Source organism: Metopolophium dirhodum, chromosome 2 (assembly GCF_019925205.1).
Source record: "Metopolophium dirhodum isolate CAU chromosome 2, ASM1992520v1, whole genome shotgun sequence".
In the NCBI taxonomy this organism is placed as follows: domain Eukaryota; kingdom Metazoa; phylum Arthropoda; class Insecta; order Hemiptera; family Aphididae; genus Metopolophium; species Metopolophium dirhodum.
Window position 1 is genome coordinate 31306880 of NC_083561.1, and position 144179 is coordinate 31451058.

The 144179-nt window shown below is 28.3% G+C and overlaps 4 protein-coding genes across 11 annotated transcripts; 1 reads left to right on the forward strand and 3 right to left on the reverse strand.

Moving 5' to 3' along the window:
• Nucleotides 1–33035: 33035 nt before the first annotated feature.
• On the reverse strand, nucleotides 33036–67453 carry LOC132938991 (lysophosphatidylcholine acyltransferase). Of its 7 annotated transcripts, none has more exons than XM_061005977.1 (12): nucleotides 67309–67453; nucleotides 59726–59921; nucleotides 47887–48032; nucleotides 44383–44600; nucleotides 38317–38429; nucleotides 37263–37417; nucleotides 37013–37150; nucleotides 36065–36190; nucleotides 35435–35594; nucleotides 34194–34295; nucleotides 33914–34040; nucleotides 33036–33764 (listed from the first exon to the last, which is right to left on the reverse strand). In XM_061005977.1, the coding sequence occupies exons 2-12, from the start codon at nucleotides 59831–59833 to the stop codon at nucleotides 33616–33618; spliced, it is 1542 nt and encodes a 513-aa protein (XP_060861960.1). In that variant the 5' UTR covers nucleotides 59834–59921; nucleotides 67309–67453; the 3' UTR covers nucleotides 33036–33615. The 7 variants fall into 7 exon arrangements, with proteins under 7 accessions (XP_060861960.1, XP_060861962.1, XP_060861959.1 ...); XM_061005979.1 differs by lacking the exon at nucleotides 67309–67453 and adding an exon at nucleotides 67081–67104; XM_061005976.1 differs by lacking the exon at nucleotides 67309–67453 and adding an exon at nucleotides 65104–65243.
• Nucleotides 67454–67553: 100 nt separating this feature from the next.
• LOC132938993 (ras-related protein Rab-23) lies at nucleotides 67554–78300 on the forward strand. Its single transcript, XM_061005982.1, has 7 exons — nucleotides 67554–67916; nucleotides 74607–74672; nucleotides 74771–74892; nucleotides 75796–75958; nucleotides 76830–76909; nucleotides 77416–77594; nucleotides 78109–78300. Exons 2-7 carry the CDS (start codon nucleotides 74640–74642, stop codon nucleotides 78225–78227), a joined length of 696 nt encoding a protein of 231 aa, XP_060861965.1. The 5' UTR covers nucleotides 67554–67916; nucleotides 74607–74639; the 3' UTR covers nucleotides 78228–78300.
• On the reverse strand, nucleotides 77945–79551 carry LOC132938994 (BAG family molecular chaperone regulator 2). 2 transcript variants are annotated; one of them, XM_061005985.1, is made up of 3 exons: nucleotides 79347–79551; nucleotides 78838–79023; nucleotides 77945–78769 (listed from the first exon to the last, which is right to left on the reverse strand). In XM_061005985.1, exons 2-3 carry the CDS (start codon nucleotides 79013–79015, stop codon nucleotides 78432–78434), a joined length of 516 nt encoding a protein of 171 aa, XP_060861968.1. In that variant the 5' UTR covers nucleotides 79016–79023; nucleotides 79347–79551; the 3' UTR covers nucleotides 77945–78431. The 2 variants fall into 2 exon arrangements, with proteins under 2 accessions (XP_060861968.1, XP_060861967.1); XM_061005984.1 differs by having other exon boundaries at nucleotides 79188–79551.
• A 1762-nt stretch (nucleotides 79552–81313) lies between these two features.
• Nucleotides 81314–83167, reverse strand: LOC132938990 (ATP-dependent RNA helicase DDX24). The gene is made up of 2 exons (XM_061005974.1): nucleotides 83034–83167; nucleotides 81314–82966 (listed from the first exon to the last, which is right to left on the reverse strand). Exon 2 carries the CDS (start codon nucleotides 82947–82949, stop codon nucleotides 81330–81332), a length of 1620 nt encoding a protein of 539 aa, XP_060861957.1. The 5' UTR covers nucleotides 82950–82966; nucleotides 83034–83167; the 3' UTR covers nucleotides 81314–81329.
• Nucleotides 83168–144179: the final 61012 nt, after the last annotated feature.

Genomic DNA, 144179 nt, shown 5'->3' on the forward strand with positions numbered 1-144179 from the left:
CTAATAATAATAAATACATGGACTTACGTCTTTTTACCTATTTCATAAAATGTTGCATCATTAGATACTGAAAACAATGATCATTGATCTTTTATAAATATTAGGTATTATACACAATACAGTATTAATCTGATTGAATTTTTATCAATTGAAACTTTAATTGAATAAAAATAAACGTAATTCGTTTTCAATAATGATTTTAACAACAATCGAAAATAGTCAAATTGGAATAGGCGTACAACACATACAACAATATCCGAATATCTGCAGTCCAACACCTTATAGTCTCACATTCAGCCAGTCCATTCTGCAGACACAAAACTAATTTTTGCTCTATCTCCAAACAATGCTTTCAAGTGTCGTCGCCAGTTCTCCTGTATTGACAGCGATGTCGAGACACAATGCGCAACGCCCGAAGGTCGTTTTTTTTCTCTTTAGATATGCGGATCACGTATGACGGTCGTATTATAAAACAGAATGTCTCCCCGCAGCAAGAATGTCAAGCAATACCCACTGTCAGTCTTTCAATTATAAGACCTAAGTTTTCAATTTTTTTTAAAATTTTTTTGAACGCATTTAAACCATACAACAAATCGTGTACCATACTTTTTACCCACTCCCTCTCTCCCCTCTTTACTAAAATAATTCTCTTCCAATCTAGAGTAAGTACATAATTCACGGTGAAACAATAAAATTATTTTGAATAATTATATTATCTTTAACATAACGAGTTTTAGTCGTAAAATGTTATGTGTCCCCATTTATTTATTCACTGTATATATATATATATATATATATATACTTGTCTCCTTCATAAAGGTTATGAAAGAATAGTATCATCAGAGTCGTAAATTTTAACATTTTATTGATTTGGCCATCACAGGGGCGGCGTCGGTGGGTTTTTAATGCTACACAAACAGCGATGGCTACTAGCCAAACAAGTTATATTCTGAGTTATATTATGAACTATTGACAGTGAAAAAAGGATAATGTAACGGCAGCTGAAGTTTTGTACGTTAAAATTAATTTTTTTTTAATTTAATCTACCGAAAACTGCAGTATTAAAATTAGAATCAAAATATTTCTATAAAAATGTTCTCAACTAGTACTTAATATACAATTATTTTTTAAATACACTGTAATAGCTGTTATAATAATATTATAATGTCTTTATAAATAATCAAAATTCCGTTTGAAAATTATTGCCACCAAAAAAAAAAAAAATATTGAAGTACATTGACCTAATATCAAATTAACATATACGAATATTATTTAGGAGCCCACGGAAGTTGTTATTCATATTTTAATTATAAAACAAGTTATGAGCATTTTAAAATTCTAAATTTTTTGTAAACTTTAAAATATATACTCATAACACTTGCTTCGAAATTAAAATATCAACAAAAAACCTACGGGGAGCCATAAATAATATTCTTACCTTTAAATGTAATAATATTCAAAATAACAGAGGAGAATGGAATATTCAGAACGTAGTATTTGCTATGACAGAGACAACGCATGTGGATACGACGTATTCTTAAAGCATACTTTTAAAAATAAATAAATATTGTATAATGATTTAAAATGATATTATGCTAAGACCGAGTTTAAACTTTAAACCATTAGTTTTTGTGCCCTTCCCTAAAAATGAAAATTTTCTAAAAATTCCTAATGATTCCTCTGCTTTGTGAAGTTTAAAACATTTTTACTGCTCAAAAATGTGACAACAGAAATTTTTTTTTAACACATCCATGTAAAATCAATACATTCATCTCTCCGCTCAAAATCTAAATTTAATTGCTAAATCGCTCCTTAACATGATTAGACATGCTAATCATTCACCAACAACCACAAGTATGTGCCAAAAATATGTGACCCAGTGTGCAACAACTGTGAGTTGTAACACCAGATTAAAAATGAAACATATTATTCCACTACACAGTGATCGGAGGTGAAAAAAAGATTCGCCCAATCTCACCTTAACAACATTTTTCGATCATAAGCAGCACAGAAAGAAAAAAATATTAAATTTCTAAAAATTAACAAAATCGATTAAAAAATATAAATATGGCTTAAAAAATAATATATTAAATATAACGATTAAATCTATATACTTCAACAGATAAAAACCTCTACCTGTGCGATGAGAGCTTAAGTTAAAATAAAATAATATATTAATATGTATAATAATAATTAATGTTCTAATATACCTACTATTACAACAATAAACTGAGAATCTGCCTCATGTTAGTGCAATTGATACGAGAAAATTATATCCTATAAGATTCTCAGAATCATAGACTGGTTATTTTTGCAGTTTGCGAGTATATTATTAGGTTGTATAACAGCTATTATAAAAAATACTGCTAAGACTTGATTAGTATTCAGTGAGGAATACTTTACTGTGAGCATTGTCGTTCACTTGTGCTTTTGTTGTGTGGGGTTATTTTTATTCTTGTGATGATAAGATACAAATTGTCATAAATCAAATTTTTAATTTTTTAAAACAATCTTTTACATATTTTAATTGTTTTACATTTTTCATGAATACCAAGTGGTTTTTGAACGGTTAAATTACTATAAATATACAATACCAATTGTAAAAACAACTAATATTTGAATAAAATCTACATTAATTAACGATATTATATTACGAACCTTATTAATATGTACAGTGCGCATGCTAAATCAACATTGTTTAACGGAATGTAATTCAATTATAATTACATATTTCTATGAGATAATACCTACTTACTTACTTCATTGTATTATTTATGTAACAAATTTTAGACAGTTTTTATTACCTACTCCAAATAAAAATCTATTTTAATTTATTGTTTCTCACAAATCAGACAATTTGGTGTTCGGCATTCCTGCGGTGCTATTTCCCGTCTGTTTCCCACACACAAAGATTCAGAGCAACAATAAGACAAGAGCACAATTCTCTTTTCTCTATATACAATTGGATACGCTAGCTAAAAGACACGCGTAATTTCAGGCATTCATAACGATAACATAATATATAGTATATATATATACATAATAATAAGAAACAACAAAAAAGGTAGGTACATCGACAAAATCAAATTTCAGAGTTCTCTTTTAAACGAATTTATAGAGCCGAAAGATTTGGTTTTATATATTTCGATTCACAATAATATTATTGTATCATGATACCTACTTAAATAATATATAAATATAATATTAATCTAATTTGTTTGTTGTAGTCAAACTACTTAAATATTTAATTATATACAATTTATGTATAATGTTATTAGGTACTTACACAATAATGTAATCGTTTTATTGTATTAGTTGTAATATTTACAAACTCATTAATCACTTATCTTTTTTAATATTTTGTTCATAGTATATTGCTGTCTTAAATGTTTTTATACTATTATATTTTTAACACTTATCAGTTATCATAAAATAAATGTCCACAACTTATATTATAACTTTTTTCATCATGTGGGAATCATTATTTTATATATTTTAAATTTCGAAAAATATTTATTTGCTAGTTTAAATTATTTAAAAACTTACTTATTCTCTCATATCTATATTTTATATCTATTCTTTTTATTATTTTGAACAAATTATGAATATTCACAAAAATAAGTTAAAAATTGCATTTACATAAGAAGAATACAAATATTGAAAGATATGTTTATGTCACTAATTAATTTTGTTGTTTTACAATGTTAACATGTTTTCATTTTTTCTGACCACCCGTATAGTTTGAATCGTTCAATAATGATCTTAAGATTTGAGCGCTAGTGAAGAAAAAAACAATGCTCATTGTTTAAATGCTTGACATTTTCGTTATTGCACGTTAGAGAAAACCGTTGATCGATAATTACACAAGTTCATTAGTCCAAGTATCATAATTCCAAGTGAGTTCAACAATTTTAAATCCAATAAAAACAAAGAAAGAGTTGAGAGAATAAGACGTATTGTACAACTGTAATATCTGATTTTTATACATATATATATTATATACAATAATATTATAACTATTAATAAAATAAAACTATTAAAAAATAATATTATAAGCTCGTACAAAAGTAAAGACCATTAAAACAAATTATAAACAAATTAATAGTTTAAATTCGTATAATATGGTTATATTGTTATTTAGTTGAAACTTGTTTTAATTACCTAAACTAACTCTGCGTATGTATGTATAAAGGTAATGGTAGGTAATTATCATAACAAATAGTAGAATACCTCGGTTTATTAAATATTGTCATCTTTAAATTGTATTTTTATAGAAAACTAGAAAAATGTGTAAGACACGATAATTTAGTCGTAAGGGTAGTTTTCTCGCGATTCCTTCTTCTTGCTACCCCAATATTGTAGAGTTGAGGAAATAAAATACCTAGTGTACAACGGTGGTATTTCATTTGTATACTTATATATATTATAATATAATAAAACTGTTCAAAATGATTATAAGCTCGTACAAGTAAAAACCATTAAAATAAATTATAGACGAATTAATAATTTAAATTCGTATACAATATGGTTGTACATATATATATATTTATTGCTATTTAGTTGAAAATTGTTTTAATTACCTGCCTAAACTAACTCTGCGTTTGTTCCTAAGTAGCGGTAAGTAATTATCATGGCGAATATATTATATAGTAAGCATAGAATATTATTCCGCTGTTTATTAAATATTATATTATTATAACTTTGAACATTGTATTTTTACAGAAAACTAGAAAAATGTTTAAAGACGCGAGACGTAATCATTTAGTAACCAACAGGTAGTTCGTTCGCTATTCCTCTTTCTTGCTACCTCCACCCAATACCTACGACGTAATACCTATATAATATCTACACGTGTAGAATATATAGCGTGTTTCATTATAATATACATCAAAGGTTTCCTCGCAGAAGCATTTCTCTACCGTTATCTTGATATCACGCTACTCGCGTATAGGGACTCATTTCGCACTATAAACTATTATTTTTTTCTTTTCCGTCTCTCTGGTTTAGTTCACCTTTTATATAGTTTATTTTCCCATCATCCGTTCCGTGCGTTATCTTCACATATCTTTTCTATACATTAGCAACCGCCCAACATTCCTGCGTACCTACACATGCAATCCAATCGGCCTCCGCCAACTTTCGTTTTGCGTTCACCCCGTGTCCATTATGTAGATAGGCAGGCAGGTAGGCACAACATAATATTATTATCACTTGCGAGTCATTATATTATTATTTTCTTACGTAGAAATCTATTCAATCAAGTATCAGTTTGTTCAGAGATTATGGTATTACCATATTGATACATATAGGTACATATTTTTATATAGATTAGGTCAAGTCAAGACGATAATATTCAAATATTTTATGCACCACACACCGAAAGCACACAATATTGTCAATGCATTTAGTCGTTTTACGACAGTGTTATTTAAGTACCTAAACTTTTATGATACATATTTACTAATTAAAACAAAGCATATTATGTTAAAAGAAAAAACCAATTTTAACCCTAAAATTAAATTTTCAATGGGATTCATACTCGTTTTGATCGCTTTATAAATTCACATAATATTCTGTGATATACCATGAATGGTGTATATAATATCACGAAATATTAATGGTAAGTACTGGGGGAACGGAGCTTATGCCATTGCCTGCCTTATATGAGCTACAAGCACAAATAAGTATAAATAAATAATAGTTTTAAATTTAAACTAAAATATTTTTTATACATTGTGTAGTTTTACATTAAATTGTTAAGTATATGTTTGAGGTCACTCTTCTGACTTTCCTGGTATAAAAAATGATCTTTTACTCCATATTCATAAGGCTTATTATTTACTTTTATCAGTCCTCCATCTCTGAAATAAAACTCTGAAATACTTACGATTTTTACACTGACTAACTAAATCTTATTCTTCATTCCTCTGAGGGCCCGTTTTACAATCATAGCTTAAGCCTCGGTTACGCTTAACCCATTGATTTTACCGACCAAATTCGGTGGTTTAACTTTAGTTTAGCTATTGCAATACGGGTCCTAAGAAGTAGATATGTACTTTTATTCTTTTAATAGGAACCATTTTACTAAACAAACAAAAAATGTAATAATAATAATAATTGTATAAACTGTCATTAATCCATGTTGTGTTCGTCTAAAAAATTAAACTGATCATTAAATATCCCTATATAGTATTGTATTCTTAAGCTTTAATCAACCAAAAATAATTAGTCTTTTTGCTCGTAAATCCTGTGAGTGGACCAATATTTTTTGAAAATGTTATATCTACTTATTACTCTTTTGAAAGGTTGTTTACTTTGATTAAATTCTAATAAACATACTGAATGTTATTTAATTAATTTAAAAATGTAAATTATTATCATTTATCATTATTTATCAATATTTTTTTAATAGAAAAAAGAGCTAACAAAGTATAAAAAACAAATCTAATAAATATTATATCAATTATTCTTGAACTATTAAATACCTAGTCAAATACTGAAAGACTTCATTTCCAATACCATAATTTACCTACCCATATTGTTCAGTAATAAATTATTCAATATTTTTAAATTAACTCGAATATTTAAATTTTATACCATTTAATAATGTGGTTGAATCAGATGTCGTACACTATACACATTTATATATTTATGATAATAAATACCACAATAAATCACTTCAAGTATTTGTATAAACTTTACCAATTCTGAATGTGAGTTTCCTTTAGTATCTCTCCCCTCCCCCCCCCCCCCCAAAAAAAAAAAGAAGAACAACTTGACAAAGACATTTATTTATTTTTTATAAGTTTTGTACAAAACAACCGCTAAAATCCGTGATATTTTTTTATTTATATTTACTTTCACTCTTATCATTTAAATACTTCAAACAATGGGTTTTATTCGTCCCCAGAGTAAAATTAAAGGGTTGTTAATTTAAAACGTATTGCAGAATGTTTTATTTTTTCGCCCCTATATCCTTCTGGTTTCGGAAAATTGTTCCGTTGTGGGATAAATGCAAATTATATCCAAGGCTCCATGTTAACTTTATTTAGATTCGTTAGGGACGTAATGTCACATAGTTTATTGCATATTTTAAACATACGCATTCTCCTAGTTAGGATCCATACCTACATGGGGTACATCTTATGGCAAAAAAAACTAATACCTATTTACCCAACTCGTTCGAATTTTTATTGAGATCAGTATACATATTATATTATATCACGTTTATCTTTATAACAAAGTATTCGAGTTTTGGAAGAACTAAATTAAGGACAATATAGACAATATATTATAATATAAACCGGTATGGCGGTATCTATCTATTAACTAATGATGAATGGACTTTTGTTCTTGATAGTAGACGTGTTTTTAATAGGTCAAAACAATGTAAGTTGAATAATTATTTAACTCTAGTGACTAGGTAGTATTTACTTAGGAAAATCAACAACAGTTAAATCTAATAAGTATAATAAGTTTACTATAAGTTTAGTTTAAGTTTATTCGAAACCACACGTTGTCAAGTAAAAATGCATATTAGCAATCAATTACAATACTTATACTTATAAGTTATGGATACAAATATTCATTTTATTGGTTGTGGGCAGGGGTATCTCGAATCAAGGTACATTGTGAACACTTCTCCGAAACTAAACTAAACTAAGTTAAATACAAACCGCCATATCTTTTATCAAATTATACAACAATTAATTTTTTTGTCATGTTAATAATTAGACTGATTTCATTTATTTTATACATAGTTGGCTACTACCTACGTATGTATGACGATAATAATATTAACTAATATTATTATTATATCATTTTAATTGGTATGCTATAACATTTTTTTTTTGAAATAAAGCTTAATTTAATGTAAAATGTATATATTTAAAAAAAACTCTTTATTTAACCTGTAAACTGGTATGATAAAATCCCCATCGTTTTATAGTAAACAACGAATGGAGTAATGGGTTTTAAAAGCTTCAGCTGATATAGTTAAATTCTCTTAATATTATCGCTACGGTTACGGAACAGAATTCAATCAATTGATGGATTTTAAAGCCATTATACTGCCATATTGGTGGTAAGTATCAGTATAAGATTGTTCAACTACTAAAATGAATTTCAAAAAGATATAAAATGTATTCAAAGTTGATTGAAACGATTACGGAAAAAAATAATTTATGGGAATTAACATATAGTGATTCTTAAACTCACTCAAGCCATGCGATTACTCAAAGTATTTATGATACTAAAAATTATACAACAAATAACATTATTAATACTTAGGTATTAAAACATACATTTTATATGTACTCAATTGAATAAGTAAAAGTGGTTGGTCAGAAATTAAAATTTGCGGGCATAAGTATAGTGGTTTAAAAAAAAACTCTTATAAAACTCATTTGGACTAATGAGTTTTGATATCAAAATGTACGTTGAACTTGACTAATAAATTTCATGACATTTTGATTTAAATCCAATACCAAATACAAATTATTCAAACGCAATAAATTAGTGTTCGTTAATTATAGGTATTCAGCAGGTTCTTGCGTTTGCGAAATCTGGGAAACTAATAAAAATAATCTTAAATGGCACCTATACGTCTAATGAACAAAGTAGGTGTACAAGTACAACAAATTTTAAAACTTACTATGAAACGAAAATGCTTCAATGTAAAAACAATTCATTTCTCGCGCAAAATGTAATAATGCTCAACAAAGTTTTTTTTTTATTAGATAAAAATAGAGTATTTACAATCTGTAATATTTATATACAATACAATAAGTAAATTGTATAGCTAATTTATTTATTTATTTATTTATTTATTTATTTATTTATTTATGAACGGGCTAAGAGCACAATAGTACAACACAATTTGTAGCAATGAAAATGAATATTATAACAATAAATAGGTAAACGCCAAACAATACACGGTGATTATATACAAATAAAAAAAGGTGGATAAGTGGATGTCGCTCTGCTGTACAGTAGGTTATAAGTGGGTCACTGTAATGGATGGTGTTAAATTTGAATTCAATGATATAATATCATTGTATAAGAAAAACGATTCTGAGCGAAAACGGTCAGTCAGCCTATGATTTTACCAAGTATATTTGATGATATTATTGTGAATAAAGTAATTTATATATAACCTATTTACGTGGAGCCTTGTTTTCAATTTTCAATCCTTAGCCATAAAAGTTAAAAATTTATAACCACAAAATAATTAATAAATTATAAATTTGATAAATGTTGTCAAAATTTGAACTTTAAATGCTTATAAAAAAAAATTGTGCCTATGTATTTTTAATATTTTTTAAATGCTATTAGAACAATATATCAGGAGCCTTATATTAAATTTTCACGCTTTTTTACCCAACAAATAAAAATTTATTGATATTTATAGAAAAAAAAACTAAAAAAATTGAAAACTGACAATGTCCGTAAACAGCTCAAAAAGAGTCAAAATATTTTCAACATTTTATGGTGTATAGAAAATGCTAATATAAATATTCAGTGAAATTTTCAAGTATCTACAGTCATTCGTTTTTTAATTACAATAAAATAAGAAAATTGTTACATGAGAAATCGAGTAAATATCAAATGTTGTAAAAATATAAATTTCAGACGCTCATAAAAATTTAATTTAAGTTTCTTCTAGACATTTTTTTTTTTGATAAAGGTAGACAAACTTATGAGTAATCTTATATTACATTTTCAAATCTTAGATTTAAAAAGAAAAATTTTTATGAATTCTCATCAAAATAATTTGCTATTTTTCGTGATTTTTCCGTATTTTGTCAAAATTTGAACTTTAAATGCTTATAATTAAAAACTGTGACTAAGGATTTTTAATTTTTTTCATCTGCCTTTGAAACAATAACCTAGGAGCCTTCTATTAAATTTTCAAGCTTTTTTACTCAACAGATAAAATTTTATTGATATTTATAGAAAAAAAAACTAAAAAAATTGAAAACTGACAATGACCGTAAACAGCTCAAAAAGAGTCAAAATATTTTGTAAATTTTATGGTGTATAGAAAATGCTAATATAAACATTCAGTCAAAATTTCATGTCCCTACGGTCATTTGTTTTAGAGTTACACCAAAAACCAAAATCGATTTTCTCGAAAACAGATTTTGCGTAAAAATTCTCGTTTTTCCTTAATTTTTCTTTTGTTTTTCACGTCGCTTTTGAAAACTATTGGGACATTTTTATTTTTGACCCCCAAAGTACCAACTAGATTCACTTTCCTATCAGAAAAGTTTCTGTTGACGAAAATCCAAGCTGTTACTGTCCTAAAAGGTGATGACAGACACAATAATAAAAAAAAAAATTTAAAAAAATTTAAAAATTTAAAAATAAAATAAAAAAAAACACACATCATTGTAAAATCAATACATTCATCGCTTCGCTCAGAATCTAATAAAACAATAATTAAACAAAGGTAAAAACAGTAATAAGCAATAACAGATTAAGGTACATAACATGAAATGGCGTGAGGATGAGGCACACCAGTAAGGATACCCTCTAACTTGGGAAACAAAGTTTAAAACCAGTTTTTCATCCTACATATTACGTGATGTATTATAATATGTGTTATAAACGAAATAACTAAATTATTTTACACAATTTACAATTACATAAGTATAATATGACGGTGAATGGTAATTAACGTTTAAACCTAATATTTATAATAAGCAATATCATGTTGATCTCGAACTCACTGTATCAAATTGTTTTGTATATTGTATTATTCATAAAAATCAATTTTACTAAATGCAATTCACTCGACTCATCGGCTATCCACACAAATTTATATATTTGATAAATATACCGTGAGTCCAAAACTCCAAAACGTCATATACTATTGCTTCTGTATCATTGGTTTATCAATTGCATAGCAAAACAGAAGTAATTAAGGCATTAATTATTTGATATATTCCTAGAAATAACCACTTCCCACAAACGGGTGTATAATAATATGTCAAAACTACGATAACGACCGATATATTCGATATATTTTTCAATTCAGGCTCACCCGTTTGTACCCGAAATGTAATCAAGTCAGACATTCCAATAGTATTAATGTATTAAACTTTTATCCACCCAACAAATACGTATTTTTCGAAAACAAACGCATTTCAACATGCAATCTCTCGTGTTTGGTCAAAATCTAAAATAACTGTTGTAGATCTGTGCAATTATTATGTTTAATCGTACATTATAATATAATTGTAAATATAATTTATATTATAATATACAAACAATTGATTTTAAGCTATATATTCGATGACGCGACATATTATTTACTTTGGTATCGACTCTTGCACAAATGCGATATATATATATTTATATCAATATTGGCAGTTTTGTAATAACTGTGGGTGACTTTGTGAAAACAATAGTATAAACCTCATTCAACCATCCTTGATTAAAGTTGTCGTTTGTAAAGTTACAATGTTAATTATATGGAATTGCGGCATTAATATAATACTATCACAATATACAGTTTAATATAATATAACAATCAATGAATAGTGAAGTATCACAAATGTTTTTAAATATTTTTTTTATTTTATTATTTCTACCTAGTTTGGTAGTTTGGTTCAATTTTCTACCGAACTATATAGCTACTAGTTTATATCATATTACTTAATACTTGCAAATCGCTTGTGTTCAGAATGTAAAACTTAAATTTTCTGTCAACATTGTTGGCAAGGAATCAATATCATAGGAAGGTAACCTAAACAGAGTAGAGAAGCCAAATTGAAAAAAACTTCGAACCTACTACTATATACCATTATACCAACCAGCAGAATATTACTATATAGTATTATATTTTGCCATCGTTCGTCAACCAACCTTTCACATCGTAATCATATTCCTTTCACTTACCACCTACACTATAGTCATCATTATTATATCACGTTTTTTAAGAAGGCAAACATTTTATAAAATATTTTCTTATGAACATGATTATAGTTTTATTTTTAATGTAATATAATTTATATATATTTAGCATTATTGAATTATGATAAATATTCAATTTTGTACTCAACGGTTTTATATTTTAATACAAAGTTATTGATCGCTGAATTAACAGCAGTAACCTGTTTGTTTTTTATTATTAGTAGACTTTAGAATATTATATGATAAATACTCAATAAGTCATTAAAAAATCCCCATAATTGTAAAAACGATAGTCAAAAATATACAAAATATATAAAACGAATGTTTAGTTATTTGTACGTGTTTTTATATTATAAATCTAAAATATTAGGTAGGTATGTTCTCTATATAGATTAAATTAAAATTGTTCGTATTAGAATAATTATATTTAGTTAAATAAATGTTAAATTCAGCTTCCCATAAAACTTCCTATAAATAGGAACTCTTCATAAGAGACGTTTAAGAAAAAGTGATACAAACAAAATAATGGTACCTATTGGAATGTTATACCTATATTTGATATAGTCATAACCCTATAGAAAATAAAAAAATTAAAATTAAGGATAAAAATTCGGATTTAAATAAGAGGAGGGTATAACGACGGCGGCGGCGGAGAATATCATCGTTGATAGATGAGTGTTTGCAGTGGGAATTATGCGGCAGAATATAATGTATTCTCGTGGCATACGGCTGAGGGCCAAGAGCAACGTCTCCGGGTGCCACGACAAAACATGACTGATTAACATCAACCTCAGAGCGTCGACAGAAACCAACGTTGTTCATATGTATTCGTAGACATGAACATATACGAATTCATTTGTATAGAACAACTACACGTAGTCTTGACAAGTTTCACGAAAATCGATTTTTCTATTCAAACTCTCCGGCGAGTAATTAACCGACGCGTAGAACAATATGTTTATAATATTCAAATATTAAATGCTTAATCATTATATTAATATTATTATTAAGTTGACGTTCCGACAACGATTATAAATTTATATTATGTTATACGCCAACAATGTTATTATGACTGTACCGTGTAGAAACCGTAAAAATATAATACTTACGGTGTTAAATATTATATTATTTTTAATAAAGTAATTAACGACACTGTACCTATAATACTCATTTTTTTTTCTCATTTCAGGTTCAGTGAAGCGAGGCTTGTACATTTTGTGGGTGTTGGACGTATATTTTAGTCATTAGAATAGTTACGGATATTGTATACGGACAAAGTAATATAACAACACGTTTATGTGTATTTTCACACATCGTTCAGCGCTATTCACTAAAAGCATTATAATTATTAATTAGTATACCGTGAACGATTAACAATTAGGTACAACACTCGTTGAATGTAAAACGTATATTACCTAATGAGTTGTGACTAATGATCTTGAATTAGACAACACACATAATATATTTTTCTGTTACCAATAATTACAAAATCACAATTAATATAATATAATTGGACAACGGGTCTTAAGGCTCAAAATGAGGCGTATAATATTTTGTATAGTATCTAATTAAAAACGTTGATTTAAAAACCTAGGTAAATATATATTTTAGTTTATGTAATCTGGATTGTGTTTGAAAATCTACTGCAGAAGTGATGTACTTGAAACTTGTGAGCTTTCAAATTGACTCAAAAATGGTTAATAAAAAAAAAAACCACTCACATCATTGTTGTAAAACTATTGAGCACTCACAATAGAATGTATTATATAATATACATCGCAAACTAGTTTACGCAATGTGGTTTAGTACTATAGTGTTGTATACTAGGTAATAGGTATCTACTTTTTTTCTCAATAAGTAGGTACACCCACAAATTATTATTGTTTTTCTACGCAATCCATCTAGGCACTCAATAATAATGTGTTTGTTCGATCAGTGCATATTTCTTTAATCTAACTAACTCGCTGCTCCTAATAATTGATACATTATTATTTTTAATCGATTTTCATAAACCCGCTTTTTGTTTTAAATCTGTTCAGATAGCTTATATAGGATGATGACTATTTTTAAAATACCAAAGTGAGTCTCTCGATCCGTTTAAAGCTAGAATTAAACGAGTAATACAATATGGTTATTGAGTGATAAATATATTGTATTTTCATGAGTAAGTTTACCACTTGAATAAAAAATGTATAAAATACGAATAGTCCAGGGTCAGGCATAGACTAACCATATTATACAATCATAATTCACAAAATAATAAATAATAATAATTTCTTTGTATTCAAATTTTTTCGTGTCTATACATATATATGTGATTACCATTTTGATTACCTTGTGACCCAATATCGGTACTATTCGGACAGTACAGTTAGTATTTACACGATATAATATGAGTATCTAACATGTTTTTTTTCATGTTCATCTGCATCGATCAAATACACTGCTTTAAATTATCTTATATCCTAATATAAAAAATATCCTTAACAAAACTACGCGTTACATTATGATAAATGTGTATCGAATACCGAGATTGATGGTTCATCATAAAAAAAAAAATATAAGAAAAAAAATAAATTTCAATTTCACGGTTTTCCACATAGTCCATACTAATAGTTATACCTACCTACAGGTCATTGGCAGTTCTCTCAATTATTGGTATTAACTATATTATACTAGCTACAACTGTGATGCATGAGTCTTACCTCCAAAAATGTTGAACGAATTCTGGACAACTGCCACATTTTCTACACTTGGACATTTTGTTTATTTCTGAAAATAAATATTAAATTATTGATTTTTACTAAAAGGTTAAGGTTAATCTGAGTCAAATAAGTAATAACAATATAAATATATAGATAACATAGTCTATTATTTACAATTGTAGATTTGAACATTCAATAAATTAATTAATTGCATAAACATACAATTTTCATATAAATTACAAAACTATAAAATGTTCTCTTCGAAATAACTTAATAAATAAGTACACGCTTAAATTAATATCAGGATTAATGCTAGTATTTTACTTCTTTTGTATTTGTATACTTTTTTATTGTAATTTATAGTTAAACTTAACAGTTTTATGTATATAATATCTGAACTAAAAATACGTGATGCTAATATTTAATTTAACCTTAGAAGTTTTTTTTATCAATTTGTTAGAACATTTAATGTACAAATACTTTTGTTAGATAATTAGAAGCAAGCATTTAAGTATGTATAAATTGTATTTAATTTGCTTTTATTACTAAGGAATACTTTAATTTAAATAATACTTAATCAATCCAAATCAATATTGATATAAAGTTTAAACTTAGAATTGTTGCTAAAATAATTTTCTCAAAAATTAAAAACATTCTTAATATTATCAATATATTGGTAAGGATATTATAAAAAAGATTATTCGTTTAAATATATGTATAATAATATTTTTTCTCAACTATATTGTAAACAATAGTCGTCTTGGAGGGCTAATTACGGATACCACGTCAAAATAATGTTAAATTTCATCGCATTCAAAACCACTAGTAAGTTATTCTATATAATATAAACATGTGGTCAACATGTAAATGTTGTGCATCCATTGTCTCACAAAGATATAAATCTTGCTAACCAGATCGTCTATTGATTTACTTATGGCCTACCTACTTATATACATCCAAAATACAAAAATAAAAATACCTAACCTTCAAACTAAATCTCAAAATTTAAGTTCCGATTTTCCAATATTACATAATATATATGTATTATTTAATATTTAACTGGAAAGATAATTTATTCACATTTATGAAATGTAATCAGGTTAGGTACATTCTATGTTCGAACATCACTCGATGAAGAAATGATAAATGTATCTCAATTAATTATATGTGCAATTATGTATGATATATATTATATAATATGAAATCATCGATTTTTAAATATCAAAAATAATTATTAATCATTTGAGTTTACAAGTAATAACGTATTATTATAAATAATAATATTATTAATATAATTATATTCTACTTTAATTGGTTTAAATACTTTAAGTTAAGTATTAGTTAGAAAGTATTTGTCTTAACCAGGTTTATGTAGGTATACTATATATAACGCAGTATACCACTACCGTATTGGTTTTTGGAATTCTAATAGAATTATAATTCGAGTGAATTATAATGTAATTTTTTTATTATATAACCTTAAAATAAAACTTCATAAGTTATGGGCGTAAGTAGTCGTATGTAGTCGTATGTAAATAAATAATATCTTACTAACCAAAACTGAATGTATATTCCAAAAAAATGTTGTTATTTAAATAATATGAATTGTATAATATTATTATTTAACCGTATTAACCTTAAATGTATAAATATTTATTAAACATAATAGTTTAACCACAAAATCAAATGTCAGTTATAAATGTTTAATTCTAATAACTAATAAGTATAAATAATCAATCAGTAAAAAAAAGCAAACACTAGACATATTATTTAACATTTCTCTTCGCCTAATGATGAATATATTTTATTATTTAAATAAGGAGGGGGATGATCGTCTCCCCCATCGTCTATTACGATGAGAATAGTTGCAGGGTGCATACCAGGAAATATATAATGTCTATATATAGCCTGCGGGTAAAATTAAGCTGTGTGAACACATTATTTTTTTGTGCTCCTTCGACATCGCGTAGGAGAGGTAAACGTGTTACTATAGATATTAACGAACTGGAAAACGGAAACACGCGATGTTATCTTCGATTTGATTATTTATCGGTATAACAGAGCCCGTAAAATTCAAATATTTAAGTAGGTATTACTTAAAACATTATTCACTGTATATTCACGTAATCATGTGTAATATATTTTACAAATACAATTTCAAATAAATATATTTATTGTGGCGTAAATTCTAAACTTTAGAAGTTCAATCAAAATAAAAAAATTAATTATCAGTACATTGATAAAATATTTGTTCAACAATTTAATTTGTACAAATAAATATGAATATTTAGTATATATTTGATATTTTGATTTAAATGTACTTACCAATATTGTATTTTATTAGAAAAAATCAAAAACCACATAATATTATGTAATATGTTTAATATTTGAAAAATATACCATAAAAACTATTATAATCTATATCGGTATTTAATCAAAATGTTTTTCATAATATTATGTTCGGTATGAAGAACATTTTAAAATACACGCACCGCTACACTCAGAATCTAAAACAGTTAATTAGATATTTCGATATTATGGTTATTGATTGCGTTTTATTTGTTATGCTTATTATACAATTTTAATTACTGTTAGTATCAAGGTAATTTATCGAGTATCATGATTAAAAAATATAGAAAATATTGTTTGTAGAAAATAAATTTGTTCGGCACTGTAAAGCCAGTGATTTAGTGAATACATTATACGATATACACAGCTGGTAATGTTACCCAAGTCCTAAGTATAAAGTACAGCGACACGGTAGCTATAAACGTTGAGACAGTAAAAGAAACAATAAAAGAACGAGTGGACGTATAGAAAAACAAAAAGAAGTTTAAGAGGACTTGGACTGGGATATAATCATCATTAATTAAACGGATGTTGATCTTATCCCGGTCAACAGTTGAATCGTATTCAGAACCAGTCCGAACCGAGTGTGTGTGTTTGTGCAGTAGTAGAATGCGACAAGTTACTGCCTTCCGATTGGATCGGTATAAATTATACAATTGCATGCCTAGTGCCTACCTTTATAATATGTATTACTATACGTTTGATATCTATAACGGGATGGACCACTCGACTCCCGGGAAATAAAAAAATATATAAAATAACCGTCGACGAGTCCCCAACTTCGTGAAATAAAAAATATAAATGTTATGAAAACCGTCTAATCGATGATTGTAGATAGGTACATATTATATTACATATTATAAAATCGACTAAACGTAAAATAATAATAATATGTAATAATTATTAACAAAAGACGTTTCAAATGATGAAACATTTAAAAACTATTATACATATTATTTTCTTTTTCTAAGCCTATTGATTTTAGAAATTCAAATATTACACATAATTCTAACAATAATATATTAATGATAACTTATTACAACGCTTATACTATTATTAAATTTAATGTAATCTTTAAAATTCACACCATAACTGTAATTTATTTAGTATGTATCTATCAGAGTACTGCACCAATGTTTTAGAGGTATTCTTTATTTATTATATAAACCGATATACTTATTTTAATTTATTAATAATCTCCGAACGATATCACACACAGACATTTAACTATTTAAGTATGTTGTCCAGTATCGTATTAGGTATATATGTATATTTTATACCATAGGAAAATATACATACAACTAACAAGTCCTGATATAAAAAAAATCATTATTTGAACATAACGTATTATTAAATATACACGTAAGCGAAATTATATACTTGTTACTAAGAGTAATTCATTTCTTTTTCTAATGTTAGGGTATATTGAGGGTATTATTATAGGGCGGTCTAAGAGTCATAAAACAGATGGATTTATAAAAGATAATTAAATACTTTATCTTTTTTTTAACAGTTGAATAATACAACGTAAATGGTTTTCACGATAACTGTTATTTATTTGTATTTTTTTAACTTTGTTAATATAATTAGTTACATATTATTATTATAGTATTACACTATACATGGTTGAATGGTTAGGTACATACTTAAATATGTATATCAAACCGTGAATATTATTGTTATTTATTAATCAAAACATATGTGTTATTTTAATATACTAAAAACTTTTCACATTAAACATTGTGAAATACATCACCAAACTGAATTAGTGTTGGTATAATGATTAATATTCTATTTAACATTTCAAAATTAAATATTACCTATGAAAAAAAGTTAAACAAATTTACTTTTTAAACATCATTACTGCAAATACAATAATATAATTTCAAATTTCTAGTGCCTAAAAAAATATGTTGGTAGGTAGGTAGGTACTATGGACTGTATTATAGTACTAAGTACGATGTAAGAATTCAGTAAACATAATAAAATATATTGGTTAAACATAACATTTATAAAAATCAAATATAGGTCCATAAAATAAACCAAGAGAGGCGAGAGCACATTCGAAATGTCGAAGAATCTTTATTAGGTACAAAATAATATCAAATATGTTACGTTCTAAATAATGTTATAAATATCCACAGGCAACAGGTGTTATAAAATAGGTATGTCAAGAAATAATGAATACATAAATAATATAAAATATAATGTATAATATTAACAACAATTTATAATGTCACATAATATTTTATATTATTTGTTGTGTACATTTTTAGAATGTAGATTTAACAAGATTTCTAAAAAAACATTTAGAAATAGAAAGCCGAGTCAACAATTTTCAATAATTGATAGTAGCAAAAATATAGCAATAGTTTATATTGGTACCTCCAATTGTGAGACTGATTATTAGTATGATTATTGATTAGTGATGTGTTTAAAAGTGACTAAAGGAAATCAAAGAATTAGTTATAAGAAATGTATAAAACCTAATTCGACAAACCAAAAATGAATCTGAAAATTTAATAACTTGGTTAAAATATATAATCATTACCAAAGTGATTTTGGTAATTTAACAATAACTAGAAAATAGGATAATTTTTAAAATTAGATGAGCTGGAAAATATAAAAAAAAAGTTTTTCAATACGAATATTTAGGTAATTTTTGAAATCACGTTTATTTTTGAAAAAAGTGGAAAATTAATTAGAAAATTAATCCCACATTTAACTGAGCGATACCAATCCTATTTTGAGTGCTTATAAAATCTTCATACAATTAATATAAATTAACTAGTTATGAATTATAAATGTATAAATATATTTTTAAACTAAATAAAAATTATATCTATATACTAATGACCTCAGCTGTCGATATTTTTAATAAATAAAAAAAATAGTAATTGCATAATATTTATATGTTAACTGATGTCAATAACGAACAGTAATTTATAGACAATAAAATTAAAATGACATAACAAATTGTATAAAAGTATCTACTAAATTACCTATTTCATCAAAAATAAGAATTTGTATTAATTTAATATTTTTAAAATGCAACATTTAGTGTAATTAAATTCTGAGCGAAGTTATCATTTTTAATCGTACACTAAAAAAAGAACTAAGATAAATTTGGCACATTTACCGGTCTCTGTATGAACTACGGAGATAATAATATTGTCATGGTTTGACTTTAATCTACCATTTTTAATTTTATAAAAATATGTATTTTATTAGGTATAACAAATCATTTGTGAAAACGAAGTAAAATGCTGTTCCCTTAAATTTCGCTAAAAGCGGTCTTTTACTGCATTTTAATTCGATGAAATACTAAACAATATGTAAAATATAAAATATTAAGTTATAAACTATCTTGATGACGTTGCAAGTGTTTTACTTCTAGAAGGTTGCGGCTACTTATCAAGACAATGACAATTTTAAAATGATTTTCTTTTATTACGAAATGTACCGACTTATATAAGTTTTAATTTTTTAAAACGCATTCCGCTGAATAAATACCAAAAACAGTGTTCTAAACTGGTTTAATAGTCAATAAATAAACGCGGTATGTCGTCTGTTAAATTACTTTTTCGCGTAATTTGTAAGTGCATTTTGTCAAAATACCCAATTAAAATTTGTATATTCAAACCGGTAATGTTCTGAAAACATATTAATTGAGGACTTAATCGCTGTAATTTTGTCCATCGTGCACCAAACCTGTGCAGCTGCAGGCCAATCCAGTCGCCATAGACACGAGAAACGCCTGCATTTTTCTCAAGTCCGTCCGTGACTCACTACGCCCATAACATTAACTCCAACGGGGAAACAATCCGACTTGAACATACGTGATTAGATATTATTATTATTATTTTCCCCACGCGAACAATATTCTTTTGTACCTACAACTACAGTCGAGAGTGTAACACACATGGGTAAACAAATTTATAAGAATTAATATATGGTAAAGAGCCCCGAAAACCGTGTGGGCAATGAATTCCGTTTAATTGTTGTAATGTATAATATTAGCTATTATTATGTAAATGCGGTAGTCCGTTTAAATATGTAACGATTTTGACACTATTGTGTACCTCGACGTTCAAACGGAAAAAGTCACCTAGTCACTGGCAACATACCTAGGATGTGCTTACGAGAATTTAGATCTGACAGAACTGAGACAGGCCCTGATACACTACAGTAAACATGAGTGGAACCAACAATTCAATGCCAGGTGATTTTGTTGAGATTTAAAGCATGCCGTACAGTAAAAAAACACTTTGTACGGTTACAGAGCATTGAAGTCGCAAACCAACAAAAGGTGTTTACTGTTATTATAATTGCAACGAGAGAACTTACGACATTTATCCCTACAATATATTTTCTTTTGTATTAAAATGTATTTTTTTAAAAATAAAATGCATAATGCAGTATAAAAAAATGTATAATCATTTTTGTATTCATAAACAAAAATTAAATCTGTATCAAAATATATGTCTTAGAATTTCTGTTTAATACTTATTATTATTTATATAAACTATACCCCCCAAAAAAAGAAAATGAAGAAATGTAAATATTTTTACATCTTCCAATTTTATTATGTATTTATTTATATTATACAATATAAATCAATACAAATTTAAGTATGATTTAAGAGTTGCAACTCAACTTAAAACTTAAATCTGTGTTGCCTAGTCAAATATACATATTATACATACCTCTTAATGTATACAAATTTAGAATTTATCTTAAAATTGTCATCATTACACGTAGGTAGTTTAAAAAATATATAGGTACTTTAATTTAAATGAACTTAAAAGAAATATCAACATGTGATACATTTTCTATGAAATTTTGCTTGTACCTGATCATTATCTTTATGCGATATTTCAAGTAGGTATCTATTAAAATGGTTCATTGAGTATAAAACTATGGAATAATATGTTAATGTTTACCCAGATTCAGTTGGCTGTATAATATAAGTTATTGTAAATTATTATTACCTTTTTTGTAACGAAAAAAAAATGTGTTTTATTTTAAAATCCAGTGGCACTTCAAAGCAAGATCAAACATTTTTTTAAACACTGGCGAACAAACAACAAATAATTGAAATTGAAATTTCATCGGAATTACCTCACGCACAAATAAAACAACAGCAAGTAAACGATAATATAATAAATTACACTAATTACAAAAATAATTAAATTACCAAATAAACCCCTAAATTGGCAGCATGTAAACCATAAAAATACAACAAAAACACCTAACACGGAACAACCGATGCGCACGATCACTTCGCGAACGATCGCTTCGTCGTCACAACACAGACTGACCATTCGCCAGACGCGTTTTCCCGGCGAGTTACCGGTTCAAATTTCTTAGTGGCGGCGCGGCGGTACGTTAGGCGACGTTCACAGACAGACATTCTTAATCCTCTACGCAGACATTTATTAACATATATTTATCAAAATTAATATTTGTATAAGAATATTTTGATATCGTTTGCTTTATTTCGTTTCTTCAAACCTTTGTAACCAAACGTTTAAATTACTATTAAGATATTAAAATTAATGAAAATAGTCTCGGCGAAGGTATAAAATAGTTTTCAAGAGTGTTCAAATATTTTTATTATAATCATTTTTAGGCATTTCGCGTGTCTTGAATTGGTTTATCGAAACATAAAAAGTTGAAATAATTAATTGTACGACTGGCGTAATATAATAAACTAAAGTCTTAAAATAAACTCGTTAAAAAATAATCTTTCAAAAATTCGTAAATTTATAAAATATTCATACATTTAATACTTTCGTTGCTCATATATTTACAGTTTAGCTAGTGACGTATAGGGCACACAGAAATAAGCCGCGCGGCGTAGATAAACACGTAGGTATGATATACGATAATAAGCCGACCTAAACAAGTTAATTCAGCAAGTCTCTGTTCGACAAAACGCGTCTTTTGGAACGTGGTGACATTAAAAACGATATCGTTATTAATGGAAAAAAAAATGTTGTTTTGTTAGTTTTCTTGTATCAAAAAAGAAAAGTGATGCCATAGAAAATTATAAAATTATTTCATATTTGTCATTATAACTATATTTTTTTCAATTAATTGAATTATAACCATGTATGGAATATATATATTACTATATATTATTATACAATATTGTTCCCAGTTGTCTATGTAATAAATAAATAATAATAAGTCGAACTACCTATTTTGTATCCATAAATAAGATGTTTAAAAATTATTAAAATTAGTCTTTATATAGATATGTATATGATAATATTTACATTATACAAGTATATTTTCTAACTTTCTATATCTAAATTAATATTTAACTAACTATTTAATTTAATTATTCGATTTTATAATTTTAATTTTGTATTTTTGTAATTATAACTTACTATACTATTTGAAAAACTATAACTGTACTTAATAGAAATTATAAATTACTATTTCTTAATCATAAAATAAATCTAGCCACTTTGTATTGATAAAAATTTCTAGTATTATTCATTTTTACTTATTTTATATAGTTAGGTACTTATTATATAATTTTATAAAATTATTTGTTTTTTAAATCTATTCGAATTTCGTCATTATTAGGGCTCAGAAGTTGACGAACCAAAATTAATTTTCATTTTCTTTTTTTAGAATGTCATAGAATCTATAAAAACTTCCATGGCCCTAATTTGGGTCACGGTATGAGGTTATCTTAGACGAAGCTTTCCTAGCTGAAAATGTGTTTCAATAAAACACGAATATAAATAACTAATTTAATTTAAAACTTACCTAAACTTATTTTACATTTTACGACATTTTGTGTAATTCCAGGTCAATTTTAACCAATTTCCACTACCTCCTGATCAAAATAAAAATGTCTAATAAACTTTTTTACCAAAATAGAAGTACTTATACTATTAATTTTGAAGTCCAAGAAGTTAGCCGCCCAAAATCAAAATGTTCAATTCAAATTTTTTCAAGAATTTATATGCATTTAACTAGTAGGGGAAGAACTGTACTATTAACTTCTGTCTACTAACTAATACTAACTTCAAAGATTGTAGAACTTAGAACACTATTAAAAATTGAAATTGGATTACGTAATTATATTATAAATACTGTTAGCTTAAATAATAATTATGCACTTAAATCTTAACAAAAAATTCAATTTTTGAAAGTATTTATATTTTCACTAATTAATAACAACATAAATAGTGGATTATGATATAAGAATCAGTAATTGTAGGTATACACACATTTTTTTTTTATTTTTTGTTCAAAAATGTTTAACAATTTACGATGTTTAAATTTTTCCGGGCCATGGAGCAGTTATTATTATTTATAATATTTATCTAAAATATTACAATTGGTATATTAAATACAATTATCATTGATTAAGCGTAGTTATATAGATTTATAGATTTATAGTCTATATTATAAAGAGCAAAAAAAAAATTAATCTATTGGTGTATAATGATAATTTTCTTACTTCAATATGAATATAATCATTGTCATGAGTTATATTCACCGATGTACTATCTTGCAGGAACTTAAACGGAATAGAATATAAGGTTTAAATCATAGTTAAATGGTTTAAACAGGTTTGTACAAATTATATTATTTAAACTGAATATTTTTAAATATTCTTAATACAATATGTGCCAATAATCAATCAATGAATAACGATTTTTTTAAATATTTACTTTTTACAATAATATTATTTAGGTAAGTCAGAAAATATGAAAACGAAAAAGACATTTTGTAAAAATAATCTAATATATTATACACGATAACATTTTCTACCATAACATAAAATAAAATCGATAAAAAATTGTTTGTACCTTCTGTAGTACTAATGCATATTAGTAAAATAAATTACTTTAATGACAATTATATCATAAAATATTCTAATAGTAATATTATATTGACTGATAGACCGTTTTCGCTCAAAATCGTTTTTCGTATACCTACATTGATTTTATAACATGAAAATTTAACACATCTATTACAGTGACTAGGTACTCTAGACACCTGTCACCTACTATACCTACAGCAGAGCCTTACCCACTTGCCCACTTGGCAGATTTCTCCTTCGAGGGTGTTGCACCATTCTGAGTTGAAATTTATACGAATTTACCACTGCAGTGCAACAGCTCAACCGATGGTAATGTAGAATAACAGGTATTTAGGGTTATAATATAAACTGAAAACTTCGATTAGCTATAAATTCAAAATTAAGTTTTTGAGCCATATTCTGATTCCACCAACATATTTTTCACCTTAAAAAATGTCCATAAACACCCCTTGTCCGGTTAAGTAGAAAAGATATTATTTTCAATTGTGGAGGAAAATCTAAACCGTGGACGAATGTCATTTATTTTTATTTTTATTGTATTACCTAAGTAGGTAAATTCTACTAGCACAACAAGTGACAATATTGGTGTAACTAAAGCTAACCTGAATAAATAAATAAATAAATAAATAAATATTGTGAGGAATTAAAAGTCAGTCATCCATCTTCAATCTTTCCTTTATCTATGCCGGCCGCCAATGTGGCTTTGCGTTGAACATATTTTTACACATGACAAAATAGATAAGTATACGTCAGCAACTTTTTTTATAAGCATCGTGTTCTCCAACCACTCCACACCCCGTCTATTAGCTGGTTCGCCTATGTATATTGGCTGGGTAATTTAACGGCCGATGAAATGAGGTGAACTACGACTATGGCTGGGTTATAATATAGTTCAATGGTGATCACGTCACGTTAACTATCAAACTGCGGTTATACAGTATGACCATTATGTTTATTATAAAAAACAAAGTTATTTATTGAATTATAGTTAGATACCTTTTTTCCCGTATGTCGCACTGTCAGTACAAGAGGGCCGTATATCGAAATTTTTAAATTTTAAGGTTTTGGTATCTCTGAATTCGTATTTTTTTTCTCTATTTTTATAGAGTGGCGTGATCTATGCTACTATATTATTAAATTTACTATTAATGAAATAAACTTATTGCACTGAACCAGTTTTATAGGTAGTTGATAATAATAAAGCCGTAAAACGAAATGTGGCCTCCTAAATATAACTATTTAGAACAATACCGCCGTATAATGAAATACGGCCTTTTGAATAAAATTTGTTATACTTATATCTGGCTGAAGATAACTCACTAATTTGTATAAGCTATTGAATCTTAAAAACGCTCTCCTGAACAATTTACCTTTTTAGATATACGGCCCTCTTGTACTGACAGTACGATGTCATCACTACATGGGAACCGAACTGTTTCCACATGGCTTAACCCCGTGTAACATTGTTTATTAAGTCCATAATTTTCAAACATTTTTGATTGTTCTCGTGTGCCGAAGCTTACTTTCCTCAGCGACGCTTGTATATATTATATATATGTAAGCTACGAACATCATAAAAGCTATCCTATTTATAGTAGGCGAAGCCACATGAGGATAGACGGGACATGCCCCGCCTTATCCCCACACATAAATGTTTAATATGTACAGCAATATTCATGACTAAATAAACAGACATGATCACCAAAATGGCAATTGTTCATATCACTGCGTATTTCCCCCGGACTTGGCATAAACGGTCAAATTCTTATATTATAATTATAGTGGGAATAACATTTTTTTCCATGAAATTGATTTTTCTTCTAGGTCTGGGGAAGTATAAAATATGCGTGCAGTAATCTATAGCGAGCATGACGTCCCGTACTGTATGCCCTTTTATCAAGCCAGCTAAGCCCGTGCTTACCTTAGTCTCCAACTGCCTCAGCCACTTGGCGCGCTCTCCTTGAGAGTCAAGGTCTCCTCGGCCATTTTATAGATGGTCCTGAGCGTCTCTTCTGCCTCCTGAAGGACAAGTCCTCTCTCCCGATGGCAAACCGAAAGGTCTTCAAAGTTAGGGCCACACAGAATGTCCAGCATATCATCGACCACAGGAGGACGACCCAGGCGTTTGCTGAACTCAGCCCGGAGGCCGTCTCAGTTCTGCGGCATCGGAAGAGAATGTGCTCGTGTATTGCAGAAAAAAAATTAACGATGTCGTCTCTGACGGCGGGCACAAGTAATAATTGTTCATTGAACTTAATAAATCCTGCAGCAATTATTAATTTTTCATTATTCAACATAATATTTATAATTTATTTATTTACTGCACATAAGCTACCATAATATATTTTTTTCAAAACAGGTAAATTCATGTTCACGGGAATCATTAGTTTTCTTTTACAATTTTCTTTTAAATTATTTTTAATCTTTTACAAAATGTTTACATATTATTAATTAGTACCTAATAACAATAAATATGTTCAGTGGCTTATTTGGAGAGATGGATCCTTCTCTCTTGACCTTTTATTTTTTTTTTTTTTTAAATATTTCGCATCTGAAGGAAATGTATTTTCAGATGAGTATATCTAAAATATAATACTTGGCGTTCCTACAACTGTTTAACAGGACACTACATACTTATTGTATATGTTATAAAACACGTTGAGCTCTTTGCGTATACAGATTCCTTTGTATTAATATTTAATCATGGAAACAAAATTGTAATGACGAGTAGCTAATGTAAATAATTGCTATGATAATAAATTCTGATTCTGAGAAAATAAACATGGGATATTTGCTAGATATTAAATATTTAATACTATTCAGTATTCATTAAATGCGCCCGGCGCTAATGTAATTTTGTACACAAAAATATGCTCTACGGCAGCGGTTCTCAAACTGTGCTCCGCGGAGCCCTAGGGCTCCGCGAGATTAGTCTAGGGGCTCCGTGGCTCCCTGAGAATATCTGTATTAATTAAATTTAAATTATTAAATTATTATTATATTTAAATCATTTACAATTGGCATCATTTTTTTTATGAATTTTAGTTGTCTCATATAGACATTTCTGATTTTTGGGGCTCCGTAATTTTTTTTAGGAATATAAGGGCTCCGCGAACAAAAAAGTTTGAGAACCGCTGCTCTACGGGAATAATGATCCTGTTCTGTAGAATCAACCAAATTTGATAATATTTTTTTAACTTATATTGCTGGTAATATTCTATAGTCCACACTGAACTCTGTTTTACAATATTTTACTCACAAACTTTATAATAACTATGTCTTCAAAAATAATACAATTGCAAGCGTTTTTTTTTACAAATTATATTATACCATTATTTGAAATAAAATAAAAAATTGGAGTTTGATGCAGAATACCTTCTTCTTTCGGTTAAAAATATTAGTTATCAAAATCTGACAATTTTACAAGGCCTGGGAATTATTCCCATGAAGTCATTTTTTCAATATAATACACGCTATCAACCCCCCCCCCCCCCCCCCCCTAAATAGAAGTAGTTTCGTGGAAAAGTATTATAATTAAGGTGGCAACTAAAGTATAATAATTTAGTTTTCAAATTTCATAGAATTTCGGAAAATTTGAAAACTGGCACCGGGGTCCAAGCTTAAGTACAATTATTAATATGTACGCAAAATGCGTATTTTTACACAAAATTGGTTTTTGAAAATATCAATTTTAGTTTTTGGTGTAACTCTAAGAAAAATGACCCTAGATACATGAAATTTTTACTGAATCTTTATATTAGCATTTTCTATACATGATAAAAATATTTTGACTTGTTTTGAGCTGTTTGCGGACATATTAAGTTTCTAATTTTAGATTCTGAGCGAAGTTATAAATGTATTGATTTTACAATGATGTGTATTTTTTTTTAAATTTTTTTTTTTATGTCTGTCATCACTTTTTAGGACAGTAAAAGTGCTTGGATTTTCTTCAACAGTAACTTTACTGATAGGAAAGTGAATCTAGTTAGTACTTTGGGGGCTCAAAAGTAAAAATTAAGGAAAAATGGGAATTTTTACGCAAAATCTGTTTTTGAGAAAATCGATTTTGGTTTTTGGTGCAACTCTAAAACAAATGACCGTCGGTACATGAAATTAAGACTGAATATTTATATTAGCATTTTCTATACACCATAACATTTTGACTTATTTTGAGCTGTTTACGGAATTTTCAGTTTTTTTTTCTATAAATATCAATAAAATTTTAACTGTTGGGTAAAAGAGCTTGAAAATTAAATAGAAGGCTCCTAGGTTATTGTTTCAAAGGCAGATGAAAAAAATTAAAAATCCTTACTCACAGTTTTTATTTATAAGCATTTAAAGTTCAAATCTTGACAAAATACGGAAAAATCACGAAAGTTAAGAAATTATTTTGAATTGAGAATTCATAAAAATTGTTCTTTATTAATCTAAGATTTGAAAATGTAATACAAGATTATCCATAAGTTTTTCTACCTTTATCAAAAAAAAAAAAAATGTCAACAAGAAAGTCAAATTAAATTTTTCTGAATGTTTGAAATTCATATTTTTACAACATTTGATATTCACTTGATTTCTCTTGTAACGATTTTTTTATTTTGTTGTAATTAAAAAACGAATGAATGTAGATACTTGAAAATTTCACTGAATGTTTATATTAGCATTTTTATACTTAGTCAGTTTTCAATTGTTTTAGTTTTGTTTTTTTTTCTATAAATAACAATAAAATTTTATTTGTTGGGTAAAAAGCGTGAAAATTTAATGCAAAGCTCCTGATATATTGCTACAATAGCAGTTGAAAAATATTAAAAATACATGGGCACAGTTTTTTTTTAAAAGCAAAAAATTAAAGTTCAAATTCAGCAAATGTATAGTTTAATTTTGTAGTTAAAAATGTATAAAATGTTCAACTTTTATAGCTAAGGATTGAAAATTGAAAACAAGGCTCCACGTAAATAGGTTATTTATAAATTACTTCACAATAATATCATCAAATATACTTGGTAATATCATAGGCTGACTGACCGTTTTCGTTCAGAATCGTTTTCCTTATACAATGATATTATATCATTGAATTAAAATTTAATACCATCCATTACAGTGACCCACTTGTAACCTACTGTACAGCCAGCAGAGCGACATCCAATTTTTTAGTTTTTTTTTTCTATAAATGTCAATAAAATTGTATTCGTCCTCGTTATAAATGTAATGACAGATTCGGAGGTGAAAGTATTTATAATAATATATCTAATTATGCTGATATTATGCAAAATCATGGCCGACTGATAGTGAATTATAAAAAACTTGACTACACATCTCCACTCTCCAGGTTAGGTACGTGTGAAAATTTTGATAATTACCCAGACTTAACAACTCAGAAAAAAGGCGAATTAATACAATTGTTAAATACATATAAAAATATTTTTTCATAATCTATGTGGGCTCTAGGAAAAGTAGACATGGAGCCTATTGAAATAAAGTTATCGGACGAAATTCCAAATTGAGTCTTTCTGAATTAGAATTTATAGATGGGGGAATAATTGAACATTCATTAAGTCCCTTTTCTTCACTAATTTTCTTAGTACCAAAAGGTCAATCGACAAATAAAAAATTAAAACAGCCTCAGAGTATAATAGAATGGTCTTAGTAAAGTAAATTAAAAACTCTCAAAGAAGCATTTTCTTTACCAATTATACACAATGTTACACTTGCAGGAAATAAATATTTTTCTTCCTTGGACGCATTGTCAGGTTTCCATCCATTAAAATTAAATGAAAATTCTAAAGAAATTACCAGTTTTTCTACATCAACAGGTTATTTACCTTTTGGTTTAACAAATGCACCTCAAAAATGTTAAAAGGTTATGAATAAAATAATGGCAGAATTAAGCTATTGAATTAAAAGTTGCTATTTAGATTGTGTGTTTTGGTAAAATTTTCGAAGAACACCTCAATGCACTTGAAATAAAATTTGAACGACTGTTAAATAATAACATTTCGAAATGTAAATTTTGCTATATGTACTAAAATTATTAGGTAATATTATTAACGGGCAAGGTATAAAGCCGATGAAATAAGAACGTTTAGCCATTAGAAACTTTCCCTCCCTTACCACAATATAAAACAACTACACACCTCGTGGCTAGAAAAGACCCTCCCATATGCGAATCATGTGGTGGGGAGTTCACTGTCAAACACATAAATATTGACTGTTTCAAGTACTCAGACTCAAGATCCAAACACCACATACCACAACAATTAAGTGAAGCCCTTCAGCCTGATCTCCAATCAAACATCAACTTCCTAAAAGAAATCAAATTATATAACCTAATTTAATCCGTAACGACCGTAACCAAAATGTAAATCATTAAAAAAAAAAAATGTAATTCAATAAATAATAGCCTAATAGCCGATGTTTTTATGTTCAATAAAAAAAAAAACAACTACAAATTTTTTTAGGTTTAACAAATTATTTTCGTAGAGTTATCCCAAAGTTTAGTAAATTGGCACATCCACTAACAGAATAAACTAAATGAAAATTTAAATAAAAAAAAAATCAATAATCCCATGGTTGAAAACACAAGAAATCGCGTTTAAAAATCTTAAATTAAAACCTACAAATAAATCAGCTTTATCTAATTTTAATGACAACGTGGAAATAATATTAGTAACAAACGGTTCAAAAAAAATTTTTGGGCGTAATTTTACAACAAATAAATGAAAATCATAAAAAACACCCAGCAGGTTCATATAACTATGGCTCAAAAAAATTAAATATTGCACAAAACAATTATTCGGCATTAGAATTATAAATGGCAGCCTTATACATTTCGGTTGCATCCATTTTAGGAAATATCTTCATGATAGAACCTTTACAGTCTGGAACTCTGGACTGATAATAAAAATCGAATACAATTACAAACAATTAATCAGAATCTACAATTCTGAACATATTAAGAACTAAATTAATCGGTTACGGTTTTGAAATAATTTATAAAAAGGGCACCAAGCTGCAGTTTTTTGTTTGGATATCCGATTGAAAATAATGGTACCACTTGAACCGATTTAAATGAACGTCAAATAAATTTTGTGGAACCAGTAAATTTAAAAATACTTCAAGCTAGAGACAGCTACTTCAAAAATACAATTAATTTTTTAGAAAATTCAGAAATAATTAAATGGCAAAACAAAGCAAAATCATATATGTATTTGTATATAAATGTTGAGTCTTAAGCTTAACTATCACTACAGCAGTACAACTACAGCCTGATAGGTTCTATCCCGTGCAATATAGTTTATGCAATGTTGTACGTTTCTAAGAAAGAAACAACACACGCCAGTGTAGCGTTCATTTAAAGATTTTAATTAAAATTTTAAGCATGTTTAATAATATTTAACTACACAAGGAATGCGAAAAAACCTAAAAAAAAGTTATAATTAATACTCTATGATATAAATGTTTTATGTTTGGAATGTTAATTGAATACTTGATTTCTTTTCACGAATATTTTCTTTTACCCTATAATTTATAAAATCACAGTTTTTTTTTTATAGATATTTTAATTTCAAATCTGGACGAAATATAACGATGTTAGTTATTATTTATTTCCTTGTAATGTAAAAATACTTTTTGTACTTATTACTATTTGTCTAATTTTAAAGTATATTTAGCACTTGAATTGGAGAAAAACGTTGGGGGAATGGAGTGTCCCTTATTCCCTTCAAATTACATCTTAAACAAAAGAAATTTAAATGTTCGGGTGAACAAATTTGTTTATAGTTTTGCATCCCCTTAAATTTTTTTTCCAATACAAGCACTGAGTAGGTACCTATATTTCATTATACAATTTTTCAAACTCGGAAGAACCCAGAGCGACACCCACTTGCCTACCTTTTTATCTTATTGTATATAAACTAGTATAAATATCAAGACCTCTTTAATAATACACAGGCCAGATACTATAATAACATTTTTCATAAAAGTTAAACACATCATTTTTGATAATATAATATTATATTTGTAGTTTATACATTATCAAAGGTGGTAAATTGAAATAATCAAAATTTCGTTTTGAATTAACATATTATTATGTTATTTAAAATAGACACATTTTGACACATTTTGACAAATATTTGGAAGTTAGGTACCTATTAATGTAAACTGTATAAACAATAACAAAATTATTATTTTTTGTCATAAAGGTAAAAATAGATATTAAATCCCGAGCAGTATTCTGGATAGTATAATAAATAATAATAAAATAATACAATATAATGCGTTATATCTGTCGGTGCTAACTTGGCGGTATAATATCTTAGTAAGGTTTTAAAAAAAATAACTGGTAAAAGCACCGTAGGTAGTATAATAGGTAGTAGGTAATATATTATATTATATATAGGTACACAAAATATTTTGTATTATAGGTAACAGCACTAAACACTGCATATAAGATATGCATATAGGTACTACATAAGATAATAATATTATAATATAGGTACTGAAATTATAGACTATTATATTTTAAACACATTGATAATATTTATATTTTTTACAATTAAAACGACCGTATATATAGGTTTGATATGAGAACTATGGCCTATATCATATAATTACACATATAGTCGTGCATCGAGGGTTCTTAAATCTAAATATTCCTTAAATACACAATAAGTAACAAAATATTATATATTATATATATAAGTATGTATAACGAATAGTATAATATTATAAAACCTTAAAAATACATTTTTAATATCAGTCTGCAACAGGTACGATCGTACTTGTAGGATGTTCCGTATGTCATTGATACTTCTTGTTGTCGTCCGGGACGTGGAACGATTGACCGCAACTGGAAAAGTCTGTTACGGTTCTGGGTGCCGAATTCTTACTGTGGTTTTGCAAGAACTCCATTTTTTCAGGATACTTTTTCCCGTATTGTAGATAGTCCGCTGTAACGCATAAACGACGCGATTATATTATGATTTTGTGTTTTAAATTTGACAAAGGATATCATGTCATAATCACGATGACACGTATATGAAATATTAAAATTAAAAAAAATAATAAAATCTCGATTAACTACTCATATAATAATTACCCAATCTTATTTCATTTGGTTTGTCGGTCATTTCGTTGTAAATGACGGAAGCTTCGGATTTCGGAAGATTGTAGACGAGGTTCATTACGTACTCGAACATTTCTTTATCAAAATATTCACCGTACAACTGAAACAAATCATAAACAGACGTGTACAATATATTTTACGTTTCTAATATCGCGTCACAATTTCATTTAAGCGCGAATGTCGCTCTCCTGTGTTACAGTTTTTTCGTCGTATGAATAATATTTTCGTTATATTAACATAAAATGGTGTATACCTTAAAAGCCAACACGATCAGATCGTCTTTGGAGGTGGCTTTCTGCAAAATGTATTCAGCCAACAAGTACTTTTTAAAATCTATGGTCGACAAGTCTTCATTCTATATAAAAAAAAAAATAACCTTGTTTTTTGTATGTGAAATATTGACACAGGGAAAATACGGCCAAAAATAAGTTACTCAACATTTTCACCTGATTCTGCCTTCGCACCAAAAGTGACAAAGTTTTGAAAAATAACAAGTGGAAGAACGTGATTACCTACTTACCTACCTATATAAATGAATTACTTAGTGTCCTTATATATTTAATTAATACAACCAATGGTTTAGTCTGCAATTGGCGAAAATCCATTAAAATTTCAAAGGGGGGGGGGGTAATATTTTTAACATCAATGTGAGCCTTGGAGGTATCCAAGTCCGGATTAAAATAATAATAATAATATATATCCATTATCCATATTATACTATAGGAAACGTAGCTAGATACTACCCGCAACTATTGATCGATATCCGTTGTGGGCCCGGGTCCATGCTCCTTATCTTAATTCAGACTTGACGGCATCAATCCCATACAACTAAAAGCTGTCCGTTTTTTTGGGAGGCTCATAGAATATTTAGAGGTTTTAGCCCCTCCACCGCAATCACTTCCCTCACATTTTCGCTTAATGTTTAGTCGATTAGAAACATCTAATACCTACTTGTTTTTTGACTAACTTCATCAGGTTTCGAAATAATTGGCAATGATCCAGTTAATTTTATTTTTGAGAACATAATCATATTTATTGAAACCATAACAATATCAGTAATAGATAGGTAATAACAATTATATTTTAAAATCAAAATCAGTATATTTGTACGACTTCAAAGATATACTCGTAAAATTCGTACATATTATATTGATGATATTTTCGATTTTAAAATAAATGTTTGTTTTTGAATTTGAAACTATTCGTTGTCAAACTGTAAAAAACATTTGATAACTTTTGGCACGAGGACGATGAAATATATATTTATTATGTATAATATGTTTATAAATCTAAGTATATTATAGAGTTATCATTATAGGTTGTCAACCTTTTTTGGTTTGTGTTAATACAAATCCCCACACACTATAATGTGTGTAGATATTTTATATTTTCAATAATTTAGCGGCACATCTAAGGCCAGTTCACAACCACCTATTGAGAACCACTGTTATATTAAGTCTATTATAGACCAGCGTCCAGCACTGCAGATATTACCTCTAGATGCATTTTGAAGAGGCTGACCAGTGAACCGTCCTCGGCGGTGACGTTCAAACTGTTTGCTAATTCTGCCAGATCTACCGGTTGAGACTCTCGATTCTGAAACGACAGCATGTTCTTGACCAGAGCCGAGTCCTCGATCTTAATTCGCGTCAATCTATAAACGGTAGAAATACAACGGATAAGACAAATATGTACCTATGAGTAGTATTGTGCAAACAGACCCTCTTCTGCTGTCGGTTTAAAACGGAAAAAAAAAGACAAATATGTGACGTTGTAAGAAATATTGCAAGACCGTGACGACCGCGACGTGAAGAGATTTTTTATTATTAGCGCGATGACAGCAGCCATCGCTGCAGTGCAGTGTGCCAGATCACGTTAATACGTTATATTATTATTTATTATTATTACTACGAAAACTAAAACGAAACTTTTCGATATGACTGATAATATATAGTTTCACGCCACGGCGAAGATTTATCACCGAGTGATGATGATTCACGTGTCATCACGGGGACACGTGACAACGTATTAAAATTAAAATAATATATTACTATATAATATTATTTGTAATATGTAATTATGTTATGACGACCGTCTATCTGCACTAATATAATATACTCTCACCCTAGACGACTTCTAAGTCTTTCGACGGTGATCAGATTCGAGGTCATCGGCAGACCCAGTTGACTAGCTTTCACGGCCACTCTACAGTCGTCGTACGTGTAGTCTGCCGTTGGAACAGCTAATGCTCTGAAACAATACGAACAAAACGGTGGAGATGACTCTAGAAAGATTTCGCATAGAAATACTTAAACGACATAACATCATAATATAATATATTGGTCGATAGTTTAACACAGTCATCGCGTGTAACGACTAGTAAAATAATAGCCGCAGTCACAGATGGCGTTTCATCTTTTGAGAGCGAAGCCTTAGTTTAGTCCTATATAATATTATCCTAAAGAAGTGACGAGGACTTATGAAAAAAATTCTCTTCGCCCCACTCGGATTAGGCTCACTACATTTTATTAGTACAAGTTTTTTCACCAAAATTAAATGACATAGTTTAGCCGTTTAGATACATCGTTTTATACAACTGTATAGATTAAGTACGCGTATATTTATAACAAAATAAAATAGCCAACGGGCGTTATCAGTTGTAATACATAAATATTAAATGCTATCCAATGCTATTACGTATAACTTGAACAAGAAATGTATTATTGGGTTCATATTTTTTCCTGGTATATTAGTAACTTCTCGCACCGGGTATAAAATTCTGAAAGGTATAGATATCCGAGATATATGTTATACAAACTGCGGTTAAATAAATGTCCTAGATTATTTGTACCCCCGTGGAAGAATTATTCTGCTAGAATATTTTTACCCCTGGTACTTATATAATTTGACAGGGGGGATAGATAATAATCTGTGAAATTTTTATCGGAGGTACTATGTTAACCTAAAAAAATCGTACTCCCATGGGGCATGAATATCCGGTGTAACATTTTATGATAATATTATATAGTTTAATATTAATACGTATAATAATATTGTATGGGACATGCGTACTTGGCCATCACGTTTCGAACGCCTTCGGCGAAAGCTTTTGGGTTCTGTTTTTCGTATTCGCTGGGCACGTACACCGGCAGGAATTCCACTTCCACCGTCGTAGTCGGCTGCGTCATAGTCAACCACAAGAGTTTCAATCTAAACACGATACCGTGGTTATATTATACAAATATTATATTATACGCATGTCAAGAACACGGTAATTCTATATAGTCTCATAATATTTATATATATGTTGAGTCTCCCTTACGCTCCAGGACCGTCCCACGTCCAGGTGACGGTGTCCAGTTTGTTCGGGTACCGCAACAGTACCGGTTGAACGGGCACTGCTGGATAGAAGGCGCCCGGCTTGAACGTTATCAAACACGATCGGTTCGTACATGTGCCTTCCGGGAATATAAGGATCTAGAAAAGGATTAGACGAGTTCTTATTGGGTTGAAGTCACTTACAATATATTATGCATATTATGTATTTACAGTAAAACCTGCTTATAACGGACACCCTATAGGATGGAAAACTATTTATAGGGGAAAATTGCAACGGTCCCCTGTATTACTTATATCCCTATATTTTAGTCTCCCTAAAACGGAAACTCCTTTATAACGGAAAAATCAGTTGGTACTGAGTGATTCCGTTATAACTTATAAGGAGGATTTACTATATACTGCAGTATACACTATACAGACACACAATTTTCATCGAATAGTATCAACTTAAAAACCGAACGTATTGAGCACTGCAGTTTACTATAGAAAAAATAAGTACGTTCATTCGAAATTTTTCAAAATCATAATATTATGATCGAATCAACGCTCCAAATTTAACGATGAAACTTTTTTGTAAACAAAAACCATCTGGTATCGAATTTTGTCCCTAGTCCCTGTATATTATACAATTAATGGTAAAGTAATATATAATAGACGCCGAAATTACTCATATTATAAGTATGATAGTATAATACATTGTTATAAATTATATTCAAAGATACTTTTTACATTGATTCGTAAAAATTGTTTTTAATACCTACTATGGTTCTATACAGTATAGAAAAATCTCATTTAATACCTACTATGACTTTTTTTATGCGCACATTTCAATAGACTTATTTAAAGAACTATATTTCAAACGTCTGCTAATCTATTCGCGACGGTCGATCATTATTAATTCATCGAGGAATGAGAATACATGCAATGTATACGTCACATAATATAATATTTATATTATATACACATCGTCAAAATTAATTGCACATTTTTATACATGTAGGTAGATGTCGTATTATTTCGTCGGAAATGTATTTTACCTGAGGCCAGTCTTGGTCGGATTTTACACGGCGAATTATCTCCTGTATTGTGTTGTGTCTCGATTCTGGGTCGTCTCTCCGTACGTACACGGGCTGCGTGAAGTTTATTACTCCTGTAGGACCGTAAAAAAAAACATGAGCAAAACTTCACTACATAATATTATATTGCCGGTATACGTGGATTTATTTCCACCCGACTTTTTAATAAATAGATATCTTATTACGTTTGTGAGAATAGTACATATATATACACGCGTATATCAGAGCGTTTAAAAAAGTATATATACTACGCTATAGCTGGTGTACTATAATTATAGGTATTATATTATTATATAGAAGTTAAATTATCTAAAAAAAATACAAACCAAAAGTTAAAAACACTCACACACGCAAATATTAATAATCTATTACGGATGACTAATTTGTATCTACAGCAATAAAATATAAATGCGCATGCATTGTCGTCGTATTTGTCAGAAAATACTTTGCAACGTATAAAATGTAAATAATATAGCTCACGAATTAAAATCACTTTTAACTTTGTCGCTTTATCACAAGAGCACAATTATTCTAAATATATATCTCTCTCTCTCTAATTTATTTTCACGATTATAATATCTTGTTTTTAATGAATAATTTTCGATTAATTGTTTGTGTTATAAATTGTATTGCATTGACACGTACTTCCGACCCAAGGGCTAAGTCCATCCTCGATCCTCGCAATGATAGAAGGGAAACCAGTCACGTAACTTATACAAGAGTCAAGGAACGTGGAATGAGGAGCGATGACCAATAAGGGGGCCTCCCGACGGGAAGCTTTCACCCCCTTAATAACCATGTTCATGCCACCTGCTAAGTAAGCGGAACGGCCCACAAAACAAATCCAACGACGGATATAACTATAAAACAAAAGTAAAAAATGTTAAAATTATAATAAGCAAACAAAAATCACATTCACACTAAATTATAATATTATTAACATCACATATAACACTACCTAACTCTATATCTACTGCAGTCTACATAAACTATATTATAGTTTAATCTAATCGTTTCAACAATTATTATTTTGCACATAGAAAATATATTATTAATTCATACAATTAGCATTTAATTAATTTTGCTTAGGTAAAAAAAAAACGTAGGTACCACATCTTTTAAATGAAAACGATAATAGGCTAAACACTTAGATAGACACCGATATAGACACGGTATAGAATACGAGTATTTTAAACATTTAGCCAATTAGGTACTTAAATAATGGGTAAGAAATAACGATAAAATAAATTATATAGGTAACCATAAAGGTACTTTTACTTTTTGATCTGTCTAATTCATGCGAAAATTAAATAATTAGTTCCACTAAATTATTAAAATACTATAATATTGAATACGAATGAAAACTTCGTGCAAACTTAATTTAATAACTTATTCACTAAAAATTTGATATGCGTAAATAAAAACTTTTGCTAGCATTTATTATTCAAAGAAACTTAACTATAAATAATAAATATTGTAATCTTAAGGTCCCGCCTAAAGATTAAACTATAATTTATAGTGGATTCACGTTTATATTGACCCGTCGATGTGTAAATTATACCCCGATTCCCGACGCAATGACAATCAAATATAAAACTATATATTATACAGATGACACGATGAGCGTTTTTATAAATAAAATAAAGTTATTACAAATACAACTTTTTCTATATAAACGTGTACTTACATGATTATTATGCAAGTTTTCAGACACCAAAAAAAAAAAAAAAAATAAGACGAAATAAAAAAACTATAAAACTATAAAATAGTCGTCTTTGAAAGGTTACCGTAATTTTACCAACAACAAGTTAAAATGAGTAATAGAATCAACATATTAGGCATGCACCCGAAAAAAAACATTACTATGTGACGTAAAACCTCAGACAGTAATATATTTAAGGGAGGGGGACCAAAGTTATATTATATCGACCACTGGAACTTTTTTTCTAGTTGTCATGCTTTAATAATTTAAAGTTTAATATATCTAGTGTAATATTATCTGGTCCACGATTATTGATGGTTATAAATTTAAAAATAAAATCAGGGTAGTCTCTCAGTTGTATAGTAGAAATATTTAATAAATCACTGTAATAATGGATGTGTTAAATTTAAATTCAACGATAAATCATTGCATACGTATAATGATTCCTAGTAAAGACAGTCGTCAGCCTATTCTTCTAAGGATAATAATAATATGAATGATGCATTATTTATATTGCTATTAGTACTTAATTTTTCTAACAATTAATAGTTAATACCGACGAACGGCGTGAATAGGTCCAGGGTATACTTAGCTTAAAATCAATTTAAATATTTCGAAAATTGCATTGCGTAAAGTAAATAATAATATGTTATACGCAGTGGTGAAAAAATCGTTAAATTTTGTTTAAATATCCAATGTCATCAAAATTTGGAATTCAACCACTCGTAAAAAAATGTTTGTACTGCTTTACTTTGATAATTTTTAGTACTCCTTCCAAGTGTTGACAAAAACAAAAATATAATAACAACAAAATAAAAATAAAACACATAATACCATTCATCGCTTCGCTCGGAATCTAAAATACAAATACATTTGTAATTATTTTTTAAAACATTTTTAGAACCAAAGTAACAAGTCTTATATAAAAATAATTTACTCTCAAGGATTTACTGTTTTGTTTGAAGGATAAATGAAAGTTCTAGAGAAGGCAAAGGGGGATTTTTTTGTTTTGCCCCCCTCCTTTCCAAAATAAATACGCCACTGGTATAAGAAAAGGTCCGTTATTATTATACAATGTCGTCTGTGCATGTGCACTATTATTACTGTATGACGTTAGTGGCCAGATTTTCGATTCGTTGTCGATGACCGGTATAAAATATTAATTGATGTCACGCTGTGTCAAATCTTAAATCCAAATCGTTAACAGGTTTCTATCACTTTATTAATATTATATTATTATGCTGTGTGTGTTAACGACGCTTTGCTCGATATTTCGTACGGGAAAAAACACGACCGTAATGACGTCGTAATTGAACCTTATTATTATATTGCATCGTCGTGGACATGGTTTTTGTGAGAATTATTAGTGTGAAAATGTTTCTCGTCAATTCTAACGATAAGTGCCGCGTGTTCACGTTAAACTCTCACGCTCGAGAGTCGAGTTATTCGAGCTGTTGACCGTAATTTAAACGCGGTTTGGGCGTTGCAAAGCACCAGAGTAAAATATATTTACCGATATTATATAGTTGCAGCGCGCCTCAAAAAACGGATAACACGCGATTCACTGCGGCGGCGGCGGCCTTCTCGACATTAAACAATCGCACGCAATAGGTGTAATATTTATATTATTCAATCGGACGGACATGACACCAGTCGCAATGGTAGTGTGGGAACTTTTAATATAATATATATATAATATAGGTAACGACTTCGCGTTTGTTCCTGTCTCGACGTATCGTATTGCGATCGAATCACGCGAGTCGCCCACGTCACACATAAACATAACACTACCTATATATAATAATATGTAATATTTTACATATTATTGTACAGTGAGAGCCGCGTAGGACGACGAAAAGATTAAAGATTCATATATTTTGTGTTATCAAATATCAATGGAAAGCTGTAATATTCTATGTAAAAATCTTCCACACGGGATACAACAACTTACTGTTGTCATACATTCCTACCATACCTACCTATATGAGAGTTCGAAATTCAAATCATTAGTAGTTTATATATTGTGAGTAAAGGTGGACCAAATAATACAAATATTTCCTGAATAGATCATAAAACAAAAATTGAATGTTTATATTTTTACAATGTTTTTAACGATGCTGAATTTTATTTCGAGTACAACATTCGTTTAAAATATGATGTTTTTTAATTCGTATAGGTTTGATACATATTTATCTTAAGTTAAGAATATAATTGATTTAAGATTTGTGTACATATATGTATATATCAAAAAAATGTTAAAATTAAAATTATTGATTACCTAGTTATTTTATTACCTACCTACTATAAGGTATAAGAAAGTTAATACAAAATTTCAAAAAAACATTAATACTTCATATTTTATAGTTTACTTCATACGCTTCCTACATCACTAGCTTATAGTTTCTATTATTTTATAGGGTTATCTATTTTCGGATGTTTTTTTTTTATATTTTAAGTTGTATGAAAATGATGTGCTAGGTAGGTACCTACTTTCAACGTTTTTAAAAATATTTGATAACAATATACATTTCTTTGGTCTACACCTAACTTTATATTTCAGACCTCTGTGCGATACTGCAATTACATCGGTGGCATTTCGTGTGCACCGAGGTGACCACTTTACATTTATTATTATTACACATATTTTACTTGTTCAATATTATACTAGTGTATTCGTCAGATTTCTAAATTCAGCGGAACATTGTACAACAACGGTCTCAAGACGTTGATACTTTGCCCGTCCTATAGTTGGCAAGGCTTGACGCATAATACTATATTATAATATAATCGCACGTGAATATATTCTAACCGAATTCGTACTATAGGTTCATTGTGTTCACTAATTAGTAATTAATAGTTATACAATAGTACCTATCACCAATGTTCCCAAATTCCAGCCTCGGAATGAGAAGCAAACGGTCGCAACACGTGTCGTGCAGCGCGCAAATTTGAATTCTGTAACTACTTTAGCACTATAACTACACTACATCTAAATACACACTAAATATTAATATACATATTTTAATAGTACAGCATCAATGCATGTGTTACAAAATCAACATACACACACACATACATATTAATATAACTTACATTTAGTTCTGTGACTCGGGTCTAAAAGGACCAATCCCGGAGTATAGGAACTCGCGCGGAAAAGCCTCTATAATAAATATATTAAATTATACGGTAGATACGATTTTTCCCGAGCTTGTTTATTATTTAACAGCAGCAATGATCTCCAAGGGCCGATTTACATATCATAGAGCGTAACATACTGACGGGCATAATATTAAATATTCATGATAGAAATGGAATAATTGCGGTATTGTTTAAAATGTTTGAACTTCATCCGCCGTACCATGACTGTCGAAAATCGTGGTGAAAAGTTTATTAGTTCGGGGCCTTTTATTAGACCCGAGACACGGACTGTGGTTGGTGGTTATAGGTAAATAATATATATTTTACGCATACATAGTCACGTGGCCGCAGGAGTGCATGCGCAACGGGCAAAGTATAACGACGTGTTATATTGTTATAATTGGGGATGGGCCCGAACTCACCTCGTTAGGAAACCGTAAAAACAGATATAGGTAGCTATATCGATGTGCATGCTATAAATGTCAATCATCATGGGTTAGATAATAATATTATAAAGTATAAACTATATAGGCATACCTACTATATTTTAAATAACTTATTATAATTTTATTTATTATATGTTCTTAAAATCAAAAAGAAATTTAAAATTAAAAAATTTTGTAATACCTGTATCTAATAATTTTTTTTAAAAACAAAAAGAATAAAATAATTATTTTTTACAGATTTTCTTAAATTGTAATAGTTTACTTATTTCTCAACCAACTATATACCTGTGACAAGAATTTTTTTTAAACATATATTCTAAACTATCAGATAAGACTAACCTGTTGTAAAATTACCAAATTTAATTAATTTAAAATTAATTATTTTTGAAATATAATTTTACGATTTTATCATAATATTATTGAAGTATAATTTCTCATTCCTGCACTTTTGCTGACTTAAGACTGGCAGTAGCAATAATAACTCAAATTATTTTAATTTGATTAAATGTATAATGTTTAGAATTACACAAAATAATTAAAATTACAATATTATATTATAGCCTATGGCGATCATAGCATGCAATTCGGATGCACCAAATTTTTCAAAGTTTTTTTTTTCAAATCTTGAAAACGAATCGGTGTGCCTGCACCCAGCCCCAATCATACAATCGTCTATACAACAACAAAGTCACACGGTGCAGAAGATAATAATATATAAAGAGGATGTGGATCGTCGCGTACTTCCTACGATCGGTATGAACGAGTTCTCTTCCTTAGCTACGATGGTTGGACCGCCCGTGACGACGGCCGCCAGCCCGTCGTAAAAGGACGAGTGCGGCGCGACGGCCAGCACGGGCGCCTGTTGCCGCGTGGCCTGTTCGCCGACAGTCCTGACCCGATGGAAGCCAGCCGCCCCGAACATAAGCCGGACGACCACGTACACCGCACGCCTGACGCAGCTAAAAACGCAATCAAAAGCCCAACGCCAGTACACCACGTACACGTGAAGCGTGCATAATAATATACAACATGTATGATATTTAAGTATAAGTATAATATACTATGCCTATAATAATAATATTATTGTATAGTTCACTATTTATTTTACTATATATTAGCCATTATAAGACACTTATATCATGTACCATTTATATAATTGTTGACCCCATCTCACTATCTAACTTAACGTTAGGGTTGCCATACGTCGTTCCAGCTGTTTTTAATATATATAATATAGCGTCCCGTTGTCCGGATAAAGTATTTTGGGACGGCCAATTGTCCCGGAATCAAACTTCAATACAATTTATGTTAACGCGTTGACTTTTACTAAACATTTTCAGTAGAAAAACAATATTGTTGTATTCAAGTTGCTTATTATTTGACTGACTCACGAAATCTATTTTAAAATAGTTTTCCCGCCGTAATGACGACAGTTACTTTCCTGTACCCCCCCCCCCCCACCCCCGGAAATTATTGCCGTCGCAAATCGATAATTATTGATAATTTGGACAGTAACTAATTCTGATTTGTAACATTGAGCTATAGTTTTTACCTTACAAACGTATGTCATAATAGACTATTATACATAACTGACCATTGAGTGTGGTATTCTAGCTACAAAAAACAGTGTGTTAAAATTGGTGGTTGGCCATGAAGGAGTGGTGTGATTTTTCACGTGAAAATTACACCAACAATTTTTTTTCTGGTTTAAGTAAAGATAAATATGGCAACCCTAAGTTAACTTCGTTAGGTTCGAAAGAACACCGGCCTTTGAGAGGAGGGGCGTTAATAACGTCACTCCTGTTCAACAACAATGCAATTAAAGTTAATATATATATTATATATACGTCGCAGTATAAAGGATGATCATTATTATTATACTACCTACATATGCCTATATATTTTATTTTTGTAAATGTTTAAAAATGATATGTATTTTAATATATTTATTTTTATTCGTAAACAATTTTGCTTACATTTGACTGTTTTGGATAAAGTATTCAACCATGCTGAATATATTTTTTTTTTGTACTTTTAGTTTCTATGAAAAATACTCAACACAAATAATAATTATTATTTTAATGTGATAAAAAAAAAGTTGTAAATAAATTATTATAGGTAGGTATACTTTATTATTTTATTCCCAACTCCAAAACACCTCAGCATTTAATAAGCCATTTTTCAGAAAAAATTATTTGTAAACATGTAGTATGTTATATAATATGACTGAATAATGTTCTTTTAGAGCATACATTATACACTCATAATACATATAACATAAAACTCAAACTATATTTAAATTTCGTACACAAAAGTTGACCAATCACAACAATATTATTTAAATCCAAACTAGGTCTATGTTCCTATATAAAATAGATTGAATGTTATATTGGCACAGTTATTAAATAAAATTAAACCGTGGACTTTTACGAATATTTTAAAGACTTAATAATAATAATAATAATATATATATTTAGCAAACAAAACGAATAAAAAAAAAGTTTTAATTAAATAAATATATTATTAATACTGTTGTTTAGTACCTTTTTCAAACGTCAGTCTTGGACTGAACCCAATATAAATATATTTAAGTTAAAGAACGCAATAATTTTTAAATATTAAGCATAATATTAGATATAATTTTAATTTATAAGGTTTTTTTATAGTCAACAAGAATTAGTGTAAGAAATTTTTGATGGGATTTAATAGGTTAATTCATTTTTTTTAACTCTCAACACTTTCATACTATCAAAGATGTAATAGAAATACCAACATTTTTTAAACATTATATTATGTTATGAAATTATAAGTGAAAAATACAAATCATAAAGTAACATTATTTTATGTATATAATATGTAGTACATAATCGTACATGTTTAAACGAATGTATGACACAAATTGAGACAAAAATAGTGTATTGCAGAAAGCTTTTAAGCATGGACAACCGACAATCGACATTAATAATAAAATATATGTAAAGTGTATACTTATAACATGCAATTCTTAAATATCCGCCTTTCTATTATTGTATTAGGTATAACGATTTAAATGCTGCGATCCTTTCACAGAAACAAAAACTGAAGTGCCTATATTATATAATATCTAATCAATAATAAACACCATAATTTATTTCGATTAAACAAATTGATTGATTATTGTTACCGCTTTTATATTTATAAAATATTGTGTTTCTATAGCTCCTCGTATAATACCAATCGACGTTTCGGTGAAAACACTGTATTTAAATTTTAAAATATACTTAATATTAAAATAATATAATATCGGTCTATTATGCGTGAATAATTAATAGTTAACCGGAATATATGCAGTTCATATAATAAATTACAGTGCAACAATAGAAATTATATAATCCAGTATGGCAGTACTGATAGTCTGATGACTGTATTAATAATTATTATCTACAATTATATATAATTCGATTTGTCACATTATATTATTATAAAATAAAACGTTTATTTAAAACCATTTTTAACATATTATTATAATATTATATTCATATTAAATTCAAAATGGATTGCTTTTTGATTTGTCTATAATACCTACTGTAATCTGCAGGTTTTTGGGACAGAATAAAATAAATAATAAAATTAAGAATTATGATCTAGTTATTATTTTAAATGATTTTGACAAAACGTTATTAATTTATAACTTTTAATTATGTAAGACTTTGGTTATTACGATATACTTTTAGGTACATAGTATAATTAGTATTAACCTTGTTCAATTTAGATAAGAACGAATATTATTACTTATTAGTTTTTATAGCCCAACGTGTCAAATTTAAAACAGCTAAAGGTAACAATAATGAATTATATTGACGAGTCACTGCATACATATGTGAACATATATAATAAACGTTCTAAATCGTAAACTCAATATAACGCCATAAGATTAGGAGTGAATTGGTATTATTGGCTGTACTGTTATATAGTAGGATAGTAGATGGTAGAAATATATGCCAATAAAAATATTATACTAAAAAAAAGGAGACGAAGGTCTTGATTCAAATTAAAAATCGCTGTTCAGCTTGGTTCACAATTTATACCCCTGTGAGCTGTGATCTATATACTTCTATAAAAATATAGGTACTTATATGAATAAAATTATTTTAATAACTGAAAAATATAGGCATATTATATACACATTATTACGTGTATAAATAGTATATAGTATAGGTGGCAATGTGAAAAGTCTTAGGTTTGGTTGGTTTTCGTGAAACTTACCGTCTCCATCCGACAAGTGGTCTCTCTGATAATTCGGTTTGATTAACACCGGTCAAACCAATGGTCGCCAACAGCCAAGCTATAAACAGCAAAACCAAAATGGCAACTATCCGAACGGGTAGAACGACTATAGTGAAAAATGCAGTCTGAAATAAAACAAAAGGTTCCGTTATTAAACAATAATGATGATAGATGTGTACGGCCTATTTAAATGTAAATTACTTATACGAAAAGTAGGTACCTATACTCGAGACACGATATAATATTATTAATTTGAATTGTATATTATCAACTATACTATCCCGACTAAACACGTGTGCAGTTGTTTTTTTTTTTTGTTACAAATCCCATATAGTATATACGTTATATAGATGTACCTTGGTGTGAGTGTATCTCAGTGTTACTGACAAATCGGCGTCAGTGTACCTAGATTTATGAAAAAATTCGACCTAGATGGGCAACCGCAATTCGCGGATTATATTTAGCACTGCCTGGGTATATTTTTTAACGTGGTTTAAACTACTTACTCTCTAAACTTTTCTGATATTTCTAAAGACATTCTCTGAGATTTTCGATCAATTCAATAGAGTGTTTTCTGAGTATATATAATCTACACACATACATTTGGTTTTAAGACATAGTTTTTTTAATCGATACCGTATACCTAAACGCGACGATTTGATGCATATTTGTACCTAATCAGCCCGAGTAACCAAAGGCATCCATTTATAAACAAAAAAAAGTTTCAATTTCCACCGTGAATCTCAAAATCCCTGTTTCAACCCCTATTTAAAATGCGAATATTGGAAAATCCTTTTTTCTTGCACATATAGATCATTAAAGGAACCACTATTCCAAATTTCAAGTTAGGTAGTACGTTTTTAGTTTTTGGGATGTAGCGATCAGTGATATATTATCATTATAGTTTTATATGTACTCATATAATAATTATGAATTAAGTAAGCTATATCATATAGATACTATACACAAATAATAACAATACTATTATAATTTATAATACTGCAAATAATACAATATATGTAGGTATAGCAGATAATAGACATTTTTAAACCAGATTATGGTGAACAAATAGTAAGAATTATACTTAAATGTTTTGCATACTATATACATCAGCAATGGACGATAGTTAGTCTTATTTTCGTCTAGGTTTATGTCAACTCATATGTTCTAAGGCTTCAAACGCACTAAATTATATTATAATCCTGTATAATATAATATGTTCAAGGTCCTACATCGGAAGTACTTACATGACACGTCATTAAGGAACATTTGTGTATTATATTGCTGATATCCTTGGTAAAGTTTGAAAAATATAGAATTCACATTACAAAAAGGTAAAAGAATATAGACAAGTAATTATCTTAATATAATAATAGCTAAAATTAGTATATAACTGTGTCTGGGTGTGGGCACTATTCTAAGTTCTAACTACGATAACTAAGTGTCATACTGTTGTCGAATAAATTATTATGTATGTAAACTAAATAGGTACATAATATTTTGTTTTAAGCAATGTGTGGTATACACTTATACAATATATATATATATATATAGTCAAATGTGGTTATATCGTGGAAAATATTTTTAATATGAAAACACCCCGGAAAACATTGAACAGCAAAATTGTAATTGGTTTTACCTTATCGGAATTATAACATATAGGTGTTATTATTCTAAATCCTCTAAATAATATAAACGACAACATTGTTATCGTAAATGATTAGAGAAAAACCTTCTAATGTAATTAATATATACAGTCGAATCACAATAACTCAAAAAACTTGACAACTAGATTTTTTTTATCCTCCTTGAGGGTTAAGTTAGGTTGAATTCGAGTTGGGTATCTCGATTACTATACTTATCATCTCGAATCTATTTTTTTTATTTCACTTCAACTTTTCGAGTTTTCACGACTATAATTCATAGAGATATCTTTCAATATGGCCATTACATATAATATTAATAAATATATATTATGAGTTATGATCTAGCATAATGTAATATGCAAAATGTAACAAACTATATTAAAAAAAAAAAATCACGAAATAAATAATAATATAATATATATTCTGGGAAAGATATATTTGTCACGTCCATTCATCAATATATGAGTGCATTATTACATTACATAAATTATTATATTTTTATCATATTTCTTAATTAACTACCTACTTAAATTATATTATGATAATGAATTAATATAGTGATTTAAGTTGAACAAATTTTCCATATATCATATAATAAATTATATGATATACAGTAAAACCTCCTTATATCGGGTATAAGACGTAAATTTCCTTACAACAGAAAATAACAACAGTCCCGTACAACATACATCCCGTATATTTTAGTATCCCTATAACGGAAAAATCAGTTGGTAGTTGGTACCTACCGATTCTGTTATAAGGAGGTTTTACTAAATATGTCTAGGTATAATATTATAAAGTTTCAATAAATTTAATAATACCATGCACATTTCAGATGATATCGATTTAACGCACTCGGTATTAATAATAGCATACAATATACATTAATTAGTGTTTATACCAATATTGAAATCGCGAACGCGATAATTATTATACAAGACAAGAACGCGGTGCAACGACGTCCGGTATAAGTGAATTGTGAGTAGGTACATTGTATTTTACATAAACCTGCTATAATATACTTATAATGATTACATAATATATCCATATTTAATATAATATACATAAACTATACACAATATGCGCATATGCAACCACAATAACAATGCACTGTTATTGTTTTATTACTATTATTATCGTACATACACCTGTGTAAGATAATACACTACTTCAATCGATTGTCTAAAGTTTAACACGACAATGTATGTAATTTCTGTATACATATATATAAGCCACTGAGTACCTACACAAAATGTGTTTGTCAGGCTATCAGCATAAATTTCCATCACGTTTAAGGACAGACCAGTGGCGTAACTATATGACTATTTTGCGAGGGTGATATTTATGACGTATATTTAATATTTGTAAAAAACAAACATTTTAACTTCATAAAATTTATGAAAATTCATACATACCTATATAGTATTTTAGATTCTGAGTGAAACGATGAATGTATTGATTTTACAATGATGTGTGTTTTTTTTTTTATTTTTTTTTTTATTTTTTTTTTTATTTTTTTTTTATTTTATTTTTGTGTCTGTGTACACGATAAGTAGTCGAAATAATGCTTCGATTTTCGACTTCAGTATCTTGTTCGATGGGAAAGTGAATATCGTTGGTGCATTGGGGAGGTCAAAATTTTAATTTCCCAGTAGTTTTCAAAAGCGATGTGAAAAACAAAAGAAAAATTAAGGAAAAAACGGGAATTTTTACGCAAAATCGATTTTTAACAAAATCGATTTTGGTTATTGGTGTAACTCTAAAACAAATGACCGTAGATGCATGAAATTTTCACTGGTTGTTTATATTTGCATTTTCTATACACAATACAATTTTGAAAATAATTTGACTTTTTTTGAACTGTTTACGGACATTGTCAGTTTTCAGTTTTTTTAAATTTTTTTTCTATAAATATCAATAAAATTTTATTTGTTGGGTAAAAAAGCTTGAAAATTTAATAGAAGGCTCCTAGGTTATTGTTTCAAAGGCAGATGAAAAAAATTTAAAATCCTTAGTCACAGTTTTTTTTTATACACGTTTAAAGTTCAAATCTTGAAAAAATACGGAAAAATCACGAAAATTTGCAAATTATTTTGAGTTAGAAATTCATAAAAAATTTTCTTTTTAAATCTAAGATTTTAAAATCTAATACAAGATTCCTCATAAGTTTGTCTAACTTTATCAAAAAAAAAATTTCTACAAGAAAGTCAAATTAAATTTTTATGAGCGTTTTAAATTCATATTTTTACAACATTAGATATTCACTCGATTTCTCATGTACCGATTTCCTTATTTTCTTGTAATTCAAAAACGAATAACTGTAGATACTTGAAAATTTCACTGAATTTTTATATTAGCATTTCCTATACACCATACAATTTTGAAAATATTTTGACACTTTTTGAGCTGTTTACGGGCATTTTCAGTTTTCAATTTTTTTAGTTTTTTTTTCTATAAATATCAATAAAGTTTTATCTGTTGGGCCAAAAAGTGTAAAAATTTAATACAAGACTCCTGATATATTTTTACAATAGCAGTTGAAAAATATTGAAAATACATAGGCACAGTTTTTTTTTATAAGCATTTAAAGATCAAATTTGGACAGAATTTTTCAAAATCTCGAAAATTATCAACCATTGTAATTAATAAATTATAAAATGCTCAGTTTTTATAGCTAAGGATTGAAAATTTAAAACAAGATTCCATGTAAATAGATAATTCGGTTACCAAAAAATCTAAAAAATACACAAGCACAGTTTATTTGTATAGTCATTTTAAGTTCAAATTTGGACGAAATTACATAAAAACCTAGAATAACTATTTTAGTTATTTTGTTGTGATTGTATAATATTATTCGTGGGCACTTGAAACTTCTAATTTGTAATATTTTCATCGATATATTATGATGATAGTATCACGGTTTGTTGTTGATGTATAACGCGTTATATGTACCTAATGGATATTGTGATATGATTAATTTGGAATTTATTATAGGTCAATTTTTTTTTTAATACCATAGATAAGTGTATAATATGTCTTATACCTAGACTGACATATCGTCTCCACTCAGAATCGTTTTTCTTATACAATGATATATCATTGAATTCAAATTTAATACCATCCATTATACAGTGACCCACTTGTAACCTACAGTACAGCAGAGCGACATCCACTTGCCCACCTTTTTTAATAATATGTATCAATGTATCATGCTTATCATATACTATATAATTAGGTATACTATATTATACTAATATACTGGATACAATCTCAAACAGAAGAATCGAGGTAGGTAGGTACTAAAGTCTTTATTACAAAAATCAATAACATTTTTTAGATTCTGAGCGAAGCGATGAATGTATTGATTCTACAATGTGTGTTTTTTTTTTTTACTTTTTATTTTTTTTTTTATTTTAGATTCTGAGCGAAGCGATGAATGTATTGATTCTACAATGATGTGTGTTTTTTTTTTTATTTTTTTTTATTTTTTTATTTTTTTTTATTTTTTTTTTTATTTTTGTGTCTGTCATCACCTTTTAGGACAGTAAAAGTGCTTGGATTTTCTTCAATAGTAACTTTTCTGATAGGAAAGTGAATCTAGTTGGTACTTTGGGGGGTCAAAAGTAAAAATTAAGGAAAAATGGGAATTTTTACGCAAAATCTGTTTTCAAGAAAATCGATTTTGGTTTTTGGTGTAACTCTAAAACAAATGACCGTAGGGACATGAAATTTTGACTGAATGTTTATATTAGCATTTTCTATGCACCATAAAATTTACAAAATATTTTGACTCTTTTTGAGCTGTTTACGGCCATTGTCAGTTTTCAATTTTTTAAGTTTTTTTTTCTATAAATATCAATAAAATTTTATCTGTTGAGTAAAAAAGCTTGAAAATTTAATAGAAGGCTCCCAGGTTATTGTTTCAAAGGCAGATGAAAAAAATTAAAAATCCTTAGTCACAGTTTTTAATTATAAGCATTTAAAGTTCGAATTGTATCAAAATATATCAAATTTAAAATTTAATAATTATTTTGTAGTAAGGATTGAAAATTTAAAACAAGGCTCCACGTAAATAGGTTATATATAAATTACTTTATTCACAATAATATCATCAAATATACTTGGTAAAATCATAGGCTGACTGACCGTTTTCGCTCAGAATCGTTTTTCTTATACAATGATATTATATCATTGAATTCAAATTTAACACCATCCATTACAGTGACCCACTTGTAACCTACTGTACAGCAGAGCGACATCCACTTATCCACCTTTTTGATATTTCGATGTAAAATTTCGATAATATTTAAACTGTTTTAAATTTAAATTATTGCGTTTTTATTCTATGATAATTCTCAAATTTTATCTTCCATGAGATAATTTCCAAACGCAAAGAAAACAATAACAATGCAATTCTCAAAACTACAACATAAATCACAAATCATAATCACAATGTTGATGTGCAGCTGATGGCACGGCCACGGAGGATAATAATTATTATTTAGTATTTACATTTATATAGATAAAGAAATTATTTTCCTGTTTAACTTCTATAGTTCTTAGTTCTATTTGTTATAATTATATGTGTACAAAGTGTGTTCGAAGGAAGGAAAGAACGAACGATAAAATAATAACAAACCACTCAGTGACCGCGGGGACTGACACGTCTTGGGAGACGCGATCTGCGACAGTCATCGGTCAGTACTCAGTAGCAGAGTTGACGCGCGTTTATTAGGTATTTCGACAGTTTCGTCCGTTTGCGTTACCAACTCGTGACGGAAAATAGTAATAATAATATCGATTTCCACAACGTCAAAAAAAAAAAAAAAACGAATTAAAAATAATACAATTCAAATTTAACACCATCCATTACAGTGACCCACTTGTAACCTACTGTACAGCAGAGCGACATCCACTTATCCACCTTTTTTAATATTTATTTTATTTAAATATACATACAGTTTACATCATAAAGATAAAGAAATATATCTACTCCTTTAAGTCTTTGCTTGTGACTTACTTACTATGTGTACTTACTTATAATAGAAAATGCGTTCAAAACTAAATTTTACACGACATGTCCCAATTTATTTTTTATTCCAAAACGATGAATATTCGGCAGACTTAAAATTTATAACAACTGCATGTCGATATTAGCACACGACCCGCGTCTGCGGTGTGTGTAATGTTTATTGTGTATGTAATATGTATATCATCAAACGATGTATAGACTAAGGTTCGTTTGAATGAAGTCGAAAGGTCTTATTGCCGGGAAGTTCGAAACAGTTACCACAATAATAATATACGCATGTTATATTATATACTTATGTCATGTATAGTTATATATTATATACACCAGTGTTTGAGATCGATATAGACTTTAGAGTTGAGAATAATAATACATGCCGCGCGATTGTAGTGAATATATTATACTATACATAGTATTTAATATGTATATACGTATATATTTAGAGCGTAGCTGGTAGGCGAGAAAACGTTTCTAGGCATGATATATATAAATATATTATATTATTATGGTATTTATAAAAATATTATAAGACATATATATATATGTTTTATAATATGTACATATTATATGTATATATCATTTATATATATTATATAATATATAAACAAAATTATGTGTGTAAAAACGTAAACGAAATGTAAATACCTACGTATTTAATCATTTTAGTCTTAAGATATTTTACTACTATACTAAAACACTGTAAACATTTTCAGAGAAAACGTTTCCACATGGTATATATATATATATATGTTTTATAATATTTTTCATAAATTTTCAGTAATGTTGTACTGTACACAGAATAATATGTCAGTATATATTATAGTTATTGATTGTACATATTATATGTATATATCATATATATATATATAATATATAAACAAAATAATATGTGGGGGACGAGGTGGCCGAGCGGTCTAACGCGTCGACTGCGGCGCTGGCAGTCGCGGGTTCGACTCCCGGCCACTGGGCGGCATTTTTCTTCGGGCAAGTCACGGTGTCCGGAGAACAAGTGCCGCCATCCCCCCACCCCGGGGCACGGCAGAAACCTACGGGTGCCCCATTAGAAATTCTGCCAAACACAACACACACGTGTACCAACCTACCCAATATAAAACCTACCAAACCTACCCAATATAAAACCTACAGTACCCTCCCCACACCCAATGGCCTATGTTGCCGCGGGTTACTCAATAAAAAAAAAAAAAAAAAAAAAAAAAATAATATGTGTAAAAACGTAAGCGAAATGTATAAATACCTACGTATTTAATCATTTTAGTCTTTATATATTTTACTACTAAACTGAAACGCTGTAAACAATTTTATGTAACACATTATTATATTATACAAAAAAAATCACCTTAATTCCCTATAGTAGGTATATAATATAATAATATATCATACACGATTCGGAATCTCCAAATTGACGTAACACAAACTGAAACTATAAGCCAACGAATGTTTGAATTTCAAAATGTCTTATATATAATATTATAAAGAATATTGAATAAGTACAGATACGTATCAAAATATTTAATCGATTAGACGTCAATAAAGCATTTTATTTAAGACAATGATACACCTATCCAACTGCTATCATATATATTAACGGGAGTATAGGCCAAAGCCCAAAATATACTAGTTTCACAAAATCAATAATGGTATTGATAACCATGACAACTAAAGTCGCGACGGACACAAAAATATCAGGTATACCTTGTACATAAAGTATATTAGAAACCTAAAATGTTGAATACTTGAATAGGTAAAAGTCCAAAGCCCTATAGATTTGAGTTTAAACGCACTTCAAACGCATCAATATACATTTTTACAAGATACTTAGAGCGTTATATTTGTGTTTATGTACTTGAAAAATGGTACGAATAAAAACATAAAAATTAGCAACCATATACATATTAGGTATACAGTTCCTAATAAATATTACGACAAACTAATTAAAGTAGCATATGTTTTTAAACACGAATTAGGGTACAATGAGTGTCAGCCTGCATTTGAGTTAGATAATTCTACTCTAATATTTAATTTAAAATTGTTTTTTCGATATATTTTAATTATATTGATAAAAATTATGAGTCATAATTAATGACTATTCAGTACTAGTATACAAGCAAAAAACAAATAGTACCTAATTATATGATTTATTAATACAATTTTTTAAATACTCGTAATTATATCAAATTTAAAGTTTATAGTTTTGTTTTGATTATTATTTTTAATATTTTACATTATATATACACAATATATATCTTAGTATTTCAATGCGTTTATTTCTGAAAAACTGAGTTAAATTATGTTTTTACCTTTTTATTTATACGAACACTGTATTCTACAGTTGTTTTTTTTTATTATTATTTCTAAATGTATATTTTTTTATTTTATTTTTTCGTTCCGTTTAATAACAAAAATACTACTATAATGTAGAAAGAATATTTTGTAGAAATATGTGATTATTTTTTTAAACAGTAGATATAGGTATAATTTATATGACTTAATGTATAATACTATAGTCCGAGTCTGTACAAAAATTAAAAATTCATATAGTATATTTAAACATGATTTTTCGAGTATTGTTATCTCATCAGGGTAAACCACACTCTACACAATAAAATTTACATGATAGATTTCTTCAAAATAAAACCTTAAATGCATAATATTAGTATTTATTACTGCCTATTCCCTATTAATATCCATTGTTTTTTTTCAATAATAATCAACATATCTAGTAAATAAAGAGTTCTGTTTGAATCTGATTACATAATTATTATTACAATGATTTGTAAACGATTCCGCTTGATTTTTTTTTAATCCAGATCTCCGCCCTCCATCAGCTAAACGTCTTTAATTATACATGTAGCGTCAAAACTTCATCAGAATTTATAACCACCAAGGCAAACTTGTATAATCAAATAATAGAAAACAACGTCACAACATATTTCGACTTCATCGTCAAAATCTTAATATCTACGCACTCATATATTTATGATACGAAATTGCACGCACACTGCGCTCGGAATAAATAATAACTAGTTGAGAAAATCGCTCTTCGCGTTTAAATATATTATACACTTATGTACATTACAACATGATGTATTTGATAATATATAATATACACTTCCGTAGAAATCAGAGTTACGTCACGGAATGATAACCACAAACAAAAAATACCAGGTTGCTAAACTGCAGTGCGTACCTATATGGCACCTATGGCACCTCTGTATAAAAATCCATCCTGGCGGTCGTCCAGTAAAACTCTCATGACGTCTGTACGCCTATTTTGATATTGCACACTGCTGCAGAACTACGCTGAAATGTGCATATTGTATAGTATACCTATCTTTGACGTCGAACATAATGAACAAAACGAACACTTTTTGTTTTAATTCCTGTAACGTAATAATAGTAAACGTATACTATCACCCGACAACCATATTATTATAGATGCCTACTTAAGTAAGTGTAGTATATAATGAAAATCATGTGTGTCTTTAAAGAAAGTTTTTAACCGAATCCTTATGTACGCGTAATGACTGTATAATAACGGATGTTTACTTCCGTGGAACAAATAGATAGTGAATATTTCACTAGTGTTTTCGATACTCGATGATTAGGAAATGTACCTCAAATAATTGCGTTGAAGTAGTATAAAAAAAAAAAATATGAATATGTATTTACTTATAATGTGAACAATGAACGCTCGATAAAAAGTTAAGTTTTCCACGGCAAAAAAACTATAATAATCACATTCAATTTCGTAGAATTCAAAACAGTAAATATTATGCTATCGAAATTCGAAATGGATGAATCGTTACTACTACTATACTACTACCTAGCTATTGTGTAGATGACGATGATGATTTGGTGCGTTTAAATTTCGGTAGCAATTATAGTATTATTAGCATATATATATGGTACCTATAGTGATTAGTGATCACTGCTGCATAAGTTGTAAAATGTATAGGTAGGTATAATTAAAGTGAATGCAATGTTCTCATCGGTTGCTGAACCCGATCGTTGTCGTCGGGCTGTATTTACTATTTTCTAATAGGTATCACGTCCAACCGCAGCGCCAAGTTTGACTCAATCGAAAAAGTTATGTTTCGTTGTTTTAGTAACAATAGGTATGTAGGGTAATTATTTATGGCAATCAGAATATTTTTGAAAATTTAAATGTGTAAAATATACCTAAGGTTGGACAAAAAATCCAAGTATCTAAACTGATAAACTGATAAGTGATAGTTTGAAAGAAATCGTTCTTATCGAATACGGAATAACATTTTATTTTACGAATTTAGCTCACTCGCGTTGTAATCGATTAGAACGTCGTAAGCCCTACAAAACAGCTGGTTTAGGTAATTTATGTATATGTTTATGAATTTTTGTAATATATTATACATTTAACGATCAGCAAAGAGAAATATATACGAGTACAACTACGAGGAAAACAGTAATATACTAGGACACTAGGACAATATTATACTACCTACAGTCTACACATAATGTTTTATGCCAGTTAATAACCGTGTGTACGGACAATATTAACACGCGATACACCATACAATTGAATAATTATTCGTGGACGATATAATAATAAATAAAATATAATATGTTTTATGCGGATTATAATAAAATACATAATATTATTGTTTATTTAATAAATACAAACAGGCGTAAGTTACAAAAGTGGTGCCTATATACGATAAAAAATTATTTCACTACAGTGAATGATAAAAAAATCATAGTCGATACTATGACCATAATTTAGTATAGTAACCCAAGTGTCCACATTTAGTAAACAATAAATGTAGACTTAGTTATTAATTATAGTTAAATTAATTATGTAAATATTATAAATATGTTCAATTAATATATTATATCCAATTGTTGGATAAACAGTTAGGTACCTATACTTGTTTGATTACATTTGAGACAACTATACAGTCTACAAATTACAATGCACAATTATTATAATTTATAACTAACATTACACATTAACTGATTAAATATAAGGTATGTTTACACAACTGTACCTATGATGTGTGGCTATCGCCCATCACTACATTCAAGCTAACATTTTGGTAAAGTATAAATAAATTAAAAACATTTTTAAATATCTAAACAGATTTACCTTAAACTTGTCGTAGGTGGAAGTCAGCTCCAGATGGTGTACGAACGGGTTGAGCATGTCTTTGGACGCGATCATATCGCTGCCAATCAACAGTTTGGTCTCGCTCATCTCTGCACCAGCAGTGGCAGCGAAGTCAGCCGTCACGTCTCGATCTTCTTCTCTGCGATCCGGCGGCACTATAATAGTTCACCGCTGGCTAATAACAACAATATAGACACGGAATGAAGACGAATAAGTAACAGTAAATAGTGTACTATTATACGATATTGTATAATTATATTGATCACGTAATCCTAACAATTTGAAGTGTGTTTTTTTCTAAAATCATTAAAAGTTTGTGCTAGGCATGAGTTTTTGTCGCGGGGGTGTGTGGGCGGAATAATTTATAAAAACACAAGAAAAAGGGTTTTCATGAATAAATAATAATAATCTACCTACGTTATATTATTATGAAATTACGCGGCCCAATGTGAACGCGGAAAAACAGCGACGGAGGACAAGAATAGTGCGGCTCGTTGACTATGATGTACCGTACACCAACGCGCGATTATCGACAATGTGCGGCGGACTGAGTGTCGGGACATGTGCAACAGCGCGCGCTCACAGCAACCATGCGTGAGCGACGATCGCAAAACGCGCGCGCGCGCGCTCGCTAGTTCTCTCCCCTCCGCAACCCCAGCGTAAAAACTTTTGGTCGAAACGATAACGGTCAGCGGCGGCGAGTGTACCGCGAGCCTTAGCCCTGCCCCTCCCCCCAAAAATCCGCGTCACCATCCCCAAACACATCATAGAGTACTTACTTGTATATGTAGGTATATAGGTATAAGTATAGTAGGTACCATGTATCAAGTATAACTGGTACTATAACAATCGTTATAAGATTTTTTTTTATTTCAACGTGAAATCAATGTTACAGTAATATAGGTACCTATATAAATATATATAGTTATTTTTTTTTGTTTGTAGGGGGGAGGAATGGTTGGAACACATTTGTATGTGTGGAAAGGATTTGTAGCTAAAAATCCCGGATGGTCACCCATCCAGGAGCTAGCAACACCGGCCGATATGTAGTCGTACACTTGCAGAGCATTTCTGCAGTTGAGTGTACGGACTACGGACCGCGCCACACATAAATATATTATATTGTTGAATATCGCATAAATGTATCCTATTTCATCATATTTTATAATGGACAACGGATAAGCAAAACGCCAACCCATAAACGTAAATAATAAATATGTAAACATATACAATATTTATCTAACCAGTTATTGAATTTATATTGAAATATTAAAAATAATTATTATTGATATTGAATATTGATATAAACTTATAAATTATTTTAAAATTGAGCCGCACGTGGGTTAGGCAATACTATAATACGTTCAAGTTACTTTAAGATCTCAAGATAAAACTATATTTAAGAACTACCGTGATGTATGTGTTCAAAGTATAATTTGTATAGCTGTATCTATAACTAGTGCACTATTTTCGGAGTAGACCGTTTTTAAACTTCAGAAAAAAAAATTAATTAATGTTCCTTATGGTCAGTTGAAATTCTAAAACCAAAAACTGAGAGTGACTGTTAAATAACGTTTAATAAGGTTCATCGATAAATTGTTATCTATTTTATAATAATTAAATATATATATACATAATATTTATACACCATATTATATCCGTAAGAAATCGTCAACAAAATCCATTAGCGATACAATCAAACTACACATGGGGGACGGGGTGGCCGAGCGGACTAAGACGTTGGTTGCGACACGCACCGACGCCGGCATTTTTCTTAGGGCAATCACGGTGTCCGGAGAGAAAGGATCAATAATAAAAAAAAAACTACAGATATCCAGATTCCAGGGAACCCTTCTTTAAAATTACCATTTGATTGTTTTTTTTTTTCAATAAACAAACTGATTCATCTGAATGTCCGACGCATAGGTGTACTGATTAATAATGACTAGATGATAATATTATACAAGTCATAATAATAAATAAACCGTAATTATAATTTATAACGCAGAGGCCAGAGAGTGAAAAAAGCTTTCCCTTTCTGCAAATTCAATATATAATAGGCAAGGCGGGATTACCTCAAGGTGTCCTCTATTCTTAACGCTTTAATATCTACGCTATATAACTACTTAGAATAACACTCTCCTGAGTACTTTTTCTGACAACACAGCATTACTTGAAATTATTTCTAATTAAAAATGTTATTTGAATAAAATTAATTCTTGAGAAAAACTGGAAAATCAAAATCCACGAAGATAAATTCACTGTGATGAACGTTACCCTAAACCGAAACTAATGTCATCCACTTAAACTAAACAACAACATAATTACGCTAGAACTATCGTCAAAATACCAAGGTATTGTACTAGACCAAAGATTATACCTGGTCAAACCAAACCAAACAAAAATGTAAGCAACTATATATAATCCCATCTCCATTAACTTCGCCTTAAACACAAGTCTCAAAAATAAAACGCTTATTAACAAATCAATCATCAAACTATAGTATGATCATTGATCATATTATGACTCATAACAGTTGCCCCATAAGGCATGGAAAATGATAAATGACAAACACTGTCCTCCACAGTTCACAGAGATCTAAGATTATAAACAGTAAATACCCTATGAATTCGCAAAAAATTAATATGGAAAAATTCCACTCAAAGTTATCAAACTTATACAATAATAATATTTTTAGAATAGGTACATTTCGGAAGGGGCTTGAACGTGCCTGATATACAAATATTACCTACCTATTTTATATTATAGTATATATAGCAGGAGTCACCAACTGGCGGACCGCGGTCCGGATACGGACAGCGAGAACTTTTTTTACGGACCCTTATCCACGGAATAGTTTTTAAATTCGTAAATTATAAAAACTATAAATGTGTCATATAAAATGTATATCACATAATAAAAAAATTTTTCCAAAATTGAGAGTTTATATTTATCTTATTCAACATCAACTCAAATTATTAACAAGGCAATGAGTGAACAAGAAAAATGTACAGAGGCTTCTATGCGTATTTCCTGGATTCTTGCTAAACACATGAAACCGTTCACCGATGCTGATATAATCAAAGATTATGTATGGTTGAAGCTGGAAATGCTTAATTTGATAATAAAAATGATATTATGGAGACTATTAATACCTATTTATTAACGTGTGTAAAAGTCATTGAAACTGTTTGGACCGCGCAAAGTTTGGTAAGTTTCAAAACGAACCTCCATAGAAATAAGTAAGTGACCCCTGATATATAGTATATCTAAATATTTTATTTATACATGCGGTCTTATTCAAGTTTCAATCATTTCTTTTTATTGAAAATATAACAAATTATATAAGTACAGAGATTTGATTGGACATATTGTTACTAAAATTAATAAAAATTCTTAAAACCAAAACCATTACGATACTACATGCATATAAGTATACAACAACCCCGGAGTAGGTAAATACAAAACCTGCGAGGTTCTTACATTTATTTATTGCATATTATATGAAAATATATATATAATATCTTATATGTATGTATTAAAAGAAGAACGTGTAACACAAAATATATAGCATTTATTTTATCCAACTGCCGTAGTATTGTCCGCGGCGAGGCTGTGATTGTGTGATCAATCGATCGACGGCTACATAATATATTATGTGGGTCACGTAATTGTATATTATAAAGCCGATAACTGTACATCCCATTGCACCTAAACACATTATAAATATAATGCCACTATCATTTCGGGACTGCGTACTACTTTGACAAACTATGCCTAAATGGATAAATATCCGTGAGATAATATATTATACCTACATGCAATGACTAATTATTATACCAGATTATATAATTTAAGAATGATTTGTAACAAAATATAAAATACTAAAATGTAATCATAAAGGTCCAATAGATTAGGACAATAGCAATAATTCAAGTTATGTGTGAATGTGACATGTGCACTAGGTATGTAAATATTATGCACAGAATTCATTCTGTAGTCTGTACCAATATAGAAATCTATGGTGTCTTTTGAATTATTAATGTGGATAAATGCTAAATAAAATAGATTTAAAAAACAATAAAAGTATATAGGTAAGTATACAATCAAACAATTTGAACTCTAGGAGTAATTTTCAATAAACGATTGTGAGGAGCAGCACTACACCTTAGAATCAAATTAATTGATACTATCAATTAAGAACAATGTTAAATGATCAATTATGGCATAAGCACAATTTAAAAATTTAAATTTAAAATAGAAAATAAAATAATCACAACCAATTTCATTTATCCCTCTTATATAATTGAAAAAAATAATGAAATTTTAGATTTGACATATGTGTACAATAGAGACTATAAATTATAAAAGCAAAGTGATAATACGAATTCGTATAGATTTCTTAGATCAATAAATATAATATTATACCTAAAACTGTATAGGTATCAATAAAAAACACAATATTCAAATGACTAATGGGTAAAGCGCGAACATTGTACTAAAGAAAGATATTTACATAATATACCTATAGATTATGATAGATAATATACTCTTATTAATAGATACTTAAATAATGTTCTTATACTAGAGTTCCTATACCTACTATACGTTTATATTTTATACTTATAGCATGTATGTAATGGGGTAGAGTTCGTATAATGATCTAAGGACTAAGACCTAAGCCACGGTTAGTTATTGAAATACGTGCGTCTATTTATGTAGTGACGAAATCCAAAGCAAATATTGTACATAAAAGAATTATTCCAAGTTTTGAAAATATAATTTTATTTTTCTTTAAAATTTAGTTTGCGCTAAACATAAATACATTTTGTTTTAAGTAGCCAGAAAGTAATTTCTGGCCAAGGACTGGTCGCACTGAATACTTTCGACTGATGCGATGTTGAAATTATAAATATTTTACCTGGCTTAAAGTTGGTATCCAATAACCATATAAGAAACGTATTTCTTAATAACGAAACTATATATATATATTTATAGTTTATAGGTATAGTTATAGGTACATATTATACTATATAAATATATGAAACAAAATTTGTCTAACTGTACTTATTTTTTTCGGATTATTTGCAACTTTCTCATCAAACACAACCTCAAGTGAAAGTAAAGATACTTATTACCTATTTGTATATATTATTTACGGTATACACCATAAAACTATACATATTTATTATAAGAATACGTGCAAAAACTGTATTATCGATGTATTTCGCAATAATTATTTGTGATACACGTACAATTGTTCTGTCGTAAAGAATAATGACGATTCAAGTGCTAAATATATAATAAAGTGACAAGCCAAAAGACAAGCGTTAAGTAATAAATTGAAAATTACTTACATAAACATAATATAACTAAAAACAAACTAAATATTAAATAAGTTAAAAAACAAAAACAATCAACATCGCACTATTTCGATAACTAATCACTAATCAACATTTTAAAGATCCAAGTTTTGATAAAAATTATTGATAATAACTTGTGCTATGGGAGGTTGTACAGTGTGTTATATAATCTCCCAGACATCGTAGAAAAAGCCACAGGTAGTAAGCAATAAGACGTGGCATAATACATAATATTATTATTAACAAAATATTGAACTCAATAATACATTCACCATTTCGTGATTACTTTAACTTAGTAACTAAGTCTTAGTTAGTCATGCGCCATTGCTCGACTATAAAAAATGTAAAATAATGTATAATATCCTTATAACTAATAATTATTATGAAATTTCGCAGGATGTTTCTAAAATATTATTAAATATTAGATAGGTACTAATTATTATAGTAATTTTAGTAAGGATATTTTAATATTTTAACATAAATAACATAAACAATATCTACCTACCTTGGAGCTTACTTTAATTTTTAATTTTAATATAACATTTAATGCAATAATATGTACCTACCTACTTGTTCAAAATTATTTCGGTTTCTACAGCCATACCAATACATTTAGGAAGAATATACGCGAACGTCCAGATCAATGTAATGCAACAATATATGAGACGATGATGATTATCATTTATCATATTATAGTTCATATTTATACCTGTAATGTAACTTACTTACATTTTCAAAAATAAAATCCCATTCAGTAATTAGCAAAATAAAAAAAATGAAAGTCCGTGTTTGCAAAGTCACTGTTTAGACCGTTTACTATAATAACCACGTTGATAGTTTGGCACATGGATATCATTATATATCATACAAACAAACAAATATAGGTACTAGTAAAAAATAATTAATGGTTTGGAAGGTATGTCAAACTTAATGACTTAACTCTTTGTTTACTTGACACATTTAGTAAAAATGTATACCTTATATAGTTATATATCTATATACACAGGAGATAGTACATACAGTAAATTTACATTCTCGATACCTATATGTATTTGTACTATACATTTATATTTTATAAGTGTTATACTGTTATAACACATAATTGATAATTTATTCTAAAGCAGTTATCATAAACATATTTATAAAAAAATAATATACCAATAGTACTTAGTACCTATAGAAGTATAAAAATTAATAAAAATGTAACGTGACTTCAATAAACAGTGTGGAATATATTATGAAGGTATTAAAAAATGTAAAAGTTAAAGAATGTAACATTTTACTTAGGTATGTAAATTTTGTATGTACCTATTGCGTAATGTTAGATTATTTTATTCACTAGTAACTTTTCTTGTGATGTGCGAAATTTGAAAAGGCCTATCATTCATAGAAACTAGTTCAAAATGAATCCAAACTCTAAACCTTAACCTCCCTCCCTTAAATACTGAATTCCTATCAAAATACCAAAATTTTATTTTAAATTTACAAATTCTTAATCAAAATAATGATAATAATACAACATCATATTAATTATAAGCTTTAGTTTATAGATTTGATACATGAAAATTACGTCTCAGAAAAATCACAGTGGCTGGTGGGCCCAAAGGCAAAAACAAATTGTAATATTATAATATAATAGACTCAGTGGCGCCAAGATATCTAAAAGTTGTGGTTTACTCAATCATCAAAAGAATTTTGATTATTATATAATTATTTTAATTTAAAATGTATAATTACTCTATAATGTAGCAGACACTAGCAGTTTATTCTATACACATTATATATATTTTAAGTTTGTTTGATTTTATAATAATAATATACAAATCTACATATTTTATGATGACTATTGACAACTTCCGTAAAAAAAATATAGATGCGCCGTTGTTGTCACAGAGGCGTACCTAAGCCCCCCCCCCCCCCATTGATTAATAGAATTAAAAATCCTTATGGTGCAAATCACCTATTACATACTTTTTACATGTCAAAAAACTTGGACCGGGCCCTTTAAAAATCCCTGGGTACGCCACTGGTTCAGGCGCATACAAATATACAATAACACACAAGATACAACTATAAAAAAGAGTCAACATTCAGAACACAATATAATAACAACGGCACTTCTCGAATAATAAAGATTCTTTACCAGTTTACCATCGATGGTCAATGGATAAAAATGTATATTAATTATTAACCAGCTACCTTCGGTACGTCGTATTTCGAACGATTCGGCGGCGTCCGTTAGTTCTTCCATGAGATTGTAGTCCGGTGCTCGTTGTCAGCAGCTGATTTGCATTTCAATAATAATAATATATTATTCAGCTGTGGCCGCCGCGGTCCTCGCAGTCCAGCTGCAGTGTTCACATTCCTCCGGAGCCGCAACCGGATCGCCGTCAGCGGCAACCTGCTATCAAGCTTGCACGCTCGACCCGACTCACGGACGGATACGCACTTGTTGTTCAAGTTGTTGTTGTCGTACCGTTAACGGCGTTAACGACTCGTCCGCGGTCCACACGCAAAACCCGTGTGAAAGGGAGGTGGCAACGTTATAATTTTTTTATTATTATTCTTACTGTCAATCGTCGAAAACACGGTATAATCGTACGTCGTGTCTAGTGCTCCGTTCCGATCGTCGTCGCTGTCGAAACGGACAGTGAATAAACAAACTAATCCCAGTCGTCGGATAATTTGTAATAAAGAGGTACGTCTCGTATAGCAGCAGTCGAACGCACGCGAAAGATTTGCAAATTTTCACCGGATTGTAACGATAATATTATGTCGGATTTCGTCCCGTACGAGAGGCGCAACAGGTGAGAATAACGTTATTGACGTTATTATAATATTATAGTGGCGAGCCTCCGTAAGTGTGCGTACTTGCCAGAGTCGTAGGTGCAAAAACTACCCCGAATCTCTAATAACGAACGCCGTTTGTTATAAGTTATAACTAAGGATAATATGCGTCGTATAGCCTGGACGTAGGTAGGTAATCATTCGTAATCGACGAAATAGGATCTTAGAACGGTGAGCGACTGCGCGAATTCATCGCATTGAATTCACGCCCACCCGCTTGTCGAATACAATAATATAACATTCATGTGTATTTGTAAAATAAATGAATATAGCAATGGTGTACGCGCAGACTTCTAAAGTTCTATAATATATTATAATTATACTATAGATATAAATATAAATATTTAATATTACAATTCTTATTACAAATGTACAATGGAATTCTTCGCCCGTATTGTCGTGTGTAGGTATACAAACGATATACATATACTAAAATAAGTAGTTATCGCGAGTTACCTTCGCCATCAACTTTCCAAGTGCCAACAAAAATTTCTTTACTCAACGGACGCATAGGCTGTTTTCAAACGAGTTCCTAGACACGGCCTTAACGTATAATAAAAATCTCTTTGAACTGTTGTGCAACAAGTCAATATGGGTAATATCCGTTTATCGTTGTACCTTCCTACGTAGGTAAACAAATATAACAATATGAATGAAAATCGTATATAAATAATAAGGGAATAAGATCATTTATGTATAGGTAATTCCTACATTGGATGCATCTCTTCTATAGAATTTTACATAATATGTGACATTCACCGACAACACTCGGAAATATAAATTACTAAAATTATTTCTTTACATTATATTTTGTATAATGTATATTATACGGTACAAACGACCAAACGTGCACCAAATTTAGTATAAGGAAATCAAGAAGCGTTTAAAAATCTTCGGATACCCGTGCGTGGTAAGAAATCCAAAATATACAAATAGGTATATTAATAAATTACCGTATACAACAAAAACCTACCATATCTTATTTACGTTTCATTTACGTTTTATTGTGTATACTGATGATAATATTCAATTGGTAACTTGTAAACAATACGTTTCAAGCTTAAATGCACAATAATTTAATACATTATGAATTACAATATGCTGTTACAAATACGTATTATTACTGAAATGACAGGTATTGTTTTCGTCGACACATTCATAATCCTTTATAATCTTGTACAACTGTATGACCGACCTTTAAGCATGTAGACGAAGATATATTTTTGATAGCCCTGTTGTAGGTATTTAATATTTACTATACTCGATATAGTTAATTTATTATTATGCATAAATAAGAAATTTTAGTGAGTGTCTAATTCACACATTTTAAAGCAGATAAACGTGTTTTTGTCCGCTTGAAAGTAGGTGAAGAGGTTTTTGCTCGTATTAGAAATAAATTTGATTTTTAATAACTCGTATAATTTAATGTTTAATATTTTTATACGTGTCATAAATTCTTGATTTTAGTTCAATATAAAATCTGTACCAATTTTTTTACATATACGCTGGCGCTTCTGGAAAGGGGAGCTTTGGGTCATTAACACTATGTCACCATTATAATACTTATATTATTTATGTTGTCTAAATTGGTACCCTTTGAGGCCTCGGAAATTAGTGGCAATTAGATATGTAGGTACATTTATTGTTTTAACTAAATAAAATTTGTTTTAACCTGTTATTCACTCAGAAATTGAGGTACGCGCCTGCCTGATTTTATTTTTATTTCATATCATAATTATAAAATTAAAATCGATGAAGTTATTTAAAAATGTATTTTAATTAGGCGAAATATAGGTCCATTTGTAACATAATAAAATTATTACTCATTATAGACCCTATGGCAAGTTTACAAAAGGTAGATTACAGGGAAATATAAAATCGAGTATAAAATGTATTTATTTCGGTATTTATATAGACATAAAATATAATATATGTAAGTAATATGAATTCGTAGTAATAATCATAAAAAATCCAAATTTTAAGTGATGCTTAAAAAAACTTAAAAAACTTTTTGTTACATCTCTATTTCCGTGCAAAAATTCGAAATACGTCATTTAACGTAAATACTAAATATATAGATGCTCTTACATATTTTCGCCGCAGGTTTTATAGCAGTTGCCTGCAATAGTCTTCCGAGCAAGAACGCTTAACCTATTATTATTTATTTTCATTATCGTATGTTGAATAACGTCTAAATAATAATGTGCACGTATTATAATTCGCATTCGTAATAATATTAGGCGTGTTAACTGACGTATAACCGCATGCGGGGATACTGAGTGTATTCATATTATATATATACCTATATATATTAGTGTATACACGGAACTGGGATTCAAACCGAAACAATAAGCCGAACAACGCGTGTATTTCACGAATAAAACGAGCAAAATAATAATATATACAGCAATGATTTTTTCATAAATCGTCGTTTCCCTCATCGTATATACCTATATACATACAAACACACGCTTAGGTATATCATAATATTATTACACTTGTGTACGCATAATACATGAGGCATGAGAAAATCGGGGGTCAACGACTTGTGGAATAGCGTCGATGATGAAGAAGAGCGTTGTTGGAATGGGGCTTTTCATCATTATCATCATCAACGCCGTCTTTATAATATTATTCACAACGGTGGATTTTAAGTATTTCCTACCATTATAATTCATAGCCTTATTGTCTTATTAGTTAGTATAATGGTCGATGGACGGTGGTACTGGTACAATACTACAGTAAATGCGTAAAAATTACCGCCGATTTTGTATTTTCGTCGATTTTTATTCCAAATTTGAGAATTCTAATAGAAATACTATTGTAGTGCACCTCTATATTTATGCAAAATAATGAAATCTGTATACAATTACAATAATAATATAAATTATAATTCGGCTGTACATGGTTACACGTAAGTACTCGTAATTAGTCTGTATGATATAGTGGTATAGTACCTACAATAGGTATTATACATTTGAATGGCGGACATTTCCCCCCCCCCCCCCGGCTGTTTTTGGCGTAGTAGGACATTTCCCCCCCAATATATTTTTGATGTAGACATTCCCCCCCCCCCCCCGTTTTTTTTGTTTTTTTATTTATTTTATTTATTTTTAAATATAAAATTAATATTTTTTAACTTTTGTTCGTATTTATATTTTTTTATTTTTGTAAAAACTGTATGTTTACTAAAAAATCTTTAATCTTAATTTCAATAAAAAAATAATTAATAATATTTAAAACAAGTTAAGTAAAAATATAATTTTGAATAAAAGTAAAATAGTATTATACTAATATTGAATTAGATGGGTAACATTGAAATCTAAAATTGTGTCCAAAACCCTGTCAATTACTAAGACTATTAAGATAACATTCTTATACAATCTTACATCGTCATGAGCATTGAGTCAATATTTTATATCAAAACGGTTCAAAACAGTTTAGTAGTGGTTTAGTGGTTATATACGTTTTAAAATAAAAATTCTGGTTATAATTTTTTTTTTTTTGTGGTCATGGATAAAATACAAATTCTTAAAACAGACGGAGGAGGTTTAAAGATTGTTTTTAAAGACTATATGTATACAAAATTATTAAATATTCAAACGGGTACAGTTTTTACAAGAAAAAAAAATATGTGTTTAGGAATAACAAATGAATCAGAAATAAAGAATGTTTTACAAACTGTATCATTTTTATGTCTGCATTTTTAGCTAATTGTACCTATTAATTATATTTTATTTATACAATCTTTTAGATTCTGAGCGAAGCGATGAATGTATTGATTTTACAATGATGTGTGTTTTTTTTTTTTTTTTTAGTTTTGTTTTTATTTTTGTGTCTGTCATCACCTTTTAGGACAGTAAAAGTGCTTGGATTTTCTTCAACAGTAACTTTTCTGATAGGAAAGTGAATCTAGTTGGTACTTTGGGGGGTCAAATGTAAAAATTTCCCAGTAGTTTTCAAATTTGACGTGCAAAACAAAAGAAAAATTAAGGAAAAACGGGAATTTTTACGCAAAATCTGTTTTCGAGAAAATCGATTTTGGTTTTTGGTGCAACTCTAAAACAAATGACCGTAGGTACATGAAATTTAGACTGAATATTTATATTAGCATTTTCTATACACCATAACATTTTGACTTATTTTGAGCTGTTTACGGAATTTTCAGTTTTTTTTTTCTATAAATATCAATAAAATTTTATCTGTTGGGTAAAAAGCATGAAAATTGAATGCAAAAAAAATTTAATTACATAGGCACAATTTTTTTTTTTAATTATTTAAGGTCAAGATTTGACAAAATTTATCAAATTTATAATTTAATAATTATTTTTTAGTTAAAAATGTATAAAATGTTCAACTTTTATAGCTAAGGATTGAAAATTAAAAACAAGGTTCCACGTAAATAGGTTATATACAGGGATGGGCAAGATACTCAAAAATCAGTATCGAGATAGTAGATACTAGATACATACCTGGATTTGGAGTATCGAGATACTAGATACTCGATACTTGGCTCTAGAGTATCGCGATACAAGATACTCGATACTCGATACTCGATACTCAATACATTTTAATAAAATTAGTCGCTGGATTTTTAAAAATTATCTTTATTATTGTGGGTATGGCCACTTCATTATGTAATTAGAATGAAAAATAAAATAAAAAACATTGACACTTTCAATAGTATACATTAAAAAAATTTCAATAGTAATAGTAACATAACATCATTCATTTATATAGTTAATTTATCTTTGTTTCCTTTTAAAAATACAAGTTTTTCAAAGGTTATATCGGATAATTTATTTCTGGTAGGATTATTAATAAATCCTGCCATGGAAAACATTCGTTCTACGGGTGCTGAGGAGCATAAGCTGGTATTAAATCTAATAAAAAGTTTTTTATAATTGGATAATTGTTTAGAATATTTAACGATTTAGCCTTATCATTAAAAAAAGCAGAACACCAGGTGTGTAGCCGGCAGTGTTTGTGTAAAAATCTAATCTACTAACTTTATCGTGTTCATTACCTACTTTATCGCGAAAGGTGTAGGTACTATTACATGGTAGAAAAATAAGGTACAGTCTTACAGACGTTAAGTCCAATTCAAAGTACGTGTGTAACATAATATTATATTTAATATACAACCATTACACCACTAACTTTTCAAAAGTGGTTTCTGATGAGTAAAAATAATCGTAAACAATTAAATTTTCAAAGTATCGCATTAATGTATCGCGATACAAGATACTCGATACTTCACATAATTGTATCGAGATACAAGATACAAGATACAAATGTATCTAAGATACGTATCTTAGATACTTGTATCGACGATACTGCCCAACCCTGGTTATATATAAACTACTTTACTCACAAACATATCATCAAATATACTTGGTAATATCATAAGCTGACTGAATTCAAATTTAACACCATCCATTACAGCGACCCACTTGTAACCTACTGTACAACAGAGCGACATCCACTTATCCACCTTTTTTTAATTTTTATGTCAGATTTTTTGGCCAGCTGTATTGTACTATATTATATTATTTAGACAATCTTTTATTCAAAATTATATTTTTACTTAACTTGTTTTAAATATTATTTATTATTTTTTTATTGAAATTAATATTAAAGATTTTTTAGTTACGTATAGTTTTTACAAAAAAAAAAAAATATGTGTTAAAAATAATATTTTTATATTCGAAGGTAAATAATTAAAAATAAAAACCAAAAAAAACGAGGCGAAAATGTCCGCATAAAAAACGTATGGGGGGGGGGGAATGTCCTATCACGCCGCTAACAGCCGGGGAGGAAATGTCCGGATACATTTATTATCAAATACTATGCTATATATTTATTGTATTCGAAATTAAAATACATTATCGTGATTATTTGAACTTTGACTGTTCGAAATAGGACCTACTGTTAATAAGAGTGTTGGGTAGTGTACGTATTTAATCAATGGAATAAGACGTCCATATAAAAAATTGAAATAGTTATTACTTAATATAATAATATGTACACTCCGCAAGTATGTAAATACACCTGGGACTTGGGTACTCGTTATTTTATTCGATGCAACGTTGTTCTAGCGTAATAAGTAATTACAGTAATTTATTGAATAACTTAAATTGTAGACGTCGTTGTGCCTGAATTTGCGTGTTCAGCTTACATTCTCAAATAAACAGTTTTGAAGAAAAAAACATGGTCAGAATCGAGTTACCAATAAAGTTTGCATATTTACCGACATTTATGAAATCTTTTACAATATTGTTACTTAAACATTACTTTCATTTACGCCATCAATTATATGGGTAATATCTTCAGTTTGAACAATAATACAATTTTAAAAAATAAGTTACAGATTAAATAGACCTCCCAGGTAATAATTCATTTTATATTTCTAAAATAACAAATTTTCTAAGTACCTAATATTTATCAATTATCCATGCATGAATACTGACTACAAAATGCATAATACAGTAATACGTATAATATTTTTAAATTAAATAATTCATAGGTTCCCAGAGAAAAGGCAATTGTAAAGAAAATGTGTTATTCTATCATATTTATATCATTACTATTTTTAAATGTTTGTAGCTAAGACATTGGTATCTAACTATTTTAATTGGTTTTGTTTTCAGAAATTAATCAGTGGACGAACACAACTATGAGTGATGAGGGAAGAAGATTTAGAAATAGCGTTAAAGGTAGGTATTTGGTATTAGGTATAAAATTTTATACCTTACAAGTTACAATTTATAACTGTTAATATCTGAGATAACTAAAATTATGTTTTATCTTTAAGGTGGTGATCGTGGGAAATGGCGCAGTCGGAAAATCGAGTATGATTCAGCGTTACTGCAGAGGGACATTTACCCGGGATTATAAAAAAACAATTGGAGTAGACTTTTTGGAAAGACAAATAGAGTATGCTGCTTAAATAAATACTTCATTATGCTACAGAACTTGCTACTAGATTACACAAAAACATGATACATTTGATGCACCTATCACAAGCTCATACTATTAGATATTGTAATGTTGAAGAATAAAGATAAATAATTACTTTGCTAATATGGTAGTGTCTGGAATTTGACAGACAAACATTTATAAATACCAAATGCATTATATTATCTATATATCTAACTCCTATTAAATGAGTTAATACGTAATATTTTTAATTTGTCTATAGTGTATAATTTTTTAATAATTATTATATTTTATACAAGTTATATAAGTTGTAAGTCTATCAGATTCTAGTAAACTAGTAAATATTATATCAATTTTAATTAGAACTTTTTTCCAACTTCATCTGTCAGCAGTGAGGGTTCTGTATGAACAAACATAATACCAACCTAACCTAAATTTTGTTATATCACATTTCTTAAATGTCCGTTGCTTATAAATTATAACCAAATTATATGCCCATACCACAAAAGTAAAAAAAAAAAATAATAAAATATTTCTATAATTATGTGAGCTTTTCTGACTTATTAATTTTTCGACCAACCCTTAGTCTGCCACTCTAGTAATCGGTCTTTCCAATGCATTTTGGACAAAACCGCTTTCCTATTTCAACATTAATGCATATAACTGTTGTAATTGAGAATTGTATTGGTAATTATGTGCATGATGTATTTGTAGTAATTATAGTATATACTAATTAATAAGTAATTTTGTGCTAAATGTGTTGATATTTCTTTGAATTTGTATTGAATGGATCGTAGAACATATACCTATTCTTCAATAGGAATCATTTTTTAACAAGGTCTTATTTCATAAATAAAAATTATAATTTTCTAAAATATGACTATGAATATTTTATTTTAGATGCAACGGGGAAGATGTGAGGTTAATGTTATGGGACACGGCAGGCCAAGAAGAATTTGATGCCATTACCAAAGCATATTATAGAGGAGCTCAAGCTTGCGTGTTAGCATTTTCCACAACAGATAGAGATTCTTTTGAAGCAATACATTCGTGGAAAATTAAGGTTTCATTACAATTAAATAATATTTTATCGGTGGTTAGATAAGTTTTTTTTATAGCTATTAAATATTGACCATAAACGCAAATGGGATACCTAAGGCTAGCTGCCCCCATAGACTCATCTTAGTTCATCAGCTTTCAATTCATAATCAATCTCCCTAAAAGTCTGTATACTATTTTATTAATTTCCAATCTCTGTTTTGTTATAAAAACAACCTTGCTACTTAGTTACTTCAGTTATGCTTATGAATTATGGAATAATTTTGGTCTATGATATTATTTTTCTTAGGACAATATTGTTAAGTATTTTATTAGAAATATTCAGTAAAATATTATTATTGTTTAGTTCAAATTTCTTTATTTTCATACATATTTTTACTATCATAAGATTAACCTACCTATGTTATTATGCTACTTTAGTTATGACTTATAAAATAAATAAAATATTTCAATCATATTAATTCATTAAATATTCAAATGTCTTTAATGTTAGTTAATTACCATGGTAATTTGACTATGTATTGTATAATATAATACAAATGAAAATGTTATTAATTATGATTAATAATTATAAAATAAAAAGTTATAACTGATGTAAATATAATACAAGGTAGTGTACAATATGCATGTTTGTAATTCATAATTTACTAATTTTTATAATTTTTAAAGGGTGTTGGTCTTGGTAGTAATTATTTATCTTGATTCTTCTCTTCGATAAACTCAATTAAGAGTACTTCAACAATTACGTAAGTTATATAGCTTAAAATTATTGCAAAATATATTACTATTAATTAATTTAAGGTCAAAACTTAAAGTCTATGAAAAATAATTCACTAGATCTTGTAAATAAAATTTGTTAATTAAATTTACTACAGGTGGAAGATGAATGTGGAAAAATACCAACAGTGATTGTCCAAAATAAGGTTGATCTAATTGAACGCAGCCAAGTTGATCCGTAAATATTACTATTTATTTAGATTTTACTTACTAGTAAAATTTTAATAGCTTATCGGTAATCGATAAAGCGTAGTTTACACGATGCTAGTTTACTAGCGACTAGTAAGCTAGTTCACTATCTAATAGTAAAAAAGCATTGTCTAGTTGAGTGTGCTAGTAAACTAGCAAACTATTTTGATACTAAACTAGTTTGCGAGTTAAGAATGCACAATGCTTTACCGTGTAAAATGGTTTTTAGTGTTTAAATCTTGTACAATATTTAATTGATTCTATCAGTATTATTATTGACAGTAATCCTAGTTAGTGAATATTATACTTGTAACATATATTAATTTAATTAACCAAATAGGATGTAAATCAAGACATATGTACGCTGTAATTATAATTTATACAAGTGTATCAAATTCTTAGTCGTTTATTGTGTTTAATCAAAACTAATACAATGTAGACTGAATCATGTTGCTTGTAAAAATAAATTAAAATCACAATTTAAATATTTTATAGACAAGAAGTTGACATTCTCGCCCGGTCGTTAGGCTGCAAGCTAATATGCACATCCGTAAAAGACGATGTCAATGTCAACAATGTATTTAGGTATTTGGCCACCCGGTGTTTGATGGAAATACAGAAAGAAGAACAGGAATATATGTCCGGGAATGGAATACATCAAACATATACAATAGGTAGATTATTTGTATTCACCTTTTCAAACAGCAATTAACTTAAAATAGTACTGTTACTGAAATAAATAAACTATCTCCTGTGGCTTTGTGTGGCACGGTCCGTACACATACAAACGTGTTTCAACCAATTGTTCCTCCCCCCCTACAAAAAAAAAAAAACGCTATCTCTTGCCCCTCAAGTTTTGTTAATACATTTTTATAAAAAAAAACATCGATAAATCTCACTAATTTTATAACTATCAATAAATAACAATATTCATTTAGATTACTTAAGTAATTAGTACATATTTATAAACATTTTAATTTTTACTAGGTTGATACTTGGACGTATGTAATAACTTATAACTATAAAGACAAAATATGTCACTTTATATTATAGTAATTATTAGTAATAATGTATCTAAAATAGTAAAATATTATCTGAAAGATTTAAGTGACTTAAATCTAGTTTTAATTATTAAACATGAAAACTATTCCCTAATATTGCAATTTTTTTTTTTATATATATTTCAAGGTTCATTTGGTGCAGTTCCATACCACAACAGAAGTTCTTCAACTACAATAAAATTGAGATCTGGAAAAATAAGACAAAAGAAAAAAAATATCTTTAAGAACTCTTGTGTCATACCGTAATAGTTTAAACAATAACTTTTCCAATACAAAAATGTTTGATGTGTAATTAATAAAATATGAAACAAAATAACAATATTGAAAAACAATTGATATCACTATGTTTGTCAGGAAAATCAGTAGTTAAATTTAAGATTATGTTAGTGACGAAAGTTAATAATAGTTAAACAAATGGAAATGTTGTAAATTACTGACAAGCTTGTCAAGCTACTTGTCTTTAGATCCCATAATGTAATCCAACAGTCCTTGTAGTCGTTTAATAATACGTTTCTGATCGTCGAGGGTACACCCCAAGACGGCTGTCTCAAACACTTTACAGCCAAGCTCATTTTCCAATGGACTACATGAAGCTATGTATGACTGACACATAGCCTTGGCATTATCGGGATCCTCCCTCAATGTATTCACTATTCTGTCAATCATTGTGTTGATTTCTTCCAAACAATTTTGCTGACTTTCACTCCTGGTGGTGAGCACATTGATGTTAACAGTTTCACATCTATCTATGATACGATTGGCAAACTGATTAATGTCTTCTTTGTCAACTGAAATCATACGTTAAATGTAATGCTAAAATGTATTGTACAATGTACATGGAAAATCAAACGCTCACCGTCGCTCAGATGGTCCAGCAGTTCGGAATTTCTCACGTCTTCCACGCTGCTGTAGACATTTTCAAGATCCTCGGCCATTTTCAAAGCCTCTTTTCGTATGTTTTCAATGAGCATTTCGGCGTGGTCCAAAATTGTGGTCAGGTACTGTTTGGATCTTTGTGGTCCATCGTCGTCCATTGCTAGTTCTAGAAACAATAAGGACGTGTCTTAATCTTTGAAAATCAGAAACGTTTTAGAATTTTTTTCCTGAACTCTTATCCTTGGTCACAACATTACGAGCCACGTTGACAGGCTTATAACTCGGCAAAGACGAGACGATATGGAGAGTACTGTCTACGTAACTACTTACATCACGTTTTGTTCTTCTTCAGTGTAATGGTGATAAAAAAAAAAAAAATAACAATTGCGACTTGCGAACGATCATTGACAGATTAACAGTGTATGAATTGTTATTATAGTGATGACATTAATTTTAATATAATAGAAAGAAACGTGTAAATAGGTATACCTTCCGGCTTCCTACAAACTACGTGAAACGTTTAACTTAACACTTCTAGTGTTGTTTTATCCATGCTTAGCACTTCAAACCGAAGTGCCACTTCAGCAGTCGCGAAGGTCGTCTACCAGTAGTAACACAGAATAGATGAAATTATCATATATTCTGTGGTAGTAAGTTGTTTTGGTTTCCCCTTGCCCAGGCACAAGACCACGATTAAAGATAGTACTATCTGCAACCGCGCACAAGACTGAAGACTGTATGTTGCCAGCTTTTATCTTTTATCAATGCTGTTGCCTTAATTATTATCAGTTATAGACACGATTTAAGATAAGGTATATCTTAAATCGTGGTTATAGATAACTAATTGAATATTTTTCACAGATATACAATGATAATATTATATTATACCACCATAGAACAATATACTAAAATTGTTTAAGCCCTAAGGAAGTACCATGGATTACTTTCATAGTTTCATTGGGAACCGAACTGTCTAAAAAGTATTCATAAAATTGAATAATAAAATGTTGCAATAAAATGTTTTTTTATGATAAATAACAATTTTTGTATAATTTTCTTGTTTAAAAATTTAAAAAAAATGCTTATCATAACTAGGTGTTGAATTACTAACTAGTAATGTAACTAAAATTACTAGGTACTAAAAAAAATAGAACTAGTAATTGAACCAAGTATTCAATTATTGGTATTGAATATTGATTAAACATAATTTAATCCAGCTGTAATTGAACAGGTAAATTGTATCGTGTAAGTTACGAAAAAAAATATTATAAAACAATTAAATATAGTTAAATAAAATATTGTCAAATATATATTTATGGTTTATCTTTCAAAATTACCAACAATGTAACTTCCAAATCATTGTCAATAAATAAAGCTTCTATAGATTTGGTTATCTTATATTTAATAATAGGATAACCAAATCTACAATATTTATGAAAATATCAGGAAAAATTCTTGTAATTAGGAAACGGGCCCTTGTTCATATTTAAGTGATGAAGAAGAAAATCCAAAACCTCTTGAATTTATATCATATGTAACACTTGGCTTTCCTTAGATTTCTGATTTAAGAATTTTATCTGATAAAACAGCAAATCTAGTTGGTACATTCAAGAGGTAAAAATTAAAAAATAGTTTTGGAAAATGTCGGGCAAAACCAAAATTAAATTCAGATAAATGGGGAGAACAGATAATTAGGCAAAACAAATTTTTAACAAAATCTATTTTATTTTACTGTAACTCTAAAACTAATGACCGTAGATATTTCAAAATTTCACCAGATGTTAATATGATAATTTTCCACCGGTACATGTTAAATACAATTTTTGAAATATTTTAATTATTGTCAATTAACTAGTACATATGTATATATTTAAGATTTGAGTTTTTTTTTAAATAAAGGTACTAGTAACTAGTTACTTATTATATTAAAGACGAATTGTCTAAACAAATATTTTTAGGTGTTCAAGTACTTGCATGCTTTGTTCAATCACTAGAATTTCACTTTTTTTTTTTAATTCACTAATATGGTTAATAGTAATTTGGTAAATTTATATAGTTTTCTTATAATTATTAGTTTAAAAATAAATAGTTGTACCAATCTTCAAATCTAAACTGTGTAAATATTATGAATTCATATTGATAACTACTAGGTATTTTATTTAGATTGAATCTTAATTTTTTTTTTATTTTCAGGACAATTTTAGAAGAAAATAAATTATTTGATGGTTTAATTAATGTATTAAAATATTTGAAAATTGAAATCGCCACAGTCGGACTAGCCCCGCTTTTATGGATACAATAAAACAAGTCAAGTTGATGAGCAAAAAAAATGTATCATTTATATCTTATAATTTATTCATTCAATTTATTGTTTTAATTTGTATTACCTACCTACCTATATTAATTGACGTCAAATGAATGTGTCAAATTTTAAACAAGTCAATAACAAGTTAAAGTTCTGGAAACCAAAAATCATTTTATTGTAGATAAAAACAAATCTAATTGTTTACGTTTAGAGTTGACAAGTTTTTTATGTTTTTTTAAATCACTAGAACCCATTCCTCTTGGTAATTCATCTTCATCCAAGAGTATTTCCATCTCTTCAGCAGCTTTATTGAACCAATTTGTGGATGCTGTTTCTTTCTTTGCCTTTTCTTCCAACGTAGTTACCTCCTGAGCCAGTTTTACACATACAAGGTACGTTTGCAACATCCGCAGTTGTACCTCTAACCTTGGCAATTCTTTTTCTCTTTTCATGGTCCTCAAAACGTTCAGGTATACATTCTTCTTATCCGGAGTGCAAATTAAAAGTGACAACCCAATATTTGACGCTCTTGCCGTACGGCCACTACGATGTATATAGATTTCAGCTGTTCTTGGGACGTCATAATGTATGACATGATTTACACCAACTATGTCGAGACCTCTTGAAGCTACATCAGTGGCAAGCAATAATCCATGGTCGTTGGCTCGGAATTTGTCTAAATTTCTAAGCCTTTGTTTCTGAATCATATTTGAATGTATAGGTAATGGATTTAATTTTAGAATACTTAAGACACTAGCAAGTCTTTTCACACAACTTATACTATTGCAAAATACTAAACTTCTACCAGGATTTCGTTTCAAAAAGTAATACAAATATCCGTCTTTTTCCTTAACTGAGCAAAATATTTGCATTTCTTTCACTGTACTAGTAACACAATTTACAGTCGTCAAGTTTACAACATGTGGATTTTTCATACCTATTAACTGAATTAAACTTTTCAATTTATCATCAGGTGTTAGATTTTTTTTAACTTTTTTTTTATTCTTAATGTTCATTCTGTATGGAGCTTTATGCACCATAGTAAGCGTTGCGGAGAACACAAAATTTTGTCGTTTATTATTTTTTTTTAAATTGATTTTCTCAAGCATAAGATGTAATTCAGGAAAATGTGCAGTCTCTACCATACGATCTGCTTCATCAATTACAAAGTACTTGACTTTATTTAACTGCATTAAATGCGGCTCATTTCTCTGAACCATTTCCCAGAGACGCCCCGGAGTAGCTACAACAATTTCTGGACCCTTTTTTAAAATTCTTTCTTGTTTTTCACTTGACAATCCACCAACAATAGCAGCGATACTAATGTCTGTGAATTTGGCCACATCTTCAATGTGGTTTTTAACTTGCATGGCGAGCTCGCGGGTAGGTACTAGTATTACTGCCCATAATTTTTTATTTGTTTTTGTATAATTATCCGGGGGCAATTTGACGACAGCCACACAACCTAGTTCGTTTTCATCGAGTTCTTCTAAGACTTCTGGTTCACTGTCATCTTCCGAGTCAGATTCAGAGTCTGACTCTGGAGCAGAATCAGAGTCATCTGATACCGAACCCGTAGATCTCCCATTAAGTATGCCGTTTAAAATGGGTATTGCAAAAGCAAGTGTCTTACCACTTCCAGTTTCGGCAGCACCAAGTATGTCTCTTTGATCACTGATTGCCGGGGGAATCGATTCTGATTGAATCCTCGTAGGTTTCGTAAAGTTTTTCAATTTGAGAGCGTTTAATATTTCTGTCCGGATGTTCAGCGGCTCCCAATTGTCCATGACTGTTGGACGAAAACCTAATATAACAATTAATCGGAAGTGATAATACGTACTTACGAATAACAATATTAAGAATTTACTTACCAGTTAGCAGTTACCCCAATACGTCGTGATTAAATAGAAATTTGGGAAATTTAATAATATTTGAAATTATAATTATTAAACATTTTGTATTATGCATTTGATTACTTGACTAAATTGATAAATGATAGTAGTTATCTATATTGTATACACGTGCGGACGTGAATTTTATTTGTGGTTATGTGGTATTTGCGCCAATTTATATCAATTCAAAATCGTAGGTATCACTAGAAATCGCCAAAAATTTCCAGACGTCTCACCGGCTGCCCTAATAAGTTATTAGTTAATAACCAGGGCTGTGAATTGAATGCACTAAAAAACCTTAAAAATGCAATAAAATCTGAACTTAAAATGCAAAAAATGCAATATAAAATGCCAAAAGTTATAGAATAAAATTCATTTAAAATGTTTTTTAATTTATTCATATATACTAGCTGATCCCGTGCACTTCGTTGCCCGTTAAATATACCACTTCTATATGAATCAAACTTTGTTTAATTCGTTATTTAATATTCGGTGTATGGTGTTCAAAATTTATCTTAACTTTTCTGTTGCACTGAATAAAAATTCTGATTCGCAGCAGTATATAATCAGGTAGGCAATCTACCTGCGGTAGATCGCGGACCCCGTGCTGTTTAAACGTAAGTGTATGATTTAACTCTAAAGTATTTGATTATATAATCAATTATTTATTTAATACAAAATCCTAACCTAACCGTACTAAAATCCGATGAATAAAAAAAACCAAATTCACCCTTTTTAAATTAGCCTATCTTCTTCCCAGAGGTCTAATGTACACACAAACATTCATTTTGTATACTCTTTCGTTCAAAAAAAAATCAAGAAGATATAATAAGTAGTTCCAGAGTTAACCCTGTACAAAGATCTTCATTTCATATTTATACAGTTAGATTGATATTATAGGATTATACATTAACATAAACATGTGTTTATTTAATAAAAAAAAAATAATTAAACTAATATTGATTGAATTTGAATTTTGTTAAAATAATAAAACAAACTTAAATAATAAATTTATTGGCGGGTACCTTATTCACTTTTAATCTTTATTATTGCATTGGGAAAAAAAAGGTGGGCAAGTGGGTGTCGCTCGGCTGTACAATAGGTTACAAGTCACTATAATGGATGGTGTTAAATTTGAATTCAATGATAAAATATCATTGTATAAGAAAAACGATTCTGAGCGAAAACGGTCAGTCAGCTTATGATAATGCAGTTAATAGATTTTCAAAAATAAAAATAAGAAGATACCTATCTTAATAAACTACTAATATTTTTGCGGTTTATTTTTAACCCATTCGGGCCGGTCTAAACCTTTGCCCCCATCTATTGAAAACTGAAATGACGCCACTGATTTATTACTACCCATCTACAAAGTCAACACTGTATTAATAAAAGTATTTATTGTTAAAATAAAATTGAGTTCTATATTATTTGTAGGTACTTAAAAATTATTTGGGTATAAAGGAAACATATTTTAATCATACAAAATTAGATAAACTAAAAGACAAAGATAATAAGTAAATACGTCGTGTTAAAAATAATTTTTAATTAATATAGGTAGGACAGGTACCTATTATGTAGGTAGGTACTTATCCAAAACTCGTTTATCAGGAATTAAATAAAAAGGGAGGTCAATTAAAAAAAGGTGGGTAAGTGGATGTCGCTCTGCTGTACAGTAGGTTACAAGTGGGTCACTGTAATGGATGGTGTTAAATTTGAATTCAATGATATAATATCATTATATAAGAAAAACGATTCTGAGCGAAAACGGTCCGTCAGCCTATGATACTACCAAGTATATTTGATGATATTATAGTGAATAAAGTAATTTATATAATATAACCTATTTACGTGGAACCTTGTTTTAAAATTTCAATACTTAGCTATAAAATTTGAACATTTTATACATTTTTAACTACAAAATAATTATTAAATTTTAAATTTAATAAATGTTGTCAAAAATCGAACTTTAAATGCTCATAAAAAAATTTGTGCCTATGTATTTTTAATATTTTTCAACTGCTATTGTAGCAATATATCAGTTACACAACACTTAAATAAAAATGACGTGTTATCTTCATATTACATTTAGAATCAAAAGAGCATCACAACGAGGTTAAAAAATAAAATAGTTGGTCAAAGGTTGCAAAGGTTACTTTAAATGATTTTGACACACACTACGAAAGGTGGAAGAGAGAAAAAAGTAAGTACACTCGTTCTAAAAACGTTTAACTTAGTTCCAAAATTATATTAAAACTTACAAGAGAAATTTATTGAAATAATATAACTAATATGTTTTATAACGCCACGGAGTTTTGACATTTACCAACAAATTTGCTATTGGCTGTTCTTATACTGGAAGGGCTTTTGAAAAAAGATACAGCAAAATTCAATATTAAAGATTTATGATTATTAATTAATTAATGAAGGGTATATGCATAGGCGATAGGCATAAGAAGGCTATAGAAATTGAAGGAGGGGCTAAGCACCCCCAGCCACCCCCCCCTCCCCCACCCATTTGCGCCTATATATATAATAATTCATTTTATGTCTTATGAGTTATGACAGAGGTTCCCAAACTTTTTACTGTACGACCCATTTTGAGAATTTTTTTAAATTTGGTGACCCACAATACAATGAATGACCTTTATTTTTTTTAGTGAATCAGTTGCATACAACAAAAAGTTAAAAAATAGATTTCATCAATATATTTTTAGAATTATTTATTTAGTTACTAAAAAAGAGTATACTATATTATTAGGTAATTTAATTAGTATATTATAATTTTAATGTGAAGGATGTAATTATTGTTTCTTATTGAGAAAAAGTAGTATTAAATATTATATAACTGCGTACATGTACAAATAATTATTAAATTATAAATTTGATAAATGTTGTCAAAATTTGAACTTTAAATGCTTATAAATAAAAATTGAGCCTATGTATTTTTAATATTTTTTAACTGCTACTAGAAAGATATATCAGCAGCCTTATATTAAATTTTCACGCTTTTTTACCCAACAAATAAAATTTTATTGATATTTATAGAAAAAAAAACTAAAATAATTGAAAACTGACTATGTCCGTAAACAGCTCAAAAAGAATCAAATTATTTTCAAAATTTTATCGTGTATAGAAAATGCTAATATAATCATTCAGTGAAATTTTCAAGTATCTACAGTCATACCTTTTTTAATTACAACAAAATAAGAAAATCCTTACATGAGAAATCGAGTGAATATCAAATGTTGTAAAAATATGAATTTCAAACGTTCATAAAAATTTAATTTTTTTTGATATAGGTAGGTAAACTTAAAGATAATCTTGTATTACATTTTCGAATCTTAGATTGAAAAAGAAAATTTTTTATGAATTCTCAACCCAAAATTATTTTAAGATTTTCGTGATTTTTCCGTATTTTATCAATATTTGAACTTTAAAATGCTTATAAACAAAAACCGTGACTAAGGATTTTTAATTTTTTTCGTCTGGCTTTGAAACAATAACCTAGGAACCTTCTATTAAATTTTCAAGCTTTTTTAACCAATAAATAACATTTTATTGATATTTATAGAAAAAAAAACTAAAATAAAATGGAAACTGAAAATGTCCGTAAACAGCTCAAAATAAGTCAAAATATTTGGAAAATGTTATGGTGTATAGAAAATGCTAATATAAGCATTCAGTCAAAATTTAATGTACCTACGGTCATATGTTTTAGAGTTGCACCAAAAACCAAAATCGATTTTCTCGAAAACGGACTTTGCGTAAAAAATTTCCGTTTTTCCTTTGTTTTTCATGTCGCTTTTGAAAACTTCTGTGAAAATTTTACTTTTGACCCCCCATAGTACCAACTAGATTCACTTTCCTATCAGAAAAGTTACTGTTAAAGAAAATTCAAGCACTTTTACTGTCCTAAAAGATGATGACAGACACAAAAAAAAATTTAAAAAAAACACACATCATTGTAAAATCAATACATTCATCGCTTCCCTCAGAATCTAAAAAAAAAAATTGGAAGTGACTCTGCTGAACAGTAGGTTACAAGTGGTTGACTGTTATGGATAGTGTTAAATTTGAATTCAATGATATAATATCATAGTATACGAAAAACGATTTTAATAAGTGGAGACGATTTGTCAGCCTAGGATATTGTATACTATATTTATATTGATATTATTAAATATTATTAATACCGTAGCCGATTAAGTTGAATTATTATTATTTGTTTATTATCGTATTTGTATATGATAATATATTTTAGACGTTTCAATTACCCACCAATAATATTTTTAAAATAGGCATATGTATATATTACAAGTAACAACGAATTAAGAACGATATTGCAAAAAATAATTGCCGGAAATCATTAGTTTTTAACTGAAAATGACAGGGAAGTCTGAACATGGTGGTCAGTCTTATTTTTAAGTTATATGTATTATAACTAATTGAAATTTTTGGTATTTTCATATGTACCTGGTGTACCACACTGCGCTTGCTCGAACAATTAAAATCAAAAACATCCCTCGACTTGTTATGTAAAACCACCATGGGTAGTTGTCAGAATTATTTTTGCATCATCAATTTTAAAACGTTGATTTACCTAGATTAAAAAAAAAATTAATTTGTAATACTTAAGCTCGGTAAACTTTAAGCGTTGTACAGGTGCGTAAAACACCGAAAATCGTGAACTTCCATAAAAACCAATGATTTGCAGGTAGTCGAGTTTTGGACAAGTACCTACATAGGTAACTTATAATAATTCATATTGTAAATTAATTAGGTACCAAAAAAATATAACTTCTCAAACACTTTGTCTATTGGCACTGGCGGCAGAATGTATTTAATGTCTATAAACTTGCGGACCAGTTTGTATAGTTAAATTTGGCATGCGAACTATAATTGAAAATTGAAATAGAAAACCAGAATAGGTGCATTGCAGATCACAAAGATTTCTGTAAATACGATTTATAAATATACCGTATAGGTATACTGAGTACTTATATAATAATATATAAGTTCTTTGGATTTATCATAGTAAATAATATATTTTATGATATCTATGGCAATCGTCAATTGTCGAAATTCGTCGGCGACGGTTAACAATTCTAATAATTTCAGCAATACTATTGTATTATAAATATAATATATTGTATATTTTGATTTCAGTGAACAAAAAAATAATATGCCACAAATGTAAACGGACAGTTCGTTAAACCGGATAAGTTGTAACACAAACTCGCAAATTTCGTTTGATCAGGTTATTTTCATATAAAATATTTCGATACTTTCAAGTTTTAGCTCATCGGAGTGAGATGATTAGATAATGATGGATGAAGATAGCTGTTTCTTCGGCGATGGCGGCACTCTAGCTACGTTTCACCGGAAGAGTAGATGTTTACGAGTAGGTAAGTTTGTTTTCATATTATTACCTACTATGTTACATTTACTTTTTAGACTTAAATTAAATATTTATTGCCACGGACAATCTGTTAACTACGTGACGGAGAAGCATTTATAAGTTTAATCCCAATAGCGCAATGTATAAAGTACGCGAGACCGTCTTCGTTTCACCACGCCAAGTTTAATACGCACCTTTTTGCATGTTATACTATACGCCGGGTATCACCTTAGGTTTGCGCGAAGTATTTAAAACAATATAATGTTATTAATCTTTATATTTTATATTTTTATATACATAAATACATTATAGACCTCATATATTTTTTTAGCATACTTACACCTTTTTTAGTGTAGTTTATACCCTATAGATGGCTATAGATATATGTATTAAATGTCTTGCAATTATATATTTTACTATAATTATTAATTTCTTTATAATATAATATAACAATACACTCTAAATTAAATTAGTTGTTATCAAGACAGACAGTCTTAAAACAAACTCTTTTCTGGACGTTTTCAAAACGTATTATGCTTAAAAAAAATTGCACAGTTGTCGTAGCAGTCAGTTGCTAGATCAACCCGTATGACATAAAATAGGAATTATTCTTGTTTTTTTAAATAGTTTTTTCAAAAAATATATGTAACATGTATAGCTCATATAATTATGAATTTATAGTTAATGGAAATGCGGATATTTATACTTCATAGATATTTTTTTAGTTAATAATCGTGTAAATAATTTGATTAAACAATAAGGTACTCACCTACTCATCACTAGTATCAATTTTATTATATTACGTGTAAAATCACCAACACAAGGTGCAGACTGCGTTTAAAAAATTAAAAACATAAAATAAAATATAAAATAATGTTGTAGTAGAAACTGAAAACTGTAGTTTATTTTAATTTATAATCCAATTAATGTAACCGAGAATGTAACTATTAAATTCATCATTGAATGATTATTCAGAGATCACTTTGGGATAAATGTAAATTAAATTAAAAATAATTAAAAACATTTTGTGAAAGGAACAAGATTACTGCTAATATTTAAGTCTTAATTATTATATTAACAAATAAATACAAATAATAGATATTTTAATAGCTTTTTACTATTAACATTCAGTGTAAATATAGTTTCTGATCGACTTACCAATATGTAATAAACCTATATGTAATAAAATAATTATTCATATCAAATAATCCTAACAATTTAATGCAAGGATTCTCATAAATTGATCTTACAGCAGCCTTAAAACATCAAAAATACATTTGTACATCATTTACAAAATTTTAGTTCCCTATTATGGTGTAGGTATTAATACAAACAATAAATTGCTATTCGAAAACACAATTTCGTATACCTATTATTATTTACTAAATACCTACAATTAAATTAAACTAAAAATAAACATATGATTACATACTGAGTGCCTATAATATAATATTATATATGAAAATTGAATCTTTATTACGAATACTTATCGTTTACACAGACCACAAGAAAAAATAATTAAAAATATTTAAAAAAAAGGTGGATAAGTGGATGTCGCTCTGCTGTACAGTAGGTTACAAGTGGGTCACTGTAATGGATGGTGTTAAATTTGAATTCAATGATATAATATCATTGTATAAGAAAAACGATTCTGAGCGAAAACGGTCAGTCAGCCTATGATATTACCAAGTATATTTGATGATATTATTGTGAATAAAGTAATTTATAAATAACCTATTTACGTGGAGCCTTGTTTTCAATTTTCAATCCTTAGCTATAAAAGTTGAAAATTTTATAAATTTTTAACTACAAAATAATTATTAAATTATAAATTTGATAAATTCTGTCCAAATTTGATCTTTAAATGCTTATAAAAAAAAACTGTGCCTATGTATTTTCAATATTTTTCAACTGCTATTGTAAAAATATATCAGGAGTCTTGTATTAAATTTTTACACTTTTTGGCCCAACAGATAAAACTTTATTGATATTTATAGAAAAAAAAAACTAAAAAAATTGAAAACTGAAAATGCCCGTAAACAGCTCAAAAAGTGTCAAAATATTTTCAAAATTGTATGGTGTATAGGAAATGCTAATATAAACATTCAGTGAAATTTTCATGTATCTACAGTTATTCGTTTTTGAATTACAAGAAAATAAGGAAATCGGTACATGAGAAATCGAGTGAATATCTAATGTTGTAAAAATATGAATTTAAAACGCTCATAAAAATTTAATTTGACTTTCTTGTAGAAATTTTTTTTTTGATAAAGTTAGACAAACTTATGAGGAATCTTGTATTAGATTTTAAAATCTTAGATTTAAAAAGAAAATTTTTTATGAATTTCTAACTCAAAATAATTTGCAAATTTTCGTGATTTTTCCGTATTTTTTCAAGATTTGAACTTTAAACGTGTATAAAAAAAAACTGTGACTAAGGATTTTTAATTTTTTTCATCTGCCTTTGAAACAATAACCTAGGAGCCTTCTATTAAATTTTCAAGCTTTTTTACCCAACAAATAAAATTTTATTGATATTTATAGAAAAAAAATTTAAAAAAACTGAAAACTGACAATGTCCGTAAACAGTTCAAAAAAAGTCAAATTATTTTCAAAATTGTATTGTGTATAGAAAATGCAAATATAAACAACCAGTGAAAATTTCATGCATCTACGGTCATTTGTTTTAGAGTTACACCAATAACCAAAATCGATTTTGTTAAAAATCGATTTTGCGTAAAAATTCCCGTTTTTCCTTAATTTTTCTTTTGTTTTTCACATCGCTTTTGAAAACTACTGGGAAATTAAAATTTTGACCTCCCCAATGCACCAACGATATTCACTTTCCCATCGAACAAGATACTGAAGTCGAAAATCGAAGCATTATTTCGACTACTTATCGTGTACACAGACACAAAAATAAAAAAATAAAAAAAAAAAATAAAAAAAAAAATAAAAAAAAAAAAAAATAAAAAAAAAAAACACACATCATTGTAAAATCAATACATTCATCGTTTCACTCAGAATCTAAAAACACACATCATTGTAAAAATATAGTTGGTATTATAGTATTAATTGATGAATTTACTGTATACGTTTATGGCTTTATTTTAACTCTAAAATCCAGTAATCACATTGTTATTTAATAATTCATAAAATACAATATGCTCTTATAAAAATATTCTTGTGCTTCTGATATCTATCACCGCCTTAATCAATAATTAAATTGATAAAAGAAAATAATAATTTAAATAATACCTATATCATATTATTGTAATTCAAATTCAAAATTATAAACTATTTTGGTTTATTGTCATATCAAATTTCAATGAACAAATTGGTCCTTAACACAGAACTCTTTGATATAAAAAGTTGCATTATATTATATCCGTGGATTCATCATATTGACGTACCTATAGTATAATATCTATCATTTATTTATTTAATCTATGGCAAATCTCAAAGTCGTTGCAGAAGACACAGTCAATTAAAAATTCTAAAATTTCAATAAGCAAAGAAGATATGAGCAAAAAACTTACTGCGTTTCGTATAATTTTATTTTTCATAAATCACAATATTTTAAGTTCTGGCTGTATTCTGGAGCGTTTCCTCATGGGCGTCGCAGTTCACACACGTCACGGATTCCGCCGAAAGAGTCGATAATTAAAGTAAGTTTGTTTTTATATTCTTTTGGGGCTTAAATTTACTTTTAAGACTTAAAACAAATATTTAATGTCACGAAAAATCTGCTATCCAAGTGTTGTAGGTGCATATTTTAGTTCCAGACTAGAAATGTATAAAATACGCGAGATATAAACGCCGTCGTCGTTTTTCCAGTCCCTGTTTGTAGAATAATTATAATTAATAGGTGCATACCTATACAGGGTACTTAATATAAATATATAAATATTTTGGTTTAATTTATAGAAATATATGTTATGACTTATAACTGATAATAGTCATAAGATACAATTTTAATTAATAACTGGTAATTTTTTTTCTAAATACAACGTTATAAGTTATAGGTAACTATTAATTTAGTGTCACATGCTTAACTTCTATTGTTCACCTAATATCTATATTCTATATCATAGGGATTAGGGATGTATAACCATGTACACATAAAAGTATATTCACGGAATGGTCAACTGCCTATCCTGACGTGTGCGCACTTATGAATAATATACCTACTCATATACTCGTATAGGTATATAAATATACCTATATAAATAGTGTAATACTACATACACGAATGTGTTACTTATTATGTCCCTAAAAGTTCAACAGTTATTATTATATTTATTTATTTTTTAAATATAGGTAGGTACATTACAAGACTCTAATTAAAATCACATTTTTTTATATTTTTTTGAACACAATGTTTTAAAAACTATTAATTAATATTTATTTTATTGGTATAGTACTAAATGAATTAATGAAATAAAACAAACACAACTACTATAATTATTAGTAATAATAATATATCCACGTATAAATTATTAAAATACAAAACGAACAAACGAAAACGATTCTGAGCTAAGATATCGTTAACTAATAAATAATATTGAGATTAAAGTAATTTATTTTTTCGGTAGAAAATCGGTATAAATATGAATTATAAATATTTTTTTATTTTCATACCATGACGTGTGTGTGAAAAATTGTTTATATTAAGTGTTTAAGATGTTAGATTTCGGTTCGGCTGATTGTCCACCCCCTCACTCTTACGCATCAATGCATCAGAAATTATTATTTATAATATTTAAATATAAATTGCATTTTCTGAATTTTCTAAAACATTGCCGTTCAAATTCGTTTCATATATTATCAACGAATTGAAAAATGAAATTAGAACAATTATATGGGATAAAGTCAATTTTATAAAAACTTATTAGAAAAAAATTAAATACAATTAAATAAAGGTAATTTTTTTCTTATATTTCTATTTTTTACGTAGGTACCCATTATGTTCGATACTATAACTTCAGTCTTCAGTTATAGAAAACAACACTTGCCAATATGGAATTACTGTCGAATTTTTTATTTTAAAATATTAAATAGCATCTGATCGACTGATGTGCTATAGCCTATAATGAAACTCAAAATTTAACGAATACACTACCTATACACTTATCTAAATTCTATTTTATATTCATTTAAATTGGACTTTTAATTTTTCTGGCCATTTTATTAAGCTTTGTAATATAAGTGCATTAAATCGTATTTTTAAGGCATTTTTCTTATTTTTAATGCATTTAAATCCACGTCCTATTTATAACTTAACGTTATTTTGTATATACCAATCGATTAGTGTACACAATAAAAAATATAATATTATTGATGAGTTAATAGGTTGATAACTATTATGTAGGTAGGTACAGTTTTGTACGTTCAATGTATCGATCTTAATTCATAAAGTAGCTAAATGAGTCAAATAATTTTGTCAAGTGGTGGGGTGGGGGAAGGATATGGCTGATTTTTTAACATGTACTATTTCAAGGGCTCTTAACCTAAGGGGCGCACCACTCTAAGGAGGAGTGACACAATTTCGTAAGGGGGGGGGGGGGACGTGAAAATGTTTAAAAAAAAACACGAATTTATTTAGTTATTTTGTTATTTAGGTAATACATATTAATTAATAGGTATTTCTTAAATTTGTTTTATTATTTTATTTGAAACATTATTTTTAAATATTAGGATCAATAAAACTATTTTTATATAATTACTATTTTGTATCAATTAGAATTTGTTTATAAACCAAGTAATAAATAAATGGTTACCAAGTAAAAAAACCGTTATCTATATTATAAATTTGAATTCAATTTACCGCATTTGCGTCTAGTAGAAACAAATAAATGTTTTTTTGAAGATAATGTAAAAATATCCATCATCCATCGGTTAGGGCCATATTTATATTTTCTATGATTGGGATGGTTAGGTTATAATTATAAATAATCTATGGCAAATGACAATCGTTTGAGACGAACAGCGATTCCAATACGTACTCACATATTTCGTTCCATTCTGGTTATTAAGCTAGGTGCCTATTTTTATAAATGTCATTAATCTCAATACTTCCAGACTGAACTTTGGGATCGGAGATATGAAGACGTGCGCTGCATTTTGCTTGGCGGAGACGCACAGCTCTGACACTAGACAATATTATACACTCAAAGGGACCGCGTTTCGCCGGAAGAATAAATAATTACGTAAGTTTTGTCCTACTACTCTGTTGACGCGGTAGACCTAATGTAAATATTTATTGTCAGACAAACTTATATACCCGCTAGACGTAGAGTAGTTTTTAAAATCCAGTTGTTATAGGTGTACAAAAATTAGGATATTATGAAAAATACCTTAAATTATAATACTTCGCCTACAACTGTTAATTTATTGTTATAGTAGAATAATTTTTAAAACTTTAAATCAATGATTAGGTAATGCTTTTATAAGTAGGAAGGTAGGTTTTTATACCGACCTAACAAAATAAGAAAATACATAATGATTAATGTTATTTAATATGATTTGTAAGTACATAGCAGATTATACCTATCACTTGGTGACGATTATTTTTGTTTTATACGTTCTTCGTAATTCAGTACCGTCACGATAGTTTTAGTTTTCGTTAAATGTGAAACATACATTTTCTATGCATACGGGATACGGGCATTAAATATTTGGGTTTTAAGAGAACACCTCAAACGTACGTTTTATTTTGGCGGTTTTACGGGATATACCTATAGGCTATAGGAAATTTTCTTAAAATTTTCACATTTCACTATTTGATATTGTGATATTATTTGTACCTAGGTTAAGTTTCTGTTTTAGAATCGATCGATATGTTACCTAGGTATATCACATTCTTAAATTTAAATTCTGGTAGTCGAGTATTGGACAAGTACCTACGTAACTTATAATTTGTATCGTAATTTAATTACTAAAGAAATATAATTTCCCCAACAGTGTCTAGGGCCACCGGCAGCAGAATGCATTATATATAGAATGTCTATAAACTTGTGGTCTAGTATATGGTTAAAATTGGCATGCGACCAACAACTGGGGGCTTGTTCTGGAAAATTTAAATGATCTAATAAGGTTCATCTCATTATTTGAATTAAATTAGTTTTTAAGCGATTGTTGTGTTAATCAATTTTTTAATTTATTTCATTCAGCACACTCGTCTCAGTTTTCTAGTACCTCTAGATTTCTCACAAAATTCATATCAATCATCTCACAGCTTTCATATTCAAAACCAAAAAAATATGTATTTTTATCTTATTTCAATCTTTTTCATCGAACACCAGATTATATTACAGATCATAAAGATACTAGTATTGTATACTAGATAAGTTTCAATTAGCGAGATGTAGACGGATGAAGATAGCTGTTTCTTCGACGACAGCGTGTGTTGCAGTACAGCTAGGTTTCACTGGAAGAGTCGATGTTTATGCGTAAGTTTGTTTTTATATTATTTTGATCTTACATTTACTTTTTAGACTTGAATTAAATATTTATTGTCGCGGAAAATCTTTTAACTAAGTAACTTAGAAGCATATACGTTTACTACTGCCTACCAAAGGCGCAATGTATAATAATAATAAATTATACGCCAGTCCGAACAATCCAAACGCTGTCTTACTCGTAGTCGAGTTCTAGTTGATAACTGACTTGTGAATAAATGTAATTTTTGTTAGGTATAAAAATAAAACTAATGAATCCTTGAATACAACATTTAAAAATACAAACTCTGTGTAATAAAAATTAATATTAGGTATTTATTGGTAGGTTTATATAATATCTGTAGACTGTAACGCATATGTCATTAGAATATTGTAGAACATTTTACTGCATAAGATGCGTGTTATTTCAGAAATGGTATTCGTCAGTGAACAATTTCAAACTGGGAATAATATATCATAAGCAGATTAAAATGTGTGAACGTTTCAGTGTTTCGAAGACTAAGTTTCGTAGCAGATTTTGATTCCGTCACGGGGTATGTATTTTCTTATTTCTCAGTAGGTTTTTTTTTATTATAGTTAATTGATCAGGGGATGTATTGCCCGAAAATGTTCAATATTTGTATTGTAACTATACTGGTATAACACTATTCGGGCTATCAATAAAGTCGTGTTCAAAATTAGAAAATTGGTGAGGTATGATATTTTTTTAAGTAATTCTTTCGAGTAGGGATATTTGAGTATGATATTTAAATATTTTCACCGATAATCAAATACGATGACTTGTAGGTAACTAGAGACTGAGTGAATAGGAATTAGGAAGTGTGTGATATGGTGAAGATAAGGAAATGGGTCAATCGGATTTCAGAATGTTTGGTGTATGAAAGGGAAAGATGAAAAAGAAATGTAAGGTTAGGGTAGGTAAGTGGAGTGAGAGTAACAGATATGAGAATAATAAGTAAGGTGTTGAGGTACAAAAGAGGATAGAATAAGAAATTCATTAATTAAGGGTAGTGTAGGGTAGTGTACATATTGTAGTGAAAACAAGAGAGAATAGGTTTAGGTGGTTCGGTCACTGTATGATAAGAGATAGTGAGAGTGGCTATAGAAGTTGAAGACTGAAGACTGAAGAAGAGATGGATAGACAGAATACAGATTATATGGAGGTGTGGAATGAGAGTGGCTGAACCTGTATATAGCTGTGTGAGACGGGGGAAGAAAAAGTGTAAAGGTAGAATAGTTATGTTAACAATGCAGACTACGTAGGAAAAAATCTTGAATTGCAAAGGCCCTATTGACTCTTTGGCTTCAACTAACCATAGGTTTACCTAACTAACCTTCTTATGACTCATTAGGACACTTTGAATAAAAAGATCCTGAGTTGCAGGTTGCCGAACTTAAGTGTTTGATTATCAAGTTGATCCTTTGATTGTTGACACCTTAATCCCGGAGGTGAAGGCAATTGAGGCTACTTTATATTGATAGTTGATAGTCGATACTCGATAAAAGTATACTTTATTTGGCCTCAATTTATTGTTCCCCTCGAAGACCGCTGATAAGACCATTATATCCTATCCATATCTTTATTATCTATGATGGAGCCATACCCAGCTCACTCGTGTAAACTTGTTGCCGGTTGGGGTGTCAGCTCACTATTTGTTTTCCATCTTTGACCCACGCGTAGCATACCAAATGTACGATTAAGAAAACACTAAAATGATTGGGTCAGAGAGAGAAATAAATGGTGCGCTAAAAATCTGAAATCCTCTTAGTGTTATCAAGTTGAAGAAGCAGTTGATTGTTGACAATTTGACATTTAACATTAACTGTGGTAGGTATTATGATTGGAAGTAAAAGTAATTAGCAGGGCTGTGAATTTAATGCAATGAAAAGTGTTAAATATTTGCCTGCATGTATGCACTAAAAACAGGCAAATATATGCACTGAAATATTCAAAAATAAGCACTTAAAATTCAAAAAAATACTGAATGAAAACGTTTTTATTAAAAAATTTTTAAATTAATAAATTATAATTCAAATTGGTTTACAAAAAAAATTCTTTATTTACACACTTGGTAGGTAGGTATGTAGGTAGGTAACGGATGAACCGAAAATATAAAAACATTTTAAGAAAATAAGCATAAATACGAAGAAATCATGAAAACATGCAATTATATTAACTAACCAAAAAAAAAAACGCAAATTGGTAATGGTGTTGTAATAATAGTGATCTCCCAAAAAAAATACGTACTGATAGTTCAAACAAATCATAAAAGCCAACTGTAATAAATATTAATTTTGAAAAAGTATATTAAAAAGCATTATTATTATAAATGAAACAAAACTATGAACTATGGATCGTGACATAATATAGGTATTTCTATATTTTTAGCTCCATAATTTCTGTTAAAATATTAGGAAAATGTATTAAGTACCGTAAAAGTGCTAAATTTGAGCTATAACTTAAAATATTATATTCATAACAAATTATCATAAAAGGTTAGGTACTGTTATTCCACATACTTATTATAGTTTAATTTAACTACTACATTCTAGTAGAGTCTGATAAAATTTGGTTCCACGACTTTGATCATACAAACTTTAAATACTAAACTATGGGTCTGAAATTTAGTTTATATAGATGTAAATAATCCAAAACATATATTGCTTCAAAATATAAAAATAAAGTGTCTTGTATTGTAGTAGGTGGGTAACTTTCAAAAAAAAAAAAACTAAAAAAAATCATACTTGAAATCTATGTATAATATACGTATATTGTAATAAATGTTCAAATGTTTACTATAGTACATTATAAAAAATTAACTTAAGTTCAATATAATACATTATAACAGGTGTTCAAATAAACATTTCATACCAAAAATTTTGTTAATTCACACAGTCTCTCTTCAAATTATCTACAAAATATAAATGTTTAGTAAATTGGAAGACTTGATTAAGTATTTAATCATTTATCTAAAAGAGATGTGCCGGGTCGCCACATTACTATATCGAGGGGCCATGGTGCAAGTGTCGTCCATAAATATCATAACATATATTATATTAGAAATACAAACTTAATATTTCACTAACAGTAAATATTATAAAAAAATATTACGAAATGTACTATACTCATATTATATTATGATTGTATTAGTTACAAACTCTTGAATTAAGAGTTATGTTTGAGGATTTAATTAATTTCCTAAAAGGAAATGCCTCAAGGTTGCCTCAGTAAGTTTAGCGTAATTATAAATGTTTTATGGGAGGGGATATGAATATTTTGTAACAATAAAACAACACACCCTTTCGATCTTACCACTAATTTACTTTTCAACATGATGCATTTTAAAATTAAATAATATTAAACAAATCATTTTTTTTTATACATTTATTACATTATATTATTAACAAATTAAAATTATATCATTATAACAAAATTTCAAATTTTCTTGGTTTTCGCGCTAATATATCAAGTATTTCATCATGGTCCACTTCAATATCATTATGAATGGCCAACAATGATAGACCATTTAGACGATCCTATAAATAAATTAATAAATAACATAATAATATTATAGTAAATATTGAATTTTAGTTTAAAATAATTTATCACCTCTGTCATACTATTTCTAAGGTATGTTTTAATTCTCTTTAAGCTTGAGAATGTTCTTTCAGGTGTTGAAGTAGAAACAGGGAGTGTGGATAAAATTTTTAATAAAAAATGTATATTGGGGTAGATATCCATGTTACACAGTTTAAAAGCTTCAATTCCGGTTGTAGGATTGATATCTGATTGTTTTAATTGTCTTAGTTTTCTACTCCACAATTTAAGTTCAGCTAATGAATTAACTACATCCAGTTTTGTAGAATAGAAATTGATTAATTTCTTGAATGATATTTCATCAGTAGATGAAATTTCAACAGAAAACAGACATTTAAATCCTAAAAAAAGTATTTTAATACCCAGTAATTTACCTTAAATTTGAAATACTAACCTTCAAAAATTTCTGAATGGGACAGAAAACGTTCCTGTAATTGGTTAATAAAATAATCAAAGTATGGTATGAACACTGTAACTTTGTAAAAATCTTCTATATTTAAGTGTGTATTTGGATTTGGTCGATGCTTTTGTCTATTTGTTATTCGTTTCACACATATTTCAATTTCAACAACTTCTGACATTTCCTATTAAATTATAATAAATAAATAAATAATGTATTTATTAATGTTATAAATATTACATTACAATTTTTAGAAAATGATATTTTACAATACATAATATAAACAAATTATAAACCAATAGGCTTACTTTTGCTTCCAAAAATAATTTATTAAATTCACTATCACAATTCTGTCGAATTTTTTCCAGACTACCAATAATATCTTTTGCAAGAGACACTGCTAATTTCAAGTCCATTCGTTCTTTTTGAAGTAATTTGCATAATGGCAAACCAAATGAAAAAACCATCTAAAAATAATTTAACAAATTATATTTAATAAAAAGGTTAGTTAATGGTGGTATTAATTGTTTTATATTACTTTTACAACTTGTAGAGATATAAGAAACTCAGTATCAATGGATTTTAATAACAATTTAAAAAACATTTAAGATTATAAAATGTAACAGTATAAAAGCAGCATTGCCATTGAGTAAAAATTATGATAAAGCATTAAAATATTAAAAGAAATACAATATAATATATGCATCATTGGGCATTTATACTTATTCTAACCTTATTTGTTTTGAGAGTAGTTTGATTCAAATTTTCATCTTCAACATGAGGTGAACTATGACTTGTTTCATCAATGACCATATTATCATTTTTTACTATACCCTTGAATAATAAAGAAGACATTTAATGCTATAATAAAATTAAATAAACTAACAAATCATTTTTAACTAACTGTTTGATTTTTTTGGTGAGTGAATTAAGTGACGGTAATTGGTAGGTACGATAATCAATTTTTTAATGCATGCTGTCAAGTATTTAATCAATTTTAAATTGTTAAAAATTGGTGCACAAATGGTAAATGCAAGCATATTTTATACGTTTCTACAATATTTAATATTGGGCCCTAATAATAACATTTAGAATTTTTATTAATTATACATAGTAATACTTACTTCAGGCCCAGGCTTCTTTTTGAAAAAATTTAATATTGTATTCGAAGGTTTTCTTTTATTATTTTCCATTTTTCATATATAAATGTATAAATATTTAAAAAGCAGTTAAAGAGTATACTTAGAGTGATATAAAAACTTTACAAATGTCTTGAACAAACGTTAGAAACACAAGTGAAAAGACTAGTGCGCGGTGCGGTTACGTGATTTATATTGCTTAATTGCTTAATATAATAATACAATGGTCGTAGATTTCAGATTTGTAGATAAAAGATCGGTCAACTTGTAAACTGCGCTGCATACGTTGTATATATCGTCTGTGTAGATTGTAGATAGTGAATAGGCACTGTAATAACTAAAAATAGCTCGGTGCGTGACAAACGACGAACGCTCTTATGTTTATAAAATTATAAATAAATAAATATTAGAGATAACGACAAAACTATAAAAGTGAAATCCACTGTTTAACATTTATTTTGGTAATACAGTAATATAACTTTTTTTTAGTAATTTGTGTTTTGTAAAACAACAGTATATAAATACAGCACATGGGGGGGATCTATCCCCCCCATATCCCCCCCCCCCCCCCCTCCCCGTAATTACACCCCTTCTAGGAACGTAGTTAAAGTGCCGTCCACCAATAAAGTAGATAGAGACTCGTTGATCGCTTTTATGTGCTTCAAATTGTTTACACGAGTGAGCTGGGTATGGCTCCATCATAGATAATAAAGATATAACATAATGGTCTTATCAGCGGTCTTCGAGGGGAACAATTGAGGCCAAATAAATTATACCTATATCGAGTATCGACTATCAATATAAAGGAGCCTCAATTGCCTTCCGCGGGAACGCGGCCTCAAATGTATACATAGGCGTGGACTATCCATATCTTTATTATCTATGTGCTTCATCCATAGCACGGATTAAGGTATCAACAATCTAAGGATCAACTTGATAATTAAACACTTAAGTTCAGCAACCTGCAAATTAGGATATTTTTATTCAAAGTGTCCTAATAAATCATAAGAAGGTTAGTTAGGTAAACCTATGGTTAGTTGAAGCTATGGTAATGATAGACGACTACCATCACCGGTCGTGAGCTTTGCGATGATCTTTTCCTACTAACTATCAAGGTATTCGATATTGTAAACATAACAATGAAAGAAAATATTTAAATATTATTAATTTGGTTAGGTTAGGTTAGGTTAGGATAGGGCAGGAACTTAGATGTTAACTAATTATCATAGTTTTTAACACGGTCTTAAAGACTGTCAGCAAGAGTTGTACCAGTATAGTTATTAAAAACTTAATACAGCCAACATTAAATAATGATTTTTTTACCGCAACAAATTATAAAATGTATTTTAAAATATAACAAAATATTATTTTATGAGGGTTTTACAAGGTTTTCAATACTTATGAGTTTTTGTAAATAGAAAATGTATAAAATCAATAGTTTTAATTTAATACATGGTTGTGTTTTAATATCCTATTGTCAAAGAATTCTCAGGGTTTCCTTTCCACATTTTTTTACATTGTACTAAATCTAATTTTTTTCCGCACATATTTACAAAGACTAAAACAGATATCTGAGTATGTTTTTATTTACATTTAGACTTTATAGTTTGTAAATTAATATTGACTGTAGACCCACCAAACACAATATTATTTTAAATTAAACATTTTATGTCCTTTATAAATTACAATCACATAGTAGAGTCCGTGCAGGACCTTTTATCATTTTATTTCTTTGCATCCTTTATAATTTACATTCATTTTTATACATTTTCTAATACATATATTACCGTGATACACCTCTGATCATAATAACTGTTCGCATAATTATAATGTAAACAACACCTAGTTTTTGGATTGTAGTTCATATGTATTGCAGTATTTAGCTTCCAACGTATTCTTTTGTTTAGTGTTATTTCACCCAGATTTCTCAAACAATTTTTTTTTCACTTCATTGAACTCTAGTAGATTTTTTTGTATAAAAAATTTTCAAGATTAACCGGCTATACCTGGGAGTACGCTGAGTACCTGTGTACTTAATATATAATTTGAAAAGAGACTGGCTAGGTTCTCTCACGTTCTTCATTCAATTTATTTTTTTATATATATAACTTTTTTTGATTCTTTTATATATATCTTTTTTTAAGACATTAACAACTTGGTGCCAAATGATTTTTTTTAAATTTCTTATCTGCTTCTTAAAATGCGTTTGTATGCGGTAGCCCACGTTCCCCTTTCAATTTTTTTTCATAAATTTAATTCAATTAATTTTTAATATGAATATTTTCAAAATTATGAGTCTTCAGAGAATTTTTTTCTGTTATTTAATTTCTATCTAGATCATTCTATATAGACTTTTTAAACACTGACAAGCCGGCGCCAACACCCTCCTTCATATTTTTTTTTTTGTAATATAACTTAACTTAAATATTTAGTATTGACGTGAAAATTGATAACTTGGTGCCTGTAAATAATCATTCTCTAATGAACTAAATATTTTGAATAGTTTTTTCTGTTTAAGATTCTGGGCATATTCGTTTGAAATTTGTAATGTGTATTCCTACACTAAAATTTTTTCAAAATTTTTTTTTGGTTTCCTAAAATGCATTTGCCTGCAGGCGCCAACACCCTCCTCCAATTTTTTTTTTAGTAATGTAACTCTAGTTGAATATTTTGTATTGACTTGAAAATTGATAACTTGGTGCCCTATGAAAAATCATTCTTGAATGAACTAAATATTTTGAATAGTTTTATCTGTTTAAGATTCTGGACATTTTAGTTCGAACTTTGAAATGTATTTTTCTTCTGTAAAATTTTTTCCAAATTTTTTTTTTTGTTTTCTAAAATGCATTTGCCTGCAGGCGCCACCACCCTCCTTCAATTTTTTTTTAGGATTTAACCTTTAGCCCAACTTCTTAAATATTGACTAACGGATACCCTTAAATAATCCTTATCTTTAATGAACTAAATAGTTTAAATAGTTTTTTCTGTTTAAGATTATGGGTGTTTTAGTTTGTACTTTGTTATGTGCATTCCTACAGTTAAATTTATTCAAAACTTTTTTTTGGTTTTCTAAAATGCATATGCCTCCGGGTGCCAACACCCTCTTTCAATTTTTTTTTTAGGATTTAACCTCTAGCCAAAGTTCTTAAACATTGACTATCGGGTATCCTTGAATAATCCTTATCATTAATGAACTAAATGTTTTAAATAGTTTTTTTTGTTTAAGAATCTGGGCATTTTAGTTTGTACTTTGTAATGTGTAATCATACAGTTAAATTTATTCAAAATTTTTTTTTGGTTTTCTAAAATGCATTTGCCTGCGGGCGCCAACACCCTCTTTCAAATTTTTTTTTTAAATTTAACCTCTAGCCAAATTTCTTAAACATTGACTATCGGGTATCCTTGAATAATCCTTATCTTTAATGAACTAAATGTTTTAAAAAGTTTTTTTTGTTTAAGAATATGGGCATTTTAGTTCGAATTTTAAAATGTATTTTTCTTCTGTAAAATTATTTCAAAATTGTTTTTTGGTATCCAAAAATGCATTTGCCTATAGGTGCCAACACCCTCTTTCAATTTTTTTTTATGATTCAACCTTTAGCCCAACTTTTTAAATATTGACTATCAGGTACCCTTGAATAATCCTTATCTTTAATGAACTAAATGTTTTAAATAGTTTTTTTTGTTTAAGAATCTGGGCATTTTAGTTTGTACTTTGTAAAGTGTAATCATACAGTTAAATATTTTGAAATTTTTTTTTTGGTATCCAAAAATGCATTTGCCTATAGGTGCCAACACCCTCTTTCAATTTTTTTTTAGGATTTAACCTCTAGCCAAATTGTTTAAACATTGACTATCGGGTATCCTTGAATAATCCTTATCATTAATGAACTAAATGTTTTAAATAGTTTTTTTTGGTTAAGAATCTGGGCATTTTAGTTTGTACTTTGTAATGTGTAATCATACAGTTAAATATTTTCAAAATTTTTTTTTGGTTTCCTTAAATGCATTTGCCTTGCGGGCGCCAACACCCTCCTTCAATTTTTTTTTATGATTTAACCTCTAGCCCAACTTTTTAAATATTGACTACCGGGTACCCTTAAATAATCCTTATCTCTAATGAACTAAATAGTTTAAATAGTTTTTTCTGTTTAAGATTATGGGTGTTTTAGTTTGTACTTTGTTATGTGCATTCCTACAATTAAATTTATTCAAAATTTTTTTTTGGTTTTCTAAAATTCATATGCCTCCGGGCGCCAACACCCTCTTTCAATTTTTTTTTTTAGGATTTAACCTCTAGCCAAATTTTTAAACATTGACTATCGGGTACCCTTTAATAATCCTTATCTTTAATGAACTAAATGTTTTAAAAATTTTTTTTGTTTAAGAATATGGGCATTTAAGTTCGAATTTTGAAATGTATTTTTCTTCTTTAAAATTATTTCAAAATTGTTTTTTGGTTTCCTAAAATGCATATGCCTGCGGGTGCCAACTACCTCCTTCAATTTATATTTTATGTTTTAACCTCTAGCCAAATTGTTTAAACATTGACTATCGGGTACCCCTGAATAATCCTTATCTTTAATGAACTAAATATTTTGAATAGTTTTATCTGTTTAAGATTATGGGCATTTTATTTTGTACTTTGTAATGTGTATTCCTACAGTTAAATTTATTCAAAATTTTTTTTTGGTTTTCTAAAATGCATATGCCTGCGGGCGCCAACTACCTCCTTCAATTAAAATTTTCAAAATTTTTTTTTGGTTTCCTAAAATTCATTTGCCTGCGGGCGCCAACACCCTTCTTCAATTTTTTTTTTAGGATTTAACCTCTAGCCAAATTTCTTAAACATTGACTATCGGGTATCCTTGAATAATCCTTATCTTTAAAGAACTAAATGTTTTAAAAAGTTTTTTTTGTTTAAGAATATGGTTATTTTAGTTCGAATTTTAAAATGTATTTTTCTTCTGTAAAATTATTTCAAAATTGTTTTTTGGTATCCAAAAATGCATTTGCCTATAGGTGCCAACACCCTCTTTCAATTTTTTTTTATGATTCAACCTTTAGCCCAACTTTTTAAATATTGACTATCAGGTACCCTTGAATAATCCTTATCTTTAATGAACTAAATGTTTTAAATAGTTTATTTTGTTTAAGAATCTGAGCATTTTAGTTCGAACTTTGTAAAGTGTAATCATACAGTTAAATATTTTGAAATTTTTTTTTGGTTTTCTAAAATGCATATGCCTCCGGGCGCCAACACCCTCATTCAATTTTTTTTTTAGGATTTAACCTCTAGCCAAAGTTCTTAAACATTGACTATCGGGTACCCCTGAATAATCCTTATCTTTAATGAACTAAATGTTTTAAAAATTTTTTTTGTTTAAGAATATGGGCATTTTAGTTCGAATTTTGAAATGTATTTTTCTTCTTTAAAATTATTTCAAAATTGTTTTTTGGTTTCCTAAAATGCATATGCCTGCGGGTGCCAACTACCTCCTTCAATTTATATTTTATGTTTTAACCTCTAGCCAAATTTTTTAAACATTGACTATCGGGTACCCCTGAATAATCCTTATCTTTAATGAACTAAATATTTTGAATAGTTTTATCTGTTTAAGATTATGGGCATTTTATTTTGTACTTTGTAATGTGTATTCCTACAGTTAAATTTATTCAAAATTTTTTTTTGGTTTTCTAAAATGCATTTGCCTCCGGGCGCCAACACCTTCTTTCAATTTTTTTTTTAGGATTTAACCTCTAGCCAAATTTCTTAAACATTGACTATCGGGTACCCTTAAATAATCCTTATCTTTAATGAACTAAATAGTTTAAATAGTTTTTTCTGTTTAAGATTATGGGCGTTTTAGTGTGTACTTTGTTATGTGCATTCCTACAGTTAAATTTATTCAAAATTTTTTTTTTGGTTTTCTAAAATGCATTTGCCTGCGGGCGCCAATACCCTCTTTCAATTTTTTTTTATGATTTAACCTCTAGCCAAATTTTTAAACATTGACTATCGGGTACCCTTGAATAATCCTTATCTTTAATGAACTAAATAGTTTAAATAGTTTTTTCTGTTTAAGATTATGGGCGTTTTAGTTTGTACTTTGTTTTGTGCATTCCTACAGTTAAATTTATTCAAATTTTTTTTTTGGTTTTCTAAAATGCATTTGCCTGCGGGCGCCAACACCCTCTTTCAAATTTTTTTTTTAAATTTAACCTCTAGCCAAATTTCTTAAACATTGACTATCGGGCATCCTTGAATAATCCTTATCTTTAATGGACTAAATGTTTAAAAAAGTTTTTTTTTGTTTAAGAATATGGGCATTTTAGTTCGAATTTTGAAATGTATTTTTCTTCAGTAAAATTTTTTCAAAATTGTTTTTTGGTTTCCAAAAATGCATATGCCTGCGGGCGCCAACTACCTCCTTCAATTAAAATTTTCAAAATTTTTTTTTGGTTTCCTAAAATTCATTTGCCTGCGGGCCTCAACACCCTTCTTCAATTTTTTTTTTAGGATTTAACCTCTAGCCAAATTTCTTAAACATTGACTATCGGGTATCCTTGAATAATCCTTATCTTTAATGAACTAAATGTTTTAAAAAGTTTTTTTTGTTTAAGAATATGGTTATTTTAGTTCGAATTTTAAAATGTATTTTTCTTCTGTAAAATTATTTCAAAATTGTTTTTTGGTATCCAAAAATGCATTTGCCTATAGGTGCCAACACCCTCTTTCAATTTTTTTTTATGATTCAACCTTTAGCCCAACTTTTTAAATATTGACTATCAGGTACCCTTGAATAATCCTTATCATTAATGAACTAAATGTTTTAAATAGTTTTTTTTGTTTAAGAATCTGGGCATTTTAGTTTGTACTTTGTAATGTGTAATCATACAGTTAAATATTTTGAAATTTTTTTTTTGGTATCCAAAAATGCATTTGCCTATAGGTGCCAACACCCTCTTTCAATTTTTTTTTAGGATTTAACCTCTAGCCAAATTTTTTAAACATTGACTATCGGGTACCCTTGAATAATTCTTATCTTTAATGAACTAAATAGTTTAAATAGTTTTTTCTGTTTAAGATTATGGGCGTTTTAGTTTGTACTTTGTTATGTGCATTCCTACAGTTAAATTTATTCAAAATTTTTTTTTGGTTTTCTAAAATGCATATGCCTCCGGGCGCCAACACCCTCTTTCAATTAAAATTTTCAAAATTTTTTTTTGGTTTCCTAAAATTCATTTGCCTCCGGGCGCCAACACCCTCTTTCAATTTTTTTTTTAGGATTTAACCTCTAGCCAAATTTCTTAAACATTGACTATCGGGTACCCTTAAATAATCCTTATCTTTAATGAACTAAATAGTTTAAATAGTTTTTTCTGTTTAAGATTATCGGCGTTTTAGTGTGTACTTTGTTATGTGCATTCCTACAGTTAAATTTATTCAAAATTTTTTTTTGTTTTTCTAAAATGCATTTGCCTGCGGGCGCCAATACCCTCTTTCAATTTTTTTTTATGATTTAACCTCTAGCCAAATTTTTAAACATTGACTATCGGGTACCCTTAAATAATCCTTATCTTTAATGAACTAAATAGTTTAAATAGTTTTTTCTGTTTAAGATTATGGGCGTTTTAGTTTGTACTTTGTTTTGTGCATTCCTACAGTTAAATTTATTCAAATTTTTTTTTTGGTTTTCTAAAATGCATTTGCCTGCGGGCGCCAACACCCTCTTTCAAATTTTTTTTTTAAATTTAACCTCTAGCCCAACTTTTTTAATATTGACTATCAGGTACCCTTGAATAATCCTTATCTTTATTGAACTAAATGTTTTAAATAGTTTTTTTTGTTTAAGAATCTGAGCATTTTAGTTCGAACTTTGAAATGTTTATTCCTATAGTTAAATATTTTCAAATTTTTTTTTTTGTTTCCTGAAATGCATTTGCCTATAGGCACCAACACCCTCCTTCAATTTTTTTTTTAGTAATGTAACTCTAGTTGAATATTTTGTATTGACTTGAAAATTGATAACTTGGTGCCCTATGAATAATCATTTTTTAATGAACTAAATATTTTGTATAGTTTTTTCTGTTTAAGATTCTGGGCATTTTAGTTTGTACTTAGTAATGTGTATTTCTACTGTAAATTTTTTCAAAATTGTTTTTTGGTTTCCTAAAATTCATTTGCCTGCGGGCGCCAACACCCTTCTTCAATTTTTTTTTTAGGATTTAACCTCTAGGCAAATTTCTTAAACATTGACTATCGGGTATCCTTGAATAATCCTTATCTTTAATGAACTAAATGTTTTAAAAAGTTTTTTTTGTTTAAGAATATGGGCATTTTAGTTCGAATTTTAAAATGTATTTTTCTTCTGTAAAATTATTTCAAAATTGTTTTTTGGTATCCAAAAATGCATTTGCCTATAGGTGCCAACACCCTCTTTCAATTTTTTTTTATGATTCAACCTTTAGCCCAACTTTTTAAATATTGACTATCAGGTACCCTTGAATAATCCTTATCTTTAATGAACTAAATGTTTTAAATAGTTTTTTTTGTTTAAGAATCTGGGCATTTTAGTTTGTACTTTGTAAAGTGTAATCATACAGTTAAATATTTTGAAATTTTTTTTTTGGTATCCAAAAATGCATTTGCCTATAGGTGCCAACACCCTCTTTCAATTTTTTTTTAGGATTTAACCTCTAGCCAAATTGTTTAAACATTGACTATCGGGTATCCTTGAATAATCCTTATCATTAATGAACTAAATGTTTTAAATAGTTTTTTTTGGTTAAGAATCTGGGCATTTTAGTTTGTACTTTGTAATGTGTAATCATACAGTTAAATATTTTCAAAATTTTTTTTTGGTTTCCTTAAATGCATTTGCCTTGCGGGCGCCAACACCCTCCTTCAATTTTTTTTTATGATTTAACCTCTAGCCCAACTTTTTAAATATTGACTACCGGGTACCCTTAAATAATCCTTATCTCTAATGAACTAAATAGTTTAAATAGTTTTTTCTGTTTATGATTATGGGTGTTTTAGTTTGTACTTTGTTATGTGCATTCCTACAGTTAAATTTATTCAAAATTTTTTTTTGGTTTTCTAAAATGCATATGCCTCCGGGCGCCAACACCCTCTTTCAATTTTTTTTTTAGGATTTAACCTCTAGCCAAAGTTCTTAAACATTGACTATCGGGTATCCTTTAATAATCCTTATCTTTAATGAACTAAATGTTTTAAAAATTTTTTTTGTTTAAGAATATGGGCATTTAAGTTCGAATTTTGAAATGTATTTTTCTTCTTTAAAATTATTTCAAAATTGTTTTTTGGTTTCCTAAAATGCATATGCCTGCGGGTGCCAACTACCTCCTTCAATTTATATTTTATGTTTTAACCTCTAGCCAAATTTTTTAAACATTGACTATCGGGTACCCCTGAATAATCCTTATCTTTAATGAACTAAATATTTTGAATAGTTTTATCTGTTTAAGATTATGGGCATTTTATTTTGTACTTTGTAATGTGTATTCCTACAGTTAAATTTATTCAAAATTTTTTTTTGGTTTTCTAAAATGCATATGCCTGCGGGCGCCAACTACCTCCTTCAATTAAAATTTTCAAAATTTTTTTTTGGTTTCCTAAAATTCATTTGCCTGCGGGCGCCAACACCCTCCTTCAATTTTTTTTTATGATTTAACCTCTAGCCCAACTTTTTTAATATTGACTATCAGGTACCCTTGAATAATCCTTATGTTTAATGAACTAAATGTTTTAAATAGTTTTTTTTGTTTAAGAATCTGAGCATTTTAGTTCGAACTTTGAAATGTTTATTCCTATAGTTAAATATTTTCAAATTTTTTTTTTTGTTTCCTTAAATGCATTTGCCTATAATCACCAACACCCTCCTTCAATTTTTTTTTTAGTAATGTAACTCTAGTTGAATATTTTGTATTGACTTGAAAATTGATAACTTGGTGCCCTATGAATAATCATTTTTTAATGAACTAAATATTTTGTATAGTTTTTTCTGTTTAAGATTCTGGGCATTTTAGTTTGTACTTTGTAATGTGTATTTCTACTGTAAATTTTTTCAAAATTGTTTTTTGGTTTCCTAAAATTCATTTGCCTGCGGGCGCCAACACCCTTCTTCAATTTTTTTTTTTAGGATTTAACCTCTAGCCAAATTTCTTAAACATTGACTATCGGGTATCCTTGAATAATCCTTATCTTTAATGAACTAAATGTTTTAAAAAGTTTTTTTTGTTTAAGAATATGGGCATTTTAGTTCGAATTTTAAAATGTATTTTTCTTCTGTAAAATTATTTCAAAATTGTTTTTTGGTATCCAAAAATGCATTTGCCTATAGGTGCCAACACCCTCTTTCAATTTTTTTTTATGATTCAACCTTTAGCCCAACTTTTTAAATATTGACTATCAGGTACCCTTGAATAATCCTTATCTTTAATGAACTAAATGTTTTAAATAGTTTTTTTTGTTTAAGAATCTGGGCATTTTAGTTTGTACTTTGTAAAGTGTAATCATACAGTTAAATATTTTGAAATTTTTTTTTTGGTATCCAAAAATGCATTTGCCTATAGGTGCCAACACCCTCTTTCAATTTTTTTTTAGGATTTAACCTCTAGCCAAATTGTTTAAACATTGACTATCGGGTATCCTTGAATAATCCTTATCATTAATGAACTAAATGTTTTAAATAGTTTTTTTTGGTTAAGAATCTGGGCATTTTAGTTTGTACTTTGTAATGTGTAATCATACAGTTAAATATTTTCAAAATTTTTTTTTGGTTTCCTTAAATGCATTTGCCTTGCGGGCGCCAACACCCTCCTTCAATTTTTTTTTATGATTTAACCTCTAGCCCAACTTTTTAAATATTGACTACCGGGTACCCTTAAATAATCCTTATCTCTAATGAACTAAATAGTTTAAATAGTTTTTTCTGTTTAAGATTATGGGTGTTTTAGTTTGTACTTTGTTATGTGCATTCCTACAGTTAAATTTATTCAAAATTTTTTTTTGGTTTTCTAAAATGCATATGCCTCCGGGCGCCAACACCCTCTTTCAATTTTTTTTTTTAGGATTTAACCTCTAGCCAAATTTCTTAAACATTGACTATCGGGTACCCTTAAATAATCCTTATCTTTAATGAACTAAATAGTTTAAATAGTTTTTTCTGTTTAAGATTATGGGCGTTTTAGTGTGTACTTTGTTATGTGCATTCCTACAGTTAAATTTATTCAAAATTTTATTTTGGTTTTCTAAAATGCATTTGCCTGCGGGCGCCAATACCCTCTTTCAATTTTTTGTTATGATTTAACCTCTAGCCAAATTTTTAAACATTGACTATCGGGTACCCTTGAATAATCCTTATCTTTAATGAACTAAATAGTTTAAATAGTTTTTTCTGTTTAAGATTATGGGCGTTTTAGTTTGTACTTTGTTATGTGCATTCCTACAGTTAAATTTATTCAAAATTTTTTTTTGGTTTTCTAAAATGCATATGCCTCCGGGCGCCAACACCCTCTTTCAATTTTTTTTTTAGGATTTAACCTCTAGCCAAAGTTCTTAAACATTGACTATCGGGTATCCTTTAATAATCCTTATCTTTAATGAACTAAATGTTTTAAAAATTTTTTTTGTTTAAGAATATGGGCATTTAAGTTCGAATTTTGAAATGTATTTTTCTTCTTTAAAATTATTTCAAAATTTTTTTTTGGTTTTCTAAAATGCATATGCCTCCGGGCGCCAACACCCTCTTTCAATTAAAATTTTCAAAATTTTTTTTTGGTTTCCTAAAATTCATTTGCCTCCGGGCGCCAACACCCTCTTTCAATTTTTTTTTTAGGATTTAACCTCTAGCCAAATTTCTTAAACATTGACTATCGGGTACCCTTAAATAATCCTTATCTTTAATGAACTAAATAGTTTAAATAGTTTTTTCTGTTTAAGATTATCGGCGTTTTAGTGTGTACTTTGTTATGTGCATTCCTACAGTTAAATTTATTCAAAATTTTTTTTTGTTTTTCTAAAATGCATTTGCCTGCGGGCGCCAATACCCTCTTTCAATTTTTTTTTATGATTTAACCTCTAGCCAAATTTTTAAACATTGACTATCGGGTACCCTTAAATAATCCTTATCTTTAATGAACTAAATAGTTTAAATAGTTTTTTCTGTTTAAGATTATGGGCGTTTTAGTTTGTACTTTGTTTTGTGCATTCCTACAGTTAAATTTATTCAAATTTTTTTTTTGGTTTTCTAAAATGCATTTGCCTGCGGGCGCCAACACCCTCTTTCAAATTTTTTTTTTAAATTTAACCTCTAGCCCAACTTTTTTAATATTGACTATCAGGTACCCTTGAATAATCCTTATCTTTATTGAACTAAATGTTTTAAATAGTTTTTTTTGTTTAAGAATCTGAGCATTTTAGTTCGAACTTTGAAATGTTTATTCCTATAGTTAAATATTTTCAAATTTTTTTTTTTGTTTCCTGAAATGCATTTGCCTATAGGCACCAACACCCTCCTTCAATTTTTTTTTTAGTAATGTAACTCTAGTTGAATATTTTGTATTGACTTGAAAATTGATAACTTGGTGCCCTATGAATAATCATTTTTTAATGAACTAAATATTTTGTATAGTTTTTTTCTGTTTAAGATTCTGGGCATTTTAGTTTGTACTTAGTAATGTGTATTTCTACTGTAAATTTTTTCAAAATTGTTTTTTGGTTTCCTAAAATTCATTTGCCTGCGGGCGCCAACACCCTTCTTCAATTTTTTTTTTAGGATTTAACCTCTAGGCAAATTTCTTAAACATTGACTATCGGGTATCCTTGAATAATCCTTATCTTTAATGAACTAAATGTTTTAAAAAGTTTTTTTTGTTTAAGAATATGGGCATTTTAGTTCGAATTTTAAAATGTATTTTTCTTCTGTAAAATTATTTCAAAATTGTTTTTTGGTATCCAAAAATGCATTTGCCTATAGGTGCCAACACCCTCTTTCAATTTTTTTTTATGATTCAACCTTTAGCCCAACTTTTTAAATATTGACTATCAGGTACCCTTGAATAATCCTTATCTTTAATGAACTAAATGTTTTAAATAGTTTTTTTTGTTTAAGAATCTGGGCATTTTAGTTTGTACTTTGTAAAGTGTAATCATACAGTTAAATATTTTGAAATTTTTTTTTTGGTATCCAAAAATGCATTTGCCTATAGGTGCAAACACCCTCTTTCAATTTTTTTTTAGGATTTAACCTCTAGCCAAATTGTTTAAACATTGACTATCGGGTATCCTTGAATAATCCTTATCATTAATGAACTAAATGTTTTAAATAGTTTTTTTTGGTTAAGAATCTGGGCATTTTAGTTTGTACTTTGTAATGTGTAATCATACAGTTAAATATTTTCAAAATTTTTTTTTGGTTTCCTTAAATGCATTTGCCTTGCGGGCGCCAACACCCTCCTTCAATTTTTTTTTATGATTTAACCTCTAGCCCAACTTTTTAAATATTGACTACCGGGTACCCTTAAATAATCCTTATCTCTAATGAACTAAATAGTTTAAATAGTTTTTTCTGTTTAAGATTATGGGTGTTTTAGTTTGTACTTTGTTATGTGCATTCCTACAGTTAAATTTATTCAAAATTTTTTTTTGGTTTTCTAAAATGCATATGCCTCCGGGCGCCAACACCCTCTTTCAATTTTTTTTTTAGGATTTAACCTCTAGCCAAAGTTCTTAAACATTGACTATCGGGTATCCTTTAATAATCCTTATCTTTAATGAACTAAATGTTTTAAAAATTTTTTTTGTTTAAGAATATGGGCATTTAAGTTCGAATTTTGAAATGTATTTTTCTTCTTTAAAATTATTTCAAAATTGTTTTTTGGTTTCCTAAAATGCATATGCCTGCGGGTGCCAACTACCTCCTTCAATTTATATTTTATGTTTTAACCTCTAGCCAAATTTTTTAAACATTGACTATCGGGTACCCCTGAATAATCCTTATCTTTAATGAACTAAATATTTTGAATAGTTTTATCTGTTTAAGATTATGGGCATTTTATTTTGTACTTTGTAATGTGTATTCCTACAGTTAAATTTATTCAAAATTTTTTTTTGGTTTTCTAAAATGCATATGCCTGCGGGCGCCAACTACCTCCTTCAATTAAAATTTTCAAAATTTTTTTTTGGTTTCCTAAAATTCATTTGCCTGCGGGCGCCAACACCCTCCTTCAATTTTTTTTTATGATTTAACCTCTAGCCCAACTTTTTTAATATTGACTATCAGGTACCCTTGAATAATCCTTATGTTTAATGAACTAAATGTTTTAAATAGTTTTTTTTGTTTAAGAATCTGAGCATTTTAGTTCGAACTTTGAAATGTTTATTCCTATAGTTAAATATTTTCAAATTTTTTTTTTTGTTTCCTTAAATGCATTTGCCTATAATCACCAACACCCTCCTTCAATTTTTTTTTTAGTAATGTAACTCTAGTTGAATATTTTGTATTGACTTGAAAATTGATAACTTGGTGCCCTATGAATAATCATTTTTTAATGAACTAAATATTTTGTATAGTTTTTTCTGTTTAAGATTCTGGGCATTTTAGTTTGTACTTTGTAATGTGTATTTCTACTGTAAATTTTTTCAAAATTGTTTTTTGGTTTCCTAAAATTCATTTGCCTGCGGGCGCCAACACCCTTCTTCAATTTTTTTTTTTAGGATTTAACCTCTAGCCAAATTTCTTAAACATTGACTATCGGGTATCCTTGAATAATCCTTATCTTTAATGAACTAAATGTTTTAAAAAGTTTTTTTTGTTTAAGAATATGGGCATTTTAGTTCGAATTTTAAAATGTATTTTTCTTCTGTAAAATTATTTCAAAATTGTTTTTTGGTATCCAAAAATGCATTTGCCTATAGGTGCCAACACCCTCTTTCAATTTTTTTTTATGATTCAACCTTTAGCCCAACTTTTTAAATATTGACTATCAGGTACCCTTGAATAATCCTTATCTTTAATGAACTAAATGTTTTAAATAGTTTTTTTTTGTTTAAGAATCTGGGCATTTTAGTTTGTACTTTGTAAAGTGTAATCATACAGTTAAATATTTTGAAATTTTTTTTTTGGTATCCAAAAATGCATTTGCCTATAGGTGCCAACACCCTCTTTCAATTTTTTTTTAGGATTTAACCTCTAGCCAAATTGTTTAAACATTGACTATCGGGTATCCTTGAATAATCCTTATCATTAATGAACTAAATGTTTTAAATAGTTTTTTTTGGTTAAGAATCTGGGCATTTTAGTTTGTACTTTGTAATGTGTAATCATACAGTTAAATATTTTCAAAATTTTTTTTTGGTTTCCTTAAATGCATTTGCCTTGCGGGCGCCAACACCCTCCTTCAATTTTTTTTTATGATTTAACCTCTAGCCCAACTTTTTAAATATTGACTACCGGGTACCCTTAAATAATCCTTATCTCTAATGAACTAAATAGTTTAAATAGTTTTTTCTGTTTAAGATTATGGGTGTTTTAGTTTGTACTTTGTTATGTGCATTCCTACAGTTAAATTTATTCAAAATTTTTTTTTGGTTTTCTAAAATGCATATGCCTCCGGGCGCCAACACCCTCTTTCAATTTTTTTTTTTAGGATTTAACCTCTAGCCAAATTTCTTAAACATTGACTATCGGGTACCCTTAAATAATCCTTATCTTTAATGAACTAAATAGTTTAAATAGTTTTTTCTGTTTAAGATTATGGGCGTTTTAGTGTGTACTTTGTTATGTGCATTCCTACAGTTAAATTTATTCAAAATTTTATTTTGGTTTTCTAAAATGCATTTGCCTGCGGGCGCCAATACCCTCTTTCAATTTTTTGTTATGATTTAACCTCTAGCCAAATTTTTAAACATTGACTATCGGGTACCCTTGAATAATCCTTATCTTTAATGAACTAAATAGTTTAAATAGTTTTTTCTGTTTAAGATTATGGGCGTTTTAGTTTGTACTTTGTTATGTGCATTCCTACAGTTAAATTTATTCAAAATTTTTTTTTGGTTTTCTAAAATGCATATGCCTCCGGGCGCCAACACCCTCTTTCAATTTTTTTTTTAGGATTTAACCTCTAGCCAAAGTTCTTAAACATTGACTATCGGGTATCCTTTAATAATCCTTATCTTTAATGAACTAAATGTTTTAAAAATTTTTTTTGTTTAAGAATATGGGCATTTAAGTTCGAATTTTGAAATGTATTTTTCTTCTTTAAAATTATTTCAAAATTGTTTTTTGGTTTCCTAAAATGCATATGCCTGCGGGTGCCAACTACCTCCTTCAATTTATATTTTATGTTTTAACCTCTAGCCAAATTTTTTAAACATTGACTATCGGGTACCCCTGAATAATCCTTATCTTTAATGAACTAAATATTTTGAATAGTTTTATCTGTTTAAGATTATGGGCATTTTATTTTGTACTTTGTAATGTGTATTCCTACAGTTAAATTTATTCAAAATTTTTTTTTGGTTTTCTAAAATGCATATGCCTGCGGGCGCCAACTACCTCCTTCAATTAAAATTTTCAAAATTTTTTTTTGGTTTCCTAAAATTCATTTGCCTGCGGGCGCCAACACCCTCCTTCAATTTTTTTTTATGATTTAACCTCTAGCCCAACTTTTTTAATATTGACTATCAGGTACCCTTGAATAATCCTTATGTTTAATGAACTAAATGTTTTAAATAGTTTTTTTTTGTTTAAGAATCTGAGCATTTTAGTTCGAACTTTGAAATGTTTATTCCTATAGTTAAATATTTTCAAATTTTTTTTTTTGTTTCCTTAAATGCATTTGCCTATAATCACCAACACCCTCCTTCAATTTTTTTTTTAGTAATGTAACTCTAGTTGAATATTTTGTATTGACTTGAAAATTGATAACTTGGTGCCCTATGAATAATCATTTTTTAATGAACTAAATATTTTGTATAGTTTTTTCTGTTTAAGATTCTGGGCATTTTAGTTTGTACTTTGTAATGTGTATTTCTACTGTAAATTTTTTCAAAATTGTTTTTTGGTTTCCTAAAATTCATTTGCCTGCGGGCGCCAACACCCTTCTTCAATTTTTTTTTTTAGGATTTAACCTCTAGCCAAATTTCTTAAACATTGACTATCGGGTATCCTTGAATAATCCTTATCTTTAATGAACTAAATGTTTTAAAAAGTTTTTTTTGTTTAAGAATATGGGCATTTTAGTTCGAATTTTAAAATGTATTTTTCTTCTGTAAAATTATTTCAAAATTGTTTTTTGGTATCCAAAAATGCATTTGCCTATAGGTGCCAACACCCTCTTTCAATTTTTTTTTATGATTCAACCTTTAGCCCAACTTTTTAAATATTGACTATCAGGTACCCTTGAATAATCCTTATCTTTAATGAACTAAATGTTTTAAATAGTTTTTTTTGTTTAAGAATCTGGGCATTTTAGTTTGTACTTTGTAAAGTGTAATCATACAGTTAAATATTTTGAAATTTTTTTTTTGGTATCCAAAAATGCATTTGCCTATAGGTGCCAACACCCTCTTTCAATTTTTTTTTAGGATTTAACCTCTAGCCAAATTGTTTAAACATTGACTATCGGGTATCCTTGAATAATCCTTATCATTAATGAACTAAATGTTTTAAATAGTTTTTTTTGGTTAAGAATCTGGGCATTTTAGTTTGTACTTTGTAATGTGTAATCATACAGTTAAATATTTTCAAAATTTTTTTTTGGTTTCCTTAAATGCATTTGCCTTGCGGGCGCCAACACCCTCCTTCAATTTTTTTTTATGATTTAACCTCTAGCCCAACTTTTTAAATATTGACTACCGGGTACCCTTAAATAATCCTTATCTCTAATGAACTAAATAGTTTAAATAGTTTTTTCTGTTTAAGATTATGGGTGTTTTAGTTTGTACTTTGTTATGTGCATTCCTACAGTTAAATTTATTCAAAATTTTTTTTTGGTTTTCTAAAATGCATATGCCTCCGGGCGCCAACACCCTCTTTCAATTTTTTTTTTTAGGATTTAACCTCTAGCCAAATTTCTTAAACATTGACTATCGGGTACCCTTAAATAATCCTTATCTTTAATGAACTAAATAGTTTAAATAGTTTTTTCTGTTTAAGATTATGGGCGTTTTAGTGTGTACTTTGTTATGTGCATTCCTACAGTTAAATTTATTCAAAATTTTATTTTGGTTTTCTAAAATGCATTTGCCTGCGGGCGCCAATACCCTCTTTCAATTTTTTGTTATGATTTAACCTCTAGCCAAATTTTTAAACATTGACTATCGGGTACCCTTGAATAATCCTTATCTTTAATGAACTAAATAGTTTAAATAGTTTTTTCTGTTTAAGATTATGGGCGTTTTAGTTTGTACTTTGTTATGTGCATTCCTACAGTTAAATTTATTCAAAATTTTTTTTTGGTTTTCTAAAATGCATATGCCTCCGGGCGCCAACACCCTCTTTCAATTTTTTTTTTAGGATTTAACCTCTAGCCAAAGTTCTTAAACATTGACTATCGGGTATCCTTTAATAATCCTTATCTTTAATGAACTAAATGTTTTAAAAATTTTTTTTGTTTAAGAATATGGGCATTTAAGTTCGAATTTTGAAATGTATTTTTCTTCTTTAAAATTATTTCAAAATTTTTTTTTGGTTTTCTAAAATGCATATGCCTCCGGGCGCCAACACCCTCTTTCAATTAAAATTTTCAAAATTTTTTTTTGGTTTCCTAAAATTCATTTGCCTCCGGGCGCCAACACCCTCTTTCAATTTTTTTTTTAGGATTTAACCTCTAGCCAAATTTCTTAAACATTGACTATCGGGTACCCTTAAATAATCCTTATCTTTAATGAACTAAATAGTTTAAATAGTTTTTTCTGTTTAAGATTATCGGCGTTTTAGTGTGTACTTTGTTATGTGCATTCCTACAGTTAAATTTATTCAAAATTTTTTTTTGTTTTTCTAAAATGCATTTGCCTGCGGGCGCCAATACCCTCTTTCAATTTTTTTTTATGATTTAACCTCTAGCCAAATTTTTAAACATTGACTATCGGGTACCCTTAAATAATCCTTATCTTTAATGAACTAAATAGTTTAAATAGTTTTTTCTGTTTAAGATTATGGGCGTTTTAGTTTGTACTTTGTTTTGTGCATTCCTACAGTTAAATTTATTCAAATTTTTTTTTTGGTTTTCTAAAATGCATTTGCCTGCGGGCGCCAACACCCTCTTTCAAATTTTTTTTTTAAATTTAACCTCTAGCCCAACTTTTTTAATATTGACTATCAGGTACCCTTGAATAATCCTTATCTTTATTGAACTAAATGTTTTAAATAGTTTTTTTTGTTTAAGAATCTGAGCATTTTAGTTCGAACTTTGAAATGTTTATTCCTATAGTTAAATATTTTCAAATTTTTTTTTTTGTTTCCTGAAATGCATTTGCCTATAGGCACCAACACCCTCCTTCAATTTTTTTTTTAGTAATGTAACTCTAGTTGAATATTTTGTATTGACTTGAAAATTGATAACTTGGTGCCCTATGAATAATCATTTTTTAATGAACTAAATATTTTGTATAGTTTTTTCTGTTTAAGATTCTGGGCATTTTAGTTTGTACTTAGTAATGTGTATTTCTACTGTAAATTTTTTCAAAATTGTTTTTTGGTTTCCTAAAATTCATTTGCCTGCGGGCGCCAACACCCTTCTTCAATTTTTTTTTTAGGATTTAACCTCTAGGCAAATTTCTTAAACATTGACTATCGGGTATCCTTGAATAATCCTTATCTTTAATGAACTAAATGTTTTAAAAAGTTTTTTTTGTTTAAGAATATGGGCATTTTAGTTCGAATTTTAAAATGTATTTTTCTTCTGTAAAATTATTTCAAAATTGTTTTTTGGTATCCAAAAATGCATTTGCCTATAGGTGCCAACACCCTCTTTCAATTTTTTTTTATGATTCAACCTTTAGCCCAACTTTTTAAATATTGACTATCAGGTACCCTTGAATAATCCTTATCTTTAATGAACTAAATGTTTTAAATAGTTTTTTTTGTTTAAGAATCTGGGCATTTTAGTTTGTACTTTGTAAAGTGTAATCATACAGTTAAATATTTTGAAATTTTTTTTTTGGTATCCAAAAATGCATTTGCCTATAGGTGCCAACACCCTCTTTCAATTTTTTTTTAGGATTTAACCTCTAGCCAAATTGTTTAAACATTGACTATCGGGTATCCTTGAATAATCCTTATCATTAATGAACTAAATGTTTTAAATAGTTTTTTTTGGTTAAGAATCTGGGCATTTTAGTTTGTACTTTGTAATGTGTAATCATACAGTTAAATATTTTCAAAATTTTTTTTTTGGTTTCCTTAAATGCATTTGCCTTGCGGGCGCCAACACCCTCCTTCAATTTTTTTTTATGATTTAACCTCTAGCCCAACTTTTTAAATATTGACTACCGGGTACCCTTAAATAATCCTTATCTCTAATGAACTAAATAGTTTAAATAGTTTTTTCTGTTTAAGATTATGGGTGTTTTAGTTTGTACTTTGTTATGTGCATTCCTACAGTTAAATTTATTCAAAATTTTTTTTTGGTTTTCTAAAATGCATATGCCTCCGGGCGCCAACACCCTCTTTCAATTTTTTTTTTTAGGATTTAACCTCTAGCCAAATTTCTTAAACATTGACTATCGGGTACCCTTAAATAATCCTTATCTTTAATGAACTAAATAGTTTAAATAGTTTTTTCTGTTTAAGATTATGGGCGTTTTAGTGTGTACTTTGTTATGTGCATTCCTACAGTTAAATTTATTCAAAATTTTATTTTGGTTTTCTAAAATGCATTTGCCTGCGGGCGCCAATACCCTCTTTCAATTTTTTGTTATGATTTAACCTCTAGCCAAATTTTTAAACATTGACTATCGGGTACCCTTGAATAATCCTTATCTTTAATGAACTAAATAGTTTAAATAGTTTTTTCTGTTTAAGATTATGGGCGTTTTAGTTTGTACTTTGTTATGTGCATTCCTACAGTTAAATTTATTCAAAATTTTATTTTGGTTTTCTAAAATGCATATGCCTCCGGGCGCCAACACCCTCATTCAATTTTTTTTTTAGGATTTAACCTCTAGCCAAAGTTCTTAAACATTGACTATCGGGTATCCTTGAATAATCCTTATCATTAATGAACAAATGTTTTAAATAGTTTTTTTTGTTTAAGAATCTGGGCATTTTAGTTTGTACTTTGTAATGTGTAATCATACAGTTAAATATTTTGAAATTTTTTTTTTGGTATCCAAAAATGCATTTGCCTATAGGTGCCAACACCCTCTTTCAATTTTTTTTTAGGATTTAACCTCTAGCCAAATTTTTTAAACATTGACTATCGGGTACCCTTGAATAATTCTTATCTTTAATGAACTAAATAGTTTAAATAGTTTTTTCTGTTTAAGATTATGGGCGTTTTAGTTTGTACTTTGTTATGTGCATTCCTACAGTTAAATTTATTCAAAATTTTTTTTTGGTTTTCTAAAATGCATATGCCTCCGGGCGCCAACACCCTCTTTCAATTTTTTTTTTAGGATTTAACCTCTAGCCAAAGTTCTTAAACATTGACTATCGGGTATCCTTTAATAATCCTTATCTTTAATGAACTAAATGTTTTAAATATTTTTTTTGTTTAAGAATATGGGCATTTTAGTTCGAATTTTGAAATGTATTTTTCTTCTTTAAAATTATTTCAAAATTGTTTTTTGGTTTCCTAAAATGCATATGCCTGCGGGTGCCAACTACCTCCTTCAATTTATATTTTATGTTTTAACCTCTAGCCAATTTTTTTAAACATTGACTATCGGGTACCCCTGAATAATCCTTATCTTTAATGAACTAAATATTTTGAATAGTTTTATCTGTTTAAGATTATGGGCATTTTATTTTGTACTTTGTAATGTGTATTCCTACAGTTAAATTTATTCAAAATTTTTTTTTGGTTTTCTAAAATGCATATGCCTGCGGGCGCCAACTACCTCCTTCAATTAAAATTTTCAAAATTTTTTTTTGGTTTCCTAAAATTAATTTGCCTGCGGGCGCCAACACCCTCCTTCAATTTTTTTTTATGATTTAACCTCTAGCCCAACTTTTTTAATATTGACTATCAGGTACCCTTGAATAATCCTTATGTTTAATGAACTAAATGTTTTAAATTGTTTTTTTTGTTTAAGAATCTGAGCATTTTAGTTCGAACTTTGAAATGTTTATTCCTATAGTTAAATTTTTTCAAAATTGTTTTTTGGTTTCCTAAAATTCATTTGCCTGCGGGCGCCAACACCCTTCTTCAATTTTTTTTTTAGGATTTAACCTTTAGCCAAATATTTTAAACATTGACAATCTGGTACCTCTTGAATAATTCTTGTTTAATAAAATAAATATTTTAAATAGTTTTCTTTTAATATTCTGGGCATTTTAGTTTGTACTTTGTAATGTGTATTCCTACAGTTAATTTTTTTCAAAATTTTTTTTTGGTTTCCTAAAAGGCAGTTAGTATTTTTATTTTAGAAACGCTGGTATTTAATTTTTAAATAACCTAGGAATATTTAAAACATTATATTATTATATAATTCATATTATTATAATACAATATTTAAATATAATATATTATGAACCTACTGCCCTACTATTTCTAGACGTTTACGTGGCAATAGTAAAATTCTATTAAACCTATTAGGTAAACAGATTTATTAATATGACAAGTATTTAAAATTTCAAAAAAGGGGGCCCTCGTGTTAATACCCCTCACTCTGTTTTTTGGATAGCGCTGGGAGTTTTTGGGCACAAACGTCGGGACCTGGTGCACATTTCTGCACAAACGATGCACAAACGTTTGGCGTGGTCAGAAGTTCAAATTTCGAAAGTGGGGGGGGGCCATTGAAATGGACCTGATTAGCAGCGTTCTCGTGGGCTCGAGCTGGTTTTATTCAACGTAGTATGGTCGTATTAAGATTACTGGCACTACGGTCGGCTCAGTGGAAGGACGGCGGGGATATTCGTCTGCCCAGATTGGATCAACGACTGTTCTTAAATAAAAAAATAAAAAATAAAACACACATTATTGTAAAATCAATACATTCATCTTTCCACTCAGAATTTAAACGCATTTAAAATGTCAAAAAAGGCAAAAAAAAGCATCCATATTAAATTTTTTCTCTATTATAATTATTAAAAAAAGACTTGCCTTAAAATCCGAACTCTAGTTATACCTTTTTAAGTTTAGATAAGTGGAATAGAGTGGCATAGTGCTATCTATGTGCTATCCACATATCTACATAATATAATATCCAGTTTAAATAATCTAAGGCCCCTACTTAAGTTTTTTTTTTAATATATAGCATTTAATTTGTTGAGTGACAACTGACAACGCTTAAACATGTATTAAAAAGTTCCTCAGGAGTTGATCATATTGTATAGAACTTTTAATTCGTAGATAAAATAAAACAAGTTAGAATTGCTCACTTAGCAAGCGTGCGAAATTCCTGGTTTCTTAACGTATAAAATGCAATAAACTATAATTACATGTATTAATTAAAAATTATTTGGATACCTTTATATTTTGGTACCAATACTTTTAATATTGGTTAGTATAAACTATGAATCTATATGAAATTCTCAAATGTTGATATTTCTTTTTAATACTGGCTTGTATAAAATATTTATTTTGAACTGAACTTTACTGTTATAAAATCTTAACTCAAACAATCGTAACTATGTACTAGCAAGTAACTGACAGATGCAACGGGGATATAATGTATTCTTAACTTATGTTGAGTAACCTATAACCATTTACCAAGTTAAAAACTATGTACTAATGAATTCCTAAATATGCTTACATTACGCATTATCCAAACGTATTATTCTTATTTTTGTTAAAAACAAGTATTGAATGCATTTTTTATGTATATCATATTATGTATTTTATATTTTACAAAATAATATTGAGTCTTCTTTTGGATTCGTAACGTTCAAAGTCTGCATCAACTGTTACACAGTTTTCATTCCTATGAATCGACATCATAACTGAGCAATTCGATCAAGCCTGAAATTTAAATATATAATATTATTTCTCAATGAATTTTATCGATTATTTTTTGAAGGTGGCCATTACTGAAATTTCAGATTTTTCATCTTTTGTCTTTTTCTTAATTATTTCAGTTTATTGGAAATCTACAATTTATTTCGGTGTCCAGACTTTGTTTATAGTAAGTAACTTATTTTATTCTTCGAAAGTATTTTGTTGCTAAATAAACGGATTTCAAAATAACTATTAGTTAAAGGCAAAAACATCATTGCTAAATCATTGTAAGTCTTCGTTATTTTTTTTGTACTCTTATTTATATCATTACTAATATGACTCATTAAATTAAACTGTTCTTTGATTTGATAAACTTTAATTTAAACGTATTAGTTTGAATATCGTTGGACGTATCTATAGATTTGATAAAGAAGTGTCGAATGGCTTTTTAGACGAAATTGTATTGAAATACAAATTACTTAGTTGTTACTTATGAGTAGGGTTCGGATTTGAAGGCAAATGCCTTTCTTTTATTAATCATAATAGAAAAATAATTTTTATACAAAAATGTGTTTCATTTAATTTATTAGACGATGGAACCTTTTTTTTTTTTGCCTTTTTTTGCCTTTTTGCCTTTTTTTTACCTTTTGTACTTATAAATGCCTATTTTGTGTTTAATTTTTCAGTTGATTTATAATTTTATACACAGCTTGCGTATATTGCTACAAATGGGTTTTATTATTCGCAATATTTATCGATATCGTCTTATCGAGTATTTGGTATTTACTGAAGACAGCCTATCAAAGTACATGGTAGTCAATTTTTTTTTTAATACCAACTAGTTTATTTTGCATGCAGTTTTAATTTTTAATTTGTATTTTTCTCAAAATGTGTGCAATTGAAAGTGTTTAAAAAATGTTCACTTTTTTTATTTTGTAGTATATTTATGAATTGCCTTTTTATATAAATTAAATGCCTTTATTTGCCTTTTTTTACATTTTAAATGCTTTTTTTATTGATTATATTGCCTTCAAATCCGAACCCTACTTATGAGTTATGATTTTTAGTGTTCATTTTTCATCAACTTTCAGATATCAAAAAAATATCTATATATTTTAATAGTATGAAATAACAGGAATATCGTTGTAGTTGACCACTTTAGAAGAAAGTAATTGAAGGAAAATAAACTCATTGTTGCATATCTACGATTTTATCAATTTATAAGTAGGTGTAAAATAATTATTGAAAAATAAATACAATTGTTCAACATAATCATATTGTACATTATACTTTATTTAAAATATGTGTATAAAAAACCGTATAATTTATAATAAATATTTTTTATCGGTGTCTGAGGTGTACTGGGTAAGGATCTATCAATAGTTGTTCATATAAAAATATTGGACTATTGATTTGTGTTATAATTGAATATAGATAAAAACCTGATGAAGTTTATATTGTTTGTTAATTAAATTGTTTTTTTTTTCATTGTCAAATAGTATTATTATATTCTTCTTCCCGATATAACCATATAATAAATACAGTAGATTCTTAATATGTCGAACGTCGCTATCTCGATTTTTTCGTTATCTCCAACTACATTGAATTCCCTTTGAAACTACTATTACTTACATTAATAGTGTTTTGCTCTGGATAACTCGATATAAAATGAATCGTTTTTCGTTATCTCGAATAATTTGCTTCATAAAAGCCGGTTTTCAACTACTATTTCTGATGATAAATGGAATTTTGTAGCTGTTCATCTTAATTTAGACGACAGAAGTTTTTCACATCATGTGGAAATGGACAACAAGTAATATTATGCAAACTATAATGACAGATTTAAAAAAAAAAAAAATAATATATTCAGTCATTTCAATTATTTCAGTATTTTAAGTGTTCAAACAATGTATATAGTCATTCGTATTATTTATTATTCATATAAATGTTCATATTCATATTGTATTTCATTTAGTTTCAATTTTTAATAAAACTAGATATCTCGAACTTTTTCCGTCCACTTTGAGATTCGGCATAAGTTTACTGTATAATATATAAATGAAACTTAAAAAAGTTGATTTGACTCAAATCATTTGAGGAATATATAATATTATATTTGTACAATTGTACATAGAATATAGAAATAGATGTTTGGTGCACCTTATATAAAATATATCATTATTTATATTAAAAACTACATTTATATGCCTACAAAACTAACAGGCATACCTATATAGCTTTACAATTTTTCATCGGCATAACATATATTTTAAAAGTTTTACACATCACCTATTTCATATTTGATGCATACAATTACAATTTTATAGTATAATGACAATTAAATATTTCGCCATGTTTCTGACCAGGTTCATGTATTTATATGTTTAATGTAGGTAATGATTATCAATTAATTTGAAAATATTTGGTAATATTTTTGAAGTTGATCTAACAAAATGGAAAAATATAAAAATTATGTTCAAGTTCCGTACCAGAGAATTTTCGCCTTGTTTATTTTTGCATACTAATTTATTTACTCAGACGATTAAAACAACACTATTGTACCTAAACACATGCCTAAGCTGAATATGTTGTGGTGTATTTCATACAAAATAGTTGAAATTTGAACGAGTATAGTTTTACGTTACTAAAGACTAGATAAGTGGAAGGAAGGCGTTTGTTATAAATAGGGTTCGGATTTGAAGGCAATATAATCAATAAAAAAAGCATTTAAAATGTAAAAAAAGGCAAATAAAGGCATTTAATTTATATAAAAAGGCAATTCATAAATATACTACAAAATAAAAAAAGTGAACATTTTTTAAACACTTTCAATTGCACACATTTTGAGAAAAATACAAATTAAAAATTAAAACTGCATGCAAAATAAACTAGTTGGTATTAAAAAAAAAATTGACTACCATGTACTTTGATAGGCTGTCTTCAGTAAATACCAAATACTCGATAAGACGATATCGATAAATATTGCGAATAATAAAACCCATTTGTAGCGATATACGCAAGCTGTGTATAAAATTATAAATCAACTGAAAAATTAAACACAAAATAGGCATTTATAAGTACAAAAGGTAAAAAAAAGGCAAAAAGGCATTTATAAGTAAAAAGGCAAAAAAAGGCAAAAAAAAAAAGGTTCCATCGTCTAATAAATTAAATGAAACACATTTTTGTATAAAAATTATTTTTCTATTATGATTAATAAAAGAAAGGCATTTGCCTTCAAATCCGAACCCTAGTTATAAATATTAATCATAGCAACATGAAACATTATACCTACTTTATTTCCAAATATTTAAGTAATAGTTGACATTTTTTACGAAATTCGACAAACATGTCATTGTTAAAAATATCTACATAAATCTTTTAATTCGTAGACAAAACAAGCTCAGTTTGCGACCGTGCTAAATTTCTGATATCCAAGCGTATTTAAATAAAACGCAGTAAAACATAATATTAAAATACTATGTACAAACTAAAAATAATTTGATAACCTTCATATTTTGATACCAATGTTTTTCATATTGGCTATCATATCAATCTAAAGCTGAAATGTTGATATTTTTTTTATAACTGGCTCTTAAAATTAGATTAGAACTTTAATTATATAATCAAAATGAAAACAGATAATAATAATAATATCAAATTGATATAATACATGAGTGTATATATGTTACGCCGAATTTATGAAATTGCTGATTTCATGAACTTAGACACGCTGTTACCGACAACGTGAAATCGGCCAGACCATTCTTAAAAAAAATTATAAGACATAGTTCAATATAAATGAATGTGTTAAATTTATAATTTTACATAAAACACTGGAAATTTATAAAACCTAATTTTTCTGCATGTGCACTTTTTTGATGTGCAATTCGCACAGCAAATACAACGTCGATATCCTTCTCCGGTCACAACTGACCCTAATCGATTGAATTCTCGTATAGAATATTAACTTTTTGAATGTTGAATCCCTCCTTTTGTCGCAATACGAAATTTTCCATCGTTTTCTTTTATTTATTTTAACTGAAAGAAGGTTGGCTGCATCTCCTCGCCCTTGATCCACACAAGAACAATGTTTCTTTCTTAGAACATAGTCACCAATTTTTAAGGGAGGGAGGATGCCTTTGCCCCTGGTTACCATCTTGTCCACTTGAGATTTTTAAATTTTTTTCAGCAATGTTGCGTCGTGTTATTGCAGAATATAAAAAAATAATTAAAAAATAATTAAAAAATAACTAACGCCTAATTAATTTTTTTAAAAAAACCCGATTTAAACAGAAGTTCAACAGTTGTAATTTTTAATAAAAAAAAACCCATCATTTAAAATCAATTATATAGTGTTGACATATATTATAATTTGTCGTTAGTACATTATTTTATCAAAGCAATAAAAATGTCTTAGTAACTAAGGTAAATGTTAGTACTTACCTATATCGTATTATCGTCATAGGTTATAAAGATAATGGTTTGGTAATGCCAATAAGCACGCATGAAATTATTGGTTATTTATATAGGTAATACTATTTGTAATTATATCATAATAATGTGTTACCGAATTCATGCATTTGGCAGAAAAAAGTCTGCCTAGTTCATGTAATTAGCAATCAAAATTTCCCGAATTCGTGAATTTGATAGCCAATGTGCCGATTTTATGTTGTCGACAACAGCGTTGCTGATTTCATGAAATCGGCAATTTCATAATTTCGGCGTAACATATTATATTATATACGTGGCCACGGATATTCTACTCGGGCTACTGAGTTGAGCGATTGCACAACTTCCGTTACACTATTTCGTGACATCGAATTTACCTATTCACTCTAGACCCATTTTTTTACACACATTCTTTCTTTTTTTAGGGGGGGGGGTCGTAAAGATGTTAACACATCAAAACTGTGCCTATGTATTTTTAATATTCTTCAACTTCTGTTGTAACAATATATCAAGAGACTTGTATTAAATTTTTAGGCTTTTTGGCCCAACAAATAACATTTTATTCGTCGGGTGCAGCTTGTGGCTGCTGCAAGTAAGCCGGTCGGCCGCCCGCCAGCCAGCTACGACGGTTGAGCATGATACCATTACACTGCTTCCTACACAGCATTTGGAAAATGAAAAAAGTGAGTGCTGTCATGGGACACCCGGTAGAAACGAAGTTTCTTTTCCAACAAATATTATAGATTACAAATACATTTGAGTGGAACCATTCAAAATAAAAGTAAATATCAATAAGTAAATGTGAAAAATAAATGAAAATGAAAATTATTATTATTACTATTTATAATTACTATTATATTAATTATATTTAATAATCGAAATTACAGGCCTGTGATAGCTGAAATATGATATGTATGTTCGTGATGTAATTTTTTCCAAATATCTTGAAAATACTACATCGATAGTGGTGGTATCTCTCATTGTAGCAGAATTGCTGGATTGTTTATCATATGTAAATTGAATGTGTCCATAAGGAAAGTTTTAAAAGTTTCCGATTTCTTATCATTAAAAATGGTGTTAAAGTCACCGAATATTATTCTATTTACATGTTATAATATCATTACTACACTCACTGATTCAAAATTAAATACAAATATCACAATTGTTATTTTGTTCGCCCCTATATACGCAGCTATGCACGTCTGTATTGTTGTTATTTGATGTATTTGTGTATATTATTATTTATTAATGTTATTACAATTGTTTCGTATTCGACTGATCCACGTCCGTCCCGCAGTCATCAATTGCTTATGTCATTATCATCATTCTTCTCAAAATCCCCTGAATTACAAATGTGTGTACCAAATCTTCTAACGTATATATTTTAAATCTTAACATTAAATCTTTTCAAATAACAATATTTTCAATAGTCCAATACCTACTCTTTTTTTAGTATCCATTTAAATTCGTATTTTGTTCAATGTACAACAAAAGCATTAATCACATAATAAGCGATTTATTATTCAGTAATATAGTGTGATGTTATTGTAAATTACAATTAAATATTAATATAATCGAATAATAATTTCAGCCATATGTTGTATGCAAAGAATAAATTTCTATATTGTATGTACTTACACTAATTTTACAAATCAGACATATTTTTGGACTTAAGGCTCAGCCCTTAATAGTAAATAGATAGTAAAAATCGGGACTGCATTTAATAGGTAAGTCAGTCCATATTTTAAGATTTCTGATTTAAATTCCGAATAAATCTCGAATAATTAACTTTTGAAAATCCCGACATTTCAAAATATTCAAGCTATATTTTTAGAGGTTGGGAGGGGGGGGGGGGGGGTGGAATTGGAAAAAGTGGAAAAAGTGGACTGACCAATCTCAAGTAGACATAATAACGAATTCAAATCTGTTTTAAAAAGTATTATTGCAGTACTATAGATCGATCAGTATGATGGAATAAAAATTGGATGTTTTGGCTAAAATAATTGTTAAATATATTATAAATTATAGTATTTCATCAGGAACGTTTTTTCCCGGCTAGCCTCGCATCGTGCCATAAAAAACTTCGTTTCAATAATATTTTTATAAAGTTTCCGTTGAAATATTTTTTGCAAATACATGGTTAAAATGTTTTGTAAATGTGTTTTATAAAATATTTTCAAATTATTTACATTTAAGGTGACATTCAGTTTTTCACTTATTCACTCTAGCACAAGTTTTCTGTTAAATTTCTCGCGGCTATGTATACTTGAGCTACTGAGTTGAACGATTGTGCCAACTGGCGTTACACTATTTCATTACATCGAATTTACCAATTCACTCTAGACCAATTTTTTTACACTTATTCTTTTTTTTTTTTTTTGGGAGGGGGGGGGTGCATAAAGATGTTTACACATCAATGAACATATTATATATATAGGTATATATATCAGTGTCTGAGAGGTAATCGGAAAAAAGAAATCCCCGGAAAATCCCTAAAGCAAATACTATTGTATATAAATGTACATCTTAAAATATTCATAACTCACTACCTTTAAATTTTATAAGAAGCCAATTCGTTCTAATTTTTAAACTTACGTTATCTGCCGATTGTAAAATTGTTCGTCTTTTTAAATAGGTATTTAAATTTGTAGATTACAATCCATTACAATCCATTATACATTGACCAAGTTGTCACCCACCATACAGCAGAGCTACATCCGCTCATCAATTTTTTTATTTTTAAAATCAATTAAATATTTATATATTATGTCACTGTGTTTTTGTTTTTGTGGATACACAGTATATTGTTTACCGCTTCTATTTCACGAATAGATCTATTTCGTATAGATACGAGTAGTTATGCGGTTTCTGGTCAGACAAATAAATTATATTATAATAAATAAATATTAAATATGTTTGACTATTAGAAGTTTTAATTTCACAGTAAAGTCTAGACAAATTAATTACTTGGAGTCGTAAAAATTATATCCCACTAAATAGAAATAATAATTATTAAAAATTAATATTGTAGTTTATTACTTATTAATATTTTAGTTAAACAATCATGTAAGATGTTAGGATTCATAAACAGGAATACTATTAAAGCAATGTCATGTAATGTAATTTGTACAAATTATCAATATTATAATAATTTAATGATTATAATTTAAATTGTATATATTTTTATTATTATTATTGATTTTGTTTATTTGTGACAGCTGTATCCAACAGTTAGGCATAACTTTTTCCGGGAACTTTTTTTTCCTAGATTCGTCTGTGAAGGATCCAGTACCCCTCCTCCCGTAAATCCGTCACTTCAGCTAAGCATCGTATTTCGTATTGGACAATTCGATTTATGTTATTATAAAAAATAGAAAAAAATCTTGGTCGAGCTTTATTATTAATTCTTAATTTTTTTTTTTTATATTTAATGTTATATTATTCTTTTTTCAGAATATTATTACCGTTACAGCATGTGCAAAGTACTGATGAGGGATTATATGTTGTTTTTTTTTTGTAAATCATTATGCGTACTTATATGTCCACCACTCATCAGCGTTTACCTATATGAGGTTCATAAATCCCATACCTATTTTTATAACATTATAAAACTGAAACGTTACAACATTAAATTAAGGGTTTTACGTTATTGGGTACATATGCGTATTTGTATATAATCAATATTCAATATTACTGCATTTATAATATAAGTACCTACTTAATTAACAAGCATATCGCCTTATACTTTTTTTTCGGCATGACAAATATTCTTAAAATGTTACGTATCACTTGTATGAAGCTTACAATTTATATTGATAAGTAGGTACATAATATTATGATAATTATATTATATTTCAACATATTTCTGACTATTTTTTTTCTGAATACAATTGCTATATCTAACATAAAAAAGCAATTAATTTAAAGTCGATCGAATTCATTGAAAACATTTTAAATGTTGTGCTTCTTGGCCGTTTAAAATGGTCATACCAATTATTTACTCAGGTGATGAAAAACTTTATAATGTAGATACCTGCATTGTTTTTACTACATATGGTGAATTATTATTTCATATAAGAGTTGTTACTGAATCAACAATTTATTATATGGACATTGATTATATTATTTTTGGCTGTATTTTATACAAAACAAATGAAATGTATAGCTGCCACCTCTATCTACATATCTATATATACCCCGTTTAAATAATCTATGTTCCCTATTTAAGTTTTTTGTTAATGTAGGTATAGCATTTTTTTTTTTTAATTGACAATGCTTAAAAATGTTTCACAAAGTTCCACAGGTGTTGCTCGTATTTTAGTGGAAAAAAATAGACAATATATAAATAGTCACAATTTATTTTTATTATAACGTATAGATACTTATAAATAGTTGACGTTTTTACGAAATTCAATATGTTTTTATTCGCTTCAAAAATTTGATGAGGTTTGATCATTTTATAGATCATGAATACTGACATTTTAGATTTTTTGAAACGAAGTTGTTTATGAAACGATGTGGGCTGGCCGGGAAAAAACGTTTCTGAGAAAATACTATAATTTATAATATATTAAACAGATATTTTAGCCAAATCATCCAATTTTTATCACATCATACTGATCGATATAGGTAGTAATGCGATAATACTTACCTCCCGACATTTACGGATTTAGCTTAAATATTTTGAAGTTTTGGAATATTTTCAAACGTTGATTATTTGGGATTTACTCGGAATTAAAAAAAAATATTAAAATGTGGACTGACCGATCTCAAATAAACATATACTCAATATAACTAATAACCGAGAATTGCCGCTACCATATTACGTGTATAATTTTATAATACTATAAGTATATGTAATCATTGAAAAATAAAAATAAAGCTTCATTTTATTATTTTAGTATATTTGCAATAATATGTGTATAAGTAACCCGTATATGCGTAATTTCGGAACCTAGTACAGTTTAGCGTGGTAGGCGGGATTAAACCGAAATTACGAATCCTACGCCTTTCAGCGCTCCGAAATTATATGAATCGTAGTTGGGTTTGTAATGGATATAATTCGTAAAATATTTAGTACAATGAACGTATATTTATCAATTTAATGTTAATGTTATCAACATTTACAATAATTTAAGTACCTATCTATAAAATAAATCATAATATGTTAATAATAACATGTGTCAATATACTAATATATAAGTATTTATAAAATATAGGTACTCCAAAAAGAAATTAAAAATTAAGTATACATTTTTCAAATGATTGTGAGAACTGAGTGAATCGTATATAAATATACGTGACCTTGGTAAATTAAAATTAAAAAATTGATGTATACAATTGTATTAATGTTATAAATGGTTTTTTTCCGTTATGTTTATTTACGTTTATGTTAGTGCCTAAATTTCTTTTAGTTTTTTTTCTATTCGATGTATTTTGTATTTTTCCCGAGTTTGATGCGCGGCTTGCTTGTATTCTTTTTAATCAATTAGTAAATCCAGTTCTGTTTTATCGACGCGCCATTGGTGTAGGCTGAACACCAATATTTTTTTTTTTGTACTTTGTTTACCTAAATTTACCAATATAGCTGCTAGTTGGGCATTATTACTTACTTTTTGTAGTTTATTATAAGATTTTTAAATATTTATCATCGAATAATCTATGGTTGTTGATACTAAATTTAGTACCTTATTCAAATTTTCTTTTAAACGCGTTATGCTTCAGCTTCATACTAATCTTCAATGTCAATATCTGAGGTCTTACCACCTATTATGTATTCGATTAGACTACTATACATGGTTTATTTGCATTAAATATCTTGTCTTGCACTTCTTTGTTTAAACTGTCAAATGTGGTGATAGAAAAAGTCATATTGTTAAAAAATAAAATTGTTTATTGTCTTTATATAAATGTCCTAATGCGATTTGAGCTAAATTTATTCTGTCGGATGTAAATAAATTTGTAGCAGTTGAAATATTAGAAAATATTTAATGTACCACGCATAAATGTTTACAGACAGCTCCCCCTTGTTCTGATTTACATTCACACATGTTTATAGCTGAATACATTGTATTCAATACTTTCTCATCAGTTGAAGATTGAACTGAAAATTGTTTTAAAAAATGATATCCGTTACAAACCTTACTACGATTTAGCGCGGAGCGCTGAACTGGCGTAGGCTTCGTAATATTTAGGTTTAGGCAGTTTAGCCCCGCCTACCGCGCGCTGAACTGTACTAGGGCCCTCTGAATTACGCTAACCATAAAATATAATAAATATTTATATAGGTGTCTGAGAAGGGCCCAGTAACCCTGGACCCCTTTCCCAATAAATCCACCACTACAGCTAAGAATTGTGTTTCGTATAAAAATATTGGACGACTTCGTGCTATCATTAATAATAGGATAAAATAGTGGTTGAGCTTTATTAATTTCACTGTAACAATAATTCTTCCTAAATGGCTAAATATATTCAAAAACTAGGATAGTGCAGGTTTACTTAATTTTTTTTCTTTTAAAACCTATATAATGAATCTTATCCTGTGTATATAAGGCAATTAGGTACATAAATATCGTACCAATATAATAATATATATCTAAAACTTTAAATCATCGATTTGTAATAAGCGATATTTTCTAAGTCCCAAATTATTACCGATCAGAATATTATTATTCTAAATCCAAAATATGGTTTTATTGAACTAACTGGCGTGAAGGTGCTCTGTGCAGCTTGGATGAAAGACGACTGAATACAGGCAGTTTCGGTGTCTCCCTCATCGGGATCTCCATCGATTATCTGCTGTGTAAGCATGTGCATAATAATATGCACCATTATATTGTGTAATATACTATTTTGTTATATAATATATAATGCACAAACATTAGTTTAAACTTTAAAATATATTTTCTCAGTGAAAATGTGTGTGTTTATATTAATATATTACGCTGTTTTCAAAGCTTGATAATTTTGTTATACGTATATTTTAGCTGCCCTCCATTATTATACCCCTTGCTAAGAAATGCACATTTCCAATTATTGCTTATTCGTAAACTTGTTTATTTACTAGTCACCTATCTTAGAGGTATTTTCCGCAGTCACCACTTTCATAATCTGTTTATGTTACAATATGTTTAACTCCTCGTTGATGTGTTCCGAGAATTATATATTATCAAGTCTTCCTATATGCTTCCTAGATAATGACTATCTATATTCGAGTGATTCCTTCTATTATTATTAATAGCTTCATCGCTATACGCTAAGACTCAACAGATTTGTGGATTGTTTATTTGTACCTTTAGGTATTTGTATATAATATATTGTTTATTTAATAAATACACATGTATATGCCAACTTAATTTAATAGGCATATATTTTTTCTTCGGTTTGACTTAATTTTAAAAGATATTAGATATTACTATATTAGATGTATAGATAATTATGTATTTCGACATGTTACTGCCTAGGTTTTTGATTTATCTATCTAATGTAATATTACTAGCAATTAAATCGAAAATATTTAGCACTATTGTTAAGTCGATCGAACAAAGTGTAAAAATTGAAAACATGTGTTTAAGATGCCTATAGAGTATCTTCGACCTATTTAATTTAATTTAAATTATTTAATCAGGTGAATTTATTTTATTTTTAAAAATCAAATTATTTTTAGTGTATTTCGTACATAAAGTTTTAATTTAAACAATTATAGTTATAACTTAGATGTGTTTAAAATTTAGATAAGTGGTATGAATTGGCACACTGACATAGTGCTACTTACTTCTATCAACATATTATACCCTGCTTAAATAATCAAAGTCCCCAACTTTATTTTTTTTGTAAATTAATAACATTTTATTTATAAGACATAAGAAACATAAAATAAGAATAATTTAATAAAAAAAAAATGTATGTCACTTGTGTTTATATTTAGATAATAAATGAAGTAGGTATGTATATTGTTAAACTTTAGATTTTTTATCTTTTCCAGAAGCATTTGATGTAATTGGATACTTTTTATCCCCGGACTGATAAAGTGAAACAATAAGGGTTTCTTTGAAAATTAGAAAGATAGATACCACTATGCCAGAAAAGTTGTGAGAGAACGATTGAACAATTAATATGTAAACAGTATTTGAGTACAAAGTGTTTTTTTTTTAAAACAAGATTTGTTATCTGGAATATTTTTAATTAACTTAGTTTTGTATTTCAATTGGTTCAATAAGATTAAGGACAACGTAATCATTAATATGACAATTTTTGTTTATAATATCATTCCAACCTAATCAATTAAAATTTTTAGAAATAATATCTTCATGAATATTTTTACATATATTTACATACTGGTATAATATTCTATCATTTTATACTTAAAGAATAGGCATATTATCACCTTACATGTTTTCTTCGGCAGCCATCTTTAAACCCACTCGACACTCTAGTACATCAATTCTAAATTCGGGATCCAACTCTGAAACATCCATTCCTCTGGCAATCCATCTATTGCCAACAGGACGATACTCGTCGATGCATCAGACTACGCGGTTGTGCATCGATCTCTTCTTGCATGCATGCTTTGTTTATAACATTTATAAATGCCTAATTTCCTAGATAATATAGGTATTTTAAACAACTGGATAAAACCAATAAATACCGTATTCATTGTATAATTATAAATATTTAAATATTTAGTATACATATTATTATATTGATCACATATAAGAATATTTTTTCAACATTTATATTTTATTTCTTATTATTATTTTTTAAGACAACAATTTGGAAGCTGTTGAAATTAACAATATTAACAATGAACAAGAAATTAGTCAAGAATTAGGTATTACAGGTACATCATCTTAGAATACACTAAAACAATAAAACCCATGTTATTTAGGTTTTCATTGTTTATTTGACAACAGTGACAATTTTAATGAAACAGATTTTGAATCGCTTGTTTCGTTCTACTTTTCTTCGAATAACAAATCTACCGCTCTTAGCGAACTTAAAATATGGAAACTAAAACTTGCTCGTATGAATGAAAACCCATCTAATGGAGTTGATGCATTAAAGCTTTGTAATCCAATGATCTTCCGAATTATTCATATGTTATTAAAAATTCTATGTACACTTCCGGTATCAACAGCTACTCTAGAACGTATGTTTTAAAATTTAAAAAGGGTGAAAACATATTTGAGAAATAGTATGAAAAAGGTAAATTACTTATTTTCATAAGTATATATATTTTAATCATGTATTTTATTTGTATACTGAAAAATAATTATATATTTGTATACATAGGACAGATTAAACGGATTGACAATGTTGTCGGTATACCGTGGTACACATTTAACTCCTGGAGAGGTCATTAATGAGTTGGCAAAAAAACCAAGAAAACTAGATCTTGAACTGTAAAAAATTAAATAATCGTTTTGATATATACATTCATATATAAATATGTTTGTATAATTTTTATTATAACCCCCCCCACCGTTGAAAATATCTGTGTACGCCACTGTTTTATTGACGATATCTTATATGTATTATAATCGTTGAAGCGATGTGACCACATAAAATTTGATTAAAACGATCAACAAGAAAATAATTGACACCCAGTATTATTATTGATACGCGTATTCCAGCTATGTACCTAGATCAATTTTTTTCGAGTGTCTATAAATAAACTTTATAAATACAATTACTATAATAATAGTAAACATTTTTTATTTTACATTCACTATAGGACCTGTTTTGTTTTTTATATTCTATATATATAGGTAGGTCGTTGTTACACCGTACACGGTCCACGTAATTTATAACATAAAGTTAGGTGAGGTATAACTAATTAGTTACCATCAATTTCGCATTGGCGCTTTATGATTTCTACATATAACTCTATGTTGTTCGATAATGAAAGCAATACCTATTTATATTCCAGCAGTTTATTATTTATTTAAAGAAATTTACGGTTTCTTCATCTAGAATAAATTATTTTATTTAGAAAATAATTTTGACAGCCTCCGTTGGATCATATTATATTTTATATGACGTGTAGTTTTACCGAATAACTGAAATATAGTAAGGTGGCATGTATATGTACCCACCTATTTTTATTTTAACTATAAATTGTATTCTATAAATGTATAGGTATAATTATTACAACAAATCGGAACCCCGTTTGTTGTTGTATTTCACGATCGTTGATGGTATTATTAGTTTATTTTTCATAAGATACATGTAAAATATATTTCAGGTATTCAATATTCATATCATATCCGAACATCGCCTTTTTTTCATTGAAATTGAGCTCGGAAACTATGGCCATCAGCTGTTTTATTTGTAAGGGGGAGAAATGGTTGGTTGAAACACGTATGTATGTGTAGCAAGGATTTGTTGCTAAAAATCCAGGGTGGTGACCCATCCGGGCGCTAGCAACACGACAAAATCTGCCAATACGTACACTCAATCGCCACTAAATTGCACTTGTAAAATGTAAATATACACAATGTATACAGTATAGACTGTGCATTAAAGGAGCACACAACACAAAAAATAAGTTTTTTTAATTTGAAAGAATGTTCAATTCTAAGTATAGGTTTTATGGGCGTGCATTGGACTTAATTTTATATACACATTGTTTACTTAGGCGTTAAATAGATAAAATAAATATGGCGTTCCCCGATAAGTAGAGAATAATAATATTATTCTCTTGTTAAATTCGTTGTTACCAAACAAACAACTTTTTGTGAAAAATATTTATTCAGTGGTGAGGGAGTATATAGATGAGGAATATATCGTTTATAAAAGAAATCAAGAAGTAATATTTTGTTTCATTTATTGTTCAACGTTCACATTATTTTATATTATTTTCTTATATAAAATCAAAATGATTTTTTTCAAGCAATATTTAATAACGCTTACATTTATAGTAATTGCAGTTTGGGTAATGCCTGCAACTACTCAAAGAGAAAAATTATCCAGTAAGGGTTTATTTATTTTATTGTTTTGCAACAATAAAATTAATATTTTAATACTTAAATTATTTTTTTTCTACATATAAGTTTAGAACTTAATGTATTATTATAAATAGTTGTTTAAAAATTAAATTATGTATGCAAGATAATCAGACAGTTTGTTAAAAAAATTTAATGGTTCACCAAATTTGTTGTAAATAGACAAGATTGACTAATAAAAATGATTTTTTTTCAGCTCTCTGTACTGGTAATATTTTTTAATTAAATATTAGTAAACAAATAGCAACTTAGAATAGTTATGATATAGGTACTGCATTTTATACTCATACAAAAAATATTGTACTGGTATGAAACTTGAAAACTGTGGAAATCATAATATTGATACACTAAATAAATTCTTAATACTATATAGAAAAATGTTGGATAGATAAATACTGTTATAACAGGAGAATGGAATACGAAAAAAAAATATAGAGTTGGAAGCAATATAAAATTATTTAAAATAAATTGAAAGGTTGTTGTATATTGTATTCTTAAATTATGGTTGAATCAATATTTCATTTTACATTGATTTTTATTTGGAAGTCGACTTTTATTAACTTTAATAGCTATTAGCTATTATAGGAATGTATAAAAGGTGGTATATAATGAAATAAGAACATTCAATTGGTTGTTAGAATTTAATTGTTACACTAGTTGAGTGTCATAAATTTAAAAAAAGTGGGAGAGTGGATGTCGCTCTGCTGTTTAGTGGGTTACAAATAGGTCACTGTAATGGATGGTGTTAAATTTGAATTCAATGATATAATATCATTGTATAAGAAAAACGATTCTGAGTGAAAACGTCCTATGATATTACTAAGTATATTAATTGTTGATATAATTGTGAATTAAGTAGTTTACATATTTACCTATTTACGTGGAACCTTGTTTTAAATTTTAAATCCTTAACATTAAAAGTTGAACATTTTATATACATTTTCAACTACAAAATAATTATTACATTTTAAATTTGATAAATTTTGTCAAAATTCAAACATTAAATGCTTTTAAAAAAAAAAATTGTGACTATGTATTTTAATATTTTTCAACTTCTATATATCAGGAGCCTTGCATTAAATTGTCACTCTTTTTTACCCAACAAATAACATTTTATTGAAGTTTATGGGAAAAAAACTAAGAATATTGAAAACTGACAATGTCCGTAAACAGCCCAAATAGGGTCAAAATATTTTCAAAATTTCATGGTGTATAGAAAATGAAAAAATAAACATTCAGTAAAATTTTCATGTATTTACAGTCATTTGTTTTTGAATAACAACAAAAATAAAAAAACCGCTACATGAGAAATTGACTGAATATCTAATATTGTAAAAATATGAATTTCAAACGCTCATAAAATTTTAATTTAATTTACTTGTAGGCATTTTTTTTTTTTGATAAAGGTAGACAAACTTACGAGGAATCTTGTATTGCATTTTCAAATCTTCGATTTAAAAAGAAAAATTTTTACGAATTCTCAACTCAAAATAATTTGCTAATTTTCGTAATTTTTCCGTATTTTGTCAAGATTTGAACTTTAAATGCGTAAAAATAAAAACTGTGACTAAGAATTTTTAATATTTTTCAAACGTCCTTGTAACGATACAGTAGGAGCCTTGTATTAATATTTCAAGTTTTTTTACCTAACAAGTTTTATTGACATTCATAGAAAAAAAGACACAAAAATAAAAAAAAACACACATCATTGTAAAATCAATACATTTATCGTTTCACTCAGAATCTAAAATACATATGAAATGTTTAGTAACATCTAGTGGCCCATGATTGGATCATACATGATTGGTGAACCATTCAACTAATCAATGTTTGGTGAAACGTACTCAAGCATAATTCTATATAATTTAAGTTTAATCTTTTTACAATTATTAACAGCACTTTACGAAACTGGTCGCTTGTCAAAACGTAAGTTGTAAATAACATATTATAATTAATTATTTTCCATCCCGTCTTTTTGAAGTACATTAGAAACAAATATAACTTATAAGCAATGACTTTTATGTACTTAAAAGTAAATTTAATCTATTTTAATTTTACATAATATGGATAAGTGAGAAATTAGACATTTTCAATCACTGTTATTTATAATGTTTCTAAATTGAAATAGAAATAAAGAAGGTGGATTCCATAAATCGAATAAAAATAACCTTCAAATGTAAAACATAAACAATAAGGTTATTTTTAAGTACGCAATCTTAAATATACACATTTTAGTCAATATTTTTAATATCCACACATCAGAATTCATACATTTTTATTAGATGTATTCTATTGAGAAAACCAAAAATATCTATCACATTAAATATAACTATAAATTGATTGTTGTCTCTAATTGTATTATTAATAACTATGGTATATTAAACATATATTTTGCAGAATATAGAGATATTCGTAAGTATATTTGTATGTTTGTTGTTTATAACCATATTTTTACATACCCTTATCCTAAAATGACCAGATGGAAATTGTCGTGTAAATACTTACCTATTTCCAGTTATAATATTAATTGAAATGATTATATTCAAACACGTTACATATATAACTATGATTTGATTTGTTGACTCTATTTTGAGCTTTAAATTTAAAATTGCATACATAGAAAATAAAATCTTCTTTTTTTCATTTAAAAGTAAGTTGTAACGACTGTTTCTGGCAGGAATGTCTCGATTCTTTCACTCCGCATTGGTTTTAAAGCTATAGCTTATATTACTCTTGGAATCTGATGGAGTAGTTAACGCTAATCTCCGATTTTAATAAACATGAGTTTTTAATTTTTGAATTATTCATAAACTAAGTATTCACTAGAGTTGTTATCACCTCGATAAATAAAAAAAAAATGACGCATGACGTTCAAAGCTTCACATTTTTTCTATAAAATTAAAATAGTATAATATCTGTGGTTGTCGTTCTAAATAAAATTCCTTTTTGATTATTCAATATAACTAGATTTTATAAATCATTTCAGAACAATAATATCTTTCTATACCTTGTCTTAATATGATAATATTCATAGGTATTAATCGTTACTGTATAATACTGTCCACAAGCAGCACCTGCGTGTCTACATATCGTTATAACTCTTTAAGAAGCGCAGTTTTTAGTTTGTTTGTTTGATTTACAGTGCAATATTTAATATAATTAATTAACGATATTTTACAGCTGTCTGGAAGACTTTTTTTCCCAAAATCTAGATTTATTACATTAATTATGATATATAATTATGCGTATAATATATTTATTCTTTTTTAAATAATTAATCATCATTATTTACAGCTATTGAAAGTAAGTGTTATTTATTTATTTTTAATATGTATTTGGTACGAAATAATGTTATTTTGCATGGAAATTGACATTTCAATGTTTGGATTCTGAATGGAATTATATTATAATTTAAAAATTTTGATTACATTTTCAATTTTTTGAAGTGAAACTTCTTTACGGGGTGAGACCTTCTGACGATAGTTGCGGGCACGATTCTGGTCGAGGAAACCAGCTTTCTTGTATTATATTCTGCATTATTTATTT

What these genes read in the sequence shown, in the direction of transcription:
- LOC132938991 (XM_061005977.1), bottom strand. Translation starts at nt 59,833, where the DNA reads ATGAGCGAGACCAAACTGTTGATTGGCAGCGATATGATCGCGTCCAAA. An exon ending in ACGTGGGACGGTCCTGGAGC is followed by an intron (nt 37,151 to 37,262) that starts GTAAGGGAGACT and finishes TATCGTGTTTAG; the next exon opens with ATTGAAACTCTTGTGGTTGA. An exon ending in TCTTCAAAATGCATCTAGAG is followed by an intron (nt 34,296 to 35,434) that starts GTAATATCTGCA and finishes TTTTTTATATAG; the next exon opens with AATGAAGACTTGTCGACCAT.
- LOC132938994 (XM_061005985.1), bottom strand. Translation starts at nt 79,015, where the DNA reads ATGGACGACGATGGACCACAAAGATCCAAACAGTACCTGACCACAATT. An exon ending in GCTGGACCATCTGAGCGACG is followed by an intron (nt 78,770 to 78,837) that starts GTGAGCGTTTGA and finishes GTATGATTTCAG; the next exon opens with TTGACAAAGAAGACATTAAT.
- LOC132938990 (XM_061005974.1), bottom strand. Translation starts at nt 82,949, where the DNA reads ATGGACAATTGGGAGCCGCTGAACATCCGGACAGAAATATTAAACGCT.
- LOC132938993 (XM_061005982.1), top strand. Translation starts at nt 74,640, where the DNA reads ATGAGGGAAGAAGATTTAGAAATAGCGTTAAAG. An exon ending in ATTTAGAAATAGCGTTAAAG is followed by an intron (nt 74,673 to 74,770) that starts GTAGGTATTTGG and finishes TTTATCTTTAAG; the next exon opens with GTGGTGATCGTGGGAAATGG. An exon ending in GAACGCAGCCAAGTTGATCC is followed by an intron (nt 76,910 to 77,415) that starts GTAAATATTACT and finishes AATATTTTATAG; the next exon opens with ACAAGAAGTTGACATTCTCG.